The 141510-nt window shown below is 41.4% G+C and overlaps 5 protein-coding genes and 1 long non-coding RNA gene across 13 annotated transcripts; 5 read left to right on the top strand and 1 right to left on the bottom strand.

The window, feature by feature from the left end:
* Positions 1-3922: 3922 nt before the first annotated feature.
* LOC103812328 (regucalcin) lies at positions 3923-15357 on the top strand. 2 transcript variants are annotated; one of them, XM_018908831.3, is made up of 7 exons: positions 3923-4035; positions 4394-4559; positions 7325-7507; positions 8782-8997; positions 10451-10582; positions 14133-14287; positions 15020-15357. In XM_018908831.3, the coding sequence occupies exons 2-7, from the start codon at positions 4397-4399 to the stop codon at positions 15068-15070; spliced, it is 900 nt and encodes a 299-aa protein (XP_018764376.1). In that variant the 5' UTR covers positions 3923-4035; positions 4394-4396; the 3' UTR covers positions 15071-15357. The 2 variants fall into 2 exon arrangements, with proteins under 2 accessions (XP_018764376.1, XP_018764374.1); XM_018908829.3 differs by having other exon boundaries at positions 4023-4131.
* A 2237-nt stretch (positions 15358-17594) lies between these two features.
* Positions 17595-30910, top strand: LOC103812327 (regucalcin-like). Of its 4 annotated transcripts, none has more exons than XM_050977609.1 (7): positions 17595-17814; positions 24163-24331; positions 24777-24959; positions 26190-26405; positions 27858-27989; positions 28609-28763; positions 30468-30910. In XM_050977609.1, the coding sequence occupies exons 2-7, from the start codon at positions 24166-24168 to the stop codon at positions 30516-30518; spliced, it is 903 nt and encodes a 300-aa protein (XP_050833566.1). In that variant the 5' UTR covers positions 17595-17814; positions 24163-24165; the 3' UTR covers positions 30519-30910. The 4 variants fall into 4 exon arrangements, with proteins under 4 accessions (XP_050833566.1, XP_050833563.1, XP_018764371.2 ...); XM_050977606.1 differs by having other exon boundaries at positions 17595-17830; XM_018908826.3 differs by lacking the exon at positions 17595-17814 and adding an exon at positions 20731-20932.
* A 12692-nt stretch (positions 30911-43602) lies between these two features.
* Positions 43603-51997, top strand: LOC127059870 (uncharacterized). The gene is made up of 3 exons (XR_007778176.1): positions 43603-43794; positions 50153-50276; positions 51907-51997. It is a non-coding gene; the product is annotated as an uncharacterized LOC127059870 (long non-coding RNA).
* Positions 51998-52167: 170 nt separating this feature from the next.
* PLCXD1 (phosphatidylinositol specific phospholipase C X domain containing 1) lies at positions 52168-70765 on the top strand. 2 transcript variants are annotated; one of them, XM_030234058.2, is made up of 7 exons: positions 52168-52417; positions 56891-57033; positions 60341-60477; positions 63659-63787; positions 64316-64471; positions 67883-68066; positions 69274-70765. In XM_030234058.2, the coding sequence occupies exons 2-7, from the start codon at positions 56922-56924 to the stop codon at positions 69546-69548; spliced, it is 993 nt and encodes a 330-aa protein (XP_030089918.1). In that variant the 5' UTR covers positions 52168-52417; positions 56891-56921; the 3' UTR covers positions 69549-70765. The 2 variants fall into 2 exon arrangements, with proteins under 2 accessions (XP_030089918.1, XP_018764370.2); XM_018908825.3 differs by lacking the exon at positions 52168-52417 and having other exon boundaries at positions 52474-57033.
* A 212-nt stretch (positions 70766-70977) lies between these two features.
* Positions 70978-82258, bottom strand: GTPBP6 (GTP binding protein 6 (putative)). Its single transcript, XM_050977568.1, has 10 exons — positions 81888-82258; positions 78997-79134; positions 78500-78570; positions 76854-76984; positions 76076-76146; positions 75469-75627; positions 73897-74105; positions 72433-72581; positions 71985-72137; positions 70978-71684 (listed from the first exon to the last, which is right to left on the bottom strand). Exons 1-10 carry the CDS (start codon positions 82225-82227, stop codon positions 71543-71545), a joined length of 1563 nt encoding a protein of 520 aa, XP_050833525.1. The 5' UTR covers positions 82228-82258; the 3' UTR covers positions 70978-71542.
* A 54-nt stretch (positions 82259-82312) lies between these two features.
* Positions 82313-140188, top strand: LOC103812325 (cohesin subunit SA-2-like). 3 transcript variants are annotated; one of them, XM_018908822.3, is made up of 33 exons: positions 82313-82417; positions 82537-82704; positions 87077-87161; positions 87779-87925; positions 89420-89516; positions 90519-90595; positions 94589-94660; positions 96399-96603; positions 97673-97824; positions 99056-99129; positions 99564-99687; positions 103571-103669; positions 105722-105801; positions 113662-113769; positions 115722-115827; positions 116669-116786; positions 117664-117767; positions 118210-118302; positions 118388-118477; positions 119450-119653; positions 121186-121262; positions 122202-122289; positions 123294-123371; positions 125121-125213; positions 125869-126037; positions 128570-128715; positions 129557-129658; positions 130981-131135; positions 131238-131366; positions 135214-135404; positions 136401-136575; positions 137576-137660; positions 139185-140188. In XM_018908822.3, exons 2-33 carry the CDS (start codon positions 82661-82663, stop codon positions 139191-139193), a joined length of 3576 nt encoding a protein of 1191 aa, XP_018764367.1. In that variant the 5' UTR covers positions 82313-82417; positions 82537-82660; the 3' UTR covers positions 139194-140188. The 3 variants fall into 3 exon arrangements, with proteins under 3 accessions (XP_018764367.1, XP_050833514.1, XP_030090113.1); XM_050977557.1 differs by lacking the exons at positions 136401-136575; positions 137576-137660; positions 139185-140188 and adding an exon at positions 133285-133364 and having other exon boundaries at positions 135214-135325; XM_030234253.2 differs by lacking the exons at positions 135214-135404; positions 136401-136575; positions 137576-137660; positions 139185-140188 and adding an exon at positions 133285-135185.
* The last annotated feature ends 1322 nt before the right edge of the window (positions 140189-141510 follow it).

The raw sequence follows: 141510 nt of genomic DNA, 5'->3' as shown, positions 1-141510 counted from the left end.
TCTCCTGGTTAAGGGAAGCACAGAGGCTGAAGAGCTGGATGAGCCAGGTGATGCAGATATTCAAAAGCAAGTTGTAGTTTACACTCGTTACAAATGGCCAGTACATAAACCAGACTCCTTAAATTGTCTGGTTGAACATCTTAAATTAAAGCTCTGTGAAGCCACCCTAAATCTGCAGTTAATTTGAAATTTAATTTTGATTTGGCCAGAGGAAGGATTTGCATGCCTGTAAGCTGCAAACACTGAAAGCACTGTTGCTAGATCAGTTATTTGAATGAAAGATGCTGCCTTTCCCTCAAGTCCTGGCTCTGTTGCATGACCTCTGTTGTGACTATAATTTTGCAGCTGCTGAGCACATATCAATGCTCTTTTTTTTTATCCTGAGGCAAGCAAAATGCAAATCCAGGTCACATGGGGTGCAAAGACCAGAGAAGTAAGGCATTAATGAAAAACGTCTTGGCTGTGCTCCACTGAAGCACCCTGTTGCCCAACTGCTCCCAGTACAGAGCTGAGGTCTGGAGAGGCACAGGCTGGGAACTCCAGATTTGTGAGGCAGCTTCAGGCAGCAGAAACCATCACTTGTTGGTGCTCCCATGACAAAGAAGTTGGAGATGTAAGTGTGAGAGTATGAGGGTGTTCATGAAGCACTGGGCAGGCTGGCTGCAGTGGGAAGGGCCACGCGTTTGCTTAAGCATTGTAATCTTAAGTTAGAGATGCTTTCTCATGAGCCTGTGGCCTGTACAGAAGGAATTGTGCTGAAAGAAGTCTGTGTAATAAACTGTAATAAGTAATGGGTATGATTGTCATTTTTGTGCAAATTGGTTTTTAAAGGCTAAATACTTCAATATGACTTCATGGTGATTTGGTGCAATCCTTTGTGGAAAAGATTCCCTGTCTGAGATTCTTAATCCATCCTGCATTAACTTGTGTGACAGTGGTGTTAGACACATAAATTAGTCAATGGCCACAAATCTGCTGGTGCCACCTTCTCTCAAGCAGGCATTTGCAAACAGGAAAATGGAGTACTTTAGCAAATGCTTTATCATGTTTAAATTCGCAGCTGTGATCATCCAGACTAGTAAACAATTGAAACTTCTCAGCAGTTTGATCTCTCCCCGAGTTACTTGTTGCTTGCTAACAAATAAAACTTGATCTGGATACACAAGCCAGTTCCAAGAATTCTACTTGGCTGCAAACAAGTGCATGGCAGTGCCAACTCAACCTTTCCAGTGGAGTGATGGCAGTGACTCATGTTTCTACCTCTGCTCTTGCACTGTTTTTTTGCTTGTCCCTCCATCTGTGCACCCCCAAATGCAGCATTATCTGCTAGTGGAGAATTCCCACATGCCCACTCTTGTTGCCCTAATGGATTTAACAGGCTTGCACTGAGGAAGTGGCTCCTTGGGCTCCGTGGCCCTTGGCACAGTCCCTGCTCTCAGGTGTACCTTGCCCATCTGCTGAGGTGGCCTGACAGAGGCAGCTCTTGGGATACAGACAGTTGATACACAGCATTTGCACTTCATACCTGCCATGGATAAGGCCTAGAGCTCTCCCACCTTCAAGCAGGAAAGAGGACTCACAGTAGTAAGGAAGGAAAAAAGACAAGGATTGCTCTAAAGATGAAGAAATGGCAGGATCAGGCTCATAAAAGAAGACAAGAACAACGGCAACTTTCCAGGAATGAGCAGAAGTAAAACCCAGTATCTATAGTGCCTGAAATAGTCCAGCACCTCTTCTTGCCTACAGTCATTGAGGGTGGGGGGATTTTTCCATCTCTGTGGTGCTCTGGGCTGTTCTCCAGAACTGCTGAGTGTTTCCTGACTAGCAAGAAGGGTAATATCTTCTGGCAGGCTCAGGGAACCTGCAGGCTGGGGGAGAGCTGTGACTTCCTCCTACAAGGCCTCCCACATCACAGATCTCTTTGTGTTCTTCATGGCAGTAGATAAGTAAGAATTCCACTTCCCTGCTCCCTCCTACCATGTGGAATAAATGCTAAACTACCAAGCATGTCCTTTGGAAGCCACAGAGGTGCTGTGTTAGCTCCCTATCAGTCAGATTTGGCTACACAGTAGACTCTGTGGCTGGGAAGTTCCCAGTGGGAAGGCACAAGGCAGTACAATCTTTGGCAGCCACCTCTTCTGTGCTTTTCTCTCCCACGGTGAACTTGTACTGGCAGAAGACTTTATCTGATGCTCTCTGTGAAGGCACCCCACCATGGATTCCTCCCTGCTCTACCTTTCAACAAGTTTGGATTAGCCAATACAGAGAAGACAAAGCAGGGGTGCTGTCCCGTGTAACTAGAGATCCAAGCTCCAAGCACATGGCACAGAGTTTGTGTTGTAACCCAGTGCTTACAGAAGCTGTTAATTTTCTCCCAAGGTGTGTGCCAGCACACAGGTTGTTTTGATGCCTCCAAACCATGCTGGCAAATGCTTAAGTCAGCAAGGAACAGAGACTGCTGAGGTGGGTTGAGGGTGTATCTCCTGTTGCTACTGGATTCAGTAAGCTCTTGCATTGTATCCCAAATGGCCTTGTAGTGTGCAAAAACAATGGGAGAGCAGTAAATGTAGCTAAGCTTTGTAAGAAGCAATAATTGTTCTTTATTGTACTAAATGAGTTCTTTGATTCTTTGCCTTTTTTTTTTCCTTGTATCTTCTTTCCATGTTGTGGCACTTTTTTTCTGAATGTTTCTCTGTGTTGGTTGTTGCTAATAATTTGCTTGCCTTGGGTCTGAGATGAAATCTTGCTATTTGTTGTACATGCAGCAGTAGGACAGAAAGAGAAAGTAATTCAATGCCAAGCACTGAAGGAATACCATGGAAGCCTATAAAATAGAAGTCTGCTCAGATAAGGTGACAGTAAGTTAATGAATATCACATCAGCACTCCATCAGAAGAAGCCTACATGAAGCACATGTTGGTAAGGTCATGTAGCCCACGAACTTTCCAAAGATACCACTAATAGAAATAAATGATAGTAAGTGAAGCCCAGGCTGTGACCACCTGCTTTATGAAAAAGGCAACCAAGTAAAAATATTCAACAGGAGATAATTGCTGCAAGGAGGGTGTGTGATAAGGAACAGATAAAATCTCTAAGAGGAGCTGTGTGGGGACTACTTCCTAAAAGACCCTTCTGGGTGCTATGGGATCACTGGTGTGCACTGCCCCTTGAATAATGGGGCTGCTACATAAGCCAGCTGGAAACCAGAGTCTGGATGGGGAAGAGGCGAGCTTTGGAGCAGCTGAGTTAATTCTGGTTTGTGGGGACACAGCAGCAAGTCAGCCCATGCTGCCTTGTGCTCCTGAGGTTCCAGGAGGAGACACACGAGGCCACTGAAGCCACTTGAGGTCACTGATCCCTGTGGGGGTCACCAACTCCAAGTGAAAAGGCAGTATGTCACAGGATGCTGAAGAGGAGACCTGGGATAAAAAAAAATACCTGCTGCTTTGAGACTTGAGGCCTGGGAGCTGTAGTGGCCATAGCATAGAGATAAGCAGGCCCAACAGACAACTCTATCTGCAAATTTTGTTGCCAGCTGTTTGCCTCCTGCCTTTGGAAGTTTTTGAGATAAAACAGCACGGGGAGTAAAAGAGGACAGGGCACAGTGAAGGCCCGGGAGGGATATCTGGGTAACCAAGGTGCTGCTGCAGGAGCTGTGAAGGATCCCTGGTGCTAGAAGTCTGGGCCAAGTCTCTGTGGTCACCTCCAGCAGAGCAAGAAGGCAGGGAGAAACCAGGCCTTTTGGGAATCAGTCTCTCCAGGGGCTGAGAAAATCGGCCACCGTAGTGGGAAAGAAAGCTCTTCTCCCTCTTTTCCCTCCCTGCAGCTCTTGGAAGAGGGATGCCGAGCCGCTGCTGCTTGGACAGCCGTCACCGCTGGCTCCTGGCGCTGGCCGTGCAGGGAGAGGAGGATCCCGAAGGGCCCGGCAGCCCAGCCCGCCCCTGCCGGGGGTACCCAAGGCAGGCGCGGCCGCTCCCCGCTGCCCGCCCGCTATAAGAGCGGCGGCGGAGCGCTCCTCCTGCGCGCTGGGAACAGGTACGGCTGGGGCGGGCTGGGGGCGCGCTTCCTGTTATTACGAGTTGTTGATATTTATTATTGCTGCTCTTCTCTCCCGTGCTCGCAGGCTGGCAGGTAGGCAGCTACGCGCACACGCCTGTGTGTACATGACACGGCCGCACACACGCTGCGCCCCAGCAGCCGGGCATGCGGGGGCGGGCCCGCGGCGGGGCGGCCTTTGCCTCCCTGCGCCCGCCCGCACCCCCATTTAATTTCCCCCCTCTCTTTTATCATTCCTCCTCCTTTTTTTTTCCTCTTTTCTCCCCCGTCCCCGTTGGGTGCTCGCTCCCCGCAGGCCGCGGCGCGGCCGGTGTAACGCGGTGACGATTCCCCGCAGGCCATGGCATCTGTCAGCATCGAGTGCGTGGCCAGGGAGGGCTGCAGGATCGGCGAGTCGCCCGTGTGGGACCAGAGGGAGGGCGCGCTGCTCTTCGTGGACATCACGGGCAGGAAGGTGTGCCGCTGGAGCCCGCTCACCCGGCAAACACAGGCCATTGCCGTGGGTAAGGAGCCCTGGAAAACCCTCCCGCTGTGCGGGAGCTGCGTGCTGGAACTCGGGCTGTGTCCCGCCGCGGCTGCACGGTGCTCACATCTGGACACCCTTCCCTACTGCCTGGGTTTCCTCGGTTGCCAGCGCACTAGGAGACACTTGATACAGACCAGACCTAGTCCTGGGGACTTTCCTTATGGTTTTTTAGTACTGGGTTATGTTTGATTTATTTCCTTTCCCTGTAAGTTGTCCTCAGCTCTCTCTCTTATTTGTACTTTGTCCCAGAGGTAAAGTTCTTCTGTTGGTGTCTGTAGTAGTTCTGATGTCAATGATCAATGCTCATAACATTTTCTGTATTGAAAGATGATTTCCAATAATGCTTTAAGAAGCTGATACTTTTTTAAGGTAATATTAGCAGCTAGAGTCTCAATGGTTTGAAATTTTTTCCTAAAGGAAGAGATATGCTAACTCACATTACAAAAGGATTGCAGATTTACTGCTGGATGTGATACAGTAAATATTTGTGTTGTGAGACAGCTCCTTAAGTGGTTTCAGAACAATTTATTATTTTCTCATGTTCAACAGCACTTGGTGAAAATCAATTTTGTCTACCTATAAGCTATTCTCATTATTCACTAGAAACTGATCTGGGCTTATCTGCCTTCCAAATTACTGTAGTTGCCAATTTCAAGATGAGAGAAGGCCCAATTGTGATTTTGGAAGCGTTGCTTCCCAAACTTACTTCCTCTTAGCTTAGCTGAGGGATTGTGCTTCTCCCTGCCTTTCCCCCAGACTGATCTACTCTCAAAGGTGTAGTCTTTTACTTGTAGCTTCTCTGGAGATGTGGAAGGGACAAAAGCTGAAGTAGCTCCTGTTTTTCTTTTTTTTTTTAAATTGTTTCCTCTCTTTAGTAATGAAATAGTTATGATAAATAGCTGTGTCTTTGGGAATGTCACGCTTAAAAGAGAAAAACAACCCCTGAACAACCAAAGAATGCCATGAGATTATAGTAGCAGGCTTCCAAAGTGGAAACTAAAAGAAATTATTCACTATTAAAACTTTTAATAAGAGAATTGCAACAACCCCATGCTTAGAAACAATTTCAAATGCCCTTTATAACTTTACAGGGGGAACACCATAGCTACATGACTGGGCCTGGAGGGGAGACCTTATGGTCAGTTTTCTCTTGGGTGTAAGATGGTGCTGCAAATCAATCAATCAATTCCTGCAGATGCTGCTTCGACAGAGCCCTCTGGGGTCACAGCAGACTGAGCTGGGTGCACAGGCTGAGGCACTCCTTGTGCTGGTTTGTCCAGTGAACAGAGGGCAGCTCTGTCCTCGTGCACCCCTTTTCCCTGGGGTGATTTGTCAGGAAGGTGTGGAGCTGTTCCTGTGGCTGCAGGGGCACCTGGATGTCCAACACTTCCAGTGGACAGCTGTGTTTGGGGGCTGCTCCCCCCCCAGGGTGGGAGGAACGCCCTGGGTGCTGCCCAGGAGGAAGGACTCCACCAAGCCATGGCCCCAGGCATTTTCCTGGGAGAGCAAAAGTGGACTTGCAACCGTGTGCTCTGCCAGGAAAGCCCCTGCTGCTGATACAGGCAGAAAAACACTTTTATTAGTGTGGTTACTGGCAATCTGAAGAGCAGCAAAATTACAACGTGTGGCACGTGCCACACACGGCTGAGGGGACATTGCTGCCCTCTGTGCTGGCATGGGAAGAAGGGGTGGCACCCCAGTGTAAGTGAGCCCAGACCACCAGCAGTCTCAGCTGCTAGAGCTGAGCTTGCAGTCAGTGTTCATCTCCAGTGCTGGGGATGGGCAAATAGCATTGAGATTTCTGTCATGGTGGTACTGCTGCCAGGGCTCCAAAGGATGGGGCATCGTGAGCCATGAGCAAACAGCTGGAAAGGAGCAGTTCCTCTTGTCACCCAGTGGTGGCTGGGGGTGGTTATAAGTGTTTGTGAAAGTATTACCTAATTATAGCCCTGCAAAGCTATGAACACAAAAAATGTTTCGGTTTTAAATTAGAAAATTAGTGCTTAGTCCCATTTATAGAAAATACTATGCCAGACTTGGTTGCCCTGCCTAAAGTTATTATTCCTTAGATTGCGTCTGATTGTAGGCTTTTACAGAAATGTTGTCTTCACACTCACTGGCTTTTTTTGCTAATTCCTTTATAATAACCTGTAATTGAGGTTTTATGCATAATAGCTGGAGTGAAATCATGGAAAGTGAGTGTGAACTAGTTTTCTGTGTTGTTTTAGCTTCTTGGGAAGCTTTGCCACTCCTTGGTGTGTTTTTGGTGCTGCTGGTGGCACAGCAGAGTGTGGTATGGGGGGTGTCTCACCTGTCCCAGTGCAGAGACACTCGGCTTCCATCACTTCACGGCTCATTTACACAGGAGCTGTGCTAAATAAACACCGTTGCTCTAGAGCTCTTGTGGCAATTGATTTTTCCCTTGGAGAGAGGAGAACCCACACAGTAAGCTATTGTAAAAAGCATGTGTTCCTGTCCCCCCTTTTATACTTATTTTTTTCAATAAAGCACCTAGCACAACTAGGTGCTGGTAATGATTATAGCTCCTCGTAGCAGTGGTAATGCTCAAATTCACGTGACATAATCTGTTTTTGTGCATTTAAACACCAGTTTTGTTGGTAGAAAAGTAGGTTGATTCTCTTGGCTGTGGCTTTGCTGAGTTCAGTTGGCATGTCTAAAGTGGGCAGGAAAGAAATGTCTCTTCCTAGCACGTCTCACTTTTCAATTTCACCCCGTTTCCAGATGCTCCTGTGAGCTCCGTGGCTCTCCGGAAGTCTGAGGATTATGTCATCACCCTGGGAACCAGGTTTGCTGCTTTGAAATGGAAAGAGGAGCTGGTAACCACAATTACTCAAGTGGACAAGGATAAAGCAAACACCCGGTTCAATGATGGGAAGGTGGATCCTGCAGGGAGGTATTTTGCAGGTATGCTGCAGTCTCTTTCTTCCCACTGGTGCTTGCTGGGCTGTGCTGATAAGATGCAGCCATCAGTTGTAGATGCAGCAAGTGTTCCTTCACAGTTAAATGGTGGGGATTTTTTTTTTTTTTGTTGTCTTCAAGCAGAGCTTAAATCCATTTACAAATTTGTTTATATCACCTGGGCACTATCTAATCTGGACTATTTTGTTAAAAAGAGGCTGACTACACTGAGCCTGCCTGGTTTAAGATACTGGCCTTGCCTCCTTCCTGTCAGCTGCTTGTTTTGAAGGGTGCCAATCAAAAATACTTTTCCAGTGGGAAATGTATTATATTGTGTTGTTTGTTCTTCATGCCTCAGAATATTATTTCTAAAAACGAAGGGACTGTTCATCCTGGAGATGAGAAGGCTCAGGGGATCCCACCTGTATGTACAAGTACCTGACTGAGGAGGGAGTAAAAGAGATGGAGGCCAGGCTCTGCTCAGGGGTGGCCCATGAAAGACCAGAAGGAGTGGCCACAAACTGAAACTCAGCCAATTCTATATGAACATAAGGAAACTCTTTTAATGAGGGTGACCAGGCAGTGGAACAGGTTGTCCAGAGAGAGTATGGAGTCTTCATCCATGGAGATCTTCAGTGCCCAGCACTGGTGGGAGGAACCTGTGGTGTCTGACCCTGCTCTGAGCGGGGGGTGATCCTGGATGACGTCCAGAGGTGCCCTCCAGCTGTGATGCTGTCCTCCTGATTTTTAAAACACCATTGTGTGCTTTGCTGTGTCATTCAGTCCCAAGACCTAACTTAACCTGCATTTACCCAGCCTCTCAAGAGCCAGTCTCAGCTGCCAACTTCAGCGTGTAAGGATGAGATTTGCTTTAAAAGAGGCTTTAGTGTGAGACTCATTCTGAGGGAGGAGGTAATTTTTTTCCACTCTCTCAGCTCTACAAGGCATTAAGATTTATTGTAAGTTAAATGCTGGCCACACCTGTCTTAATATATAAGTGACTGAATAAAACATTTTGCAGGAATCACGCTGCACACCATTTCTGCCGCACAAATATTCAACAAAAGAACAAAGGCTGTGTTTTGCCACCTTCTGCTAAAAGCAAGCACTTTGGAAGTCTGCCTTTTTCTTTTGCTTTTGACTTAGTTTCTTCCTCAAATTTCAGAAGCCCCCCTTTCTACGCTGGCGGTGGGGTCACTGTCATAGTGAGAGGCTGTCCCCAAACCTGGGGAGGAGTCCATTTGCTCTGAACCTGCTTTTTCCCCTTTGGCTGTGCGCAGGTACAATGGCAGAGGAGATTCGTCCGGCCGTGCTGGAGAGACGCCAGGGCTCTCTGTACACGCTCTTCCCCGACCTCTCCGTGGTGAAGCACTTTGACCAGGTGGACATTTCCAATGGGCTGGATTGGTCTCTGGACCACAGAACCTTCTTTTACATTGACAGCTTGTCCTACTCGGTGGATGCCTTTGATTATGACCTCCAAACTGGAAAAATTGGTATGAATGGTTGTATTGTAAAACAATTGCTGGTGCCTGAAGATGGTGATGTTTGTTTCTGCTCTGTTTATTACACAGAGATGATCAGAGCTTTGGGGGATGGACAGAAGCCATATTAACCTCTGTCTGCGCCTGCGTAGGCTCCTGCCTCAAACCAGTCAGGGTCGTTTGGTAATACTATAAAGTATTTAAATTGGCACTTTGAGTAGCAATCTGTACTACTGTTACTAAACACAAGGCGTATCTGATCTTGCAGTAAAAAGGACAAAGTGTATCTCATCTGTCTCTTCCTGTGGCTGCGTTTCTTGTTACTGGCAGCACAGACAAAGTGACAGCAAGCTTGTAGTCTTGCACAAAACCTCTGCCAGCTTCTCTAGATACTTTTTCACTCTTCACCCTGTTTTGTGTTTTAAAATACAAGGAAGATTCTGCAGAAAGAGCAAGGCAACAACGGTAGCAGTAACTCAAATCTTCCTTCGTTAATTTAAAACAAAACAAAGCCTTAAGGGTTTCTACAAGCTTGGGCAAAAGAAAAATTCTGGTGACTTGGACTAGTAATTTCCTTTTGAGTACACAGGCTGCAGTATCTTGCTTTAAAAGAATCCAACCAATTTGATGTTTAGATTTAAAACTCTGAATTTAAAGTAATTTTGGATGTAGCACCTTGCCCTGATGACTCTGCTATGGCTTAGAACTGATTTTTTTTCCTAGGAAATAGGGTACTTCTCTCTCTCAGTCAGTCTTGCTCGCTCTTTCTTTGGGCAGTCTGACAATCCCCAGCAGCAAAAAGGAAACTCATTAAAAATATTGCTGCGTATGAGAAACATTGAAGTTGTCAGAGCATAAAATAAACAATGTTGGAAAGTTGGGTTTAATTTGCTTTACTAATAGTGGATAAAAGTTCAAATAGAGTTGTTTGTTTTTTGGTCAATAGTATGCCTTTGAAATTGTTGCTTTATTTCCCCCCAACTCTGTGTTTATGTAAGCTCTCAGTTTATAGATCTGAAGGTCAGTTTTGTGTTGAAACAGTGATTATTGACACGTTCCAGCAAACAGTTTGAAAAGTCTCCAGCTGGAGCAACCCATACTTGAAATAATTCAAACTGCTTTTAAGACAAGTAATTAATTTTATGAATATATCTAACATGAATTTATTCAGTTATTAATTTAGTATTGTAAGTAGGGAACACGAGTGGTGCACTAGAAATGAATGCCAGAAAGAAGGATTATACTTTCAATGGATTGAAACTGATCCACAGGCTTTCATGCTGAGGAACAACTGTCTCAGGAAACAAACAGGGCAGCAGACACAATCTATTTCTTTCATGGGAAAAAAAACTCAGGGCCTCAGCACAGCTTTTGAAAATAACAGTACAAATAACTCTGCTGGGCTGTGACTGATAAAAATTTTAACAACTGTCTCACTCGGTTCTGTGGTTTTTTAACACTGCAGGCAACCGTAGGAGTATATACAAACTGGAAAAAGAGGAGAGCATTCCTGATGGGATGTGCATTGACACAGAAGGCAAACTCTGGGTGGCTTGCTATGATGGTGGGAGAGTGATTCGCCTTGACCCCGAGACAGGTAAGTCCTTGCAAAAGATGGACTGGAATTATGTGTTAAACAAAACAAAACAAAAGAAAACAAAAAAAAAGAAATAAAAACATACAGTGAGTGTTACATTTTTTTTTCACCTCAAAGAAATGGTATATTTTCTCTTTTTAAAAAACTGTGCTTTTATTACTTTTGTTTTTTACTTTTTTCTTATAATTTCAAACAATTTTATGTCACTGCTCTCAAAAATTACCTTTGTAAATGTGTCTCCTTTTGTTCCCAGCATCTGTTGTGTTGGAGAGATAAAGTCGCTAAGGAGAACATCCTTCTGCTTGAGAATCTTTTGAGTTAGCATCCTCTTGCATCCTCCAAAATTAAGACCAGTCTTTATTTCGTTGAAAAATGGGAAAGATTACTTAAAACTATTTTTGAGTCTTATTTCTTCAGTTTAGTATGTTATTTTGGGCAGCCTGCTGGATTTTATAACAAGTCCCATGGGACAGTGATGCCAGCAACATCTTTTTTATTGTTGGAATTTACTTGCACGATCAGTTTTGCAATGAAATAATTAAAAAATGTTTAATGAATTCCACAGCATTTTATCATTCCCACAGTAATGTCTTGGGTGTGCCCATTGTCTGAGTCTGTTTTTCATTGCTGCTCTCATTTGGACTCTAGTGATGTGCCAGGGATGATTTACTCTGGGTAGAGAACACATGTAAAGCACTTAAGGGAAACTGAACCACACTGGCTGCAAGGGGCCATTGAGTGAGAATGGGAACATGATTTTGTCAGCACAAGTTTGCATCATGCAGCAGAAGAGCAGCTGCACTGGGGTGCATCTGGAGCCTAGCAGAAGGCCTGGGGTTTTTGTGGGACTGTGGATTCAGGGATGCCAGTGCCTTGTGTGCAGCAGACCCTGGCACACGTGCACCAGCCTTGCTTCTGACTCTGCTGGAAACCTCTGCCATTTTTGAGTCTTGTTTCTTCAGCTTAGTGTATTATTTTGGGCACCTTACTGGCTTTTTTTACAAGTCCCACAGGACACTGTTACTTTCCCCCTCACCTTTTATTTGTACCCATCTAAAGTCTTGCCAACCTGTAGGACTTCTCCAGTTGTGCAGAGTCTGCACCTCAGCCCTAGGAGAAGGAAGCTCCAGTTGGGAGATGCCAGCAATGCTGGGACTTGTTTCTGGACCCACATCCTCTCACTCTGGTGGGCAGAGCATTCCTTGGTGACATCACCAGCCCTCTGAATACCCTCCTGGTGTAGTAGATTCAGTAATTTTTCCTCTCTGGTTCACTGTTTCTGCCTTTTTCCCGTCTGACCTTTTATTTTCCTTCCTTTTTTCGCTTATTTTCCTTTTCCTTCTCCCTTTTGGAGGTGTTTTCATATGGGAAGGCTTGAAGGAATAGTGTCCATAAGCAGATGTGTAGGGATAGCAAAAATACTGATGGCAGAGTACATATCCCTAGTGCACTCCCAGTCTTTAGCTATGCTCACAGATGGATGAGGTACTGATGTGTGAGTCATGCATTTCTCAGTGTACTTCTCTTTCCTGAACCTGTTCTGTCTCCCCTCACCCATGTCATAGCACCTGCAGACAGCAGTGTTGTGAAGTTTCACAGGGTAGGCGCCCATGTCAAAAAGAGCCACCTTTTTTTGTGAATATCCCATGCCTACCTGCCCTCTCATGCTATCAATTTAAAGTAATATCTAAAATCTGCAATTTGTTGAATTCTGAATGAATTGTAATTATTTAGGGCGATAACCCAGTCAGGTTTGAAGAGAATTCTATGAGAGCCTCTTTTAATGCACAGTAGCCATTAAGTGTGGCTTGAATGGCTGTCAGCCAGTTGCAGATACATCCACCAATAAAGAGCTCATCTAAAGCACGTGAGGAATTTTCAGGTTTCAATGATAACAAAGCCTGGACTTTGTTTTTGGAGCAATGGGACCAGGAAACGTGTTTGTTTGGCAATCTTTCCTAAGTGAAGGTTTTGAGGTTCAGGGTGAAGCAGCTTTTCAGGTCTCGGCTTCTTTAGCAGAGGTGGCTGCTGCCTTTAGATTGAGGATGTGCTACAGGGATAGGCTGATGGCTTATCCCTGGGGTTTGCAGAGGACTCAAGGGGTGTCTAATGTACATGTTACCAAGTCTTGTCATAGCTTCTGGTCACTTAGTGACCTGCTAGTTTTATTCTTTAAATTGGAATCCTACAACCATTAAAGCTGGAAAAGGCCTCTGAGATCATGGAGTCAAACCATCAACCAGCACTGCCAAGTCCACCCCTAAACCATGTCTTTAAGTACCACATCTACACAGTTTTTAAATACTTTGAGGGATGATGATCCCACCACTTCCCTGGCCAGCCTGTTCCAATGCTTGACAATGCTTTCAGTGAAGAAATTTTTCCTAATGTCCAATCTAAACAGCAATTAAATACTTTATAGTTCTTCCTAATTATTGTTTTCAATATCATTTGACTTTTATAGTGTCAAAAAGATTTGCTATATTTGTCTCTTCTACAGAGACCAAGCACAGAGTAATACTCCAGATAGATTGTAGAGCATCCAGGTGCAGATTTTCTTGAAACTCCAGGGAGACACCTCAGAGCTTTGTAAATGCTATCTTCCAGGCTGTTATCCACTGAGAGCACTCTACAGCTGCAACCAGGTTCTATCATCTCCTTGTCTTTGGGGCTCATGCCCCTTTTCCTACAGTCCATGTTTTTTCCTTTTGAATGCCCTTCCTACTCACTTTCTCCTAGACTTGGTGTCAGTCAATTTCTAGGGTTCCCAACATCAAAGTTACTTTCCTGCTATTTCAACACATCACTAAAGTTAGTTGCAGAAATTTTGGAAAATTCTGCTGCAAGATGTCTCGACAGCCTCCTGGTTAGGGCTGGAGGCAATGTGTTCACTACCCTCATTAAGACCGTCGTTATTTGTTGGCATAATAAATAGTATTATTTATGGTAGTGCTGGTTTTTTAATGAACATTGCACATGTCCCGTGATCCCTGTTTTATGCAAGCTTGATTTGAAAGACTGTTGAAATTTCAGGAAAAGCTTCTAGGAATTAATCTTCCTTAACCGCAGGCAGTGGAGGTGTAGCAGGAGGTACGCCTGCGTAACGCTGCACGAGGTCTGCTCGCTCCAGGCTGCCTTTGTAGTTAAAAGTAGAAAAGTCAGCAGGTCTAGGGCGTGATTCATGTGACCTGTTTTGGAGAGGAATTCTATCCCATTTCCATTGACTCCATGGAGAGCTTAGATGATGAGCTCAGATACGTGTTTGTGCTGTGGATGTTAGCATTTAATTAGAGGACGAGCTGGGATTGAAGTGGGATTTGTTGGTGATACCTGAAACTGAAACTTGTCAAATGATGTATCATCAACAATAGGGTTCACAAAAGTCTGGTTTCTCCCTGTCATGGTGCTCGTCAGTCAGGATGGGACCTCCCCCAGCCCTGGTTCCCACTTTTGCAGAACACCTGGCTCCACCACAGTTATTTGTGATAATTTGTTTAAATTTGTTGTTTTAAGTCGACAAACAGGAAATGTTGTGCATGTTTTCCTCCAGGAAAAAGACTCCAGACTGTGAAACTTCCCGTAGACAAAACAACTTCCTGCTGTTTTGGAGGAAAGGATTATTCAGAAATGTTTGTGACTTCTGCCAGTGATGGGATGGATAAAGAGTGGCTTTCACGGCAACCAGAGGCTGGTGGGATTTTCAAGGTGAATGATACTAACTCCTTTCATTTCAGAAGGCTGTTGTTTCACTCCTGACTTTTTCAGGTAGCAGAACTCTAGTTGGCAGTGATGGGAAGCTGGAAAAAGGCAGTTGTTAGAACATTGGTCATATATGTTAAGTTTTTGTTTGTATTTTTTGTTCCTCTCACAGAAAGTTAAACGCATTTAGAGATTTGAAGATACTTCGGGGTTTAAACTTTGTACCAGTGCTGATAGTGCAAAATTTCTGTGCAATCATCTCTTTATACTTCTCCCTCTCCCAACACTGTTTGCATCTTCTATTTATGGAAAGGATGGGTAAATACTTACATGTCTTAATCAGTGGCAGATAAAAGCATCTGCTTTTATTTGCTTTCTAGTTAATTATCAGGAAATTATCTCTTTAAAAAATTGTTCCACTGGGATTTGTTTTAAAGTCCTGCTCTTTGTGTGTGCATGCCGAAGGTTACATAGTGAACTGTAGAGTTGAGGCTTAGCAGTATCTAAGAGAAGAGGCTTTTGGGGAATGGACTCTGGCCTGTGATTACTGAGCTTTAGAGAAAGAGCATGCATTGAAATTCCAGTCTGTGATCAGCTGATGTGTGCAAAATATAGTAGGATGTCAAGTTGGAGGACACAGCCCTTTTCTAAATTAAAGCACGTCTAGTTTTGTAGGGAAACCAAGTGTCTGATAATGGTGAATTATCACTAATTTTTTTTTTCTCTGTGTTTTAACAGATAACAGGACTGGGCGTGAAAGGAGTTCCACCGTATCCATTTGCAGGTTAAATGCACTCTTCAGAATGCATTAGAGAGGGCTGACATAGGCAAGACATGTCTGAAGGTCCTATTCTGGTGTTCAGCATCTTTTGCTTGGAAACCATAACACCATTATAATATTTCATCAGGAAAGGATGAAAAACTACTGAAATGCTTGGAATATTTGAAAACTGCTCTTTTTTCTCCCTTTAAACTTTAATATATGATGGTACTTTTTTCTGCTGTGCTAAAAAGATTCTCATCCTAATAAACTACTGTTGTAATTCTATTTTATGATTAAACAATATTTTAATATATTTTTATTGAGTAGTCTTCTGTCTCATTTGCAACTTACGCTCTATTGTTTTACTGATTAAACTAGTTGTACTATCTCTTTTACATATTTTCAAAGTGCCTCATAAAATGCCCTTTGGTGGTCCTACCACTGTTTTAACTGTAACTTTTTTTGTCCTATGATATTCCCAACAACTGAAACATTAATACTTCTCACTGGATCTGCAGCTTCTTCCTAGCAGGCCTCAGCTGTGGCTGTGCATGAATTAACTCTGGTTGGCACTTATCACCCTCTCTCCCCAGTGCCTGTTACCATGTTGCTCATTTTGTTGTATATAAACCCAAAATTTTGGAGTCAAGAACCATATCCTTTTCCATCCTTTGAAGATCTTGGCCTGTTCTGGGGGCATCCATGATGGAAGGAAAACATTAGGCATCCTTGGCTGTTTGTGCATAAAGCACAACCTGCACAAACCTCCTCCAAACCAACCTCCCCCAGAGTACAGAGAGGCAAGGCAGGCTCACGTGCCCAAAGAGCCACTGCTTTTACAAATGTGAAGGAGAGGGAAGATCTGTTGCAATTTCTTCACACCACCTGTTGTGAAGGAAAACTTACTCACTGGATTGTGTTTTTGCTTTTAACTTCAGGCCTGTATGTGCTGCAACAAGTGTGATGTTGGATTTCATACTGCAGAATTTCAACTCTCAGTAGGATTTCATACTGCAGAATTTTGCTCTTGGAATGTTACACGTTCCCACGTTAGTGCACCTCCATCTGCAGGTGGAACTGCTGTGTGTCCCCATCCTGCTGTGTGAGGGTAACCCACCAAGTGACTGCCAAAGTGAGCCTGTGGCAGTGCATTTTCTCTCCAAGAATCAGCAGATAATGGTTTGCCATTTCTGCAGGCTTGTTGCAGCTAGTTTCTGATGGATCATCTTGTGTTTGCTGTGCCCTCGAGTGTGCAGTGGGTGACTCAGCTGCCCACCAGGGCCTCGGTGCTGCTTTGATCCAAGGGTTCAAAGATTAGTTTTTTGCACATTACTGTTTCCCCTCTTAAAATCATGCAGGGATCTGTCTTGGCAGCTGGAAATGAAAAATTTAAGCAGCTCCACTGTGGTGTGGATGAGCATGAGGCAGTGAAGGAAGCTGAGTCTTGTTCTTTGGAGTGTCCACATCCTTCATTTATTTTGTGCTACAAGGCAATCTAAAGGTACAATCTAAAATCTGCTCAAGGCACAGTATTGAGAAAGCTTGGGTTGAGGGACATGGTGAGTGTGGCAAATTTAGGGCTCTCATCTCACCAAAGTCACAAACCTGGTGATACCTGCAGCTCTGGAACCACACTGTTGGGCTGCTCTGATTGATCACTAGTGGAGATCCAGAGATGCAGCAGAAAATATGTGGGCATAAACACAGATAAGCTCCCTCTGCCATTGCTGTTGAGGTTTTGTACCTGTGCTCACCTTCACATCAGCTGGCAGCAGGGTGATTGCCAGCACAATACAAAGAAAACCAAGCCAATCTTTTTTATCTTGTTGCTTCATTAGAAAAGTAAGAGCAATAGCTTGTATGGGCATGAAAAATTGGGTCGAAGATTAGTTTATCAGAATTGGCTAGGAGGCACCCATGAGACACGGGGAGGAGGACATGGCTGCTGGAGCCCCTCTCCCTCCATGCTGTGCACGGGTGGCACTGGGCAAATGTCTGAATAACACATTTCTTTGTGCTTTGCGAGTGTGAGAGCAGAGGCAGGTAAAATAAGCTGCTGCAGACATTTTACAAATGAGTGCCACCTCCCCCTTCAGTAAAAGCACCTACTCTTCTTTGCTGCGCAGGTTTTGTGGGCTTCCCATGAGCAGGAAGAGCCAACTCTGCCAGGAGAGTTGCATTTTTAATGCTGCCGAAATGCCCCGGGAGCGCGTCTCGGCGCAGCCTGCAGTGCAGAGGCTGGAGCTGCTGCCCCAGCCCCAGCCCCAAGGAGCCCAAACTGGTGCTGCCGGCGTATTTTCACTCGGGTCCCATGACAGAGTGCTGGGTCTGGCAAACTGGAGCTGAGCCCTTGCCGGTTCCCTCAATTAGGAAGGCTCCCTGAATTTTGTTTAACCCCTTGCTTATTAATGGCACTCACCTCTTTGATCAAAGATCAGCACTGATTTCAGTTAGGGTTGAGCAAGAACCCGGTGACAGGAAAGGCTGTATCAGAAGGAGCAGCTGCTGAGCCCTCAAGGGTTTCTTCACCCTTATGACCAAAATCTATAGTCATAGGTGAAGCGCAGTTGTTCCCAACCAAGCTGGAGAAAGCTCTTGTAATCCTTTGCTGGCAAAATAGCTCTGCTGAAATAAAAGCAAGCGGCACTGCCTGCCTGGGGAGCTCCAGTTCTTCCCATCTCGAGCACAAGGGAGGGACCAGGCCCTTCCTACAAAAGGGTGAAGCCAGGAAGAGATAAGCTTTGGCTTCACTTTTGGACCACGCTGTCAGGTGGGATATCGCTGGGGTGAGTAGCTATACCTGTATCTGCCCGGGGTCTTTGATGCCTGTGTCTTTGTTAACTCAGCCTGTTAGAGGGAGGGCTCTTCCTCCGAGAGCTGCAAAAGGGAAAAAACCTTTAAGGGATCAGGACAACCAAATATAAGCCATGTTGAGTTTCTAGAGCAATGAAGGATGGGATGGACCCTCAAGGGGAAGGAGTGGCACAAGTATATTTTGGAGAGTTATGGGGAAAAAAAGGGAAGCAATGGATTTACTAAATATTTGCAAAGCCACAGGAACAAATTCCGAGCTATTGTCTGAGCACATGCCTGTGGGGAGCAGAAGACAAGTACAACTGTTTAAATATCACGTTATGTGGTGCAATAATGCCTTGGTATTCTCCTGACTACTCTATGTTGATAAAAACTAGGGACTACAAAAAGTGGCGGGTAAGAGTTTCATCAGAGGACACCAAAGCAGTGGGAAAGGAGAGAGGAAGCCACACCAGGAGGAGACAAGTGGCTGGGTGTCAGCCAGGGGTACAGGGGTGCGTGGCTGCCTTTGGCCGACTTCACTAGAAACTTCTGCTTTGCAACCCAGCAACATTGGAAACAAACAAAGTGCATGGCAGGGCCAGGCTCTTTATGTTGTGGAAACAATTAATGGAAAAGCTGCTGGCTAGCAAATGCATGCACCTGCTACTGCAGAGCTGCACCACTCATCAGCAACACCCACAAAACCTTTGAGATGTGTCTCTTCCTAAAGTGACTGACTTCTGGAAAGGCAGACATGTGGGATGTTGAAATGGCAGAGTGGGAGATGTGATAATTTTGTGGTGGTAGCCCAGAAGTGGTCAGGGTGGGAACAAAAGATGGTGCAAAATGTGGCAGGGGCATCCCCAGTGCATTTGCAGCCACATGCATAAATTAGAAAGATGTGTTCTGGTATAATTTTCCCGGCTACTGTCCTTCCTGTGCCACTGATGATCCAGCATCCAAGCTGCTCACCCAGCAAGCTGCACGTTTGGTGTTTTCATTTGCAGCAAGGTGAATTCTTTGTCCCTCTGCCTCACTTGGTTTTACGTTGCTGCAGCCTGTGATGGGGAAATCAAGTCAACAGAAGTGAAAAGCTGTGTGGAAAATGTGGTTTTCTCCTCCAAAATCCATTTAGAGAAAATGCTTTGGGAAATATTTTGCAGAAAACAAGATAACTTCTATTTCTCAGTTTTTTTTTCCCAGATGAAAATTAACTTTCAGTGAAAATTATCAGAAGCTAGAATTTTCCTTTTGAATATGTCTTCCAGCTGAAAATGCTGTGAAAAACATGCATATTGTTCTACTTGAACCTCCCTCCAAAGTTAACATCTAGGTTATAAAAAAGAAAGCAGAGAGTAACATAATGTTTTTTCTGAGAGCAAGCAGAGACTGAGGGTTTATGCAGAGATGAGATGGAGCCATTGGAGGCCAAGAAAATCTCAGAAGGGTCCTCAAGGCAACCAGAATCACGTTGTCATAATACAGTGATTTTGGAAGGAGTTTGACTTGGAAATATGTCTGGCTTTTTTCCCTAGAAATGTTTGTATTTGTCTATGTCTTAAGGCTGTAACTTTTTAATCTCTGAATGTGGATTGATGGTGACTATGGTAGGATAATACATCTGTCTTGTCTACTTGCTTATCAGGGAAATGTGTTCATCCTGTGAATCATTTGAACATCAAATTACAAAGCTCATTAAAGTCTTTCATGAATAAAGAAATGCATTGTTCCTGCATGCTGGACTGGGGCCGATTTCTCAAAAGTGGCTTCTGCCCTTGCTGAGTGTGGCCCTGTTGTCACTGACATGTTCTATGAAAAATCTTTTCTTTAGGATTTTTTCTTCTTGAGTTGCTGAGAGGTCTCAGGAACAAACTGTAAACAATTCTTATTTGCTGTTGTGGAATGCAACAGGTGGACCTGTGATTGGTCTCATCTAGTTGTTTTTAATTAATAGCCAATCAATCTAGCTATCTAGACTGTCTCGGTTAGAGACAAGCTTTTGTTATTTATTCTTTTTCTATTTTTAGCTAAACTTTCTGATGAAATCTATTTTTCTATTATTTTAGTATAGTTTTTAATATAATATATATCATAAAATAATAAACCAAGCCTTCTGAACATGGAGTCAACTTTCGCATCTCTTCCCTCATCCTAAGACCCCTGTGAACATTGTCACACCCTGTCACCAAAACTCTGGTGGTCGCTCTGGCTCACTGGCCAGCTTGGTCCCTGTCCCCATGGCAAGCCTGCCTTGTCCCCACCTTGCTGGCCCTGCCATCACCTACCTCTGCTGAGCAGGGCTGGTGGGAGAAGGCACTTGGCATCTTCCACCTTGGCCTCCCACAGAGCAAAAAACAAAAGGCAAATGCTAAAGAAGGAAGAAAATAAAAGCCAGGCAAGATATGGCCATCCTGCAGCATCCGTGGCAGTTGCTGGGACTGGCTGGTAAAAGTCCTGCCTTGTGTGTGCTACAGGCAGCAGCTTGGAGCTTTTTGCCAAAGTGGGATCCAGCTTTGCATGCTCGAGGTGAGGAGCCCTGTGACTTCACAGACAAGAAGGTTGTGGCACAGCTGGGAGCAGGAGCCAAGTCTTAAAGATGATAATAAGCCTTAATCACAACAATATTTTTTTTCCCTTATCAGAATACTACAAAACCCTGCCTCGCATCTTTCATTAACCTTCCCTTTTCAGCACCCTAAATTTTGGAAGACTGAGCTAGCCCTCGGGGCAACTGAATGGTGCAACTCCTCAGTTTCCCTCTCACACTCTCCTGACATGAGAAAAATACTGAGCAAGGATTTTTCTCTATCACATGTCCTGCTGCTGGCACTGCAAACCAGACCATTCAGAAAGGCTTTGGTCCCTGCCTCATCATTCATGTGACTGCTGACTGAATACAAAATGTAAAGGGTTACCTGCTCCATGCAGATAACATCAACTGGTGCACATTTTTAACCGTGGCTGAAAACAGCAGCCAGTTTCATTGGACCAGTGCTGGAAAAGAGTCACCGAGCCAGGGCTTGCAATATTTTCCTCAGCAGGTGCGTTGGTGTGATGAACTGCAGAGTTTCGCATAGGTGTCCTGCAGCTTGGTAAAGATATTCAGCTGTTTGGGGGGAAAAGGGTTCTTAAAATTCTCTGGTTTATGCAGATGGTTGCTTGACTGTACATTAGAAGTTTTAGCTGTCTGCCTGCTTATTTGAAGGTTCAATTTGACATTAAAAATGAAATTTTGTGTGTTTGCATGGGAGGGAGAGAGGGAAGGAAACAGCAAAAAGACTTTTAAGGCCAGTCATTTATTTGTATTTTAACTGTATCTTTTTAGGGCTACTGAAATGACCAACTTTTGTGCAGATGATTTGAAAAGGGATGTGGACAGAACAATTCTAGAAAGACTATTTCCAAATGGCTGCCAGAGAAGGTTTAGTTTCTAGAGCAGACAGGATGTTTTTACATTCATTTTTTTACATTCATGTTTTTACATTCATTTTTTACAGGATGTTTTTACATTTCATTTTCCTAACAGGAAAATTTTCTTATGGTCTCCAAGTTCTGGTAACTTTTACCAGTTAAACAGTTTAACTTGGAAAATGTTTCAGTGACACCTGTCCATCCTTTGTGCATGAGTTCAGGAGGCTGCAAGCCAACAAAATGTTGGAAAGAGGATATAGGCAGGGTGAATGTGATGACTTTTTCTGCAGGATTTTACTTTGGGAGAATACAGAAGTATTTGGTGATTTTGCTTGGAATTTCTTGTCTTTCCTTGCATGCTCCTCCCTGATGGGTCAGTGCTGTACCAAGCAGGGTGCAAGGTGCCACAGACAGAGGTGCCCAGGTGGCAGGATGCCTGGGGACTGATTATGCTAGGATATTTTGAACCAGGTTTTTGGGGACATTCCCTCATTTTTCCCTCTGAGATGCTGTATTTGGTGAAATGTTACTGCTGCATGGTTCCATGGGGTGTCAGCAGGGAGGGCATGGCAGGAAATGAGCAGAGCACCGAGCAGAGGAGGGACAGGGACTGAATAGGACCAGGTCTGAGTCCCTCACAGCTTGTGGGGACTCTTTTGGAGGGTAAAGCTGCCACTGAGGGTTGGATGGTCCTTCCTGTTAAAAGCCTTCATTTTCAGCTGCTTGTAAAAATTAGTGAAACCTCAGCTAGCAAAACACAGACCTTCCCTTCTAATTGCTCTCTTCTTAAAAACAGGGAGGGGTGAGGATGATTTGAGCCACAATATTCACCAGTATGGAAACCTCCACAGCTGGAGTTATTTCTTTGGCAGAGGGGAAGGATGCTGTGGCTGAATGTGCAGTCAGGGAAGGCAGATGTGCAGTGGGGGTCCATGGGACAGGCAGGTCTCTGCAGCATCGCTGGGGGAACAGGAGAGGGGGAAGCAGGCAGCTGGTGCAGGCAGGATGGTTTCTCCCCTGCCTATGCCTTGTGAAAGAGCTGGCAATGGTGTGAGTGTGTACTCCTCATGTGGCGTGTGGGATGGGTCTGTGAATCAGTATTTCACCACGGCTTATCTGCCAGGCCCCTGTTTTGGTGTTGCAGAAGTTGGACACGGGGCATGTAAATGAAACAGGAGCTGGTGGGAAAAGAAAGGTTTAATAAGGCTCAGTTGGGTCAATGAAACAGCTGACAAGACAAATACACACTGGCTGCTGCAGATCTGGAGCCTTTCTGCCTCTGCAGGAGCCGCACTGCTGCCGAACTCTTGTTTTCCCACAGGGGTGAGAACAGCTCCGTGCTTCCCAGACCACGACACAATAAAGTCAGCATTGTGTCTCCAAGCCTCGGGTCCCACATATGGCAGCCACATGACACAAAGCTTTAACCCACAAGAAACTCACTCCTCCAGCTCAAGCAGTGTATAACAGGTTTCTGGAGGTTAAAACTTGGCATCTTGCTGTGTATCTTCATTTATGCTTTAGATGCTAATTTCCTGTGTGGAGCAGCTTGCTGCCCAGCCTCTTGTGGCCAGTGTATTTTGGTAGGGAGAAGTATATTTTAGATAGATGGGTTGTTTGAAACTTACCTTGGTGGTGTGACTCATTGCAGAAAGATCCAATGTCCCTCAGCCCTGGCATTTCCACTCACAGTGATTGACGGCCTCTTCCCACGTATTTTGAAGTGCATTGATGCTAATTAATTATTTGTACACCTTGTCGCCAGCTCACCTACTAGGAAACAATACCCACTTGAAGACAGTAATCCCTAGGATTGATGTTATGTCAGGGATTGGCTGCCTCCCAAGAATTATCTCCCAATCTGTGGAAAAAATGTGCTGAGGCCAGTGGGTGCAGCCGTGGAGGCGGCTCCATTAGGGGTGACTGAGGCAGTGAGTGGGCCCCTTTCTTTTGTAAGAGCTCAGTGTGGAGGTTGTTGTCACCTCCCACCCCACAGCAAGGTCAGGGAAGGGACAGGATCTGTGTTTTAGAGGACATCAGTGGGTACTGGACACAAACCTGGGTTATGCACCATGTGTTGGTGTCAGCCAGCTGTGGCTGATTGACTGATGTCCCTGCAAGCACCCTGCTGCAATGGGGACAGGGTAGCCAGAGCATGAACAACTTCTGGCAGAAGCAGGCATATGGAATGGGAGCTCCACTGGTGGCTTTGGCCCCCACAAGCAGCAACTGGGGTAATTGCACCCCACAACTTGGCATTGTGTGAAATTTGGAGTGTGCAGCAAGGGTTGGAGACGAAGCTGGGGCACTGAGGGGGCTGATGAAGATGAAATGCTTAGAGGGAAAACAAAGCAGTGGAATTTCAAAGGCAAGAGCCTTCCTCAGTATTTGCATATTCTCACTGACTTGGTGTGGGAACAGGCATTTGTAGTGCAGTGGCCTGTGTGGCAAAGTGGAGTGGGTGCTGTGGGTATGTAAATGTCTTCCTGGGGAGGAAATAAATTCACTTGTGTTTGTAGGGCAGACCCTTCATTTTCCACAAAAAGATCCACCACTCATTGGTGCTGCTTCTTCTGGTCCCTCCCTGTGGTCCAGGGGACCCTTTAGATCATGGATCCCCAGGCAGCAGCTTGGTTCCAGCTTAGAGCCACAGCCCCAGCACTCCTGTGCCTGGAGACAGGTGCCTCATCAGCAGCTGTGCTTTAGGAAAGTTTTGGTAAGGAGAAGCTTTGGCACCTCGAGCTCAGTTCCAGCCACGAGGCCATGGAAATGTCATAAGAACCTCCTAAATTACTTTGCCATGTGGGATTGGGAGTGCTTTGCTATTTACAATCTCTGCTTTTCAATATTGTAGGCATAAAAAAATTCACATGAGAACTTTTAATTACATCCATTATTAACTTCCCCTCAGACCATGTCTTCCTCCATCAAAATCGAGTCTGTTGTGAAGGAGAAGAACCGGATGGGAGAGTGCCCGGTCTGGGAAGAAAGGGAGAATGCACTTGTCTACGTGGACATCAACTCACAGAAAGTTTGCCGCTGGAGCCCAGTCACCAATGAGGTGCAGAGCGTGTCCGTGGGTAAGAGTCCACACTCACTGCTTCATCCTCTGGGACTCTGTCTGTCCCATCCACCCTTCCTGCTAGGGGTCCTGCAGGTTGGTGGTCTCTCTTACTTTCCATGGGACCACACTCCCTGTCTCCCCACAATGAATTGCAGTGTGGCCTAAGCCAGCCAAGTAGAGTGCACATGTTGCCCCTGATAAGCCTAAATGGGAATGCATGTTTCATCTGGGACCTGCAGAGGAAAAGGTACAGTCTTGATGGCTGTGCCCTCCTAGAAGGTGGAAAAATCCATGGAACATGGAGCCAGTGAGATGTGCTAACAATCACAGGGGGGAAGGATCTTAGCATCAGCTCAGCCTTTCCTGGCCAGGGATGTTCCAGTCAAGCCCAGATGCCCTCGGTGAGGGCCGAGTGATGGCCCCAGAGCTACCCTTCATCTTCTGCTCTCTCTCACCCACAGATGCCCGTGTCAGCTCAGTGGCTCTGCGGCAGGGTGGGGGCTATGTCATCACCCTGGGGACCAGGTTTGCCTTCCTGGACTGGGACACCCAGGCAGTCACCACCATCCTCGAGCTCGAGCAGGATAAACCCAACAACAGGTTCAATGATGGGAAAGTGGATCCAAAGGGGAGGTTTTTTGCTGGTAAGTTCCTGACAGAAATTTCCCCTGGAGCAAAGGGAAACTAATGATAGTGTACTTTATATAAGGCATTTTTATTTATTCCCTGTCTTGTGAATGCTCTGCTTGGTTACTGCCCAGTGGAGGAGGACAGGGGACTCTACAACCTCTGACCTAGATGAGGACAGATGCTGTTGACAAGGGCCATCCGACAGGAAGGCTCTCCTACTTGGTGGAAGCTGTTTTTCAAACAAGTGCCTCCATGGAAAAGCCAGTGAAGGGCTTATGTAGGTGGGGTTTTTTCTGGAGATGTAGAGAAGGATGCATCTTCTAGAGCAGAACATGAGCTGCAGCTTGCACCCATTACGTGCAGCCTCTCTTGGTTAGCCAGTGAAAAACAAGGATATGGGGGCAGATCTTCAGCCTCCTGAAGGCAATAAGGAGGTTTAGGTTGTACATTGTGTAAAAGGTCTTCACCCACAGGGTAGTCAGGCACTGGAACAAGCTCCCCAGGGAAGTGGTCATGGCACAAAGCCCGAAAGAGTTCAAGAATTGTTTGAGCAATGCTCTCAGGCACATGGTGTGCACCTGTATTTTAATGGTCACAGCCCATTTAAATTGTGAAAGTAGCCTACAAAGAGCAACAACAAAAACAGCATATGATTGATGCCTGCCTGCATCTCACCTTTTGCTGTGAGCAAAAACTCAACCTCCTGGCGTGTCCTGGTGGTCCTTTGGGTCTTTGATGTCTATGACTTACACCTCATGGCAATGCAGAAACACCCTTTCATTGGCCAGGATCTGCTCTGTGGGAGGCAGCTGCCCTGATCTGCTCCTTTTGCTCTTTCTCATCAATCTGACAGGACCTATTAGTCCCTTTCACCATAGGATTGCAGCATTGTAGAATCATAGAATAGTTTGGATTGGAATGGACCTTGTAGTTCCAACCTCCCTGCTGTGGGCAGAGACACCTTCCACCAGATCAGGTCGCTCAAAGCTCCATCCAACCTGGCCCTGAACACTTCCAAGCATGGGGCATCCACAATTTCTCTTGGCAACCCATTCCTGTGCCTCACTACCCTCAGAGCAAAGAATTCCTTCAGACAAATATTTTCGTTTTAGGAAGAAAAGAAAAAAAAAAATCACAATCCTGTGGTTCTCCCTAGGACCTCTTGGAAACACTTAGAGGAGGTTTTTGATCAAACATGAGGAACAAGCTTCTACTTTTTAACCAGTGCTCCACTTCCATTTCAGGCACGATGGCTGAAGAGACAGCACCAGGAGTCCGAGCGAGGCGGCAAGGAGCTCTCTATACCCTCTTCCCTGACCATTCAGTAATAAAACAGCTGGACCAGTTGGACATCTCCAATGGTCTGGATTGGTCCCTGGACCACAGGACCTTCTTCCACATCGACAGCCTGTCATACGCTGTCCATGCCTTCAGCTATGATGTGCACACTGGGAAGATTGGTACACATGTTTTTAAATTTGGTGACAAGTGTAGCCACTTCTCTACCTGGTCTGCAGCAAGACCTAGGCCTGTGAGATGCAGGGATTTATTTGACAGATCTCATATCTTCTGGTTATTATGTGTCAGCTGGCTGACTGTGATGTTCCTCAAATTTGGTTACTCACCAGGTGTATTTGGTGAACAAATTTTTGACAGTCTTTCAGCTTTCATCTGGAGAGATGGTTCATACTTAGAGCTGTTCAAGGAGTTGTAGGGAAGAAGCCATTGACACTGCAGGATGAGGAAGAGCTTTTAGGATGGTATTTATTCTTGAGTGCCATCTACTGGAATTCCTTTGATTGTACTAGCTCCGTAAATACAAGTGGAGTACGTGCATGTATGTATTTCTCAGAAAGGTATTTGGAGCATCAAGCTGTCATTGTGACAGAGTTTTCCCAACCAAATTTCTGAAATTAAGATGTTTTCAAATTTAACTTCAATTCATTTTATGGATAAACACTTTTTATTGTATCTGCAAGGAAGTAAATTTAAGTGTAAGCAGAATGGATCTAACCTAATTTCAAAACTCTTGGAAATATTTTTATGCTGAATCAGCCTGATATACTCCACAGGAATTTAAATGTCTGAACTCCCTTTGTACTTTAAAGAGTGCAGACTTTGGGTAATCGCAGATGAAAATCACACAAAGTAATTGCATTCACTCAGATTTCATTTTGTTGAGAACATCTCTTTCTACAGATTTTAGCATATAAGATTTCAAAAGAGGATATAATGCAACATTTCCCCCTGCAAATATAAAAAGTAATATGTTTGCTAGGCTTGGCTTTATGTTCACAGCTGTCTATTCTGGGGTACTGTAATGACCAGAAGGTGCTGGGTGTGTCAGAGCAGGTGATCATGACCCATGGGCCCTGCTCCATGAACCTGACTGCTCACCAACATATCTGCACTGCATCCCTGACCATGAGTTGGTGTTCAGGTTTAATCAAAACTGGTTGCTTGGTTGGCCATTAAAAAGTAAAGTTTTTGATCTTTAGGTAGGAGAGATTGGTTATCACCAACGTTTAATTAACCAGGCAATTATTTATGTGACATGACCAATAAAGGTCCAGGAAAAGTTATTGCACTTGCGGCAGTTGTGTTGTGGCAGGCAGCAGCTGGGTTAACAAGAGAGATAGGGGCATTTTGTTCTCTTCTCTTGGTAAAATAACAGGAACACTAATTTGGTACAATCCCAGACTGAAATGGCTGTGCTGGGGACTTGTGTCTGCCAGGCTGAATTAGGCTTTTAACACATCTGCAGAATGCAGGTGTGATGTGCATTTTGCAGCCTGTCTTTCTCACAGAAAACGAACATAGCTGTTTGCAAGAGCATGGAAGAGGTTAGACTGAGATCTGATACAGGACGGGTAGCAGCCCACATAACATCAGCTTTGTAACTCTTCCTGCAGCCTGCCCCAAGCTTTTGTACCATCTGGAAAAGGAGGAGCAAATGCCTGACGGGATGTGCATAGACACAGAAGGGAAGCTCTGGGTGGCCTGTATCGATGGTGGCAGAGTCATTCGCATCGACCCAGAGACAGGTAAGGCCTCCACCAGTTTGTGCATATAAATGTGAGGGGAATGGCAGCAGGAGGAATGGTTTGAAAGGGAGACAAGGTGAAAAGTATTGCCCGTTTCTGCCCCATGAGTTGCCAAGAGCATGGTTGGCTCAGGCTCTGATCATGTAAAGAGTGCAGCTCCCTGTGTCAGTGCCTCCAGGGTCAGGTACCCCTGCTCCCATTGTTGGCTGATTAACTGAACACTCTTCTTAATAACACCACTATCAAAAAAACCCCACAAAATGCTGCATACGAAATTTCTCAGTGTTGAAATGTTTAACTGTTAAATGCTTTAAGGAGCAACATCCATCCCAAGCCAGATGTCCCTGCCCTTCCTGACCTCACACACAGTGCTGCTTTGTTTTGAGGAAAGGAAATGAAGCCTCCCAGATGCGGGCGAGAGCCTGAAAAATAGTTAGAGATGAGGCAGATGAAATAACTTGATTTCCCCACAAACTGTCCTTTAGGATGTGGCCTCTGTCTGAAGGGGAGGTGCCTTCTGAGCAAATGTCACATCTGTGCCATGTGTACTAATAGTATATTCATAATAGCATGCTTCCTATAAAATGAACATTGGAAAACAATTGCACATTTTTCCCAGGAAAAAGAATCCAAACTGTAAGGCTGCCTACTCCAAGGATCACCTCTTGCTGCTTTGGTGGCAAAGACTACTCAGAAATGTATGTGACTTCTGCATATGATGGGCTAGATGAGGCCACCTTAGCCAAGGAACCTCATGCGGGAGAGATTTTCAAGGTGAGCAGATTTTATTTCTTTCTTTCTCTACATCAGACCTGCCAAGCCTCATGTTCTGGGAGTGAGGTGGCCCCAGCTGCCCTTGCTCATCCCACTCACCTCGTGGGCTGCTCCAGGTGCATAGCTTGTCCCCCAGCCAGGCCCAGCTGCTTTTGCAGAGCTGCTCATGCACTTGGAAGGAAGACTTGGAGAAATTGCAAGTTATAGTGTTGATATCTGGGTTGGCCAAAGTTGGCTGGCCAGGATCTGAAGGCAGAGAGTGAGTATGGATCTGCCATATGGATAGCGTGCTCTGTACCCACAGCAAGGAATTGTTTTTATCATTGCTTTTATCTTTTACTATAATTTAATCCCTTTTGCAAATTTCATTCGCTTACTTTTAATTTTTCAATTGTGCCAGGAAATCTAAATGCTTACAGAACATATTTCTCCTTTAAATCTACCAGGGCAAAATTTTGCATCTCAATTGGAAAACTTTTAGGATTTTTTTTGTCTGTTAAAAATGGTGAGGATTTGAAGGAATTTTGAATGAGTTAGAAATGGGCTTTCTGAGTTGTTTTAGATGATGTGTTTGTTTTTTTTTAATCTTCTATATAGGTAGGAATGGTAAGTTTGGCTCACATCTTCACCACATGGTTTAAAAGGTCACAAGACTTTTAGCTTTACGATCTTCTAAGGATTTATTAACTAATAAAACACTGTTAACAAGGATATTTATGTTTTGATTTAATCTTTAAATATTTCATCTTATGGATTCATGTTACAGTGTAAGCTTTCTTAGCTAATCATATTTTGATATATAAATCTATAATACTGTACTCTAAAACTCTAAACTTTCCTCTACTTAGATGAATGTGTCTCTACTTTAAAATACAAATCTACATTCTCGCTTCCAGCACTTAAGTTTGGAAACCTTTTCTAAGATCTCAAATAAACTTCTGTGTTTAATTCTAAGCTTTGGCTTACAGGCCTAAAGTTCTGAGAATTCCCTACATTCCAGATTCCAACAAAAAATGATTGCTCCTTTTTTAGAAAACATTTTTGTCTGGAGCACTTGAATCTGAAACTTATTTCTCTCCAATTCTTTTTTCTCTCCATTAGCAAAAAGCACATCAGGAGAATAAAATTCAGTTTTTACTCAGCAATTGCCATCCACCCAGACCAAACTCTTTTATCAGTTTAGCCACAGGATAAAGACATGTTTCAGGAGGGATGGAGATCTATTCTGGGATCTGGGACACTTCTGTTGAAAGCAGTGCTTAGAGCCGATATCTCATGCCTGAGAACTGATATATTCAAGCTTCAAGCTTGGAAGCCCATAGGAGGATTAAATAAGCATCTTTTTTGGTTTTGTTCTTGAGTTCTCCAGTTTCACAAGGGAATTGGTGTTTTCCAAACTCACATTTGTCTTGCATGGGCAAAGGATGTTAAAAATTACTATTAATTGTTTTGAAGATAAGGACTGCATGCAAGGGCCACTGATAACATTTAAATTATTGAGTAGTGCTTGATAATCTTAGTGATCTTAAAGAGTTTGGAAGAACTCCAAGTAATGACTCCTTTTGGGCTCCTCTTGAAGTGGGGGACACTCCAGACTGTTGCTGTGGCATTTGTTCTACAATGTTTGAATGTTTTCATTATACTCAGTTGGAGATTTATCTGTTTCCTTTCTTTTATCTTTTAATTTTTAATTTTTTAAAACAGATAACAGGCCTGGGTGTGAAAGGGATCCCACAGAATTTCTATGCTGCTTGAGCCTTGACACTAAAGAGCAGAGAAGAAATGCTTCCATCTTGTAGTAAATCTGGCTGGAAGAAGTCAAATGAACTGCAGAATTTATTTGTGTGAAGGTTTCTAAGCCCACATTTGTGAGTGTGCTTGTTTGGAGTTGAAGATATTTCTTTTTCTGTGGGCCTGTGGCTTGATGCGGTAGGTTAGAGAGGTAAAGTTAATCTGTGTTACACCTTGGTAGCTTTTGTGACTTTCCATAAACCTTTAAATGCTCAAGCATAGTTTTGCTGAACTTTCTGATGACCAGCTCTGGATTTTCAAGTCTGTGCAGTTCCCAAAGCAGAATCTGACTCCTCATGTTACAGTGATGCACCAGCAACCATATGGCAGATTTTAATAAACATTTTAAAGCATGATGTCTTGAACTGGACTGTTCCTCTGCTGCAGGACTCCCCCCCTGAGGTTGCTTCTGTTGTTTCTTTTTTTTTTTTTTTTTTTTTTCCTGTAATGATCAGACCTATTTGTAGTATCCAGGTTCCATTTTCACATCCTCATTAGCCTTTTTCCAGGCTGTCCTGTCTTTAGGACACCACTTAGGCTGCTGAAAATAAACTACATAACTGTATTTAAAGAAATGCTTACAGATGTTTTTTCCTCTGCATTCAGATGTTACCTTGAAAGCAATGACTGACCACACACAGTCAGTGCACACATAGGCTGTGAGCCACCAGGACAGCCTGGAATACCAAACATGGGTGTTTGGTGGAGTTGTCCTTTCAGGGGTGATATTTACACACACACAGACGCAGACACAGACACAGACACACACACAAACTTCCCTTTGCTTTACAGCCTTAATGTACCCACAGCCTCACTGTATTTTTCCCCTTTCTTCTGGGGCTCATCCACTGCCATTTCAAGTATTTTCCCCCTTTTTCCCTTTAGATCCTCCTCTCCTTTCTCAGTAAGCACAACATCAAGGTGTGTTTTTAGAGGCTGTTTTCCAGCTCTACCCTGGACCTACTGAACCATGGTGATCCTTTCAGGATTTCAGAATGCTGGAGAGCTGCAGACACACAGTGAAATCTAGCCTTTGCATTCAGTTTGCTATCTTTTTGCTGCCTGGAAAGAGACACAGCACATAATACATTTTCAGATCTTTAATGCTGACACTTTGTAACGTTGCAAAGAATGCAATAATACGCATCATTTACCAGACCAGATGTTTCAGTGCCTTCCTCTGAGGTATTTGACCTTTTCACCCCTGCTATTCAAAGCCCTCAGACACTGTGAGTAGGGAGAAAGTGCTCAGTGCCTCATGAGGATAATCCCCCCCAATAGCCCATGCACAGAGGAGCAGGGGAACTGTGCTTAGCCATGCAGAAATATTAAACACAGTTTCCATGGGGCTGTATGCAGATTGCCTCTAAAATTAGCTGTTTTCTCCAAACCCAGCATCCCTCTCCTAGCCAGGGGTCTCTCACAACAGCTTTGAAAGGACCAAACTGAGTTGATTTTTTTTCCTGTAAAAATACCCAAATTGCCCAACTCTCTTACATGGTAGCCTTCTGGCCTGCTGGTAAATAGAAAATCTGGTGCTGAGATCTGATCAGGCAGGGGGTGGGTCAAGTCACATGTCCTAGGAAAATGTTCTTCCCTTCTCAAAGGTGACAGAAGAAGGTTAGGTGGTATATTTGACCCCTCAGCTGAACTGGGCCACAGTCCAGAAAGAAATCTGAGATCCAGAGGACCAGGAAGAGAGCTTTATTCACTATTGAATGTACTTGGCCAGAAACAGGGTTTTCCAAAGTGCATTATTTCAATGCAGTTACATGAAGCCTGCTTTAAAACCCATGTTAGGTGTTTTTCAGACACATATTGTAGATGGTTACTTTACATCATTAGCAAGCACTTTGCTCCTGTGCTATTTGACCAGATAATTTGTATAACAGGATGAAGGGGCTTGGCCTATCACTCCTACCTTTTACCCTGGAAGGGAGATGAGTCCCTGGAGCTGCACAGAGACAACTCGATTGAGAAATAAAACATTCAGATTATTGTAATGTTTGCTCAACAAATAGGCTGTTGTTTTTCTTCCTAAGTCATAATTCCAACAGTAATTAAACTGCTGGGGGTTCTTAAGAGCAAAGGTGCTAAATGCCCTTTGGCACGATGTCAATGCCAAACTTGTATAAGGAACATGGAGAATTATGCAAGATTTCCTGTTTACCCCATCTGGAGAGGAATGTGATGGCAGGGTGTTTGGAGGCAAGTCGAGTGTCCTAACCTTTAATTAAAAAAAAACTAGAGGAAGTGAGTGCAGATACTTTATTTAACAAAAAAATACCCAGTTACTTGAAAAATTTTCTACCTAGGTCCTTTGCTCTGTCAGAAAAGCAAAGTAGGTAATTTTGAAACAATTTACACTTGAGAAATACTTATTACTCCTTTTTTATTTTTATGCTGGAGCTTTCCCAGGCATGTAAGCTGGGGTTGCTGCTTTGTTATTCTCCAGCCACCCCTTCCCCCATTTCTAAAGGGAGACATGGTGCATGCTGCTCTCACGTTCCAAGGTCTGGGTGCTTTGGGAACTCTCTCTTTGCAGTGCAGCTTCTCAAACCAAAAAAGGCTCGAAGATGGCTGAGTTTCTCTCTGCTACCCAAAGGCCCACTACTTTGCTTCTCTTCACATTTCAGAAGTTGCTGTTTAGTGATTTAGCTTTCTAAAAGACAGCGCTAATTGAAAACCATGTTTGGGCTGTTCTCCAAACTCAGTTCACCAAAGCAAGGGCCTTAAGGCAAGGGATGAAGGCATGAAGGAAGCTGGTAGAGGAGTAGGTTTGCTCCTTTTGTGCATGTATCCATAGTATATAAATCCATAGTATCCACAGTCCTTGCTGAGGACACACTCTGAAGTGGTTGCTCAGTGGCTGAGTACTTGGTTGGTGTGGGTCAGCCCTACCCCATATGCTTCTGCCCAGAGGTAACCTACAGAAAATAAACCAGCTAGTCAACAATATGGCACAGACTGATGGGAGCTGGCTTCCTTTTTAAGGGATTACTCTGTACATCCTGCCTTTTATAAGTATTTATCATTATTTATCTATATTTAACCTACACCACACTGGATGACATTAAACTAATAGTATTTTAAGTTAGCTATTCCATGCTTCACCTTGTGAAGCATATAAAAAATGTGCTGGTGACTGACTGGTTTTGTAAAATTCTCTACCTAACTGCAGAAAAGTTGGTCTGAGCTCCCTCTTAGTAACCAGGCATTGGTTAACTTTGGTTTTGAAATGTAGCAAATGGGAATAAAAATACTTACCAAATTTGGAACTTAAAGCTTTTGACTTATGCAGGTTGTGATAGCCTGCCTTTGATGCAGCCCGGGACACATTTGGCTTTCTGGACTGTGAGAACACATTGCCAGCTCATGTCCAGCCTCTCATCCACCAGCAGGCTCAAGTCCTTCTTGGCAGGGCTGCTCTTGGTTACTGCACTGTGACTGATCCAGGGTCTTGCAGATAATCTGTGTCAGGAGCAGGAAACCAGCTCCATTTCCTCAGTGTCAGTTCAATGATTTACCCACCACAGAATCAGTGAAAAATAAATTAAATTACAAAGTAATCTGAAATTTGGGGAAACTTTCCAATGAGTCTCTGGGGCTTTAAAGAGAGGAGTTACTTCATTTTTGGCATTACATCTGTATAGTTGTGTTCACACCAAGCATTTATTTTCCACTACAGAAACTGCCTCAAGGCTCAGTGGTTTTTTGTCAGCTCTTCCTTTGCCTGACAAAATAGTTGTCTTTCTTTTTTGTATTATAACATTAACACAAAAAACCCACACAAACATTAACAAAAAACTTTGGAAAATTATTATGAGAAATTTAGGGTGCTTTGTTTCTTACATGGAGATGAGAGAAGAAATGAGAGATTTTGCAAGCCCTCAGATAAAGAATATGTAAATAAGAAGATGTAAAATCACTATTAAGGACTTCAGTTTTAGTCTTTAACATTGGAAAGATATTTATTTCACCTTCAGTTTTTGCTTTCCTACCAATATCTCTAGTGACAAGAAAGCTTAGAAATAGAATAATGGAAAATTATTTTGTTCTTCAATAGTGCTAGCTTGCTGTTTTCATTTTCTCTTAAAAATCTTTCCCTAATTCTGCTTTCCCAAAGGAAGGATAGTGCATGGAAACCTATTTATATAGCTTTAGCACTTGTACCTTCATCCTGGATGCCTAGTGATTCCCCCAGTAACTCTCTATATGCAAACAAACAAATAAACATATAAATAAATATATTTTTGATAATAAATAAATCAATTCTTCCCTTCCTAGATGTAGGAGAAATGTTAGATGCTTTTGAAGGCCTCCAGTGGGAAATCTACTCCAACTAAAATGAATTTTAAAATTTTGTAATGTCAGTAACTAAGTACTCACTTTTGGTAAGTTGGAGCTTTTTTCTGACATCTTCAAAGAACCTTCTTCCTTTTATTGCCTACTCATTCACTTGAGGAAGACTCATCTTGAGGTAGATGCTTAACCATTAGACAAATCCACAAATTTAACCCTAACCAAATCCACAAATCCCAAATAAAACACGGGTAAAAATTCTTTGCATGTGGGCTAGCTCCTTCATTTTTATATATCTGTGTGGTATACAAACCAAATTTATCACATGCTTTTTACCATCTCTATTAAAATCAACTTGGCATTGATCATTGGTCAAAAATCTCCTATAATTGTTTCTGCTTATGCAGAATTTCATTCTTTTTAGGCTACAAGACCAGACCAGGTCAATTATTCAAGTAGTAGAAGATTCAAGTAATGCTGGAGGGTATAAGTTCAAATCTTTCTTATGTGCCTTAGAAGCAGAACCCTGAGATCAGCATACAATAGTCAGAAAGGATTGGAGAAAATGTTTATTGATATAATTTTTAATACTAGCCAGACAAAAAGATTTTCCAGTGATACATTGCCTGAGGGTAACCATCCCTAGACAGTGCTAAAATATTCCTTCATTCTGTACTGCATCTGCTACCTGTGTACTGATTGTTTGTGTTATCTGTGATATAAGAACCAGGTTTGGGGAACAATAAGACTTTAGTGGACATTTTATGTCTTTTTTAAAAGAAAAGAGTTCTAACTACCACCTCTGCTAAGTTTTACATCTGTTGACCCACCTCAGTCCAAACTGGATTAAATGATCTAACCAATGTAGCCCCACATTTCTCCTCACAGAGAAAAGCAAGGCACAATTCTTCCCAAGAATATTTCTGGGATTCACATTCTCTGAAGCTCAGAGAAAGAAAACACAATTCTTATCATTTGCTGTGCCTGTGTTTGTGCACAAGTAGAATGCAACATGGAGATTGTTTGCCCAAAGTGATGGTGTTTTGTTTCCTTGGCATATCAGGGCCAAGAGAGTGTGTGTGTGTGTGTGTGTGTTGGGACTGTTGGCTGGCAGTCACGAGATTCTGGGCAGTGTGTGCAGTTGTGTGCAGGGTTGAGTGCTTGGCAGATTCAGTTTTAGATGTATAGAATAATATAGTATAATAAAGTAATTGATTAGCCTTCTGATATCAATGGAGTCCTCCTCATCATTCCTCCTTTGTCGGGGCCCTTGCAGCATTGCTATAAACCAGCACCAATTCTGTGTGACAAAGAAGAGGCCTCAAACTGTGATGAAGGATTTCTTTCCTGTTTGATATAAAGACATCAGTTTCACAAGCATTCCTACCCCTGACAATAGGACTAGGGGGTACTCCACGAGGACAGGAAAGCCACCCCCACCTCAGTACCATATACCTGCCCACGCTATGTCCCACTGCCTTCTTGTAGTGCACTCCTCCCACACATGCAGCAAGGACAGTCTCTGTAAAAACCTGTCATTTCCCAGTAGCCGCTCTAAATACAGTAATCCTGCACTGTGGCCATTAGAGAATCAGAAATCAACAGCAGAGACACCAAGTGCCTGTGACCCAGCAGGTAGAAATGTACCTACAGCCTTTGCCACACAATACAGCAGGGAACGGAAGAATAACACAACACTTAAGGTATCATCCCAGTTAAAGGAAGGAGATTCTAACTGATGGAAGACAACTTCAGCTAATTTAGTTAAGTCTAAGCTAACTCTTAAGTTCTTGTAATTCCTGATGGCACTTGCAAGGAGAGGTTTCTCAGTGTTCAGTACAGAAGGAGCCATTTCAGCTTGAAGTGTTCTATTCCTTTAGCACTAAGCCCATCTCTACATCCCTGAGACAAGTGCAGATACCTGTTATTCCCTGTTGAGCTAGTTTAAGTAGTTTCTGAAAAACTAGCTCATCTCTCTCATCCTTCCCATTATTCTGTTTCCTGAAGAAGTGTTTACCCTAAAGAGTGTTCACCTGTTGAGGCATCCATGATTTATGGTGCAGGTGGCTATATGCTCCTAAGTTCTATGGCCCTAAAGGTATCTAGAACTTAAAAATGTTCTTCACTTAATCTGTCTAAAACTTAGAAGGTGAGAATGATGGATTTACCAGTCTTGAAAAGAAGACCTTATAATGACATTGGGGCGCTTTTGTGCTTTTCAAATTTTTTCATTCTGGATCTTTACAGATGCAGACAGAAATCAAGATCAGATCAAGATGAAGGCAAGGATGGATTAGTCAGCAGTTCAGAAGAGAGGAAAAGATATTTCTAGATTTCTTGAATTTACATATCAAATATTCAGAATGCCTAAACACTTTGCTGTAGAATGAAAGCTGAAATGCTAAGGTATGATCCCAAGCCCCATATATGATCTGATAAATAATAAGTTTATTTTCTGGGCTCTGCTATAAAGCCTATTTGTGATACATGCACAGTTGGGAAAGGAAGCTTCTTCTTCCTTGTGTTTTGTCTGAAGAACACCTAGGACCTCAAAGTCTGCCTAGGTGACTGATATAACTTCAGCTTGCGAGTTTTATGTTTTATCATTTGCATTATGTTTGACTAGTAATTGTTTGAAATGACAAATTCCACATCTGCCTCTTCTATGGACATTTGGCCTGTGTGCTGGTACATGACAAATATAATACCATTATATGACTATTTTATTTTTATGCTGTATTTTTATGAACTATAAAAAACTCCATGCTTGTTTAAATAAAATAGAGTTTGCATTTAGCGTTATAGAATTACCTTATTTTTACATTGTGTGTGCATGTATATATAAATATTTTTAATATCCTTTCTGGTCGTAGCACTGAAACTAGCATAATTACCTAGATTTGGTATATTTGGGGAATTTCATATAAAGAAATGTCATGTTCTCAGGGGAATGTCCAGCTATATTGGAAAAGGCATGCTTTTAATGTAAGAGGTCTCCTCAGTATACTCTCTTCCCTGTGATTCAGTGATGTTATCATGACTTTAACCAGGACATACATGAGCAGCCAGCAGCCTGGCATACTCCTAGATCCACTGATTTCCATTGCTCAGACCCTTCAGCCCTGTAGGCAAACCCCAGACTGACTGGAGACAAGGGCATGGACTGTCGAGACATATTCACTCTCTGATGCCATTTCAGTAGCACATGAAATGACCTTGCTTGCCAGATCTCATGTGCTCTGGGTTGTGCTGCTGATGACTGAAGCTATCCTGAAGTTGACCTTTGTGTTCTTACCAAACAAAACCTGTGCTAGCCATAAATTTTACAAAATTTGGCTTTTGAATGCAAGATAGACCTTTAAATTGTGTCTTATTCCCAAGGCTTGTAGCATAAACAGAAAAGATCTGCAGGGGGAAAAAAGACTGTTATATATTGCACAAGGTTACTGGGGATAATGAAGAATGTCTGCTGGGAAAAAAAATACAGTAGATTTCATGGAAATTTTTTTATTTAATCTGGGAAAATATTTCTGATTCAAGAAGTAAAGTGAGTGAGTAAAGGAGAGATTTTTGTGCATTCATTGACAATTGTGAGGAATGGATGAGAATTTAAGGCTGGAAAGTCCAGTGAAGAGTGGCCATTAGAAAATTGATTCATGATTATTCCAGTACAAGATGGAGGAATAGCAGCTGAGTGACACAAGGTAGACTTCAATAAAAGCTCTTGGAGGGTTAGTGCTTTGCAAAAAATACACACAATAACACAATATCCATCCACAGGCATATACTACCCTACTGTGAAAAAAGAGAGAAAGTGTGGTAAGAGATCAGCTTGATTAAAGCATGAACTGTGTATGAACCTTCAGCACAAGAAAGGATCAAGCTGGAAGCAGAAACTAGGTCAGGCTACTGAGGATGAGTGATAAATATAACATGAAGATAGATGAACAAACTTTTAAAAAATAAAGGCTTAAAAGAAAATGCATCTGCCAAGAAGTATAATAACGTAATTTTAGAAATGCAGTTGTAACAGAGGGAAGGTGAAGGCAAGGATGGATTAGTCAGCTGTTCAAAAGAGAGGAAAAAATATTTCTAGATGATACTCAGATGGTAAAATTCTGTAATATTTTTTTGCTTCTGTCATTAGAAGAATGATCAATTTCAATTGAAGGATATTATAGAACATACCAGTGATATAAGTAAAGATGTAAACTTAGAATAGGAAAAGATAAATTTAGAGTTTTTCAAGTCAGCAAGGGATTCTGAGTTTCCTCATTAACTTGACAAAGAATATTGGATAATAATGTTTTACCTGAGAGCATGTTATAGGCAGGTAATGTGTTGAAAGGTTCATGAAGAAAAAGATAGCAATTGTCTTTAAAAAAGGAGAAAGAAAGATTAGGGTATGATTCAAGCACTAGCTTAATTTCTTTATTCAGAAAATATTTTAAAAACTGACAAAACAAATTATTTGTTAGTACTGAAAGAAAACAAGGATGCAAACCACAGCCAATAAGCAATTATCTTATAGACATAATTTCTTCCTACAGCAGAACTGGATCTGAAAACGGTGCCATACCATGTCATGTCAGCAAGGCAGCTACCTCTTTATTCTGCCATGGACCTGTTCATCCCCAGCAGGCACCATTTGAAAGAGCTGCAGATTAAATTTATCTAAGATTGTAGCTTGTTGGAGCTGCATAAAGCACCAGTTTATTGAGTTTGTCTGTGTAGTGTGCTGCAGTATTGACAACCTGAAAGTCAAAGAAACAGTTGGTGTTGATGTTGTGTTCTCCTCCTGCACCAAAACAGGACTCGTGCAAGCTGTAAATGGGTGGGTGGGTTTTGGGCTACCTCCCAAATGCTTTGACAGATTCTGCACAGCAGGGAACAGGCAGACTAACTTTGGCTTTAAAAACGAGTACTATGGACACACTTGACTGTGCTATCTTGTATATTTGCTGGCCCTGAACAATTTGGCGTCTGGAATTGTGTCTTCCAGTCTGGGATCTCTCAATGCTTTGCAGACACTACTCCTGGGGTGGGTACTCGCAGCAGTGTGCTCTTGTTGCCTCTGCCAGTCTTCAAACTGGGCCAGAGCTCTTTTCACTGGAAGACACAATTCCAAATCTCAATAACCTTCAACAAAAGCTTATTGCTTTGAAACCAATGAATTCTTCACTATGTGGTCAAGAAAAACAGGCAGCTTTAGAGTGTAACTCAACAGATTGATTTTAGAGGCTGATAAAGTACACACTTTTGATTAATTGCTCCCTTTGATTGCAAAAGGAGTCTTAGCTGTGTAGTGCTTAGCTGGGTGCATCAGTAGATGTCTCTGCTGCAGGTATCTGTGAAGCTTATTGAGCTGAATCCAACTTCTGTGTTCTGGTGACCTGGACTTGTCCCTCAGATGTTGGTAGCACTGGTCAAAAGGTCAAAATGTTACCTGGGAGGGCACTGAGTGCTGTCATAGGCTTGTGCCTTTGGGTAGTGAGGATGTGTAGTGGCAGTGGTCACTTCTACCTTCCCAGTGCATGGAGGGCTTCTCCAAGCTCTATTCTCAGAAGGAAATTTATGTAGTTTGGCACAGGAATCATCTCTGTCAAGAAGTGATGGAGCCTGACATTGCTCAATTTGTTTCCCCTAATTTGATAAGAGCTTCCTTTTTCACAATTAATAACCCTCTCTGCAGCTTTTTATGTCCATTACACTGCTGGTATGAGAGTGGGGTGTAAAGGATGCCAAGGACACTTGATAAGAGAATCATTAAAGGATTTGGGTTGAAAAGGACCTTAAAGATCATCTAGTTCCACCTCCTCTGCCATGAGAAGGGACATTTCCCTTCCCTAATGGTTGGAAGGGACCATAAAAATCATCTAATCTGACCCCCTCCTGCCATGGGCAGGGACACCTTCCACTAGACCAGGTTGCCCAAGGCTGGACTTGAGCACTGACAGTGTTGGGGCATTCACAGTCTCCCTGGGCAACCTGTTCCAGTGTCTCACCATGCTCATGGTAAAGAATTCCTTCTTAATATCTAACCTAATTTTCCCCTCTTTCAATTTGTACCCCTTACTCCTTGTCTTATCATCAAAACTTCCCTGAACATAGCCCTTTAGAGAAAACTTTGTACAGACACAAGGGCCATCTTCCTGGAAGAGCTGGAGAGACATCAGCTTTATCATCTCAGCACTCTTGGGTAACTGATGCACACACCAGATTGTTTAAGAGCTCTTTAGCAGATTTGAAGAGCCCTAGCAGAGTCCCATCTGCTGCCTCCTACTTCACAAACACCTGGTGGGCTTTGGTGCCATGGGGTCTGCAGTAATTGGAATTAGTGGGAGTAACTGCTGAGAAAGGGGAAGATAAAGGTTAGTGCCCAGGGAAGCTGACAGCAAGACCTTCAGACTCCAGCCTTCCTGCTCGGGCTGCTGCTGATGTGTCTGCACTCTCCCACTCTCTGCCAATGCCAATGAGGTCTGTTTGCATCCACTTTCACAAGAGTGAGTGGGAGTAACATGAGTCAGCTCCTTACCACTTCTTTAGGGTAGGTGATCTCTGCTTGGCATGCAGGCATCAAAGCTGCCAGGGTGGTTTTAGGGTGGCTATCCCAGGAATTTGCTCTTGGTTTTCCATAAGAAGCAGGTCACTGAGAACAAGTTGCTATTTTCTACAATCTGTCAGTAGGGACTTCCCAACAGGGCAGATAGCAAACTTCCTGTTTAACAATTGGTTTTATCCATTTCAACCACTCATTTCCATGTACAGTTGATTTGATGCAAAGACAGGGTGAAATGTAGTTCATAAGGGATATCTCCTGTCATATTAGTGACTTTTCTTATAATTAAAACCACAAAGGGTAATTTTATAAACTCCTCATTTATTTTCAGCATGTGCTTTAAATATCTGTGTAGTTGAGGGGTGAGGGAGAAACTGATGTCAGTAAGTGCTAGATTCATAAAAGTTCTTTCTTTTTTTTTTTAAGTAGGGGATTTTTATTGTTCATTCCTCCTCTATCATAATTCTCAGGATGAGCTAGGGACTAGGATGATTCCTCTCCAAACATGTTACCTATAAATATTTTTAAAATCACTTCCCCCTTAAAAAAGCTTCATAATCTGCAAGTTGAACTTTTTAACAGATAAAAGAGGTTGAGTATGGTGATGCACTGACCTCTGCTGGCATCATCCTTTCTTACTGAAACTCCTTTTAAATGCTGAATTTGATACTCCAGAAAATAGATAATACATCTGAGACAATACCTGAGACAGAATCAGTTCACGATGAAGCCACATTCTAATGCTACATTAGATCTAGCACTGTGACTCTTTAACCAATCCACAGTCCTTGGGCAGAATGACATACAGTGTTGATTTCCTAATGAAGTCCCCAGTCTTATGTTTTAAATATGCCACAAGAGCTGGGTGATTTCTTTTGTACCAGCAGGCTCTGAGTTGGACCAGTTATTTGCTCTGTCCTTCTGTGGCAACATAATGCTGGGATGTAAAGAAAAAGTGTGTGCAATGTCTCTGTCAGATGCTCTGGCTCATGATGGACTGTGTGCCCCTGCCTGACTCCAGCCTGCTCTGTACTGCCGCATCACCCTGAGCCAACAGGAACCATCAGCACATCTGTTCATGCACAGCTGGCTGTGTCAGTGACCTTCTCTGCAACCCCATAAGCAACTGTGACCAAGTAGCTCCCATTAGAGCTGTGTCTCTCCTGGAGATGGGGAGCTAGTTGCCAAAAGAATCAGAGGAAGCTGGTGGAGCAAAGTGGCAATTTCAAGGCTGTTGTCCCTCTGCTTTTAGTTTGGGGTGGAATGACTTATTCTAGAAATTGCTTTCTACTGCAGTCCCTACTCTGTGGCTCTGATCCTCCTCTGATGGGAATGACTTCCAGGTGCAAGCCAGGTTTGGTTCAGATGAAACTCCAGGTGATACAAAGAGCTGATGGGTGAAGCAGTCAAAATGCTGCTAAGGAGCATAATAGTCTCAGGAAGCTGAAGGCTGCAGGGAGGAATGATAGTGGGACATGATTATGTGAACTCCTTGTCCTAGTACAAGGAGCTTTCCTTTACTGTTTGCCCACACAAGGAGTAAATACCTCAGAATTTACTGTCTAGGAGATATTTGTACTCCTTTCCAGTCTCCTGGAGGCACCTGCATGAATTGTTTGTATTTAAGAAATTCCATAGAGAGTTCTAGGCTTACTGAATAATACTGTAGGAAAATCCCTGAATCCATATTTTGTTAATACTTCTGTCCGTCTGCACACATTTCAAAGTGAAGCTGTGCCTGTTGCCTGTGGGCTAACCTTTGGAGACAAGTTTTAAAGTAGAGTGGAGAAAGAAACAAGTTCCCCAGCCCCTGTTTCTTATGTAGTGAGCAAAATGGTTGGCTTTTGTTTTGGAAGGACACCTGCCTAATAGAGCTGAGAGGGACAGGAATATGAAGGGACATGCCTGCTCAGGCACTGCTCAAAGTGGAGGCTGAGCCTCAGCTGCTCTGTCAGAACATGAGTCATGTTTTTATTTGTGTTTTTCTGAGCCTGAATTGAGAAAGCTTGTACAAGAAATTTTACAGCCCTTGACATCACTCTGCACTTTTGCAAGACAATAGCCTGACATTTTGCCCTAGGTGTTGGATTAAATAGTAACTGGAGATTGTGCAAATACTTCTCTTAGCCACAATTATCATGCCAAGGTCTTGCACAAGCTGGGAACTTCTGTGGCTGGGGTGGTTACTCCAACATGTGACATTAAGATAGCAGGTCTGTATGGCTGTCTGTCTGTCTGCATCACCGTTGGTTGGCTTTTCTTTGAAAACACTGGTAGAAAGCTCACACAGGATGACCTGAGGGAAGAACCACATCCTGACCACCAATGCGTGCCATCAGAGAGAATCTGGGTGGTACACAGAGCCCATACTGAGCAAAGGTAAGCTGCAAGCACACCACTCCTGCTGTACACCAGCATTTTGACACAAGCATATCACTGGTTTGGTTCTCTAGGGTGCCACACTCCAGTAAGCAAGGCAATGAAAAAGAACATAGACTTCTGCATAAATGTGCTTGCACAGTTATATCCTATATTTCCTATGTATTACCCTCTCCTAAACTCTGTCTGTGTGAGCAAAGGGAGTTGAGACTGTAAGAGCAAACAAACTTACATTTCTCAACATCGTGCTAATAGCTGCAAGCCTGAAATCATTTGGGGATTTTTTTGCTTACACAACAGCTGAGGTCTGTTGGGTGAAGAGCGAGTTTCCCATGTTTTGATGCCTTATGGATATGCTCTCAGAAAAAATTTTATCCTTTTAAGACCATTGTTTTCCCCTTCACCCAGCCCTGCAGTGATTTATTAGCTTTAACTAAATAATCTCACAATCTGTTTTCAAGCTGCAATAGTGGGAATGTGGCACCAGCACTTTCCTTTCTCAGCAGTACACCTCATGGGTAAAATATGAATGCAGAGACAGCAGAACTGTGTTCCTCTTTTAGCTGCCCACTTGATCTCCAGCTACTAACTTTTGGCTCTTGCATGGTGGTATCTTGTGACTTCTTTTCCTCACAGTTGCCTTATAGTGCTAATGTGAGTTGCTGTGGGTGACCATTTCAAATTTATTATACTTCCTCTCACAGGCAAAAAAAAATATTTCAGTGTCTTTGGCTGCTTCTGTCCTGATGTTCTTCTCTTCTGCTTGTCCAAACTGGGGGACCTGCTCAAGCCCCTTGTACAGAAATGAGAAGCACAGAGATCTGTGTGCATGAGACAGAGTCTGGAACACTCCTGATTGTGCTCCTCAACTCCAGAGCTGAGAGACAGCTCTGTGACCCAAGCAGGAGGCATGGTCCTTGCAGATCACAGGATCCAGTGGGAGACAGCAGGTTTGGAAAGGAACAACCTGACATGTATGAGGCAGAGCTTTGCATCCCTTGGTTGACTGTATTAAGGAAAGCAGGTGTTTTGAAAGGTTGACTGAGTTTCCTTGCTGAGATGATCATCAATGAAAAGGAAAGGGACAAGCATCAGGAAGAAAAAGGGGGTTGGAGACTATGGTCATACCACTGAAAAAGTAAGGGCACCTGAAATGTGAGTCTTTAGTAATGTGGTGTCCTTAGGAAGGAGGTAGAAATCAACCAGAAAGTTTTGGCAGCAGTATGTCTCTGAGCCAATCTGAAGAAGGTTAGATGATGGGCATGCTAGATGTGCTCCTTTCCCCCCTGTTGACTTTAGAGGGTTGTTAGCTTGTATCCAGAAGCAGCTGGGAAGAAAGAGAAGATATGATGGGAGTAGAAGCAGGTGTGTGACAGTGTGGCTCCATACACCCTTCCTGCTAAAAAGAAAGTCCATTTAAAAAATCATGTTAGTCTGGCTAAGTGTATGTCCTCTGAGGCTAGGACTGCTTGATTCTAACTGTGTTAGAATGCCTCCTTCTAATTCTGTTTTTCTGGTCTTATCTTCAGGCCTGGAATGTGGCTGCAGCCTCAGAGCACTGCTGGGGCTGCAAGAGCCCTTGCAGGGGTCTCCTTTTCAACCTCCTGCCAAAGCCAGCCAGCTCTGGGATGGGATGGTATGGAATGAGATGGGATGGGATGGGATGGGATGGGCTGTGCTACACTGCTCAGGGCTTGATCCACTTGGTGCTGCAACACAACCGCATGAGGAGATGCAGCAGGGTTTTAGATGTAAAGACCCACAGATGTTTAAAGGTGAATCACCACGACCCTCTTAGACAGGGTACCAGCTGCAATACACCCTACAGTGTACAGTCCTCTGCAAGGGTATCAGCCCCCTCTACCCATGGCAGTAGGAAGAAAGTGAAAAAAATCCCCTTTCTTGAACCTTCTGCCCTCTTGGTCTGTGGATGTGGCACTTGGGGACATGGTTTAGAGGTAAACATGGTATTGCTGGCTAAAGGCTGCACTCAATGATCTTAGAGGTCACTTCCCCAACCTTAATGATTTCAGGATTCTATGTGACCTCCAAAAGAGGCAAGCAATGCCCATTCCTTTTAATTTGGCCTAAAACCCAAGGGTCTGTTAGTCAGGTTATCAAAACATTGAAGAGAGGCTGTTTTCAAGAACCTCATAATATAGTTGATAAGATTTTGCATAATTTCAGCTTGGGGTTTAAAAAGTGCTGTGGGTAAGAAAATAGGAAAAAAAACTGTACCAGATTAGGCAACTGCAGAAATCATTCCCCTTGCAAAAAAAAAAAAAAAAATCCTTTTCCCTTATAAAATCCCAAGCCCAAACCTAACAAGGAAAAAGCCATACCAAAAAAGAAATAACTCTCCTAGGTGGCAGTTTCAATTTCCTAAAAACCATCAACTGTTTGGTTTTGTGTTAACCTCCTTTCCCCACTAGTTGAGCCCTGACCTTTCAATATGGTGCAGAGACTGAAAATGTGGGCCAAACCCTGTAGGCAGATACAAAGTTTTGTCTACATCAGAGGACCTGAGGATGATTTCAGGATCAGAAATGGTTCAAATACATTTAGAGCAATGTCTGAATTTTTAGCTGATGGTTTTTATCACACCCATGTGAAATTCTTTCATCTTTCTAGCACAGCTGTTCATATAAAAAAGTCAATAAGTGCAACAATGAGCAATGGGTGTGACCTCATGTTCTTCACTTGTAACCAGGGAACAGGAAAAACTTGCATTTCAACTTGCCACAAATGTCCTTGCTTCCTATAGCTTCTAACATGTGTGCTGTAAAAAATGTGTTTATATGCTCCTGTAAGGGAGATTTATTACTCAGTTTTATTAATATAAATTGATTCATTGCCCCTGACATGACAGGTAAAATATATATATGGAGGTATATTGCTGAAAAAAAAGAAATTCAGCTTTGTTTTTACAGAAAAACCTGTCAATCAGGAACACCCTAATCCATGGGAAAGCCAATTGTGAAAACAGTCTTCACACTTAAGTCTTGTATAGGACTTATTTTTTTTATAAGAGGCAGTGTATTTTTTCCCTGGTAAGGCATGGCATGGTTACAAGGGTCTTACTGCATCTGCAGTCCAACAGAAAGAAAATTGCCATGGAAAATAAAACATGAAAACAACTACAGTCACATAGGGTTTGGTCACTGCTAGAGCTTCTTTGTGTCTTGCTTGTGACATTCATGCAGACAGCTGCTGAGCTCCCAGTCCATTGGAATGGCTTCTTACCACTGCTTTTAGTGGAAGGTGGTTTGTTTGGGGCTTGGCAAATCTGCTCTTATGGCCAGATAACATTGTAGGCTGCATGGTCTGCACAGTGATAGCAACATCCCCTAACTAAAAATGCTATGTGACAACTTGAAGGGTACTTGTTATACTATTACAGAGTTTTAAGATGGGCATATTTAGGGTATGTCTGAATACCAATTAATTAGCTCAGGCACAAAAACCCCATAACATAAACTGTTGGTGGGAAAAGCTAACTGAAATGTTTGTTTTCCAGCAAAACTCCTGTCCTGGGGGTGCAGGAATGGGACTACCTTGGTAGCTGCAGCCTTTGTACAATTTTTCACCTCCATATTCCTGACACAAGTACCAGTGGAAAACAATCTAGCAATGGACAGTGGGATTTAGGAGATATGAATAGGAAAAAAAAAGGCCCAGTAATAGAAATCAAGTAGTTTATAAATGACTATGATATTAATTACTGCCCTGTGGTAGTATAGGAGGTCAACATGGTGCTTTGTTACCTGCAATAAAATAAGTAAATGTAATAAGACATTTAGGTTATCTGTCCCCTTGGGAAACTGATATAATTTTTCTGTTGTAGATTTTAGCATCTAATAATAGCAATCTTTGACCCAGACTGACATCCTAAGCTCAGCTTCTACCAGCCCTGCACCTAAATCCTCTGCCATGGATGACTTGTGCTGTTTGCAGAGTGAAGTTCTGTTGGAAGATGAGCATTTACTGCAGATCATGCCTGCACTGCCCGAGACATCCATCCTGGCCTGCTTTTCCCTTGTGCTCCAACAGGTGTGAACTGCAGGCAGAGACCTAAAAGAAGCACCAAGTCTATGAAACTGCAAGAGATACAGCTCTGCAGGGCACATAACAGGACAGGCTGTGTACTGAGGATCCAGTTTATCTGATCTGTATCAGCTTGTGAGTCATCTTTGTTGCTGAAGGGTGGACTTTAAAAGCCCTTTGTCAGGTTATGGTTGACAGTACAAATTAGCAATGCATAGGGGAAAAAGAACTCACCAGCTTTAGAAGAATATTAATTTATTTTCCATCAATCCACTATTAACCCAAGGTCACCAAGGCTTAACAAACATGAGAAGCACAGGAGTTAAAGTCTAGATGGCTCAAAGACCCAGACACTGTTACCTCCAACCTTTGCCCAGTACTGGAAATTTGTCCCAAAGGACCCAGGAGCCTAATTTTCACAGCTGACAACAGAAGGAAAGTGGGATGCTATTTATAGTGCTGAAGCACACATGACTCACTCCCTCAGCTTCATCAAAGTGATGAATTTAAGCAAAAAAGAGTCCTTCCTCCTCCTCCCCATCATGTGCCAACAAGTTAGAAGCTGCACACAGGAAAGACATGGACAGGGCATGGTGTCTTGATGGTCTTGCTTTTCCCAGGGCAAAGCTTCAGCTTCATCCAGCTCAGGCAGCTGCCTCTGATGCTGAACTGAGAGCTGTCTTTGTGGATGAAAAGCGTGAGTCTGTAGTTTCAGCTTCTCCAGGGACTGGGACATAGAGTAGAGGGCTTTGTTTCTGACCTGTTTCAATTAGGAAAAAAGACAGACATTCACGCAAGACAGGGAATTCCCACAAGTTTAAAGGGTTAGATAAACTAATGGCAAAGGGAGGAATGAGGATGTTTCCCTTCTACCTGTAACTTGAAATCCTTTCTGTTGGAAGAAAATGCATTAAATTTTTTGTTTCTGCCCAGCTTCTCTGTTAGGTTCTAGCAACAAAGCCCAATTCTCTTGCTCATGTTTTCTCAGATACTGGGTCTGAGGAGAGAGTTTTGTTCATCTCCCCTTAAGTTTCTCTTCCTAGTAGGACATTGTGAGCAGCTCTCCTGCATATGTTGGAAGGGCTTTTCTTACCTTGTTTTAAACATTGTTAGTGCCAGACATGAGGTACCAAAAGTATTTTAGGGCATTTTAACTCTTCTTGTCAATAATGGTGTAGTGAAGTTGAAATTAAAATCTTGCTTTCTTCTGTTTGAGAGGAAGATTATTTTGCCTGCACCTTGATCCCCACACATTGAAGCCTCTCTTATATTGGTGGGAATGGATCAAAATGGAAGAATTTGAGGATTTTTTCCCCAAGTTTTTCTGTTTTAGAAATTTCAATTAAAATTGTCACTAATACAATTCAACTCTATTTTTTCCTCTCAGCAACATGGTACCCCATGTCTAACCACGCCAGTAGCATTTTTCCCAGCCACCGAATTTTATCACTGGCTTTGCCTGCTGCTAATAAAACCAGGGCTGTTTCTTCATGGTGGAATTGGCACGCTGCAATGTGTTTGGGTAGCCTAAATCCCACCCCAATGCTTCTGCCAAAGGTTTCCTGCCAGGTGGTGCCAGATTATCAGAGGCACATCAATGAAGCGCTCCAGACCACTTCCCATCCTCATCACATCCTGAGCACAGCATTGCAAGCTTGAGCAGCCATTGTGGTCTTATAACTCTAGAAGCAAACACAGACAAGCAGTGTCAAGCTCTCAGCAGGTCTGGGCTGCATTTTCCTTCCCAGGTCTTTTTATTACCCAGAGGGACCTCCCTGGTGCTGCAAGCTGCCTCCTCGATGATTCCCCCACTCTTAGGACACATCATGGCTGCTGCCCCTAGGTATGCAACATCCTCTCAGAAATATTAAGCTGCCTGTTTGCTCCAAAGCCAGAAATTAGGTGAAGGTTGAGAGGACTTATCAGTAAGTCAGGACAGGGACAAATACACACATTGCCCGGGGCGTTGGACACGTCCTAAGAACAAACACCCCAAATCCAGGCAATTCAGTTAAAGCAGTTCAAATGCTTAGTGGTATTTCTGTACATTACACCAGAGAGTAAAGGTGCTCCATATCTGAATATAAAAAACAGGGTTGGAAGACAAAAGTCTCATTCAACATCTCAAATACTGTACATTTTCAAAAAATTGTCATTAACCTCTAATTCATCTGAACAAATCAACTGATTACTCTCAGACTGAGAGCATCATGTTTTGGCATGCCAAAGTATTCAAATACATAAAGTCCACTTTAAGGCCCTGTGACTGCTGCATGTGTGACTAACAAACCAGAAATTTCACTCTGACCCACAGCTATAAATCAGACCTTCACTTCCATCAATCCCCACACTGATGTATCTGCCTGTTTTGACTCACTCAGATGCTACCAAACCTCTTCAGTACTGATTGCTTCAAAACCTGATTAAGCTCCTTCTGGGTAAGTTCTTTGTCTTTTGAGGTCTGTCCCGGTTTTTTAATGCAGACATTTAATTGTGAGGAGGGTAAATCTTGGGCTTTTTCATGTCCCTGCTTCCTCATCTTGAAATTTGCTTATCATAATTTTTGCAAATACTGCTAAAAGTTATCCTGGCCTTGAGTGCTCCTCAGAAAACATGCTTATTCAGGGCTTTAATCACATGTTGATTAACTGTCATTCATTGGTTTATGGAATTCCTAAATTCCTCCTGAAAGATTGTGATCTCAAAACTAAACCAAGAGCAACTCTCTTGACATCTTTAGTAATTCCAGTGCAAACAAAGAACTGAGACACAAACTCAGACTTGAAAGGGTAGGAATTAGAAGGGTTTGGACAGGGCTAGAGATTTCCTGATAGAGTATTTCTGTTGAGGTGAGACCTGCAAGATCATATCCACATCACTCAGCAGACAGTTCACATTACTAGGGTGTAAAGTCCTGCGTTAAGGCCTTCAGAATAAAATGTGGTATTCCAGTTTCATGGTTCGTTTTGAGTTTTCTGTTACTCATTTCAAATCCACATCAAAATAGCTTTTAATTTTTTCTTTCCACAGTGATGTTCTTCCTTTTAGTCCAAGCAATTTCACACAGGTTTGTTTCACAAGACTGGAACCATGTCTGGCTGTACTGTATTCATCATGGTAGTATCCAGAGACTGCCTGACTGTTGTTTTGTCATACCTTCATAGTTTTAACTTTCTGAGAAAATGAAGAATTAAAGTTGACTTTGATTTTTACTCCTAGCCTTTTGTGATTGAAATACTTTCCTATTTATTTCATTCCACAAAGGGCACAATAACACTTCTCTGTAACTGTTTTCAGCTACTTTCTATCATGGTAGTACCAAACCACACAGCCATCAAATAGAGTCTTTTCCTTCCTACCTTCTCCTTTTCTTTAATTCATTCCTTTTGACATTTCATCTTTTTTGTGCCTAGTGCTACAGCTTGGTGCACATCTATTCTGCATCTCCTGGCAGCTAGTTTTGTGACACTCTGTAAGATCTGATATATGAACAGCAGCCTGGACTGACACATATAACTATAAGCATCACCCTGAAGCCCAGGCAGCCCTGCTGTCCTGGGATTCACCAATGGAAATGGCTCATTTAGTTGACTGTTAACCTGATCTTGCTGCTGTTGGCACCACAGCAAGTTTTGCTCTGTGCATATACACTGCTCTGCCTCGTGCAAAAATGAGTTAGTGAAAAAGGCCTATCTGGAAAATACATCCTTGCATTAAGAAGCAAAACACTGCAGCAGCCTGAAGTATTGCTAATCCCGACTGCAGGATGAGCCCAGAGCACTTAGATCACACCTCCATTGTAGATGGCCCTCTAAGAATGCTGCCCTGTGGAGAAAGGGGAGCTAATCTCTATCCATTCTTTCAGTTGGAGTTTAAGCTCATCATTCTTTACTTAGGGAACTGTGTGTTTTAGTGCGCTTTTGGAACATTAAGGGGTAGGTGAGATCCTTTCTCCATCTCTCTGGGAAGGCTGAGAACACACCCTGCTTCAAGAACTGCACCGAGGGTATGCATGTTTGCCTCTACATGCCATTCACTCATCTATCTACCTCCTGCCTCTTTACACAGAAAAGCTTTTTGAAGAGCTTGCCAAGATTTCTGCCAGGTGACATCATAAGTGAATTTCACCACAAGCTTTGCTGGATAGACAGAACAGGAAAGTAAGGTACTTCTAATGTATATATATATATATATATATATATATATATATATATATATGTATGTATGTATTTGTAAATATTCATCTTAAGTCTTCTTGCATTAATAGATTTCAACTGCAGGAGCAGCATGCCATACACTGCTACCTGGCGCTCCCCCCGCCTGTCCCTGCCCGCAGGCTCCTCCTGGAGCAATGCCCCGTCAGTCCAGAGAGCGGCTCTGCGCTTCGGGCAGCGCCACTCCACCACAAGCACTTCTCCTCCTCTTTTTCATCCCTCCCGCCCCTTCTTCACCTTCCTCAAACCTGCGGCCACTTGAGCCGGGCGGGGCAGCTCCGCCCCGCCTGGTGCGGGGCCCCGGGCGAGCTGGGGTGCGTACGGCTTCCCGAGGAGCCGACATGGAAACGGAGTCGTTCCTCGGAGTGAGTAAAGCACTGGCGAGGGAGGGAGGGAGGGATGCGGCTCCTCGGAGGGTCCGGCAGCGGGAGGGAGGCGGGAGCAGCGCGGAGCCCTGGTCCCCATCGCCCCTGGGGGGCTGGCGGCCCACTCATCGCCGGGGTGCTCGGGTACTGCTCCTCACAGGGTTTCCTGTAGCTCCCGTGGGGTTTTTCTTTTAGCTTCTGGGTCGGCTGCAGCACATGTTTTACTGATGTCATCATGAATCGTTCTTTAATTATATCTGCCTTCCGGAACTGCTCTGGCCGGCGTTCGGCTGTGTCCCAGCGGGGCTGTGCGGGCAAGGCACTCTCCGGCGGGGCACAGCCCCTCCGGGCGAGGGACAATCAACCCCATGCTCTCTGTGTCCTGGGGCTGGAGGATGGTGATCTCTAGCGACTTTACGGGTCTGCACGTTTTATTGCTTGTTTATTGCATGTGTCCCGGGAAAGTCCTCAAAATGTAATTGCTGCCTGTATGCACAGCACCCAGGGCAGGTCAGACGCTGATGTGAGCAAGGGGAGCGAGGGTAGTTAGGGTGGGCTGCTCCTGACTGGAAGCCAAGTGCCCACCAGAGTCTCTCTATCACTCTCCTGCTCAGCAAGGGGAGAGAAAAATATAACGAAAGGCTCATAGGCTAAGTTAAGGACAGGGAGAAATCACTCATCTGGTACCGTCACAAAAAAGGCAAAGCAGACTCGGCTTGGGGAAAATATTGAATTCATTACCTATGAAATCAGAGTAAGGTAATGAGAAATAAGCAGCAAATCTCAACTCCCCACTCCTCCATTCTCCCAGGGTGTGACTTCACTTTTGATTTCCTGGTTTCCTCTACCTGCAGTGGCACAGCAGGATGTGGAATGGGGGCTGAGGTCAGTTCATCAAGTATTGTCCCTGCTAATCCTTCCTCCTCAGGGGAGGACACCTCACACTCTTCTGCTCCAGCATGGTCCCTCCTATGGGAGACACTCCTCCACAAATTTCTCCAACATCAGTCCTTCCCAAGAGTTGCAGTCCTTTGTGATCTGCTCCAGTGTGGGTCCTTTCCATGGGGTCACAACTCCTGCTAGCAAACCTGCTCCAGCGTGGGCTCCTCTCTCCATGAGACAACAGGTCTTGCCAGAAGCCTGCCCCTACATGGGCTTCCCATGGGGTCACATTCTCCTTCGGGCATTCACCAGCCCTAGTGTGGGACCCTCCACAGGCTGCAGGTGGAGGGCTCTGCTCCAGAATGGATCTCCATGGGCTGCAGGGGCACAGCTGCCCCACCATGGTCTTCGCCATGGGCTTCAGGCGAATCTCTGCTCCAGTGCCTGGAGCACCTCCTGCCCCTCCTTCTGCACTGGCCTTGGTGTCTGCAGAGTTGTCTCTCTCACATATTCTTACTCCTCTTTTCCTGGCTGCTGTTGCGACTTTTCCCCCCTTCTTGAACCTGTTACCCCAGAGGCTCTACCACTGGTGTTAATGGGCTCAACCTTGGCCCGCCTTGGAGCCAGCTGGCATGGGTTCTGTTCTACCTGGGGAGAGTTTCTGGCAGCTTCTCACAGGAATCAGCTCTGTAGGCTCCCCCCACTATCAAAATCTTGCCGTGCAAACCCAACACAGTAGTTTATCACAGTACTGTGTGTAGAGTGGACTTACCTGTCTGAATAAGCGGAATAAAGAAACAGTTCTTATTTGTCAAGTTTAGGGTTTAGTCATGAGAGGCAGCAGCTAACAGTTACAGTTTCATTTCTCCCAGTAAGCCTTGGTTTCTTCCTAAAGGCTGCCCCTCAGACACAAGGCAGCAGCTGGGTTTAGAGGTGTGAACATCTAGGGCTTTGCATTGCATGGGGAAGGGGGACAAAACCTGGTCCAGTCGCTTTTGTACAGAACTTGATCAGCAGATGGCCATGGTGCAGCTCCTGCCATGCACTGCCAGTGGCTGCCATCCTCAGTCTCAGGGTACTGTAGAAGAAGAAGAGGAAAAGGAGATGTGTATCTCTCACATGTCTGTGTTTGCAAGACTGCAGTGTGTCTTGGCCTTGCTGTTTCTGCTCTCTGCTGGCTTTCCTCAGGCCCAGCAGGACACTCTTTGTGAAGTATCTTGGTCCTGCAGAGGCTGGGGCATTGATGGCAGCTGTGCTGCCCATGGGCTTTGGCTGGACAATGCCAAGGGGTCTCTCGTACAGCTCAGTAAAGGCAATTGCAGGGCTTGATGCCTCTGCAGGGACTTCCTGAGCATGTGCTATCCTGACTCTGTGATAAACTGGAGAAAGGGACCAGCATGGCAGAAACCCAGCTCTTTTTTGTCAGCTGTGAAGCTGTGCCTGCAGCTTCAAACAAGCCCAAACAAAGATGGTGAGAGCACATGGCAGGAGGAGAATGGCAGCAGGCAAACCTGCACCCTTGGATGCATCCTGGGGGTGCTGTTGGTGCAAAGGAGCCTATGCCAGGATAAGGTGTGACTGCCTGGCAGGTCTTAAGGGTCTTGCTATGGGTCCCTGCGGTGATGGATGCCTGCTCTGGGGTGGCTTTGGGGTATTGGAGAACCCCAAAGGCTCTGGAAAGGGAGGTGTAAATCTCCCCACTCAGAAGAGGAAAAACAATGCTTGTAGTCAGGTCTCTAGTCTGCATACAGGACCTGCATAAGTGCTGCCATATGCTGGGGTGTTGCAGCCTCAGAGCTCCTGTCAGCTTCAGAGCTGGAGAAGAAGAGAGACCATCCAGTCTTTATAAACAGAAATGCTGCTTTAAGCACCCACAGCCCCTGCCCACGCTGATGCTATTTGGTACAGAGACTAGAGCAGAGCAGCTGTGGGTGAGCAGTGGTGTGCAGTGTGATGAAGCATGAAACAGAAAAAGTTGACAAAATGAGCTGCAGACATCTGTTGTCTGAACAAGAGTCTGTGTGGGACAGAAGCTCATCATATCAAAGTGCAGAGCCAGAGGATGTTGATCTGCCTGAGATCTGAACATTTTTCCAAGAATAAGAATAGCTGGTGTGGCATATAGAGACCATTTGTTTCTTACAACTCAAAAATGCACCAAAGGCACAGCAAAGCAGGCTAGGCAGGTGATGCTTTGTGCATTGGCTGTGTAAAAGCAGATTGGATCTTTTTGTGTGGTATGGACATAAAACTTAGGAATGCAGTTCCTAAAGCTGCCTTTTAGATGATCCTGTGTGAGTGTCAAAAGAAAAAAAAAACTAAAACAATCTAACAAAAGAAAAAAAAATCTATTGCACCATGTTTAAGGAAATGTTTTTCATATAAGCACTCTGGTTCTATATAAGGAAAAAACCAACCACCTCCTAGGAGAAACAGTGTTGAATGAATGTGCTAAGATGCAGCAAAAGGGACCAGTGAGGGTGTTTGCAGAGTACAAAACCTTAAAAATATGTATCTGACTGCAATTGCTGTAGCAGACAAGAAGGAATCATTTACATTGGCAGTTTTTAAAAAAGGTATTAAAAAGGAAGCTGTGATATTGGTAATATATTGGTAGTCACTATGTCAAAAGAAACTCTCACACTATCTGCGACAAAATAAAGCCTTGAAAGCAGTGAAAAGAAGGGAGTCTCTAATCCTCAGACCACCACCTGAACTAGGAACATCCTAGGAAAAAGACCCCAAAACACAGAGCTTATTTTTGTGTTCTGCATGATCCAGGAGATCATAAAATGAAAAATGAACAGGATAACTCTAGCAGGTCCTGGTGATGCCTGGTGAGGAATCACCTGGGTTTCCTCCACTGGCACTCCTGCATGACCACTGCAAATTTTGCAGGAGATCCCAGAGAAGAACAGTTCCAGAGTAGTTTCAGGAAGATCACACCAAATTGAAGTACTTATGACCCTGGACTCGTAGGGGCGATAAAAATATCTGGCGTTCTCCAAAGCAGGAATAAGTAGAGGAAAGTTTTCCTCTTTGACCCCAGATGCTGGCATGACCTACAAATCCAGTGTCCTGGCATCTTTGTAAAGGCTTTTCATAGAGGTGCTCCTGTGGTGCCTGGTTGGATCCTTCAAGGTAAGTGTTCTCTAGGGACCTGAGGGTAGCAGACCCAGCCCCTGTCCCAGCCCTGCCATTGGTCCCATTGCTGTGTTCCTGGAACTGCAGAGGGTAAAGGAATGGACGCAGTTTCACACTGGAGGGAGGTACCCCTTGTGGTTTCACAATAGCCAATATAGACAGCAATTTCTCCATACCAGTGAAACTGTGTATATTTGTCTTGGCTCAGTTTTTTCTTTCACTTGGTCAGTTTGCAGACCTGAAGCTGGAATCCACCCTTTGGCATTGTGCTAGGAGACAGTGTTATCAAAAGCAGCATACAAGCTCTTGACATTTTTGTGCAGCTACTTGAGGGAAGGGTTGGCATTTTTTAACATCTATAAATTCTTCCTACACAGGTGCAATGCCATTAAATCAACCACGGTATGTGGAGTGGTTTGTTGTTTTTCTATTCTTTTTCCCTCCCAGAACACCCTATGAAGACCCAGAGCACACACCAATGGAAGGCCCTTTGCAAACCTTCGTTCATGTGTGCCATGAAAATGGTCAATGGATGTCACAATTACCAGAGAAGCTCTGGGATATTCCCCTTTATAACTTAGCTCTTCCAGGTAAAGATTAACTTTTGTTCTCCACTGTTTTGTTAGCTTGCCATTTAAGCATTGGAATATCCTGTTTGTCCCATTTCAGGATGGCTATGTTTATTATTTGGGTCAGTGTGTGGGGGAGGGTTTGTGTGATGTTATGTGAATAATGTCGGTCTGTAATGTTTGGTGTTTCTTAGAGGGGAGCGGTAGCAAAATAATTTTTTATTGATTTTTTTAGAAATCAAAAGAAAGAAGCACTTTGCATTATCTTGTGAGAAACTATTAATAATCTAAGGATTAACTTATTTGGGCAATGATAAAATTTCCCTTATTAATTCTTGTGAATTCCTATATAATAAAACAGTTCCAGGAGGGAAGAATTAAGGTTTACCTTATTATTTGTTTCTTTGTACTGCCTAAAAGAGGCTGTGAAGTTGCAGAAAAAGGAGAATTGAGGCTTATAATTAACATGTTTTTATTAATGTAGACTGTTATTTTTCTACATGATGCAGCTTATAAAAACTGGATTTATTGTGTTATGCGTAAGTGCATTTAAATGATACCTGTGTATTATTAACCTTTCTTTGGTCATATTATCACTTCTTTCTGCTGCCTTGATTTTTTTCCCCTCTCATTCTGTCAAAAAAAAAAAAGAATTATGGTATAATGTGGTTTTACTGACACATGGGGAGGCACTGAAGGGCCATCAGCTCTTGAGTGATTCCCTTTGCCTCCACATCAAAAATGGTACTAAAGAAAACTCTAGCCTGTGTTTTCTCTCACACCTGTAAATGTGACAGGTAGCTTGGGGGGAAAGCTGTACAGTGTGTAGATGAATGTTTTATGTAGGCCACAGGATCATAGGTTAATTTTAGGAAAGGCATATATTCAGTGTGAAGTTTTGTCTTCAGTGGGTAGAGCCTTGGGAGAATCCAAGAACTGTAATGTTTTGGCTTTTTTCTGCCTGTTGTGAACTAATGGACTGTGGATTTCCAATTAAAATTGAAACCCAGAAACTTATTTCACGAAGGCTTCTTAGATAATGTAATTTGAATTGATGTTAACTTCAAAACATACACATCTCTGTTTAGGATAAAGCCTATGTAGGAGGACTAGGACAGGTGCTATTAAAGAAACCCCTCTAGATTTCTTATTTAACCATCAAGAGAGGAAAAAAGAAAACATGTATCTGTCTTATGACTGAAGAAAGAAGGTAATAGTCTTCTTTTTTTCTATTTTTGTTCCTATTGCAAAAGTCATTCAAAAGTCAGTAGCTCACTCAGTGGGATTTTCTTTTGCTGTAAAAGGAGCCATGATGTTTCTATGATTTTCACCTGGTGTTTCTTGGCCATCTTAGAAAGTGGAGAACCTGTTGATGGATTTGTTTGCCTTCCTGGCTCTCCTCCTAAGGGTGACCTTGCTATTCTTGAAAATGCTTGTTGTTCTTGTGAATATGGCTGCAGGGAGAACAGGCATGAAGAACAGTTGAAGGCAAATCCATTTCAGCAAACATTAGAGGACTTTTACAGAGCATCGCAGGCTATTAGCTTAGAATATTTTGGTGTCTGTCCAGCTGACCTACAAAGCTGATCTAGCCCAAGTCAGAACACAAACAGATCAAGACCAACCAGGTCAAGACAGCTCTGGCATGTTTCCAGAGGGAGGAAACCCAGTTTGGAAGTGGAAGTTTATCTCATAGAAGGCATGCAAGAAACATGACAGTGTGGATTCTGAAAGCATGATGATGAGACAGTGGCAAATCTCATTAATTAGTGTTGTGCTTGCACCAGATTCAGCACAGTGCTGCTGGGGAGGTGTGGAATCATGGTCTGGAGCTACTTAGCTTGGTGCTAGCTCACTATCTTTGCATCATATATGTTGTGTCATGGATGTACCCATCTTCCTTTCATTACTGTAACTCATGACATCACAAAAGACTCATGAGTAAAAGATTACTATCCGTTTGCTGGTTGGCATCCACAGATGCAACACCCATCACTGGAATCCTGCTCATCTTTCTCAGACTTGGATTTGGTCCATGGATATTTAATAGTTTGACTCTTACATCTTCTACCACATACTTCTTTTATTGCCTACCCTCAATACTGATCTCCTATCTGCAGTGAGTGTGTTTTGGGTGTTTAAAGCAGTAAAATAAATAAAAAATGGCTTTTAGAAGGTGATAAAATTGATTGAGACATCAAACTATTATTGATAGTTCCAAAGAATTTTTACTTCCAAACCAATCATTTTTACTGTGTTTACTAGAAATATTACCACTGGCACCAGTAAGACTGACAATTCAAGAAAGCAGTTCTTAGCACCAGCCAACAACTAATTTGACAGAAGACTTAAACCCCTAAATGATAAGCAAATTCTTTGCAGATATTCTGTTAAGATCCAAGCAAGTCACTTCACTGAGTTGTTAGCTTTTCTTATTGATGCTTTATAAAACTGGAAGAAATAATGGAACAGAAAAACTAGTAAAGTCACTGGTTCCGTGTCCTGATGAAATTGTGAGTTGCAATAGTTTCATCTAAACACAGTGCAAGAGATGTGTCAGATTTATTAAGACTTCAAGGAAATAAAATATTTGGGCAGATTAGTCTGCATAATTCCCTGTGCTGGCAAGAGTCAGGTAATTTTTGAAGTCCATCAAATGAGGATCTTGTTCATCTTTAACTCATAAACTTGAATTTGCCTCAGAAACCTTCAAGCACCCACCTTGCTTGTTGTTTTTGTAGGGGGGTGGGGGTTTATCTCAGGAGGACATTTTTAGCAGATATTTAAGATGTAATTGGTTAAAGTGCCAAGTTAAGTGCTGGTCCAGTTAAAAGTGTAAGAAGATGAATTTCTTCTTTCTGTCATATTTTCCCATGCAGAGATGAGGGTATTGGACAATGAAATCCTGCATTTGGACAACTCTGTAAACAGGACAATTTCTAGATAAATTCAGCCTTCAGCTATTTATTCCCTGAAAAAAATATGTTTTCACATCAAGATAATTATTTTGAGGGAAGACGCCATTTGAAACAAACCATTTTATTGTGGTTTGAGCAAACAACAGTCATATGTAGTTCAGATGGTTTATTGAAAAGTGTCAATGCCTTCTCTTCACAAGGATTTCACACTAAGCTTATTAATGTTAGGTGACCAACCTCTGTAGACAATTCCACCTTTTTGCCATAACTACAGAGGCTCTCAGAATGTGTAGGTTTGGGCTTGCAAATGTGGTGGCCTATCAGATGTGCACATGAAATGTAGCCATGGAATGTGGTCTTGAGTAGTTAAGAAATGAGATTTTCTGTACATTTATTTTTGTATTCTACAGGGAGTCACGACACTATGACCTACTGTTTGGATAAAAGTTCTGCTGTTAGTGGCAATGAGTCCAAGCTGGTGAAGTTTTTAAACAAATGTCTGCCCTGCATTGTGCACCCCATTATCATGAAGTGGTCTATAACACAGGTAACCATTGTCTGGCATTCTCTTCTTCCCTTGGCAAAGTGGAAGCTTGTGCTGCAGGGCTGAGAGTGTACAATGACAGAATTGCCTGCTGCCCCGAAATCTGTGCTCTCATGAGATGCCATGCCTGGGTGCTGTGGTTTAACTCCAGCCAGCAGCTCAGCCCTGCACTCCTACTTCTCGTTGCCTCTGGGTGAGATAGGGGAGGGAATGGAGGGGTAAAAGCTGGAGAACTTGTAGGCTGAGATAAAGATGTTTAATAGGTAAAGCAAAAGCCACATATGCAAGCAAAGCAAAATAAGGAATTAATTCACCACTTCCCATGGACAGATAGGTGTTCAGTCATCTCCAAGAAAGCCAGGCTCCATCATGTGTAATGGTGTCTTAACAGGACAAACACCATCACTGGACATTCCCTCTGTTCTTCCCCCAGCTTTATATGCTAAGCATGGTTCCTATGATACAGGATATCCCTGTGGTCAGTTTGGGTCAGCTGTCCTGGCTGTGTCCCTTCCCAGCTCCTTGTGTACCCCCAGCCTTCTCGCTGGTGGGGTGGGGTGAGAGGCAAAAAAGGCCCTGACTCTGTGTAAGCACTTCCCAGCAACAGCAAGAACATCCCTGTGTAATCAATGCTGTTTCCAACTCAAATCCAAACCACAGTTCCATTCCAGCCAATATGAAGAAAATTACTCTTTATAAATCCAGCACTTTGGAGTATGAGATAGGAAACACACATATCTGATCATTTTTTCTGGGGAAAAAGCATGCAGGTGAGGCAGGAATGATACTTACAGTTGTTGCTTAAAGCTGACCACTTGGTACTAGAAACCATTTTTCACATGTTTATTGTGGTGGTAAATAACATTTAATATTAATGTAATTAACAGAGTTTTTTTTTCTCTTGAACTTTGCTCAGGAACTTTGCTTGTCATTTTTGCTATCACTGTTGTGTGAGATGTCAGTTGTTTTCCCCACCTATACTGGGTATTTCACCAGCAGCAGAAACAGAAGAATCCCTTGTTGAAAGGATTTTTTTTCCCATAAAGATTAAGAGAGTGAAGGTGTGGTCCATCACGTAAGGTTTAGTTAACTTTTTAAAATGTGCAAATATTAAGCTAGTAGTTCTCTCTTTGTTCCTCACAAATGTATGTTAAAGACAAAATTGATGATCATGATTTAAGCTACAGCTTTTGAAGATCCTTCCAAAGAATAGACTTTCCTGACATCAAAGAGGTACCAAAAATCTTTCTGGTTTTGTTCTTATTGAAGGAGTAGTTCATTATTAGAGAATTAAAACTGAGTAATTGATAAACAGCAATAAACATGCTAAAGTTTCTTTTGTTGTGTTTGAGCAGCTCTGGCAAACTGTAATCTTGGACACTACCAGCTATCAAATATGATCCAGCAATCAGGAGCTGATGGGCACTTGCTTAGCACAGATCCCTGTTTATTTTGAGCTGCTTTTTTGGGAGGGACTTTAGCAATGAAAGATTTAGAAACCTCCTAACTTGTGGGTTTCTGGCTGGCAAAGTGACCCTGTTGGTGACAAACAATCTCTTAACATCATTACAATAATTTTCTGGTCCAAACCCAGTGTGACAAGCAGGAAGTGGCCCTGTGTTGATAGGGAAGAGGCACAGCTGCAATCCTGCCCCTCCTTAGCTAGCTCTGCTGTGCTCCAGTTATCTCTGTGGGGAGATGATTCCACCCATTGGAATGCAGAACAGACACCATGGAGTCCTTCTGATGGTAGGATACACAAGTTCCTGGATGGCCCAGTGCCTGGGAGTTGCCTGCTTGAGCCCCAGTTGCTGTGGCTGTCAGTCTAGAGGCCCAAATGGTTCCTGTGTAATGGCTGTGTAACTTCCAGTCGTGCCTTGGATGCCTGGTGAGAGATTGAAGCACTGAGTGGCATTGCTCCTCAGGGCTTCCTTTTGAATTTTGCCCTTTAGGGGGCAATGTTCACCATGCCTAATTCAGTATCCAAACCCAGGAGACTAATTAGAGAGTCTAATTTGTCTCATTTTCCTGTATAGTCAACAGATAAGAAATGAATTAATCTGAAGGGCAGTTCAGAACAACAATTTCATTTGGTGCTTTTTCTGGCCACAGATGTTCTAAATGACCTACAGCCATGAGCACTCCCATCTCCAACATACTCCAAGCAAATGGGTGTGGATCATCCCTTCAACTTCTTCAGCCTGCATCCCTAGACCCTGGGCCACCCAGGGCTGGTCTGTCCCAGCGTGGCCCCTCAAGCACAACCTGGGGAGGCTAAATTCATGTCCAAAGAACAGGAAGTTAGGGGGTTAAACTAAGCAAGATGAACATCTGCCATGTGCCTTAAGCTCTGCCACAGTGCTAAAGCTACCAATTTGGATATTCAAGAGCAATGCCTTGAACTGATTTATCTTTCTGATCCTGACTTAAATCAGTATAATGCATGGTTTCTGGGGCCTAAATTTTTATCCCTAGCAAGTTCAACTAAGACAAACTAGTGTTTATTATTAAAATAATTCTATTTTCTTTTGGTAAGAGAGTCTTGATATAAGGAAAAGACATATCATTTGGAACTTTTTGCCTCAGAAGCAGGTTTATCACATGTTCTATTCAGCCCTCAAATCCAGGGAAGTGCTCTGAGGGAAGTGGATCTAGAGGAGTGCCTCTGTTTTGTAGGACTTCTACAGGTTAATCCAAACTTCATAAGAAACTATGTCTTGAAAAAGAACAATAGCCACTAGTTTTTTCTATTTTTGTTTTTCCTTCTGTTGAGGATGTGCGAGGTCCGCAGAGACAACCATGGTAAAGTCTTTGATCTAATGAGATAAATACGGCATTTCTAACTTGCTGATCCTGCAATTGTTTTTTAAATGAATAGTTGTGCGAAGAGCAATCATGTATTTATACACAGGTTAATTGGTCTTTAACTTTCAGAACACAACAAGGGCAACTGTCTGAAACTAATCTAATCTGTACTTGCAGTTAATGCTGCAGGGAAATTGGAATCCCTCTTGCCAGAGAGCAAAATGCTTCCAAGTTGCAATTTGGTGCCATACTATGACATTTTAAAGATGAAAGATCTGTGAAAAATGCCATAGGGCTAACTTTGTACCCTTATTTTAGCTTTCTAAATTAAAGAAACAAATCTCTTTCAAGTTCTCAGGACCTCTGTTTCACCTTTCAGGTCCTGACTGTGACAGAGCAACTTGAGGCTGGAGTTAGATACCTGGATTTCAGGATCGCCCACAAGGCTAATGATCCTTCTACGAATTTGTACTTCGTGCATATGGTTTACACAACTGTTACTGTGCAGGTATTTTTCTTACCTTTGTGATGGCTATAAAACCATTGCTATTTTTTCATTTGAGGGCCATCATAATCCAGAAATGCTGGCTCAAGCTCTTCTGAGTAGGTTATTTGTTTTTCTTTTGTGAGGACTTCAAACTAGAGAAAATCAGCAGGGCTGGAAGTTAGTTTCAGCAGCTGCATGTAATACTGGAGCATCAATGTTTTCCTTATCCTCAAACCAGACTCTTTGTGCCTGCTCTCCACTGCCTGCCCTACCACATGCCCAATGTTCTGGGGTTTAACATGTGGTGTCCCAGGATGATACACAGGGCATTCCTGTTTCCCTGGTAAGGAGAGAAGTTGGTAAAGAGAAGAAGGCATTAAAAGCCCTATATAGTTACAGAAATACTTTTTTTTTTTTTTTTTTGAGAAAACATAGTTTTTCATTATTGTGATTGTTAGTCTACTCCACCATCACTGCTCTGTTGATTATATGTCCTTTCCCCTGCATAGCACAGATAACTTTCTAAGCTGCCATATCTCTTTCTTGTAGGATATTCTGTGGGAAATATTGAGGTGGTTAGAAACTCATCCTCAGGAAGTTGTTATCATAGCCTGCAGGAATTTTGATGGATTAACCAAAAGACTTCATAATCATCTTGTTGCCTGTATAAAAGAGGTTTTCCAGTGTAAACTGTGTCCTAGAAATGTAAGTAAGAGATGCTTTTTTTTTATATTTTAAAAGAATGATACACCACAGTGAGATCTTTCATTGGAAATTTTTAGATATATTCTGCTTTCACTGTGTTTTTAACCTTGGAAAAGTACCATTTGCTGCATTAGAGATAGGTCATTACCTACTAGAACTGAGGAGATAAAGCAAACATATATTCCATAGTGTAGAGGAGAAGGGAATTAAATTTGACTATGCATGTTATATATGTGGGACAATAGTAGAGACAACTGCCATCCATTGTCCTGTCTGCATTTTCTTGGAAAGGAAAGGGCAAAGAAGAGAGAAAAGAAAAGAGAGGAAAATAAAGGAAAATGAAAGAAAAAAGATAGGGAAATAAAAGTTGTGTGTCTTGTATTTATTATTTAGAGTTTAAAGAATCAATTTTCTGCCTTTTCACAGCAATAATTATGAATTAATTATTTTCTATTTAAAACATTTTAGGTTGGAAGTGACCTCTGGAGGTCATTTGGTCCAACACCACCATGCAAAGTAGGACCAGCTTCCAAGTAATGCTGGGCTGCATCCTGTTCATTCTTGATTGTCTCCAAGGATGGAGATTTCACAACCTTTCTATGCAAAAATTTGACAACTCTCACAGTAACTTTGTTTTCCTTCTCTATCTGATCAGAATCTCTCTTGTGTCTGCTGACTTCCATCCTTTGCTGTGCATATCTGAGGAGTCTTCTCTACATTTACCTGTTAAGTATTTGCAGATGGTAGTAAGACCTGTCCAGTTTTCTCTTTTCATGCTGGACAGACTCAGCTCCCTCAGCCTGTCCTTGTGTGTCATGCTCCAGCCTCTGCTCCAGCCTCTGCTCGCTCTGGTGGTGTGCTGGTGGATTCACTCCAGCTCATCAGTGATTTTTTTGTACTGGGGAAGCCCCAGCTGGAAACAATACCTGAGCTGCAGTCCCACAACTGCTAAATAGAAGGGAAGATCCCCTTTTCTTGATTTGCTGTCTGTGCCTTTGCTAATACAGCCCAGTTCACAACTGGCCTTTGCCAGGTGAGCGCAGTACTGGCTCAAGTGCAGCTTGATGCCTACGAAAATCTTCAGGTCCTTTTCTGCAAAGCAGGTTTCTTGCCAGCTTCCACCAGTCTGTTCTGGTGTGTGGGGTTAGTCTGTTCAGGACTTTGCATTTGCTTTTGTTGTACTTCATGAGGTTTCTGTCAACTTGTTGAGGTCCCTCTTAATAGCATCTCTGCCCTCAGTGCATTTCTGGTGGTATTGACTGGTGGCAAGGCTCCTAATCAGTCTTGCAGTTACCCATATGTCCAGAAAAGCCTTAATTTAAATCAGAAAATATTTGATTGCTAGAGTTTAGAAGTTGAGATTTTTAGCTCCCTCTGTTTTTTTACAAGGTGTGGAAGCTTTTAGTAGTTAAACAATTAACATTTCAAAGATGCAGAGGAACAGAGGGTTTTCTCTGGAGATGTGAGTGGTACAGGAGAATGATGACCCTGTTCATGATTCAAATTCAGCCTTTGAAGCTGGTGTATCAGTAACATGTGAGTATTACCACTTCAAAGCGTTTTGTACAGCAGAGTTAAAATAGAACAATTCTTAGCAAAACTAGGGGATTCTGAATATTCAGGCCTCAGCTGAATAGCTGAAGACCTGAGTGACACTGTTTTATTGTTTCCCCAAATAACTTTGGTGTGTAAGTTGCGGATGAGCAGTGATCCTGGAGAAGGTGGTCAAATTTGCTTTCAGACACATGGCCAGCTCTTAAACAGAAGAAAGTTATTAACTGCAAACGGGGAAAGTTGCTGATGACAATTTGTTGAATGAATGTATTGAAAGAATGGTCTGAGATCACTTCATTGAGAAAGAACATTTCTGAGTTGTGTCCAGGAGGATGGAGGAAGAGAACTGAAGAAAAGACGAACCACATACTTCCCTTGAGTAGGAGAACTTTATATCTATGGGGTCTGAGACCAGCAGAATGGATCTCACCATTTTGCTAGTGGTACCATTGCAGGTTAGGCATCTGTGGGATTTTTCAAGTTCACAGATTTAGATTTGCCATCAAATATCCAAGTGCTTGCTGACTTATTCTAAAATCAACTGCTTCCTGCTGTGTTTCAAGACCACATCTCTGTTGTACAGAACTAAATGTGAAAGTGTTTATGAAGCAGCTGCTCAGGCAAGGTCTGTATGTAGTACTGGCACAGGCCACAGTGTGACAATATTACACTGCTTTTAAAATTTTAATTGTCTTAACTATTCAAGGTGTCTTCCTTTGATCTAGATTACTGGGGTTTAAAAATCCCTTGTTAGACTTTCATTTCTGCTTTGTCTGCATAATAAGCACCTGTGTTTATATACACATCTCTGGTAGCTTTTTTTTTTGGCTTTTATTGCACATCTTTGCCTGTTTGTTTAAAAGGTTCCAGCTTTAGAAAGGCAGCTGGAGCAAAGCAAAGGCTTCAGTCAACCACCAAGTTTTGTAGCATAAGAAGCTTGTGTCTTAATTTTGCAATATTTTCTGACCTAATGGAAGCTTTCATTCTTTCTTTTGTGAATAAAGTGAGAGGGATTCATTCAACCCACAGCTTTCTTCTAATATTTACATTATTAATTTTCAAGTGCTTTTGGCTTTTATTTAAGTTAATAACTTAATAGGAACATCAAAAAGCCACCATTTATTTTTGACAAGCAGCAAAAGTAGTTTTTAACCACAACAGTCTTAGAAAAAACAATGCCTGTTAAATATGCTGGTTTTGCAAATAAAACTAGTCAGAGGACCTCAGTTCTCTCCTGTGGCAACTTCTGAGGCTGGAAAATGTAATTTCATATTGAGACACTTAAATTTAATAGCTATTTTAGCCCATCCATCTGATGGAGAAAATGTCTGACTCAGGTCTTTTTCAATTAAAAATGTCTGGATTATCCCAATTTCATAAACTGTCCACTCAGAGAACGAGAACAAATGTTGCTCTTGGTGACTCACATTCAGTATTACCAACTTTTAAGCAGTTCAGTTTTCTTTAGTGCCAAATTTGCATCAATGTGCGGAATCTGCCAAAATGATTCCTGCTTCTCTCTGTCTGCATTCCTGCAACAGATGGTCTCTATCTTCCTCCCTTAACAAACTTTCAGCAGTGGCTTGTGCATGAGGGCTGACACAGGGATGGTTTCCTATTATGCAGGTGTAAGACCTATGACATGATCATAGCTGAATTGTTTAAGGAAAGGAGGAATTTGCTGAAGCTCCCAGAGTCATATTGTCCTGCAGCTTGTAGACCAGCCCATCACCTACTGGGCTGCTCATTTAAACTCTTTATCTGAACTGAGTCTGTGCCAAGGTGATGTCTCACAATATGCGGACTTAGGGAATGCTGCTGTGTTGCTGACTTCAACCTGGGCCTGCTTCCTTTTAGGTGGTGCCCACACTGCGGACCATGTGGCACCTCGGCCATCAGGTTATAGTCTCGTACGAAGAGGAGGTGGAACTGGAGAAGCACTGTGAGCTGTGGCCTCCCATCCCATACTGGTGGGGAAACAAAACGTCCACTCGAGCTCTTATCCGGTATTTGGAGCGCATGAAGCGGATGGGCCGGCCAGGTAGGCACAGGCGGTTCGCTCGGAGGAGAGAAGGGGCACTTACAGCCATGCAGAACAAGTAGGGAGCTGGGGAATTGTTTCCTTCAGGAGTACAACCACCCTGTGTGTGCTGTGTGGATGCTGTCAGTGTCAGAGATTGTGGCGGCCAGCTCGCTGGTGTCACCCACAGAAAGGGAGCCCTCAGTGCAGACCCGCTGGCTGGCACAGTTGTGCCCGCCTCATGGGGAGGAGGCTGCTTCCTCAGTCCAGTGCTTGTTCCTCTAGGCAGCACAGATGGTGAGGGAAGTGCATTCCACTATGGCCTTGTTATTAAAGGAAGTCCCTACAAGGTTTCTCTCGGGGATAAGGTTTCTCCTTATCACTTTCTACAGCTACTTGAAAGGAGGTTGTAGCAAGGTGGAAATCGGCCTGTTCTCACAGGCAGCCAGAAGAGGAAATGGCCTCAGGCCAGGCGGATGCTGAGCTTGGAAATCAGGAATAATTTCTTCACTGAAAGGGTGGTTAAGCATTGGAATGGGCTGCCCAGGGAGGTGGTGGAGTCACTATTCCTGGAGGTGTTCAAGAAACAACTGGATGTGGCACATAGTGCCAGGGTTAAGTTGTCATGATGGTGTTTGGTCAAATGTTGGACTCGATGATCTTGGAGGTCTTTTCCAACCATAATGATTCTGTGATTCCAGAGCAGTAGGAGAAGGGTGCAGCTGCACATGAACAGTAGCTCTCAAGCATGCTGGTGTAGTGTAACCTGACAGAGGTTCAGGTCAGAACCTGTGACACAGTTTTTGAAGTGACACACAGGGTGGTGACAGGGGAGCCGCTTCTGAAGCACACTGCCCAGCCGGAGGGTGCACCCCGTGCTCCCATCCATGGCGGGGGAAGGCTGAGCCTTTGGAAGCAACCCTCACAGAAACAGAGGAGTCGTTTACAGAGGAGGACTAGTCAGGAGGACTAGTTTAGCCTGCAATGAATAACTAGGCAAATTTAGGTAAACTGGAATGTTTGGATAACCCAGTGTGGCTCAGGAATTGTTTACTACAGCATGAGGTTGCAACAAGGGGAAACAGTTATACGGACATGAAACAATAAAGAGTGTGAAGTTAGTATTTTAATGATCCCCACTGGAATGAGATGTGAAGGTAATGTAATACTGAGAAGTTTCTCTTCTCAAAAGAATATTTAATGTGTCACTTTCTGATTTTTGTTTCAGGAAAATTCTTTGTGGCAGGGATTAACCTTACTGAAAATTTGAGGTATATTCTTGTACACCCATTTGGATCATTGAAGAAAATGACACTCCAGAGTCTTCCATGTTTGAAAATCTGGATAAAGCAGCAGTATCCAGGACCAAAAAAAAAATGTATTAACATCATTGCTGGAGACTTTATAGGAAATAATGATTTTGTCAAAGATGTGATAGAACTTAACACAAAAATTAATCCTTCATTGCACTGTCAAAGTGAACTGGAACAAATTAGCATTTAATTCTCATTTTCCTAATCTATGAATAGTTGAAAAGGCTTTGTCTGCATTTATTGTGCCCTGCTGTAAACATCATGAATCCCATAAAGGTCCAATTAATTTAAACCAGGAATGCTTTCAAGGCTTAGTAGGAAAAGGCCTCTCAATATCATCAAGGTTTTGAGGCCTTTGGACAGAAAAGAGGGCAGGTACCTTGCTGAAGTCTCTAAAGAACTATGGCATAGGTGTCATTTTTTTGGAAATGCTTTGATTCTATAGCAGCTGGCAATACTAAAAGTCACAAGAACTCAATCTTATTTTACATAGGACTAAGAAGGAGGAAAATATCAGTAGTTGCATGATTTAATGGCAAGATTTTATTTTTCTTATAATTGTAAGGATATTCTGCACTAATTGCAACCCACATTCTTACTCTTTTATATCAGTCTGAAATTGACTTGTTGGTTTTCATAGTTTCTGTTAAATAAACAAAAGGAACAGTTTAAAGTTCTTTTGATACATGACAGATGCTGCACTGACAATCCAATTTGAAATGATCTTATATATACACCCCAATGTGCTGAGTATCAGTTGTGAGCTACCTTACGAACAAGGTAGCCCCAAAATTATTTGGAATTTTTAAAAGGCAATTGAATTTGCACTTAGTCATGCCAGTTCTGCAGGGATAAAGATATCAAAATGAGGGCCTTACACAGTTTGTCTGTGGCAGTTAAACATTTTACTAGGTGTTGCCTAAGTACGCCTTACACTGCAAATAAACACAGAGGAAACAAATTCCTGATCTTAACTTACACTGCCCTAGAAATACAGATTCTTGGCTTCTATGATGCTCATTTGGGGTTTCACACCTGGTCTTTTATTTAGCTGTTTTACTAGCTCTGTAATTATTTTCCCCTCACTAAGTAGTTTTTGCATCTGTCAAAACTAAGAGGTTTATGCTATTTCCCATCGCATACTAATTCTGTTTTTCTAAATGAACTGTGTAATTACAGATCATCATGAAGGCAAGAGAAATGTCAAGCATCAGGACTAAAATAAAAGCCATTATTGTGTAAAGTTCACTATGCAACTTCATCCATATACCTCACTTTTGAGATGCACTTTATATACAAAAGCTAAATTTTGATGTCTGCTAATGTTTGCAGAAGTTTTTCTGCCTATCTTTTGTGCCCTGTTTTTAACCCTTGTTATTCTAATAAAACTTGATCTCTCTCTGTTAATATTGAATGAAATAGTTTGGTTTCTCCTTTCTGTGATATTGTTTTATTAGTTCTCAGTAGTAATTCATAACTTAAGAAATGGATCTGTTGTGGTTGTGGGTTTGTTCCTTTTGTTTTCCTCTGTGAAAAGTTTTGCTGCACCTTAAATGTTTTCTGCAAGAACTGACATAGTAACAGGTATTGTGGATAAATTACTGTAGGCAAGAAAACTGTATGGGTAAAATATGTTCACAGCTTTATTTAAGTCCTTAATTGTTTTTTTTTTTTTCACTGCAATAAGAGATGGCAGTTATTTTACTTACATTCATGCATTCTGCTTGAACACATATTTATCTTCATTAATTATATACAACCAACAATATTTTCTTCACTAACTTCCATTTTCCGAAGACCATCTGAAACACCTTAACTACAATAAATACTATTTTCTTCTAAAAAAGGCAATAAAAAGATTTATTTATTTAAAAAACTTGGTACTTTTCTGTAGGTTAAGTCAGATGCCATTCCATGTGTTTGAGGTCCTCAGCTTATAGCCAACAATAGGCTTAACATAAAAAATGTAGCGCTGTCCTGGTACCTGCTGACAAAAGATTAAGCTCAAAGCTCTTATTCTTTCCATATAGAAGTTTTCTGAAACAGTGTCCATTTCTAAAATGAGCCAAAAACATCAAGTGTGGAAGAAAAATAAACCATTCAACAGTGAGACTAACTGGTCGTTCACTTTATTTCGCATCCTCTTGAGGAGATCCGTTTCTTCTCCTGGACCAGGATGCAGTTTCATGACATGAAAATCTCACTGTTGGGAAAGAGGTTTTTGTATCTGCCAAAAGCAGAACTGCCGATTATCACCTTCACCCTGGCTGTGCCGTCTTCAGGCATGACCTCTACTTCCCGAACTGTTGCTTCTTTATAGAGCCAACTGTAAATGTAAAAGCATATTAGCATCTTAAAAGCATGATACATTGCACAAAATGTGACTCTTGGTCTAGGTCTGAAGGTTCCTATCGAGGTAACATTTTAAAAGATGAAGTGCTTCGCTTCATTTGCCTAATGGGGCTATTTTTTGTCAATAGGTCGCAAAACATTGATAATTATCTCTGTTATTCTTAACAGAGGTAGTGGATTAAAATCAGTATGATATGATCTGAAAACTTTCAGACATGAATGATTAACTGTTTCATATTTCTCCAAGTCCTTCACATGATTTAAAATTATTTACCTTAGCTGAGGTCCCTCCAAGTTGATGTTAACTGTTAGAATTTTCTTCCCTGTTGCTGTCAGTATTTTTTTCTCTATTTCTTGTTTCAGTTTTTCTAAACCATGCCCATGCAGAGCAGAAACAGCTAAAGCATTATCTTCAGCAGGTTTATACCTGAAAGAAAATTAATTGCTAGCACATTTGTTCATGAAGATTAAGTTGTGAAAATATTCTAAGCACGGACAATTTAATTGACACCTTCTACAGAGGCCACTTCTTGTATGACTCAAGTGATTTCTTTTGTAATTAAAAGATAATTAATTCTTTTTTAGACCATAGTTACATATGTCAAAGACTGAGAAACACTATTAAATATATTCTGAAGTGTGAGATCTCTTTTCTACACTAAGAATTAAAAAGCTTCCAGAACATAAGAAATGTTTAAGTACGCTTAGCATCTCTTGCTTACCTTTCTATCAAATCCACTTTGTTATGAACTTCTACCATGGAATCCAGTAAATGGCTAGGAAGATTGAGATTCCTAAGAACTGAGAGAACAGTTGCTTTCTGGAGGATGGTTTCTGGATGAGTAATATCCCTCACATGAACTATCAGATCCTAGCAAAGATCAATATACAACCAGTTACCAGGTTGTAGAGAGTGTATACCATTTTTGCATTGCTAATTAATGTAAAATACTTTCCTATCCATTTGATAATACACTGTCAGATTAGCACTGTAAAATTAACTACTAAACTACTGTTTCTTAGACCATGATGGAAGAAAATGCAGCAGCTTAGTCTTCCACCTCTGGTGAGTACAAATTACCTCCCACAAACCTGAAGCAAATGTTGTCAATCAAGCTAGTTACAGAATCAGATTTCAAATAATTGATCCATTTTGTTCAAAGCCAAGGCTTTTTAAGAATAAGGCTTCAAAAACACTGGAGATTAAAAAGAATGACCTCTGAAAAAAGCTTTCAGAAGAGTAATGGCTCCAAAACGGCTTCAAAAGCAGAGGGGAAAAACCTCCATGTAACTTGTAATTCTATTTTTACATTCAAAATATAGAATACTACCCTTATGCTTAGCTCCCAGGATACTATTACTAATGCTTTACTAAAAAGCTTCATACAAAATTTACCAGTTTCAAGTATATATATAATGTTTGCGATAATAAAACCAAGCAACCAAACTCAACTTTGCATTTAAATGGTTTCATCACCTTTGCTCAAGACATTTCTTTAAACTTTTGAAAAATATTAAGTAGTAAAGACAAACAGGATGGTTTCAGCCAGCTTTTGAAAGCCTTGCTATTGCATGGTTAGGTGTAATCTTTAGCAGCATTCTGGCATCTAGCTACCACTGAATTTCATTACCTTTCATAATACAGGGTTTTTGTTTAAATGTCTGTGTCTATGTATGCAGCTTTACACTGTTATAGCACAGGAAAACAAACTTTAATGAGAAAATAATTGCTAAAGTACATTTATATTTATTACATGCTGCCTGCATCTCATCACAATCACCCACTTGTAGTTCTACAGGCAACCTTAAGTTAAAACCAGGTAATTTCAGATGATTTAATTCATTTTTAACTCCCAGGAGACCTAGCCTTGACTCACTTGGATGCACTGTTCAGATATTTTATCAGAAAAATCTGCTTTATCTGGTTTAAGTATCATGGAGATGGACACATATACTCCAAATAAGCCCTTTCTGAAATCCCTTTGTAGCTGTATGTTCTGCATAAATAAAGTATCAGAAAAATGGTTTATTTTGAGATATTTACATCATTATCTCAGGAGTTTACGATAGTCAGCCAGATACTTTGCTAAGAACAGCATGTCAATTAACTTCCCCTGTTTTGAAGGGGTGAGGATTATCTAAAATGAAATTATTTGATTTCCCAATTTTTATAGTTGACTACTTACTGAGTAAGCCACTTCTTCCAGTGTAGCTGAAAATGACTCAACCAGATTATGTGGAAGATCAGTCAGAAACCCAATGGTGTCAACATAAATAACTGGCATATGTGAGGGCAAATAGCCAGCATGGGCTGTAATATCCAGAGTGGCAAACAGCTGATCTCTGGGTTGAAGTCCTGCTTCCCCAGTCAAGGCTTTGATCAAAGTAGTTTTTCCTAATTAAATAAAAAAGGACAGTATTTTACTGGCTTGTTCCAAGTAAAATTTAATTTTCAAGGCTCAGGTGAAATGTATGATGTGACGTATGTTTTTACATCTCTTTGAGTTGTTTAATTGTAGCTCATGATCCATCATCTACATGATGTTAGGAAATCCAAAGACAGTCTTACATTTTATACCCTGGAATTGTGTTTAAGGTCACATATGTAATCACATACTGGTATCTACAGCTGTACTGTGAAATCACAAGATGATCAAAGACTCATTTGACCTGTAAAGTGACCTACCTACATCTCTCACCTATAAGACTCTCTGAAGAGCACTGCCATGACAGCATTAGGAAGCATGCACTTACACACTCCTCAGTGCTTCTGTTGTCAAATGAAATAATTTACTTGCTAAATAAAAAAAATAAAGGTAAGTGCTAATAATATATACCTTATTAGGCTGAGGCCTTTATTGGGCATTTCCTCAGAACATAATAATAGAGACATTTATTTGACTTAATGAATACTTCATATAATTGATCATTAAAGTGCTCAGTATATAGCCTAATTAAAGCCTAATTTCAATTATGTGTATGCCAAACTGTTTTATATCTATATATATTTGAATATTTGGAAAAATATGGAAGTATGACATTTAAGAAAAACATACAGTATAATCCAAATCTTTGAGTATACAAGTCATAACAAAATTAGTGCAAGATAGTTTTCTTTTTTTTTTAAGAAGTTAAATAAGAAAATGAAATTGTCTTAAGATAATCCAACCTGAAAAAAGTTTCTTGTCCAAAGTCTCTTTATGCCTTGAGTAAGAATTCACTTGTGTAAGCTAAAAAAACCACACCAAACCCAAAAGGGCAGAAAAAAAAACCCTTTAGCTTTATTTAGCTTCTCCTAGGAACACATCTCAGAGTGCTAAACATAATCCATGAAAAGCTACAGTGCTCCTTAAGCAGGTTTCTCAGATCAATATCCAACTCTTATTGTCTTCCTATGCCTCAAGTCTTCAAGGTGATCTAAACACCAGTGTACTTTTCTGTACCCATTCTGATCAAGCAGTAGAGATTCTTGTAAAGGGACAGTAACAGTGCAGTCTTTAGCACCGTATATAAAATCTTTTTGGCACAATAGGTGCTAGGCATTTCTCCAAAACGTGTCTTGGAGAATGAAAAAACCAAGCAGCTTAATTTGCTTTCCTAACAACATCCTAACTGACAAATATTCATTACACAATTATAAAAACTAATTAAAACTGTGACGCCTATACACTCACAAATGAGAATCTGGCTAGAGTTTCTAATTAAAAGTTAGACAATATAAGCTCTTTTGTGTTATGATTTCAGGAGGTTTTGCTTACCAGAGTTGGTATAGCCCATTACTGAGACCATCGGGAACTCACATTTTCTGCGCTGAGTTCTCAGTAAAGCCCTTTTCCTCTTTAGTTTCTCCAGGGCATTCCTAATTTTAAGTTCCCTTTCTTTTAAGACACGATTCTGTGTTTCTAGAAATGTTTCACCTGAAAAATACAAATGAGTAATTGGCAGAATAGTTTACAAGAGAAACTGTATAGCAAGTGATGTATTTGGAAAGCAAGTGAGTTAATACTAGGGCTTGTGAAGTCAAAAATAAGCCACTAAAACTATGTATTCTTGCCTAAAAATTTGAATTAGTAATTATAAAACATATGCTAACCACTCTAAAATATCCATCTACACTTACGAAAAATCCCTGTGGCAAACAAATAGTTTATCCTTCACCACTTACTGACCAAAAAGCTTGACCAGTACAGACCCAAACCTTATTATTTAACTTACTTTGCAAGAGATTTTTGCACATTTGTTTAATTAGGTGCAGAACACTGTTTTTCCTCCTGACCTCCTCCAAATAAAATAAGATGCAACTAAATTTGTTAAAAAGCCATGGAGAAAAAAATCCTCTAAATCAGGAGATTATTTAGACTTTACCTGAGCCCATGATGTACCTTGAACCTCCTCTCTGCTGATCTCGCTGCGACGCCTCGTTTTTCAGATTTGACCTGGCAGCAGAGTAACAGTTAATTGGAAGCAAGTTTTTTAAATCCAGTTATACCAAAATACCTAAAAATTGTGAAGCAGTAGTGTTATTCTGATAGTACAAATAAAACCACTAAAGGACTGTAAATAAAACCTGCTCATGGCAAGAAGCCCGGAGGAAAAAAAAACCAAAAAAACCCAGATTTTTCTGGCTCGACTGTAGCTTGAAAAAGCATACAACTCTCTTGGTAAATTGTAATTGCTATTCTGGAATTTCAGAGAGCCAACTATACCTCTAAAACATCCACATAACTCATACCAACTGCCATGTACACATTTCTATGCCACAGAATGCAGAATTATGGAAAATTTAAATACAAATTAATCTTCTTTGTTTATAGCTTTCCTTATTAAACTCAACAATTTTGTATAGGGGATATACATATCCAATTCCTACATATTCTTGCAATCCATCTTGTGTCTTAGAAAGAACCGGGACCTTTTCATGAAAAATACATTTTGTAAGATTATTGAACACATTCTGGTTTTGCCTGTCAGCACTGCAGAAGCTTAAAATAATGACACTATAGCAAATATTTCAGTGCTCTAATCAATCATTGAACACCCTATGTATTTTTTCTTTAGTAAATATTGCTAGCTTTTGCTACTGCAAAGAAATAGTCACTAAACCATGTAGATATGAGTATGTGATGTGCACAGCCTGAGGTACCTGAGAAGTGGAATTTCAGCCAGTGCTACCTGCAGTTTTGCTTCTTTCGTCCGGGCATTACAGCGAAAAATGTGAAGTACCACCGTGTATCTGTCAAAGACTGGCACGCCCCAGGCACCTTCTAGTTCTTTCTTTAGCCATGTAAGACAAAATAATCGAGATGTCTTCTGTCCCCCACAGTATCCCTAGATCAATTCCTACACAGCAAGTACAATTAGTTAGCTGATGGACACTTGAACTCAGAGGATCTCAGGATTCCACTGCAATGGATGGGCAATCATTATGAGCATGCAAAGTCAAAATCTGGTTGACCAGAAAGAGAGGAGTTAAAGAGAGTTTAGAAAGTAGAACTTTATGTTTAGGCCCATCAAATTCAGTGAGAATCCTTCCACTGCTCTTTATGGATTCTTGCAACAAGTCTTACAGCTCACAATCAAGAATGTCAGTGGTTAAGTCCTTGTAAAAATAATTATGAAATACTGGAATAGGAAAGACTAGTGATAACATAAGAAAAGAAAAAAGATTACTATAACTTGCAAACAAACAGAGAGGAATGCAAGAAAATTATTTAATAGCAAGCTTTTAACGAAACACTTAATAAACCCAACCAACCCAAACCCCTCATCCTTGCTCCAATTCAGCAGAAGACACTTAAAATATGCAGTAGTTTCCTTATGCCATCTCTAAAATCCAGAATTCTTTTATACATGCTCTCAAATACCTTCTTGAATCAACCCTGTTTAATTTCTCTTAAGATCTATATTCGTGAAAACAATTTTTAGTAAATCTAGTACTGAAAGAACTCATACTATAAAATAAAAAGTTTTTCTAAAAACTAGGAAATTGAAATGAAGCATTTTCAACTTCCCTTTCATCAACAAATGGAAGCACTTGAATAACTATCTGTTAGAGATATTTTTCATCTCTTCATTTTATAATCTGGGAAAGCATTCAAAACCACCAGCAAAGCATTAATGCTTGCTTGCAAAGTCTGCATACACTTTACACTCTGAACGATGCTGCACATACTAAAAACCCAAAAAAGTTTTTATTTCAGTTTGTCCATGAGTATCTGTAGCTCACGTACCAATTGTTTTACTGCCAGTGTTAAAATACTGAAGTATGCTGCACCCCTCAATGCTTCTTTTTAAGGGTTAGGAATTTAAGTATTTGAAACATTTAACTATAAGCTTGCTCTGAATTTACACCTCATAGTCAAAATACAATTCAGCATCCACAGCATAGGGAAAGAAAAATGCTATCCATTATAAATATAGAAACTTGAGCACATAGCTAATCCAAAATATTGACATTCTTCATAACAAAAGCTGTGTTGACACCATCATTTTGTAAAAAACACCTTGAGTAATGTTTTCAACATTTTAAAAAGGGCTACTGTCAAATGTGGGAGCAGAATCTATAATAAATTGTACTAAGCTGCTGGAAAATTTCATGCACAAACTGGAAACATATATCAACTGGACAAATGCAACAGGTATTAAGATTCTTTTTAATAAAACTCAGTCCTGGTGCTTCATATATTAACATTTGCAAATTCAGAATCTTAAGTCACCACTTCTCCTAACATCAACAGCTTCCAAACAATACTGATGCAAAGGATATGATTTGATATTATATTTAATTACCTTTGTTAGTGAAGATATTCTTTCCACATTCAAGAAGACAGCTGTCACATGGGGCAATTTTTTAATCTTTTCTAAAAGATGGATAATGATTGCAAAATACAATGTTAAATATCAATTCTCTTTTTAAAATGCCCAGACTATAAACCATTTTGCACTGAGCAGAATGCTCATAAAACATCAAATAGCACCATATTCTTTGTTCATAATGCAGTTTTAATTGCTAATTTAGTACTGTGCCAAGAACAGCATCAGTTTCACTTATGCCAATCACATAAAGTTACAGACTAAGTTGTCTCACATATTTTCAGTGACCAGGGGTTATGTCTATTCTGCATTTCTTTGGTAACCTTAAAAATTCTTTCAAGCTTGCCTGCAAATCTGCATGATGGATAAACAAAATTCTCCCTCTCTTCAGCTTTTATACCTATCCTTGCATAGTATGTCTGCAGAAGTCTTCCATTTAGAGTGATGCAGTGCTGAAAGATCTCAGTCCTTACCTGTCAAAACCTGAAAGTTTCCTTTGCCAAAAACAAACTTCTTGTTGGGATTTTTTGTAGGAATAATTATTTTATCTAGAACTGTCCAGTTCTGAAGAGTATCTACAAGAGCGACGGCTTCGGCAACCTGTAATTCAGCTTCAGGAAACAATAATAGGAAAAAGAAATAAATACTACAATGTACTCTGCTCAGATCTCCAATAACTACAGTACATGCATTAACATGGGAAGTGAAAAACACTGAAATTCTTTTAACCTCTAGCACAAGGAGCGAAGTGCCTTACCTCTAATCAGAGTAATTGAATATATAGATGCAATTTTATCACACAAAGCATCTTTCTGACAGTATAAATTATTTCTGTGGTTGTTGGCTTAGGAGAATTTTTACTTGTATTGTCAGTAAAGAAATCACCAAGCTTTTTTCCTCAACAAGTGAAATGAATAACTAGCTGGAAAATCTATTATTTCAGATGAGCACAAAGCCACACAATTAACACTTCAGTGTTTTGCAGCAATAATTTGGGAATTATGAATACAGCATATCCTGCTGCTAACTTCACAGCCACTTATTCATAAAGGACCCAAACTGGTTTGTGACTTGCTAAAACCAGCATATTTGAATCCTGTATTCTGGTTCATCAATTACTTTTGAGTTTTTACCATCTACACTGCAAAACAATGATTTTTGAGGACTTGGTGAAATCACAAAGACTACACAAGAATATCAGATCAGCAATTCTAGTCTTGATATGCCAAAATTTTCCTCTTCAGAACAAATTTGTAAAGTTTCCCTAGACAGCAAAACATAATTTATATACTAAATAGGTTACATTGATCCAAGAGTTAACATAATTTTAAAGATAATCACAATCCACTTTTTCCTCATGTTGTTCACACTTTTTGTAAAATACACAGATTTCCTGTTGTATCTATGGTGCTTCAAAAATCACTCCAAAACATTTGTTAAGACTACAGGCTCTTCATCTGGAGGGCCTAAATAAATGGAGAGGGACCACTGCTATTCTTCTGTATGTTTGGACAGAAAGGTGTCTTCATATTTTACCTACTTTTCAGTTGTAAAATTATGTCACTTACATCAATTTTGAAAAAGTTAAGAGCTATATTCTGCAATGGGAGAACTTGTTGGAATTAGCAGCATTAATAAAACTAAACATGTTTTAGGCTCATCACATAGTAAAGTGGAATAAAATAAGTATACACTGTCTCTTGCCATCCAGAAGAACATGGACAGGCTCAAGAAGTGGGCCCATGGAAAACTAGTGATGATCAACAAGTGCAAGGTCCTGCATCTGGGTCAGGGCAACCCCCCAGGATATGGATACAGGCTGGGGGATGGACAGATCACAGCAGCCCTCCAGAGAAGGACTCGGGGGCGTTGGTGGGTGAGAAACTGGACATGACCCAGCACTCTGTGCTTGCAGCCCAGAGCCAAACGTGTCCTTGGCTGCATCAAAGGCCAAGCAGGGCAAGGGAGGGGATTCTGCCCCTCTGCTCTGCTGTGACCCCACCTGCAGCGCTGCATCCAGCTCTGGGGTCCTCAGCACAAGACCTGTTGGAGCAGGTCCAGAGGAGTGCCACAGAGATGACCAGATAGGTGGAACCTCCCCTGTGAGAAAAGTTTGGGAGAACTGGTGTTGTCCAGCTTGGAGAAGGCTCCTGGGAAGACCTTTTTGCAGCCTTTTAGTACGTAAAGGGGGCTTATAAGAAAGATGGGGAGAGACTCTTTAGCAGGACCTGTTGCAATAAAATGGGGGCAGTGTTTTTAAACCAAGAGATTTGATTTAGATTTGATATAAAAAAGAAGTTTTTTACAATAAGAGCGGTGAAACACTGGAATAGATTGCCCAGAGATGTGGAAGTCCTGTAAACATTCCCTGTGAACATTCAAGGCCAGATTAGACAGGGCTCTGAACAAGCTCATCCAGTGGAAGATGTGCTGTATCACTGCAGGTGGTCAGACTAGATGACCTCCAAAAGTTTCCTCCAACCCAAACCATTCTGTGATTCTATACATAAAAAGCTAACTTACAAGATACTTTAATACTTTACATTGCAATCTTCTAATTAGAGAAGTGTTCAAAAAGAAGCATCAAGTTCATAATGTATCTTAATTGTGTGTGACTAATGCTTATACATTAGCTAGTTACGATTTCTGAGAAAAACCTAATGGTAGTCCTAAAAAAAAAAAAAAAAGTCCTTACAGAGGAATTATTGGTGCATCACTAAGTAACTGCATAAAAGCACTTAAGTCCCTGAGAGGCTTTATACAGGACTTCATCTTCACTGCACTCTCTTCTCTGGACAGGAGGGTACTGCTGCTCTCCAGCCAACTTCTGGGCAACCCTCAGGCCAAAGGACTCCAGCCCACCCGGGCAGGCAGCACGGCTGAGGGCAATTAACATTGTGCTAGTAAGGGGGACAGCCGACTGCTTCCCGGACCAACCTGCGGCGTTCTGCCGTTCAAAATACAGGCAGCATGGCTTGCAAGTCAAAGCACAGACCTGCCAGCACTCACTAACAGCTCCTTGTCTTTTAAAAAGTTGTCAAAGAAGGAAAGAACGACCGAGACCTTCCATCCAAGTTCGTCCTTTTCAAGCCGCAAGTCGCGGTTTCACGGCTGTGACAGCGCCTTCACTTCACGCTAGCGGCACAGCCACAGAATAACTGGTTTGGAAAATACCTCTGAGACCATGGACTCCAACCTGTGACCGAACACCGGCATGTCAATAGCCTATGGCACTCAGTGCTACCACCAGTGTTTTCTTACACATGTCCGGACACGGAGACTCCACAACCTCCCAGGGCAGTCCATTCCGAACCTCTGGATGTACAGCTCCCTGCGAGCCAGCCCGCCCCCCGCAGCCCCGCACCCGTGGTGAGCGGCGACTTCTGCGGGCCCCACTTCACCGCGGGGTGCACGACGGCAACGCGCTGGGCGCCGGGCCCCGGGGCCAGCGGAGACGGACCGAGCAGCTCCTCCAGGGCTGCCTCATCCTCCTCCTCTTCTTCTTCTTCTTCATCCCCGTCGGCGTCCGCAGCCCCGTTCCAGGGCGCTCCGCCGCCCGTGCCCGGCGGGCGCAGGGGGGCCCGGAGCGCGGCGGCGGCGCTGAGCGGGCGGGCGGGCAGCGGACGGCACCGGGGCGCGCCCAGAGCCGCCGCCGCCCGCCGGCAGCGCAGCAGCAGCGACCACGAGAGGCGGCCGGGCCTCATCGGCACCGCCGGGCCCGGGGCGGCGGGCACAGACCGTCACCGGCCGCGTCTTTCCGGCCGCTGCGGAAGCGCCGCCGCCGCCCATGTGACAGCGCTCCCCGCCCCTGCCGGGCCCAGCGGCCGCCGTGATTGACGCCGGCCCCGGGCCGACAGCGCTGGGCAGCGCTAGGGAGGGACGGCGGCGTTGTCGGTAGGTTTAATTTCTTTCTGTTTCATCCTCTTTTGCTGCCGGGCGGGGGATGGAGGGGGAGGACTGTGTCTGCCCTGGTTTGCATGGAATTAAGTCTCTTTGTGTGCCTTTCTTGACAGTTTTCGGCCGCTGTTCCGCCCGTAAAAGCCGAAGGGTTGTTAAGTTTTAACACTCTCGATTTGGGTGAAGTTTCCTCAGAACGTCGTGACAGCTTGTTTGTGCTGCTGAAATAATGTAGAGGAAATGATAGCCGAGCCCAACGCAGCCAGTAACCTTCCCAGCCAAAAGTAAGACCTGACACAGGTTGCCTGCAAAATCCGTGGGTAAATTCGGGTGCTGTCCCTTGGGTTTGTGCCCTGCAGACACCACGATAATCTGTAGTGTGTCACCTTGGGGGGAAAGGGGAAAAAAGGGGTTTACTGTGCATTGTGCTTTGTAATAATATCTTCATTTTGTTTCCTTTCGTGCACTATTTAGCATCTCCTTAGTGTAGTCTTTTATACTGTTTGACAGGGAGCTTGGCTTTGCAAGCTTTTTTGTGCCTTATTCACCACACTGCTAATGTGCACCCTTACCTTACAAAAAAAGGGGCAGATTCATTATCAGTGTATGTGTTCCCTTCATTGGAGAATTTGGGGATGCTGAGGGGGAAGAGTGCTAAGTAATCTGCAAGCTCCCTGTAGGCATTGATGGGGGCATTGCTTCTATATATTTTGTATTGTTTTTATCAGGGAGCCATCATGTCTTCTTCCTTTTATAATGTATTTGTTAGTCATTTGTTGAGATGAGATAAAGTATTCATATAATTGTTTCCACAATGGCAACTGGAAGTTCTACTAGAATAAATATAAATAAATAAAAGGTAAAGTTACAACATTTAGGCATTTCTTGTTTGTTTTCAAAGAGTGAACCTTCTTAGATATCCTCTGTTGAGTGCTTTGAACTCATTGCAGCCCAGTCTTTCCTGATCCTGTCATGTTCTGGGCCTGTTTGTTCCGTGTGTTTTGCTTCATTATGTTCTAACGAAAGCTGAGAGTTGTAGCCCATGATGACATGCGTAATTCCCATATGTCCATTCCAGTATGTTTCATCTGGAATCAGCCTTTTACCTTCAGAAGTGTTAGGCGGGCACATGGCAGTTGCTTATTGGAGCTTCTTATATTGCTTTTAAGAGATGAACCAGTTGTTTTGAAATTTATAATTTAAAAAATTTACAAGTAGAATTCTTTCAGTAGCATAGCTTAATTGTTCCTTTTACACAACAAAAGGAATATATTGCCTCCTTGGTAAAGAGGTAGTTTTCTTTTCAAGTGTGAGTCACCAGATCTATTCTAAATGTTTATTAAGATAAGAAAACTGAATTCAGACGTTATCACAGTAGTATTGTGTCTGAGGATTGGATGTGGGACTTGGCTTCCTTCGTACTTCAAGTTGTTTTATAAGTACTACTTTAAGTGCTAGTGAAAGGACAATATTGTGGCAGGAACACAAGATAAAAATGAGTCTCTGAGCCATACATAACAGGGTATAAAGGTGGAAATAGAAATGGTCTTCTGCTTATGCTTTCTTAATGGTTGCTGATGGAAGCAACTAAATGGCTGAGAACTGTTTCTTCCAGTGCATGAAGCATGCAGAAGTGCTCAACATGGTGTAGAATAACAAAGGGAGGGGGAAAAAAACCCCAAACAAGTTCAAAATTTGCCAAACCTACCATTGCACTCTTATAGTTGAGATGTTAAATGGAGACATGTATTGGGATATTGGGATCGCTGCAGAAGTGACCCCCATGTCTTCCCCAACCAGGTACAGTAATACCTATTTTCTGCTTAAGAAGATAAGAGGATGTCTTAATTCTTTTAACAGTTTCTTCAACAGAAATGTAGTTGTGCAAATGAAAGTTCCATTTAAATATCCCATTTAATTGCTCAGTGGTTTGATGGGGTTCAGTTTCCAGGTGCTGGTCTAGTTTCTGCAAATGTTTGCACCTGCCTTAAAAAAAAAAAAAAAAAAAAAAAAAAAAAAAAAAGGGAAAAAAAAGAGAGAGAGGAGAAAGGAGAAACATGAAAATTAGTAGTATCTGGATTTAAAAAAAAAACTTCTACTTTTGTGGAAGTTGTCTGTTGTTGCCCAGTGCTTCCTGAGGCATAGTTATGTGCTGTGGTGCAATGATAACCGAAACAGTTAAGAAACAAAATGGCTTTTTAATATTAGTATTTAGTGTTTAGTTACATTTGTTGAGTGCTTAAGATAGATGTTTAGTTGCATATGTAACAGTTACTCTAACAGGTCTCACCCCAGATATGTTTTATTTGGCATTTATTTGGCCCGGCATGAGGGAACTATAGGTCTGTGGTCTTCCCACTTTTGGAGGTTTTGCTGAGCTTTGGTAACACGCTGTGCCATATGCCAGACGTTTCCTTACTTTTCTGGGCCTCTTTTGCTACAAGTACATTTTGTCTGGCATAAGAAATGAAACAAGTAGCACAAGGCCAGTAGATACTGTTCAGAGAGTTGTCCTTCAGGATGTTCTTGGGAAAGAGAGGCATGAATTAAACCTTCAAAGAAGTATATTCTACACAGAGACACTAAAAGCAGTACATGATCAGACAAGTCCTTGACGGAACTGTCCTGTGGCAGTTCTGATTTTTGAATTATTTAAATGTTTTAAACCAACTTGGACTCAAATATAGTTGCTATAATCAAATGCAGTGCATTTATCTTCATCCTGGGATGGAGTAAGTTGCTAAATAGTACTTGTAAACACTTCAGAAAAGGTTTTGAAGGTGTGTTGAGTGTTATGTTGAGGTACAATGCAGAAACTGGTAACCCATGTTATTGCAGTGTTGGCTGGCACTTGAGTTGCAGTTCCTGTGAAACAGTGCAAGTAAGAACCTGTTAGCCCAGCCCCACAGTGATGCATTCTGCTTTGAAATCAAGAGTAAAAGGATTTAACCACATAGGAGAAACAGCTCCTTGCCAAACATGTTTGGATTCTTTTTGGTTTTGTGGTCTGTAGAAGGATCTGTGAAGAGCAAACTGGCATCAGAAAAGCAATACATGTTGCTGTCCCTTGCTGTTTGTTCTTTTCAGCTGGGAAGTCTCTCTTAGTACTTGGGCTACTTAATCTCTGTGGCTTGCAATTTTAAATCAAAGAAGACAATTGAAAAATTTTGTGAATGATTTCTTATAGAATGCTGACTCAGCTGGGAGCTACAGTTAATCCCACTCTTCACATGCAGAAGTCCAGACAGTTGGTATAAGGATTGGTTCATTCCGAATTAAATTCTTTCCTTCCATCTATCAAACACTGTGGCATGTTTTGAACTTTTCTATAGCGAATAATTAACAGATTTTAAGTTTCATTTCTCTGTAGAGAAGGTAAGCATATGCATAATTGTATTTAGAAATTTTATATATTTTGGTACAATTTTATATTTCTGTAGAATTTTTATAGGAGTCTTTGGAAGCCTCATTCTACATCACTTTTTGAAGTGCTGCAGTAGATCAAAAAAGTAAACAGAGACATGTTTAAGTAAAGCTTGTCTACTCTTTCCAACAAAATAATGTCGGGACCTAGGTCCTGCAGTTGATGCTATTTAGTCTCAGAATTTGCTTTGCAAAACAATTGAATAATTGTGGGAGGAAGAATGATAAAAAGGCTTATCTGGCATTGATAAACCTAGGTGGAGTTGAGCTGGCTCTCTATCTGTAGAACAGTTAATTCTCCATCTGTGTTAGCCAACGCTGGATAGTGGAGACTTGACCGTATCTGATAGTGTAACCCTCTGGTTTTTTTTGTTTGTGGTCACTTGTGTTAGTACACTCTCTTGTTGCCATAGTATCATGAAAATAGAAGTAATTGTACACTCTCATATTTACTTTCTTTCTGTGCCTTCCTGTAGTACAAGTCAACTGGCTTCATGTCCTGGCCACTGTAGTTTAAAGGAGGCCATTGCAGCCAGCTTCCAGTACTGGACCTGCTGCACAAGTGGGATCCAGCTCGTCTACTCAAACATGACCTTTGGCAAAGCACATTGTTAGCATTGGGAATGATGAAAAATGGCATGGTTTCATTGCAGATAAATGTATGGCTTCAGATCTCCCAGAAGGTGCATCTTTCTTTATACAATTGTTCCTCCATGATATTAGCAATGACTTGAAAATGAAGTTTTTTATGTGTCTTTTTTCTTCAGCATGTTTTATAAACAAAGTAAACCAATTTCTTTCATTTTAAAATGTCGATGCATCAAATGTTAGTGCCTTGTTTAGCTTAGGGCACCCACAGAGTGAATGCCTACTTGTGTTACTGGTTCATGGTGCAAAGCTCTTAAGTCAACAAAGGCTGCATTAAGTCAACATCAGCTTTCTATTTCATTTACTTACTTTATACTTCCTTGATACCTTTGATAGCTTTGCTGGTTTTCTAATTATCTGCATATCTTACAGGAAAGCCAGTAGTCTGAAAAAGGCCCCAAATTTCTGTTGTACTTTTCAAGTTAACTGTTTGGCTTTAAGTGAAAAAATGTCACCACTTCCAAAAAACAAATTAAAAAATCCTAAAATGCATGTATTTGGTTTTATTTTCTTGTGGCTTTGTCCTGAAGTGTGTAGTTCTGAGTGCTTGCTGCTAACTCCTTCAACATGTTTATTACACCTTAGAGAGAATGCTGTCCATGATGAGACTGTGCCTGAGTCTCCTGCTCAGAATGGCACCTGTGTGAGAAATGGCAACCTGAAAAGACCAGTAAGTCAATTTTAAAGCTTTTAAAAGTATTAATTCTTTTAAATTGTGGAGTTTATTTTGCATCTCATTTGGTTATTACAAAATTGAGTGTTGCATGCAGCAATCACAGTGCATCTAAAAGTTGGTCGTGGATACAGCTTGACCCTAAAATTCTATTGGCAGCAGAGCCTCAGTGCTGGCTTTTGAATGGTCAGTTCATTTCAGCATTGCTCTTCTTTTCTGAGCTTTGTGTGCAGCTGTTAATTTGCAGGTAGTCAGTTTAACCTGTGAGGGAAAAGATGTAGAAGCATTTCTGTGCTTGCTTTCTATTCTTCAGAAATGACAGCTGCCACTGAAAACTGCCTTCTGGCTAGTGTGCAACTGTACAAAAACTTCTTTCCTGTTGTATCTTCCTATGCTTTTGACTCATTGTTAATAGTGAAATTCAAACTGATAAATCCTTACTTTCATCTCCTTTTGGTATGGTCGTATTTGGTAAGGAATTGTTGGGGTCTGTGGGGCATAAAACTGAGCAGCCTGGGGAAGTGTTTACAATAAGAGTGAAATAAACTTGTGTCTATGAATGCCTGTTGTATGTTGTTTTTTCTCACATACTGTGTTTACTTGACTCGTTTCAGAGAGAGAAGCGGAAGGTCCGAGAGCAGTGTGAAAACATAAGAAGGAATTCTACTGCTAGCAGAAGAGTGAGCCAGCTGCAGAATGGAGAAGTGGTGGAGGCAGTTACCTTGTTCGAAGTGGTTAGCATGGGGAAGCAGGCCATGCAGGTATTCCCAGCACTGAGTTCTGAAAGCACTTGGTGGAGGGAAGATGAATAAACAGTGGTCATTTCCATTATTTGTGCTGTGGAACATTTAAATTTTGGCTTAGCTGGGGGAGAAACATGTTCGATTGGAAAACTGCTGAGAGTGTGGCTCTTGGAAAGAACATCTTGCAGCTTCAAGAAATTAGTGAAGAGGTAACTGTCAGATATTTAAAAAGAGGAAGGAAACTGTACCTAAACCAGTCTACAATGCCTTAATATAAAACATAATAAACATTAATATAAAACATAATTATTTTAAAAAAGTGGAAAAGATTAATCAATAGCAAATTTTATTTGTCCAGAATTCTGAAAAATCAGGTTTTGTTTATTTTTTTTCATTTTTTTCATTTTTCTTTTTCCCCCCTTTTTCCCCTTTTTTTTCCTTTTTTTCCCCCTGTGATTACCTTCTACTGTTAATCTTTTACCTTCATTCCAATGCAATTTGCCAGCAGCTTGTATAATAGGCAGGTTCCCTGTTCATCTATATAGTTAGCAATTTTCTTCAATGTGAGGAAGCCCACCTCCCCATATTCTGTAAGCACATGTAAATATTATCTTTGTATATATGTATAAAATCTGGAGCCCCAAATATCTTATGTGGAGTTATAGATATGTCTGTAGTGTGTAGTGTTTGCAAGCAAAGAGTGTGTGTGTGTGCGCATGTGTGTGTGCACCTGCGTGAAAAGTACATTTATGTTTTGGATGTGAAACCTTTGTGCTACAGCTGGGGTAACTTCAGTAGAGCTTCCTGAAGAGCTTGGCTTCTGCTGTGCCAACCATCATGGGTACGTCTTGGAAAGGCAGCAGGGCTTGAGTTCTGTTGCTGCTGAAATTTATTAGACCTGTGTGGCACTCCTGGTGTGTTGAAGCCTGGATGGCTTGTCCCAGGAGACCCATGTCACTTACAGGCTGTAGACTGTACTACCCTAGAAATGAAATTTGGAGTAGTTTTTTGGCTTATGTTAGTATGTGAACTGTTTCAGACCTACTGCACAAATCAAGTCCTAGAGAAAAAGAGAACTTCCACGGAAAATTGCTGGTAGGATTTAATACTAATTATTAGATGGTGCAGAGGTTAAATGTGTGTTTGGGTTTTTTGTTGTTTGTGTTTATTTCTTTGTTTTTAAATTAAATTGTTACCTCACTGCAATCAAGAGCTCAGGAGGACAACTTTTTTATTTTTCTTTCTATTACATTTATTAAAACTGTGGTAATTTTCCCTGTTAACAGGAAGCAAAGCATCTGTGAAAAACAACATTGTCTGAAGCAGTTTAAGACTTGAAAGAGTCTTTTAAACTACTAGAAATGGAAGAGAATTGCTTGGAGTTTATTCTTGGTTTTGTAATTTAATGGAGATGGAGCAGTGTTAGTTTTTGTCTTTATTGTGGGTATCTTCAGTGGAGTGCAGCAAACTGTGTTCATCTCCTGACTAATGAGCTTCTTTAATCTCTTCTAGTCTGTAGTAGTTGACTGGGTTGAAGCTTATAAACAAGACAGGAATGTGGCACTTCTGGATCTCATCAACTTCTTCATTCAGTGCTCAGGCTGTCAAGGTAATTTACCTTCTTTGCAGCCTCTTCCACTGTCTGTGTGGGAGAGGAGTCTGAAGTGTGCTTTTTGAAATGGAGTTTTTCTCTGCAGTAAATCATGAACTTATGATCTGTAGTGTTCGTTAAGACGAACTCCAGATGGGCAGGCAAAATAGAAAAGAATGCTGCTGGTGAAATTCTTTGTGCTAGCAGCATTCCAGCTCTGAGAGTTGTATTTGAACAAGGTTTGCAGGGTCAGTTTTCTGAAGTGGCATGTCACATTGCTTTGGAGAATCCTCACATAGGGACAGTGCTTTTGATGAGGGCTCTAATTAAAATCCAGTGTTTCAGTTGGCATTTGTTTTATATTTCCTGGTATCTTTTGTTTTGCTAGTATCCTTGTTTGAAAATAAGCAGCTAGCAAATTCAGCTCCCTGCTTTGGTGGCTAGGAAAGCAATCTCTTGCCTCATTGCTATTGCTTTTACTAGAGAGTTGTGAAGCTATCTGTTTCATAACAAACATTGAAGCACTGCCTTCTGGGGACAGTCTGCTAGTGAAATGTTCAGGATGGCAAGTAAGAGATTTAAGAAGACTGTCCTGTTAGTTTGAAACTTCTGAGTGTTTTAAGCAGCTAGAAACATACTTTTTTTTTTTTTTTCCCTAGGTCTTTGACTAATGTGCTTTCTCTTATGAGAAGTGCTTTGGGGCTTTTGACTGGGTTTGACCTGTGGGCAAAATTTTAGTCAATCCTTGAAGTAAATAAATGAACAGAGAAAATAGTCTTTCCAGACAGCACAGAGCAGACTTGTCTAATGGGATTTTCAGTTTTGGTTCATCAATACTTTTCCCTATCGATTAATTTATGTGTCTCTTTATGTATATGTTGCCTGTACCAGTGTACATAAATAAAACAGAATTCCCCTGTCTTCAGTGTTTCTAAATTTAATAAAGTTCTTATTGTGGTTTGGACTTGACTAATATTATAGAGTTGTCAGTAATTCTTTTAAAAACTCTACTTTTTTTAGGCATGGTAACAGCAGAGATGTTTCAAAGTTTGTACAAAAAAGATGTCATGCAAAAAATGACAGAGACCTTTGATAAGGTAGGTGCAACTTTGATTTTGCAAGTTTTTTTTTATATTAACAATAGGCTCTACCTTAGCAGCCAAACCGGATGGAATTCCTGTTGCTTATCAGGAGCTCTGTACCTCTTCATCAGTTTAGTAAAATAAACCTGGTTTTTTGCAAGAGAAATTTGTTGTCATAATGACCCATTTTAGCAGCAGCAGGAGATGGGTTTTTTTAGTTACTTTTATTTTGAGAGTTTTATTAGGGCTTTCTGACTGCAGCCTTCCTGAATCTTTCTCTTGGGATTTCTTTTGATAATGACTTTATAGAGGTAGATATAATCCAGCACTGCAGCAGGTCAATGGTTCCTTTGGTATTTGGTTCATAGGTCCTTTAAAAATAGTAATATGGATTACTGATTAATTAATTAAAAGCTATTTTTAGCTGATACTTTATTTGAATATCTTAATTTTGCTTTATTGACAAGTATAATTTTTAATAACTGTATTATGTTATATGGAAGAAGAAAAATATATTTCAGATTTTTAGATAATTGTGAAAACAGTAGTGAGTATTTAATTTCTTGTGGATTGTTAAGAAAAACATGTAGCTTTACAATGCTGTTTCACTGCTTGACTTCTCCTTGACTAATTATGGCAACATTAAATTTTCTGCAGTGCTTTCACAGTTGCTTCCATGCTTTTTTCCCCCTTATATTTGTCACTTCTGAATTGATTTGTCAAGCAGCAGCCATCAGCCTTGTTTTAATTGAGCATCTCTCAAAGACCAGCTGCTATAGAAATTCCCACAGAGAATGAATTTGCCAACATGGTTTTCTTCATTTTAAAAGTGTAGTAGCACTTGGGCTAATTTTTTGACAGAAATGAACCTGTATGTGTCTGGCTACATGAATTAGTAGTCTGGCACTTCTTTGCCAACTAAATTAGCCCTGATAACACTCAGGATAGTGCAGGCATCTGGCAGACAGAAAGATATGATTATTTTTACTGTCAGCGTGGAAATTTTACAGCTCTGTAACTTTTTCACCTGTCTTTGTGGGCAAAAAGGCAGGTTCTGCAGTTGCCTTAGAAGCTGTATTCTCCATGCTCTGTAAAGAAAGTAAGTTCTCTCTTATCTTTTCCATAAATAAGATGTAATTGTAAGTTAGTGGTTTAGGTTAGTTGAGAAGGAGTGCCAAATGGGACTACTGGGATTTCAAAACCATTTTTTGAAAACTAATGACAGTAATAGTGAAAGTAGTAATGAGAGTGGAAGACACTGCTGGATATTTGCTCAATATCATCTTGCCTTTGAATTTTTATTCTTTGTTTCTAGCATTAAGAGGATTCATTTGTGATGATTTCAGTGATTCAACCATGGCGTTGCTGTTCATTTAATTAATTGCAGCACTATATCTTTGTACCAGTACTTCCTCCTAGAATTCTTACTAATGTTAGTGGGAAATGTTAATAGAGTTCAGTATGGCAAGAAAAGAATTCCTAACATCCTCATGGACATGGGGGTGAAGTATGAGTTAGTTAAATGGTCAGTGAGGTGGACTGAAAACTCGTGGAACAGCCAGGCCCGTGGGGGAATGATCAGTAGCAAAAGGTCCAGTTGGAGGCTAGTCACTAGTGCTGAACCCCAGCTTGATATTGGGGCCAATGCTGTTTTACATATTTAATAATGACCAGGACACCGGGGCAGAGTTTACTCTTAGCAAATTTTCAGATTATGCAAAATTGGGAGGATTAGCTGCCAAATCAGGTGTTCTGCTGTTCAGAGGGACCCTCAACAGACTAGAGAGTTTGGCAGAGGGAAACCTCATGAAATTCTACAACAGGAAGCCCTAAGAACCTGGGAATGAATAACCCTGTGCACCACTTACACACTGGGGGCTGATTGATTGGAAAACAGCTCTTCTGAGTAGGATCTTGGTGTGGATGACAAAATGAACATGAGCCAGCAACGCACCCTTGCTGCAAAGTTGGCCAACAACCTCTGGCCTTCCTTAGGCAGAGCATTGCCAGCAGGTCTTGGGAGATGATCTTTCCTCTCTGCTCCTACTGCTGAGACTCATCTGGAGTGCTGAGTCAAGATCTGGACCTTACAGAACAAGAGAGAGAGGGGTTTACTGGAGTGAGGCTAGAAGGGCCACAAGGATGATTTATGATCTTTGATATGGGGAGAGGCTGAGGGAGTTGAGCCTGTTCAGTCTGGAAAGAAACTGTCTCAAAGGAATCTGGTCCATAAAACACCTGATTGTGGCAGAAGGACAAGGAGGAAGCACAGCTCCTCTCAATGCTGTGCAGTGAGATGGTGAGCGCAGAGAAGGGCAGTGGGTGCAAACTAAAATGGACAAAATTTTACCTGAACACAAGAAAACTTCTACTGAGAGAATGGTCAAACAGTGGAACACGTTGCCAAGAGAGGTTGTGGAGTCTCTGAAAATATTCTTTGACTGCTCACGGCATCACCTGACACTGAGGGAAAAGACCTGTACTTTGAGGCATCCTTGACAGAATGATGATGGCACCAATTGTAGTTAAAATTAAAGCTTATTTCTTAACAGTATGTTATTATTAGTATAGAGCAGAATTTATGATTAAAATGGCACAGGATTTCTATAAGCAGAATCAATATAACAGCATAATATAGAATGTATGATATAGCTCAGGTCTCACTGTCCAGCAGGAGCTGTGGTCAGAGTTCACCACTTAGACCTTGCAGTACCTTGACTTTGTTGACAGTGCTCTGGGTGCTATGATGCTTCCCTGTTCTCTGACTGGGTCATTGCCACCACCTGCCTGGCTGATTGCCTGGGACCTACAAGGTTGGTAAGGAAGGGAGTGATTGGTCTGGCACCCAGGAGCCGAGAGACTGTGAGGGAGGGAAGTTAATCTGTTTGATTTGTCTGCTTGGTTCACAGGACCTTCAGGGCCTCGTAATGAGGGAAATGGAATGAGTATGTGACCTGCTTGGTCACAGAGAAGGGCTGCTTGCCTCTTAAAATTGCTTTAGTTTTTCTAACCCCATTTCCAGGAGTTGAGAGCAGAAGTGCTGGTTGCACACAGCACTGGGCTGCCTATGCTGACTGACCTTGCTTGAGCAGGTGAGGTTGGATTAGATGATCTCAGAGTCCCTCTCAATTTCTGTAATTCTGTGAAAACTTTTACTTATGTTGGAAGCAGAGAATGGCTTTAATATGATCATTGAGGCATTTATTTCATCTTTGTAAGCTGTGGTATTCCTCAGTGATGAGACATTCTTGTCTTTACACTGTTTTTTGTTTTTCTTCTACTTTGAGATAATCTGTTTCTTCTGCTTTTGTTCCTGTTTGTGACATTTGCTTCTTGCAGTTCTTTGTTCTTAGGTAGTTTTTCTTTCCTTTCCCATTTTGTTGCTTAGACATTTAGGAAGGGAAGAGTTAACTTTGGTGCTTAACTGTACAGCCAGAGGGGGATAGAAATACTTGTGCTTCACTGAACCTGATAAAGAACTCTAGATTTAATACCTTTTGTTTTGCAGAGTTGGGAAAACATCTTGAATCAAGTCACGCTAGTGCTGAAAACATTCTTCTCTAATTTGAAAAGCTCAGAAAGTTTTCTGTTAGGGTTTAGATGTTTTACATCTAGATACCAAATGTTGGAAAAGGTTATGTACTTAGACTTGCTGAGGAGCCATATCTTAGAATTAAGAGTGAGGATTATACCTTGTATGTTTACTTCTAAATTTTGTAAACAAGTTGTCTCCTATTAGTAACAAGACAACTCAGATTTTGTATAAAAAGTGTGTCTTTCTTTTGTCATTGGTTATTAAAAAAAAACCAAAAAAACTCCAACAAAACCCAGATGAGACGGATTTAGGTTTTTTGTTGTATTTTCGCTTGTGTGGGCCACCTATGACACACATTGGCTGAAATTCTAAAGGCCTTTGAAATATGTTGCATGTTTTGTAATGCTTTTGTCCATGAATTACCTGTGCCATTTCATTAACAAGCTTTCAAAATTTTGTCTCCTGCATTACAGGAAACTGGGTTGCAGTATAAGAAATTCATGGCCTATCCTTGGATCCTGACAGTTACTTGGCCAGTGGACATGGTAGGGCTGTTGTAGTTTTCCACAACTGTAGTATAACTTTTTCTGTGGGGAATTTATCTGAACTCCTTGTTGGCACTTCATTTTGACTTTCTTCTCTTTCTATAAACTCTGTATGAAAGAAGGAAACGTTTCCTGGTTGAGTCAGAGCAGGAGCTCACATCACTCTGCTGAGTGATTTGAATAGTTTTCTGGAAGAGCCTGTGTTAGAGGCCTAATCTGACTTGATTTCTAGAAGCAGAGGTATTTCTTTAGTGGTTATAGAGGGTACCTAAGGGAATCCCAAGTTAGGTGCCTAAATTTAGGTGGTGTGCCCTTCTTGTTGTGTATATGGTTACAGCATGCATGTTGCCATTAAAAAGTATCCCAGTGTGAGAAACATGGGCAGTAAAAATGCTCTTAAAAAGTGAGACATCTTGGTGTGTTTTGTGCTGCTTTTCAGATTGAGGAGTAAGCTATGGTGATGAAGTAGGTATTTCCTGAAGTTGTAGATGGTCTTTCTACTGTCCATGTCATGATCAAGGAGCATTAAATGAGGCTTGCTGGAAACTTCCCTTTTCGTTTTGGCATTTACTGCTACTGTTAGGCTCTGAACTGACTCTTACAGCCTGGTCAGGAGCATATTTGAAGTTCCTGATGTGTTTTGGGTTGCAGCCAGCCCGGTGATCATCCTGTATTGGCATTTCTCCTTAAAGAAAGAGGCAGCCCCTATGAGTTGGAAACATAGTTACAAAAGAGCATGAAGTGTACTTTAGAAGCACAGGATGTTATGCTGAGTGTGATGCTGTGTTAGAATTGGCCGAGAAGGTGTTTGCCCACTGGTGAAGCAGTGGCCAGCCTTAAGGAAGAGGTTTTCCACAGTGAGTGAAGTTTTGGAGTTCCTTGACTCTGCTCACACATGGAAATATGAAGATGCAAATTCACATTCTGAGCCATTCCTGGGATCTGTGAGGTGTACATGAAAGAAATGTTCACACTGTCTGAGGCTTAAATTTACAGAGTCTGTCTAGTGTGCTTTCCACTACTTTGCGTGAGAAGTCGTTTCACCTTCCCTCTGTCTGCTTCCCTCCTGGCAGTATCAACCATACTGTGGACACTTATGTTTTTATTGTAACTTGCTTTTTACATTATTCCAAAAGTATTGCACACTTTCTGTTTCTCTGGGGGTTTTTGGAGACCCAGATGCAGGTGGTATAGGTGAATGACTGAGTATTTGGCATTAAGCTTTAGCCTGATAAACTGCTCAGGCTGGCATTGCTACTGAGGAGAATAGTCCTGTCCTGTTCACACCACAGTTGTTTGTCTCCACTTTTCACTTACTTAATTTTCTGCCTGGATTTTACCATACTTTTACAGGAAGAGGAAGGATAGGAAGCACTGCTACCTCTGAGAAAGTAGAATAAGCCAGGAGTGCTCATGGTTTATGCCAGTGAAAGTTAACTTACTCTGCTCTGCCTTCACACACTTTCTCCCTCCTGTCTGTTCACAGCTACCTCGCTTACACTGCTTTCAAAAGTGAGCTGTTATGACAGTGTAGCTCAAGTAAACTTATTTTGTCTCTCTGCTTGCTTGTGTCCTAGTTGCTTGTTCCTACTTTGGAATACTAACCATGAAAAAAGTCACAGGAGATGAAGTGAAACTGTCTGTCAGCAAAACTCTCTCAGATGCTTGGTGGGAGAGATGGGAATGCACAAGCAGAACTAATTAGTGTGTTTCCTCTCAACTTGTCTCTCCTGTGCAGAACAATGAAGATTACCCTCTGATCAGAACAGGACCCTATTGGAAGAAGTTCAAGGCCAATTTCTGTGAATTCATTGCAGTGCTGGTCCAGCAGTGCCAGTGCAGCATCCTGTTTGATAACTACTTGATGGACACCATCATCTCATTGCTTACAGGGTTAGCAGATTCCATGGTCAGAGCATTCAGGCACACAAGCACTTTGGCAGGTAAAATCACTTGCAGAGTTGCTCTAGAGGTGCTGAGTTTTATTGACTTGTGTACTAACAAAACTGCTCTAAATTGAACAACTGTTTACTGGAACAGTTCTCTTGTTCACTGAGAGTACCTTCCTCCTAGTGTATATGAATGTCTGTAATATAAACTGTTTGTTCCCATGTGTATCTGAATTGAATTTGAATGCTTTAGATATGATAGATCTAACACAATTTTTTCTTTATGAAGAAATCTTTAATGCCTGACATGACCGACTTCAGAATTTTGCTGTTCTGAGTATTATATTTTTCAGTAACTGATTTTTTACGGTTTTCTATTTTGTTGTTTTTCTCCCTCCACTAACTAATGTGATGAGGTTGCAGTAGATGCTTCACCTTAAGAAGCTTCCTTTGGAGAACTGCTATTCTTGTGGTCTCTGTGCAAAAAAAGAATGTTGCTTGTTACACATTTTTGTTTCATGCAGCTTGATGGTACTAAAGCTACTACTTTTTTGCCCTAAAGCCAGTAAATACCCTCTTTGCCATGCAAAGAGCACTTAAAATACAATTTATTCTAAAGTACACCGTTTGCTTTAAGGGCTCAAAAAACTGACTTGTAATCTGTTCAAACCATCCAGCAATCCTTAAAGGAATGTGAATTTTTGTCCATTCCAGTAGTATATTAAGATTCCCAGCAATTTCTGAGCCAGCCTCACTGTTTTTTCAATTTTTTTCTTTTTGATTACCAACAATCAGCTGTTCCACAATTCTAGATTCTTTTGCAGAAAAGTCAGAGTTACATAAACTTACAAGAGAGTTGCCCAGTAAATTACTTCTCTGACCAGAACTCTGACCAAAAGTTTTAAATCACCAGAAATAGAAGTTAATTTTCTCTTTTTGATCATTGTCTGCCTTTAAAAGAAACACTGTATTTTAAAGCAAATTACTATAATCTAGTGGTATTCATATTTTTGATATAAACTGGTTTTGGCTAACCATATCCTTTTTGTGGTAAAGTGGTGAATATATTTATGCTGCATGTCGCTGAGCTAAGCTAATTGTGTTGGGTTTGTTTCTTTTTTAGCAATGAAACTTCTGACAGCAGTTGTAAGTGTCCATCTGAACCTTGATGTCAACAAGCACAATGCTCAAAGATTGTATGAGGTGGAGAAGAAGAGGCTAAGTGGCAAGAGGAGCAGTTACAGACTTGATCAGCTAGAGAGAAAAAGGAAAGAGGTTAGGGAAGTGTGTTGTATGGGAGATTTGTGAAAGTGTAAAAGGATTGCTGGCTGCTTGCTTTTGGGTCCTTGCAGTTCTCTGAGGTTTATGTGTTTATCTAATGCATGGTGCAGAGCAGGTGTGACTGGCTGGATTAAGTGGTACAAACATGACTAAGGTAACAACTGCCCTATGTGCTGTTAACCTGTGATGTCTGTCCCACTGGTTGCTTTTCTAAATTGGCGTTATTAGCTCTTGATCTTCACACAAATATGGATTTACACAAAAATTTCATTCTCTCAGTAGTGTTATGGAAGTGCAGTTTTGTATGTACAAATTACAAGCCCAAGTTTTAACAATGAATCAAAAGGGACACAGACTAAGTGTCATCTCTTTGTAAGTAATGCATTACAAAAATGGATTGAACTTCAGGGATGTCCTGTATAATTTTTGCTTTTCAGTTTCTGTTGTTTCTTCCCTGCTCAAAGACAGCTCCTTTTCAGCTCTCAGAGGCAGAGCTATAACTGTAAAAATAACTGTGGCTTGAGGGAGAGGGTGACTTGGTGAATAAACATCAGGTATAGTTCCTTGTCTCCTGACCTTAGAATCACTTACCTCTGTTCTGAGCCTTAGGTGTCTGTGGGCTTCTCTGAGACAATACCCTTCTTCTTTGGCTGAGACAGGATATTTTAGTATCATTGTAAGTTTGATCTTATGGCAAAGACAGAGGAAATGGGTGTGTTGGAGGGAAAACCCAAACTTGTCACCCTTCCTGATGTTGTTGATGAGAGAATATTTTTATTAGGTGACTTGGATTTTCAGAAATTCTTACCTAAATTTTCGGGATTCGGTTTTTTAATAGGCTCATTGTGTATTTTGAAAATTTCTTTGGCTGCCTTTTTTCCATCTCTGTTCAAGTACATGAAGAGAGAATTTGGATCTCTGCATGAGAATCGCTTAATAGTTGTGCTGTATCTTTTTGTGTGATTTCTGATAGATCAAGACTCGCTGTATCAAACAAGTAGCTTGTTTCTCAAGGCTAGCAGTTGGTATCCAATAAATCTTTCCTCAGTCTGTAGCCACAAAAAGGCCAGTTGCTAGTGCAGCTACAGACCCCTCATTTTATGTTGGTACCTCGTAAACACCAGCAGTTTGCATCACAATAGTATTCCAAAGGCCCTGTTGAAAATTTTTCATGTGTAGTGAATTGTGGGACCAATATTAACATTCAGCTCTCTTTGTATTTCAGTATGAGCATAAGCTTCTAGAGGTACAGAACATGATGAATGATATTTTCAAAGGGACGTTTCTAAACCGTTACCGGTAAGAATGAAAATAAAGCTGTGACGTGTATCGGCATTCCCCAGAAACTCCTGCTCACATTGTACTGATAGGAGAATCAAGTTAAACATCCTAGAGGCACCGATGGTGTCAAGGAAAGTGTAGCTGTTAAATTGTTTTTAAGAATCTGGGCTTCCAAAAGGACCTCTCTGTTGTGTTCTTTCAGTTCTTCCTGCTGTTTTGTAGAGCAGTGCATTTGTGAATGAGAAGATATCCAGAATTGCAGAATAGTTTGTGGCTAAAAGTGGTATAAGTACTGATTGAAGAATAACTTATAATATTTTTATGAATATACTTGGAATATTTAGAATTATACATGCTTTTGAAATTCCAGGATATAAAATTATTGCAAATAATAAAATTGGTTTTTAAATTAACTTTTAATGCATTAATATGACAATTTTATAATTTCACAGTGATGTTATCCCTGAGATCAGAGCAACTTGCATTGAAGAAATTGGCAGCTGGATTAAAACATACCCAGATGCTTTTTTGAATGATAGCTACTTAAAATATGTTGGATGGATGCTCTACGATAAGGTAAAGTTTAATTTGTTTTTCCTTTAGGGCAGTACATTAGGTTTTTTATTTTAAATTCTTTTGAAAGAATCCTAGCATTTAAATTCTTGAAAGTAGATGTTTAAGACTGTGGTGGTACAATAAGAATTTACTTTATTCCCCATTTCAGGTTTTAAAAGCCATTTTAACACTAAATAACACTGAACGTTTTTTCCAGTTCTGTGTGAATCCCTGTATGTGCAGTTATATTTAAATGTCATTGAATTGGGAGTTATTTCTGAACTATAATATGGCTTATGTCTTTTGAGAGGATTAAATGTTAACTGAAATTCTGCTTTTAGGCTTGATCCACATTTAAAATTTTGTATAGGGTTATAAAGAATGAACAAATAAATATTGTCTACTACAATTCTGTTGTAGTAGAATAGTCTTCAATGTTGCATTTCTCATCTGGAGTTAGATACAGAAGATATTTACAGGAAGTCCAGCTGTTTCCCAAAGGGTTTTCTCCTTTTCCTTATAGTTTATTTTTTCTCTTGAGTAGAGGCACTTTTAAAAATCCTCCAAATACCACCAAAACTAACAAGCAAAAAAGCCAAAAGGAGTAAGTCCAAAACACCAAGCAATAGAACAAGAGGCAATGGGCAAAAACTGATACCCAGGAAGTTGCCCTGGAACATGAGGAAGACCTTCTTTACTGTGTGGGTGACTGTTCCCTAGAGGAGATTGCCCATAGAGGTTGTGGGCATCTCAGTGGAGATGTTCAGAACTGTCTGGACACAATCCTGTGCTGGGGTGACCCTGCTTGAGCAGGGAGGTTGGACCAGACAAACCAACCAGATGGACCAGATGCACCATTGTGGTCCCTTCCAACCTGACTCTTCTGTGTTTCTGTGAAAGCACCCTTTTTCTCTTGCTTCGAAAAAGCATGAAGGTCTTCAGGGGGATAGGAATGTTTATCGGGAACGGCTAACTAGCGAAATCGTCACGCTGTACTTCTGCCGGCCGCCTTTGAAGGTGCCTGTGGCTCCTGTGTGGATGCTGAAACGCCGGGATTTGTTTGTGTCGGCTGCGGGCGATGTTTGTGTTGGGTGGATCAGGTTGCACTCTGCCATGGGGCCGGCAGGGGGCGCCCGAGGCTCCTGCTTCCCGGCTTGCGCCCTCCCTCTGAAAGTGGCATTTGGGGTTTTAGGGCGACAGATCTATCAAGAGCTGTCGTTTGTTCCTGCATACATTTTATCTGATCACAATGTCTTTTTAGTACGTGTTCAGTTTGGAGAATTCTCAAAAGAAAAAGTCTGGGTTTTTTGAAGATGTGTCTTCATTTGCAGTACTCTGCAGTGAAGATTAACAGCTGGTGTCTCTAATTAATGCACGCAGCTCACCCAGTGCCATTTACTGGAAACTGGAAATAGTTTTTTTTTTTTTTTCCAAGGCTTTTTTTTATCTGAAAGCAATGCAGATGCAAGCAGAGTGGGATAAAGTGAGTTGTCTTCCATATTCTGCATTTGACTGAGACCTGATAGTGTGCCACTACTGGTGGCTGCAGTCCTAGCTGTGCTTTGTGCTTTGCAGCACCAACAGGGACAGCAGTGTTTTTTATATCCTGTCATGGATTTGTTTGGGAAGGCTGGGGAGGAAGAGCAGTTTTGCTTCGAATGATAGTTGGGTTGTCTTTACTATCTAGGAGTAACTCAGAAGTAGATCTTCCCAGTTCATAATCTGGGAAGTGTTGACTCAGCAGTCCTTTAAAATCATCCAGGTCCCAGCCTGTATTGACTGGCCCCATCTCTGTGATAGTGGTGGGGCTGAAATCTCATAACTGAATGTGTTCAAGTAGTGCTGGAGCCTGTGCAGAGCTCTCTGAGGTCACTAGAGCTGCCCACCACTTTACTGATGTTTTCTGTCATCAGGTCAGGATCAAAATGTGCCATGATACAGCTGAGGCACCGTTTATATGTTCAGAGTATCCTGAAAATGTGCTTACATAATTCCCCTTCACTCTGTCACAGCTTTGCAGGACCAAGCAGGCAGGTTTTTTGTCAAGATTAGAATGGTAGTTCTGATGAGGGCAGAAAGTGGCTGGGTGTTTGTGTTTGCTCATGCTGCTGTTGAAAGAACTTGAAGGTATATTCTTGATCATTCAACATTACTTCAAATCCTTCCAAAACTATGGGGAATGTTGAATTTAAAAAAGGGAAGGTGGTTGAGAAGGAGAAGCAAGGAAAATGCAGATGATAACTTAGGAAAAATAACAGAAGTAGTTATATGTTTCTATTTACTAGAGTTAATTTTCTCAGCACTTAAAGGAACATACATGGGGGTTGTGACTGAGAGCTTTTGGGTAGAAACCTCAGAAGGGAGATGGTGCACTTTAATCTGTTACACTTTATGTCTGCAGGCCTACACTTGACTCCACCTGACTGACAAATGACATTACCAGGCATGTGCCAAGGGCTATATGAGCATTCAACAAAGCAGTGCACACTGCTGTCCCTTTCCCCACACACAAATTCAGTCCCTATTCACAAGCAGAGTGTTGTGACAGAGAACCAAGGGAACCAAAGAACCAAGCCAGTTTTGCAGTACCTTGACTGAGCTGAGTTTGTGCCAGTGTGCAGTGATGGTGCCACCTTGGGACTGTCTGTGAGTGAGTGCTGTGGCAGATAGGAAGCAGCAGGTGTGGGCAGCAGTCTCTTCCTCAGATACTTTAAAATATAATGCAGAATAAGTACTGCTGGTGTGTCATGGGCAGATTAGAGAGCAGTGTACATTGTTACCTGTTGATCTTTCCTTTTATATTTTTAGCAAAAAGCTGTCTTAAACAAAACTGTTAGTCAAAGCCTGCCACTGGATATCATCCTTGGCTTTTCATCTAAGCAGGTGAACAGGAACTTGTAGCAATGGATAGTCTGTGTGTAGGTGGTCTCCTTTCTTGGATTTCCATGTTTATTCTTCCTGCTATTGTTAGCAAGAGGAATTAAGAAAGAAATATGAAGAGACTGATTCAAAGCCTGCAGTTCATCTTAGTATCTCTGCTGATGTGCTTAGCATTATAAATTTACAGAACACATGATTTTTCTATGTTGGATCATCAAAATAACTTTCCTAGTTCCATTTAAAGCTTTGTCCTTTGAATGATGTAACAATATGCATGAACTAATTGAAAAACTGTCTAAGGAAAAGACTTCTTTTTGAGGCATCTATGAAGCAGCAGAAATAATAGTATGAAATAACACCTTGTATGGATAAATATATTTCACCTAAATTAACTAATTAGGCAGAATTCAAAGCAGCCCTTTTCCTACAATACTTAAAAACCATGTTGTAAAACAGAAATAGGGAGAAGGCATGATGCTTAACTCTTTAAGAATCCACAGTGCATTTCTTAGTTGTACCTCTTCCTCTGGGAATCTAGAGAAATCCCTAATTTCTTGGAATCCTTGTCTGTGTTTAACAATAGTCCCAGACAGCTGTTGACAAGAAGCAAGCAAAGTCTGGTGTATGGGAGAATGCTGGTTGTACTAAGTAGGCCATCCATACTCCTGTCTTTGTATCTTTACCAGATGAGTAGCACAATCCCTGTATCTTTTGTATTCTATTGCTTTTATTAACTGTGGTCTGTGAGAGTTTCTTTGACTCTTAGGGAGCCTAAGACAAACTTTGATGTTACCTTTGAGTTTGGCTCACTGCAGGCTTCCTCTGTGTGTGTGAGAGAGAGAGATGAGCTTGTGTACACACAAACAAACTGGTACTGGTGTCACTGATACAGAAGATGAGGCAGCATTCAGATAGTCTGCTGTAGGCACCCACAAAGAGCTCTTATTTACATGATATAAATGCTGATAGTGACTAACAAAGATACATGTATTTTGCTGTTACCCAATTTCTCTTTGTCTTACAGCAAGCTGAAGTGCGGTTGAAATGTCTTCTGGGACTGCAGGGAATTTATAGCAGAAAAGAACTTGCTTCCAGGATGGATCTCTTTACTAACAGGTTCAAGGTAAATAAATTACTGTTTGCTGGTTTTCTAAGTCTAGGATGGGTGTATACACAGGGCCTGCTGTTTTGATCAGAGCTGATCTCTCCACTCTCTTGACTGAGAGGAGCTTAGACTCCTGCAGAAACAGCCTTGTTAACTGATTAGATGAAAGAGTTTTGCAGGGATGTTTCCCTCTATTTCTGTGAACTCTTCCATTTCACTTTAGTTCACACAGAATGGTATTAGCATGCACTGTGGTCAGTTATCTCCACCACTTATCCAGATTGGCCCAGTTTTTTTTACAGGATCTTTGGCAGATGACAAAGAATTTCCCATGCTAAAGATCCTCTTTTTGCTGTCCCTGATAATGGGTTAACCTTGTAGATAGTGGACTGGTTGTCCATGTATCACACTGATGTGGGAATGGCTCTCTCTTGATCTACCCTGTCAGTATGAATCTTGAAGAAGGATCCCTTACCTCCTTTCTGAACAAATAAGGTGATACACTGTAGTTTTGAGTGCTTGTTTTGTGGCTTCACTGACCCTGTACTCTGCCTTTGTCATTCCAATATCCCCATTCATTTAAGAAGTAAGCCCTTTACTTTTTTTTAACCCTGGCCTTGCTAAGGATTTTGTCAGCTGCTCTTACCCTAGCAGGGTTTGCACCTTCTCAGTATTTGAATAAGAAAGCTCAAGATGATGTGATTGATATCTCAGTCACTGTGAATCAGAACATGATCCAATGTCAGGACAAATCAATGCCTGCATGTGGCAGCAAACCCATGGTGTTTTTGCAGAAGGTGCAGGGCTTACCTATGTGTTAAAGCGGTTGCTGATAGTGAAAAATGCTTATCACATATCCTCAAAGAACATGAAATGGCTTAATATTGGTATCTTAGTAATACATTATTCAGAATTAAACTCAGCTATCTAAGATTGACCCCTGTTTTAAAAAATTATGTGTTAGTCCCTTATCTTTCTGACTGCTGTAATCTCTGTAACCAAATGCAGGATTGGTATTCAATAAAGAGTGATGAAATAGCTCTGGGCTGTTTGTGCTGCGATCTCCCTGTGTGGAGGATGCAGTATAAATGGATTAGTGCTAACTCCATCCCCCAGTCAAAAAATCCCTACCCAAAACCAACTCCATCCTCTCTAAACAAAAGAAATCCAAACAGCTACACACAAAATACCAGTTTCAAAGTTTAAAGCATGCTTTCTCAGTGATGTGGAGTGTTATATAACCATCAATCCATTTCCTGCAAATGGGAGTTACCCATGCTCCCTCTGTTACCCTTGAGTGTTCAGACTCAGGATTTGTGGAATTACATACCTTCCAACTGGATTGTGAGAAAAAGGAAGGTGCAAAAGGAAATGAATGTAGATATTTAGAAACCATGTGTTGAGTGGGGAAACTAAAATAGTTCCAGATCAAGCAAGTCTAAAGGTGTAATATGTCTTAATGATATAGGCCACACTGAGGTGTGCAAGTTCCTGGTTTCATGGGATGGGAAGTTTTTCAGATTTTGAGTGGTTTGCTTGTGTACTAAGTTACAATATTGTAAATTCTGGAGGTCAGCGATATTGCTGCTATGCCATGAGGTATCTTTATGACTTAAACTCTGTCTTTTTAGCAAGGCACTGACTTCTGTAATGTGTAGGTGCAGGCACTTTACTGTTAGTGGGAGAAACTGATTAGATAATGCTTGTAATTTGAGGCTTACCTTCATTTAACATACTGACGTGCCAGTAGTAACATCTTAGAAACAAGTTGTCAGTCACTTTTAATTTGTAGTGTGTAGTTAATTTCTTGTGAATGCATACATTACATGTATAAAAAATATCATATTACTGCATGATTAATTCAGTTAAAAAATTAACATGCTGTTAATTTTCAGGGGCTGGGGAACTGCTTGGTAGTAATCAAGTTGCCTTATGTCTCTTAGGAAATAGCTGCTGAAATAAAAATAAATCTCTGCTGTACTAGTGTAGATGATCTAGCTGTAGCAAAAATACATGTTTATTGAGAACAAACCATGTTACATCTTTTTATTGTCATTTTACATCCATTAGGATCGAATTGTGTCCATGCCTCTGGACAAGGACCATGAAGTAGCAGTTCAAGCCATGAAACTCTTGATGCTTATGTCACAGTAAATAATTTCTTTTTTAATTTACTGTATTGTTTTAATGGCAACAAGATCCAGGTAGAAACCTGATGAATCTCCCTGTAATCACTTACTTGTTGGGAAACAGTTGCTTCTTGCAGGATATGAATTACAGTTAAATCTGCTCAAGACATGACATTTTCTTTCTGTGGGAAACGACAGTCTTAAAAAAACCCTTGTGCTGAGATTCAGTCTGAAAACTATGTTTTCATATTTTTGTTTCCCTCTGAAAGGAAATTCTACCTTTTTTAATTTTAGCTTTTCTCAAAAAGAACATTTGACTGTCTTGGGGGACGTTCCCACTGAAGATGGGGTCCCCATGCCATCTTATGTCCTAGGATTGCCAGGTCTTGACCAGAAGCTTGGAGAACTCTGCCCTCTTCCCTGTCTCTGCACCTGATGCAGGAAGCTTTGAGCTTTGAGGCTGTTGCTAGAATTTGGACTTTAAGATTGTTGGCTCCAGGGCAGAGAATCTGGTAGCCTTTGAGCCATAACAGACTGACAGGAAATAATCAAGTGTGTGATTTTGCTAAGGTTGAAGACTAACAGGAGAGTTGTTTTCTTGGGAAATTTACCTGCCAGCCATAGATTTGGTAGGATAATGGCAAGCTGGAAGTGTGGGGAAGAATTACACTTAGTATTACAGAAGTATATAAATCTTTTTCTGATACATCCTTGAGCAGCATGTTTATTTTAGAAATGTCTTTATTTGCAAAATATGTGTAGAATAAATTTTCTGTCCCTCTTTCTCAAAGCAAAATGGGAATAAAAACTGCACTGCATCCCCTTGATAATACAGTTCAGATGTTAGGATTCAGTGTCTTCTCTGTCTGAGAGTGTAAGTTGAATTCTTGTGATGTAGATACTTATTTCCATGCACAGCATGAGACATTATCCAATAGCCTTGTGGGATTTGCTTCTCTATTTAAGCCAGAAGTATTAGCTAGAGGAGCATGTAGACCTTAGTGGTCCAACTAATGTGGTGTTGTAGATATTTATATTAAATTTCAAGTATGTTTGCATATTGAAGTGCTGCTTTATTGTCTTCTGTCTCACTTCACATTCCACTGGTTTGAATGGCATTTTTCCAGGCCTCCTTCAATAGGCACAGCAGAACAGCATACGATGCTGTGAGCACTGCAGCCTCTTCTGAAGGTAGTGCCATTGTTTGGACCTCACTAGTAGTAGCCAGGGTGATATTGTTCCTGTGTTCACAATGTCCATTTCTACATCCCTTGGTTCCCCATGGTGCCTAGCTGTTGGAACAAAGCACAATGCAGTGTCCATGGATAACATGTCCCTGTGCTAGGAGGAGCAGCTCACCATTGTTGAAGTACAAAGATTCCATACACCAGTTACGGCTGCACTTGTTCCGTATCTGAATTAACAAGAGCTATATTGGCACTGCAGCTGTTTATCATCTCTGGCTTTATTATAAGGGATCATGTTCTCATTAATGCAAGCTGCAGCTATAAAAGTTTGATCAATGTTTCTTTTTCCCTGAAGCAGTTTTTTCTGAATTTTGCTTAAATATGGTTTCCAGTGTGAATAAATGCCATCTAAAGTTTTCTGAATGATATTTTTCCATCATAAGATGCAATTTTCATAAGTAAAATTAATACATTATGAAATTGTTTTTAATTAAGCTATGTGGAGACCTAGCAAATACATTATTTTCTTTCTTTTTGCTCCTCTGTTGCATAGCCATCCTGCTTTCTTCCATTGTACCCCCCAGTTGCTCTGTGCCCTGCTGATTTGGCATAATTATTGGAGTGGTGAAAGTGTGCATTGGAGACTCAATAAGCAAATTCAACAGCTCTTCTCTTTGATAAGAGTAGTGCTGACTAGTCTAGAATGCAGGCAATATAGCCAGTAATATATAAGGATATATATTACACATATATATATTATTATTAGGCTCTTCTTAGTAAGAGCCTGTATCAAGATCCTTTTCTAGAGGAGGAGAAAAGGATCCTCCTTTTCAGAGGAGTAGAGTAGTACCTACAATAGTGGCAGAATGGACTTGCTGCTGGCAGTGCAGAAACTTGCAGGGCTAATGTGTCTCAAATAGGTGTGTCTCATAGCTCAAAGTTTTTGTGTGTGTCCAGACACACACAAAAAGTGTGTCTGGTTTTTGAGCAGTAGTGCTGGTTGATACATGCAGTAAAGCATGAAATTGAGTTGGGGACAGCAACTCCCCTGCCTCAAAGGGATGATAAAGTAATAAATGACAGCTTGTATAAATGGCATGGCTACTAGTATGCAGTGGTGGAATAAAATTTTTGCCTCTTTTGTCATGCTGTCTTGACTTCTCTTTGAATGACTAATTTTTGTCATCTGCAAATTTGGCAACTGAATTCAAGTGGCCCAACTTGTGTTTTTAGTGAGATGTCAGAGACCCTTCAGATCAAGTTTCTGAAGGCTATTTTTAAAGCTACTGGAAATAATCTCTATCTGAATTCTCTCTATTTGATCAGGAATCATTAATTTAAAAAACAAATAATCCTCATTGATGAGGTACAGACCTTCAGAACATGTCTCTAATCTTGGAATAAATATTTTGTTATGCCATGACATGAGTCATCCAGGAATAGCTTTTTTCTTCCAATTACTCAGTTGGGTAATTTTTCTTGGGAAAAATACATTATGTCAGTAACTTTCTTTGACTGACTTCCATAGTTGTCTTTTGGGTCAGCATAGTAGCAAGACCTTGTTGCTAATTGACCATTTTTGTGATGTTTTGCACTGGCAGGAGAGCTGTGCTCCATGTATGATAGTAGCAGCTTTGAGCATCTCTCAACCATCACTGCATTCCAATTCTGTGAAATATACACTGACTACTCTGTGTACTGCTGTCCCATAAAGCTGCTGTGCCTTTACATTCTCTCTCTTGATAGCTAGAGAGGCAGTGAAAACACTGATCTTTTCAATTCACTTATATGTATTACATTATTACAAAAAAAAAAAAAATCTGGTGTTGATTCAAATTTCTCTTGCTATGCATATACTTAGGGTTTTTTTTAAATCCATATTTGTATTTTCTTCTTGTGTATCTCTGTGAGCTGAGATTTTTTTCCTTCTTGTTTGTTGCATGTTGTCTCAATTGAATGCCAGTCTTTGGGCTAGTAGATTTCTGTTTTTACACAGCATGATGTGATCCTGGAACGGAAATGAGCCTATGAGGTTTAGCATAATAGAAATTATTAATGGTACTGAATAATGCATAATTGTTAGCATTAATGTTGCAAAGGATCTGACAGGGAATAGAACTAGGAAGGAAATAAAGAGGGAGAAAGCATCAGTGACAATGAGAGACCAAGGTAAAAAAAGCATTGCCTTTTAGGAGGCAAATTAGTTCAGTATGCCTACTGCTAGACAATTCTGTTAATTTTTGTGTGTTTAACTACCTAAAGGTGTAGAGGGATTGTGGAAAAGAGCCACAAAAGTAATAAGGTACCCACAGTAGATGCATGGGGAAAGGTTACAGGTGGTGTGGGTAGGAACACAAATCTACAATTAGCTTGAATATGTGAATAGCCCAGGGGAAAATGACTTGGATTTACTTTAGTTAAATGTAACTAGAAATTAAACTGAGTTTTAAACACAAAACACATTGGTCTGCCACAGCATAATCACAGTGTACTGCAACATGCTGATCCCTACAGTGGGTGAGAAAGGACTATTGTTACATTTTAGTGTATGCAACCATATTGTCATTTTGCTGATCACCAAAGTGTGTCTTCAAATAACCTGCAATGGGAGCAGAGGAGTGACAGTGAAATTGCAGAACAGTTTAGTAGTACATAATTTTTGTACTTAAATTTTTTATTGCAGACATTAGAATACTTTTAACATACATTTTTTTTTTGTTGATAGTGCTCTGTGCACATATGCTACTTTTATAATGCATCTGCAGATTTGGATGTTTAACTTGACTTAATTTTAAATGCAAAGTAACCAGATTCTTTTTTGATTGAGATGCTTGGATACTTTGGATTGTCATCACCATAATGTGTACCAGATCTTATCCTGCACAGCCACTAAAAACAAAGACTAGCATAAAACTCTGTAAAGTGTGTCAGGTGTGCTTTTTATTTTATTCATGTGATTTTGATGGTTATCCCTGGTATGAGCAACAGCACAGACCAAGTCAAGCTGCTCCAGCAGTCATACCTCATGCATGGAACCAAATGAAACAAAAAGCAAGATATGAAATCTTTCAACTGGTGGCATATGCAGAACAAAATGGGTCTGTGATCTCCCTCTAGAATGTCCCAGTTTCCTCTGGGACATGTTCACACTGAAGTGCAGAGAAAATGGTATGTCATGAGATTGGTATGTGGAAGGCCTTGCCTGTTTATTTTTAGGTACCTAAACACTGGCAGGCACTTCTGGCTTAACCTTTATCTGTTGCTTGGCATGCTGAGGGCTGTAAATTTGCAGCAGTATTACTGCTGTATTTGAAGTATTCTTTGGTTGATGATTGCCTGATGGATGTGAAAAAGAAAGGCACCTGTTTAGTGTGGTAGTGTTAGTGCTGGTGGTTGCAGGTGTAGTCAAGTGCTGCTGCTTACAGAGGCAGGTAAAATGCCTGAGCACTCATTTCAGAGGGAGTTATAAGCCTAAACCTCATCATGGTCAGAGAGTAGTGGTTGAACAGTAATAGTAGTAGTAGTGCACACAGGTATTCCCTTCCACTCAGGAAAGGAAAAAGCAGAAGATCAGGTGCTCAGGTGGTGTCGGGTGTGTCTGTCAGCTTGTGTTGCAAAGGAAATGGATTCTTCTCCCTTCCTTTGCTTCTCTGCTGTTTGGGAGTGCTTCCTTTGCAGCTGGAGCAGCATCTCACCTACTTGTGTCTTGAGAGAGGAAATAATACTGCACTAGATTAATGTAATGGATAAATTCCCAACCTCTTACAAGACAAAGTTAAAAATGGGGAGGTTGGGATTTTGGAAATCACAGAATGGCTGAAGTTAAAAGGGTTGTCTGGTCCAACTCCCTACTCAAGAAGAGCCACGTAGAGCACATTGCCCAGGACTGCATCTATATGGCTTTTGAGTATCTCCGGCAATGGAGATTCCACAGGCTCCCTTGGCAGCCTGTGCCAGTTCTCTGTCACCCTCACAGTAAAAACATGTTTCACAGTGTTCAGAAGGAGCCTCCTGTGTTTCTGTTTGTGTCTTCTGTTTGTTTCTGTTTCTGTCTTCTTACTCCCACCACCAGGTACTTACACACTTTGCTAGGATCCCCCTGAACCTTCTTTCCTCGAGGCTGAACAGTCCCAGTTCTCTTGACCTTTCCTCAAAGGAGAGATGCTCGAGTCCCAGGAAAGATAATCCCCAGATCATCTCTGTGACCCTTTCTTGGTTTCTCCCCAGTCTGTCTCTTGTACTGGAGAGCCCAGCCCTGGACACAGCATTCCAGGTGTGGCTTCACAGTGCTGTGTAGAGGGGAAGGATCACCTCCCCACACCTTCTGGTAACACTTAATGCAGATTGGGATACCATTCACCTTCTTTTCAACAAGAGAACATTGGTGGCTCATGTTCAACTTGGTGTCCTCCAGGATTCCTTTTCTAAGGGTAGAAAAATACCTGTGGAAAAGCAGTTTCATTAGTACTGGAAAGGAGGAGTCCTTAATTTCTATCCAGAGAGATAGGTATTGAGGTATTGCTTAGCTCTTCAAGCTGTCTGAATGATTTAGTCAAGGAACTCTTTTAAAATATAAAATTCAGGTATTGCATTAATTATTTCTACAAATGTGCTAAAGAGAGAAAACCTGAAATACAAAGAAGAAAAAAATTAAATATAAAAAACGTGTGCACTTGACTGGCATGTTCATACAGGAAATTTCCTTTAAGCATAAGAAAAAGGGTTTTCACTGAGGAGTGATCCAATACTGGAACACATTGCCAGAGATGTTGTAGAATCTTTGACTTCATGGACTGGACTCATCAATCTGCTGTAGCTGATCCTCTTGTGATGAGCAGGGGGTTGGAGCAGATGTTCTGCAGAGGTGCTGACCATCCTCAGTGCTCTATGATTCTGTATTGGTTCAGTCTAGATCACCATATGTTTGTGAAATTTTTTTATATTCCCAGCTGTCCATTGGTTTTGGAAAAAATATAAATAGAGAAAAAACGACAAAGACGTCTTCATGGAAACTAGTGCTTTAAAAGAACTCAATAATAGATGGACATTAAAAAAAATGAAAGAAACATTGTCAGACTATTTTTTTCTGTAAATTCCCCATAGCCTTTTAATATTTAATATATAATGTCTTTTTATTCCTGTAGGTGCTCTTTGTTGTCATTCTTTGTTTTACTCTCACTTGTTAAACTTGTAGAAGTTTAATAAATTTGATCATTCCTGGCTTCACAGGACACACCACTGCTTATTCATGTGCTCTAATGCACCATAAAACCATATTACTTCTCTCATTTTTTTACTGCTTAACATCAATAAACACATTTTTACTCTACTTTCCCAGTTCTGTAGATAGTTAAATGAGTGACATAAGTATTTCTCTTTATGGTGATTTCTCGATATGTATTCCTTTACACTTCCTATATGTTCTATTACTGCAAATATATTCTCAAGGTAATTGCATATTTAGGGTCCACCAAAACCTGCCTTAAATATGTAAGGCAGCTTTTATTTCACATTATCCTGTGAGACTAATTCATCACTTTTGGAGACACACCATTAGCACTTTCATTTAAAGACCTTTTTAATGGATGCTCCAGTGATAATCTCACCTAGTGTGAGCTCACTTCTTTTTCAGTCAGGTTGGAGGATATTTTGGGGCTTTGTGACTTGTGAGGATGCTAAAGGATGCAATGGGTTGGAGACAAATGGGCAAACATAGGAAGGACTGCTGATTTTTTGTAGACATCACTCTTAGCAGGAGAATGGCATGAATCCTCAGTTGTAGAGAGGGTGTTGGACCACAGGTGTAGATGGTTTTAAAGTGTTACTACTGGAGAATTGAATGCAGTGATCAATAAAAACCGTTTCCTCCCAGCTGGGTGCAGTAAGTGTAAGGCTCTCATATGTTGCTCTTTCATTCTCTGAAGTAGCCTAGTCCAGTGACATTGTTGTGGCAGTAAGAAGCAGATATTTGGAAACTGTAATCCTGGCTTTGGACTTCCCTGCTCTGGTACCTCTTCACTGGGTTATTCAACCTTGATGCTTCAGTTTCTTTTTTGTAAATATTCAATATGAATACTGTTTCTAGCTCTCAGAGAGTGTTCTAGGTGTACTAGTTGGCATGTGGTGTTCTCAAGATGTGTAGCTGAATGAAAAAAGTCATGACTTTGAATATATTTGTGTAGAGAGGTCACAGCCATAAGCGTGCCATCAAGAATGTGTTTTGATTTATTTTTTTGTGGGGCTCTAGTGTAATAGAATATAGGCTTTAAAATACTGGAATAAATGACTTAATAATTAGTACTACAGAATGAAGGTTTTTAATTGTTTATTATCTCCTATGGTGAACATCTAAGCATAAAGTAAATGCATGATTTTCCTGTTTTATTACTATTACTTTTTTTACTGTGATCACTAATTAACCGTAATTATACTTTAAATTGTTCGTGTCCATGCAGTGGGCCTGATTTGTCATGGCTTACACAAACCTCTGTTTCTCTACACCACAGTGAGTAAAAGAATGCTGCCAATTTTGTTTGACAGCGTTTTTAGAAATGCCCTACAAAAATTTACACATAGCTATGTAAACAAGTTGCACGGTTATGGAGAATCAAGTCTAGTAAAAGCTGGACATAGCATTCATGCTATTCTTTGCAGATAAACCTGGCCTATAACTTCCGTTGTTATTTTTGCCTAGGAACTGTGAGGATGTGTTATCAGCTGAAGACTGTGAAATGTTATACCAGTTTGTTTATACCACTCACCGTCCGCTTGCAGTAGCAGCTGGGGAATTCCTTTATAAAAGGTATCTCTGCCTGCCTACTTCTTGCATAGTCTCATTTGTTTTAGAATTAAGGTGGATTTATTTAAGGGGGACATTAAGCATTAATTTTTCTGCTGAAAGTGTGTGCCCCAATTTTTCTGGTAATCAGAAGAGAAATGCTGTCTGGGAGTAATTGCATGTTTTCCTGCACAACCCTGAAACAATAGGTGTGAGAAAAGTTGCAAGACTAACACAGGGAACATGAAACTAATTGATCAACAAGTTCCATGCTGTGTTGAGGACATGCCCTCTTTCTCTCTACTTTCCTATTGCTTTGCTTCTTACAAGCTAATCTGTCACCTGGCATCTGCTGGATTTTCATAGTTTGGTGATTAATCACAAAAATGGCTTCCTCTTCTCCCTTTGGAAGTTGCCTTATACATTGTAAAGGCTTTGAATAATGAGAGATGCAGCAGATTAAAAAGCCCTCCCAATTTCCTGTCAGGTTAATGAAATACAGGGTTTATCTTCCCCAGGAGTAACTCTTATAAATGGGCTTCTTATAACTGGTTGCATGAAGTTGTATGGAGTTGGCATGCTAAAAAGGGAAGAGACAAATATTCTGTCTTTACCACTGAGAGAAATAATCTTGACTTACAAAAAGAAATGAAACCAAAAATATTAGGCAAGGATTTTGTGGGGGAACATTCAGAAATAATAATCTTGTTTCCATGCATACAGAATCTTTTCCTAGTTGTCTTTTCCTGTTTAACTGAAATGTTGGCATTCTGGAATTTGTGGAGCTAAGTCCAACAGAAAGACAAACGAAGAGAAACTTCTGGTTTGATGAATCTGCTATTACATCTGCTAGACTTAATTGCTTGTGTTGGTCCTAATATGCTCTCATAAATTAGATGTTTCTCCTCTCAGAACTCTGCTTCATTTTGCTACCAAAGTGATTGCCCTGATAACTTCACTTTTTCTACCCAGCTTGCCAGTGCCTTGTGGACACCTTGACCCTGTAAATCTCATCCTTATTCTTGTTTGCCCAGTGCTTTTCTCCAGCACCTTTTCCAGTACAGAATGTTCGTTTTGGTGTGAGAAGACATATTAGTGACACCCTCCTTTCCCTGGTTATAGTGTAAACGCTTATGCTTTCCACCCCTGCTGCTCCTTTTAGTGTAAACGCTTATGCTTTCCACCCCTGCTGCTCCTTTTTCTTGGTTTGCACAAAATCTCCTCCATGTCTGCATATTTTAACTTAGGTTACTTAGCTGGCATAAATTATGCCAGCAGAAACTCTTCCTGCATGCACAAGCTTTTGCTGACATTTAGTAGTGTGGTCCAGCTCTTAAATCCAAGCTGTTTGGGCCTTACATTAATCTACAGGGATGGCCTTCCTGTATTTATCTTGGGATTAGCACTTTTTGTGGATAGTAGTCAGAGTCATTTTGGATAAAGGGGGAAATGGAAGTGTCATACTGTGGTTCATACCTCAGAAGAGGAAGAGCAGAGTTTCCACTGTATTTGTGACATTAATTGCCTCTTATAATTACAAGATACTGTGCTTTCTTTAAGAAGCTGCAGTTCCAAGATGCACTGTGATGTGAATAGTGGCTGTGTGGTAATATCTCTGCTGTGTTGTTAAGGTTTTAAATTTGGCCTAGAGCAAGCCTGTTTCCAAGCATGAGCAAATGCCTCTGTCATTGTATGATCAGTTTGTGGAATCTGCATCCATCATCCAGAAGGGTGGCAGGGTACCTGTGAAACTGTCAGAAATAGTCTCTGCATCCACAGGGTTAGCATATGTCTCATGGCGGAAAACAATCTTTTTTCCTTCCATCTTATAAAAAAGTGTAATGAAATTTGGGGTAAATTAGTAGACACTTAAGAGAAATACAGTCTTTGTGATCTTGACAGAATTAGCGTTATATTGGTAAATGAGTGTAAGGAGAATGTAGCAGAACTGGACTGACTTGCTTTTCTTTTGGCAGGCTGCTTAGTCGTGAGGGAGATAAAATTCAGCCCAAAGGAGGAGGAAAGTTTGGGGCGAGCACTGACCAATTGAAAAGATTAATACACTTTTTCCTGGAGAGTGAGGTGAGAACTGCCCCCGCAGTAAGCCTTGTAAATCCACTGTTGCACGTTAAATCAATTATCTTCTTGCTTTTTGAAAGCAATTTCTGTTGGTGAGCTCTGAAATGTGTGGTGTTAGAAATGTTTTTACTCTCTAGGTTAAGTTCTTAAGGAAGCCATTTCTGTTCTGTTGTATTAAACCTAATTTACAAGTGTGCTCATGGAGAGAATCAGTGAGGCAGTAACTGAGGCAGTTTCTGGAAACAACCTGAAAGACTAATGCCACCAAGTGAGGGTGTTTTGGTATGTGTCCATGTCTCTCTGGAGGTAGATGTGGGTTGCTGTACCATGGCTCCATGCTGACCAAAAACTGTGGTTTTTGAGAGTTTTATCAGCGTAAGAGCTGATAAACAGTTCACAGTTTAGCTTTTGCAGTGGTGCAGATCTCTATCTGGCCAAAGTGTCTCAGGCACAGCAGTTTTGAATCTTTATGCAAAGAATTGGTGGACGACTTGTTTCTAGTCCTGTGACTGCATTTTTGGCTGTTACAGTCAGCAATATAAAGCAATACAGAAACTAGTTTCAGAGATTATTAAATTTAAATTTAAATTTGTATTAATAGGGAAAATTACATTTTTTTTGACTGCTTTTCCTGATTTTTCACCCCACTTCCCTGCTTTGTATCAGATTGAAGACATGGTGTATAAATGTTGATTGGCCTTGAAATAAATATGTTGGAATACTGCATGTGAATATATATGTGAATGACAGAGCATTGTCATTGGACAGAGGGAGAGGGACATATGAAGCTGTATTTCTTTTAGTGATGTGTTTGCTTCTATAAGCTTGTGTTTTTAATCCCTAGCTACACAAACATGTTGCATACCTAGTAGACAGCTTGTGGGACTGGGCAGGCAAATTCCTGAAGGACTGGGAGTGCATGACCACTCTTCTATTAAAAAATGCTGAAGAAGCTGGAGAAGGTGGGTAAGCAAAGAATTTAATTTTGTCTGAATGAATCTCCCCATGCTATTTTTTGAATCTTGCCTTAGCTAGTTTAGGATCATTTCATATTGCAGTACTATTTGGTCCCAAATTGTCGTCCCCAAGTGTCACAAAGCAGATGCAACTCAATACACTGCTAGTGTAATATTTGTATCAACATACGTGTTTTATTCAGTATTCTGTATTTATGTAATGTTAGTTTAGAACCTGTCCAATAAATACTTGTGTAAGTAAGCCATAATGCTTATGTAGTGTTCACTTTGTTTGTCCAAAACTGTAGAATCTAAAAGTATTAAAAAATTGAAACACAGTTATTGTCAGGCTTTTACTCCTTCCTCAAAAGAAAATGAGTAATGTATTGAGTTCACTGACATCTAACACTAGAGGTTTGTTTTTTTTTTTTTTGTAGAATTATTTTGAAGTGAACTTAAATAAATCTTTAAAGTCCCTTCCAACCCAAACCATTCTGTGAATAGTTGTTGCAGACCTGGAGTTGGTTGTGTGATTAAAATCAGTTTGTAAACCCAGTGAGTTAGAGCATTTTGGTACTCAAAGAAGATTTGTCCTAAATGAGGCATTAGTCAGTGGGAGACCTCATTAAAACTGCCTGTGTTTTTGCAAGCCCAACTGCCCCAAAAAGTTAAGCCATTAAGGGATTAATGGTACTCACTAAATGTAGAAAATAACTTCCTTCAAATGAAGTCAAACACTCTTTAGCTGTTTATTTAGCAACACTGCATCTCCCATTCTTTAGTGTCCTTCCTCAGTTCCTCAGGTAAATGAGTAGGCTTTACATCAATTGTTGCTGCATCTTCACTTTTCTTTTGTGTGATGCTGAGGCTGATTTACTTCCAGCACTGAGCGATGCCCAGGAAAGTGCTCTCATCGAAATCATCCTTGCAACAGTCAGAGAAGCAGCTGAAGGTCATCCTCCAGTGGGCAGAGGTGCAGCCAAAAAAGTCAGTGCATCTTAGTCTTATTTATTGTCCTGTCATCACATTATCTTTGCCTTATGTACTTTGCCAGACAGCTTGTTCTTAGTTGCAGATGTATCTTAGGAAATAAAATAGCTTGTTTTTCTGAAATGTTGCAGTGTCTTTTCACCTCTAGATCTTATTAGAAGTGGACGTTGAAGGAGATGAGCACTAGAGGGGAGCCACTTGAAGCATGTTATTGACAAATGATTTTATCCATGACATATAGCTGTTCAGCAATTTGTATCTAATTTAAGGTCAGCAAAAAGAAAAGCATCTGATTTTTCTGATTTTCTTCATGGAAAAGTGTCTCTATCTTAGGTTGATATGCTTGAGACAACACAATGTAAGTTAAGCTTGGGTTATATGTAAGATTCCACTCAAATCCCAGAGATTTTATAATTGAAACCAAGTTCTTTATCTGCAGATTTTGTCAATAAAAGAGAAGAAAATCCAATTGGAAGATTGTACCAAAATTACTGAGCACTTTATTATGGTGCTTCCTCAGCTCTTGGCAAAGGTAACTAACAGCTGCTCTGTGAATGCATGTTAAATATTTCATTAAAATTCCTGCAATGTACTCATATCCTGTTTTTTCTCTGCAGTATTCAACAGATGCACAAAAAGTGACAAATCTTCTGCAGATTCCTCAGTATTACAATTTAGATGTTTACAGTACTGGACATCTAGAGAAGGTGAATAGGATTTGGGGTAATTGGCTCATGTTTATGTGACAATGTAGGGAGTTTAACGGGATTTGGAACAAGTAGAGAATTGTTGAAATACAATGAAATGGTCTCATACCTTAAGGAAATTGGTCTTATTCAGGCTTTACTTTTTGATTTGGAGCTGCAAAAAAAAAGCCTTAGTGCTTGTCAGTTCTGATATGCTGGGTCTGGCCTTGGTGGATAAAGATTTGTGGTTTTGTCTGGTAGACCCAGCCCTGGGTTTTTTCATTCCTGGCTGGAGGGAGGGTGTATTTTGCCATGTGTCTTAAGTTGGTGTCTCCCAGGAGTTTACTGCAGAACAGGTTTCATTCTCCATGAAGGCTGACTCCCAGCTGCTGGGGAATGACAGTGACTGAAAGATAAGAATGGAGATAATATAGCTGCTGATTGGAAAGGGATGGTCAGAAATGGATAGATGAAATCCTTGAAATAGCTTAACATATTATTAGGCAGGGGTGTTTACAGGGAGGCAGTGCTAGGCAAACACTCTGATGTTAATTTCAGCCCAAAACTTGAACTGGAAGAGAGCGAGTCAGCAGAATGGCACAAGTTACTTCTTCCCACTAAGAGTGAAGACCCTGTTGCTGACATGATCCAAAACATTCTCCATTCTCAGTTGCTGATGGAGACAAATTCTGCTGTTTAAAGACAGACCTGTTGTTTGTAAAGGCATCTTTTATTCCCTATGTAATGCTAGCCATGTATTGCTGAAGTAGAACTTAAGGCAGTTACTTCATTCTTTAGGAAGATCTAGAGACATAATGATGAAAGAGAGCTATAAACACAGAAAAAAAAAAGTTGTGTTGTTTAGTCCTACCCCTCTTCTGCTTAGACTGGCATTTGTTTCATCTTAGGGATATATGGGCCTAGTGAAATGATTTAAAGCATAAGAGGATTTTTGTATAATTTACATACAAATGCCCCTTTTACCACCTGCAGCATTTGGATGCTTTGCTGAGAGAGATAAAAGACATTGTGGCCAAACACTCCGACATGTCTGTCCTTGAGGCCTCCTCCAGGACTTACTATATCCTCTGCCGTGAAGAAATTGCCATCCATAGCCAGGTGGATTGTGCTCGAATTCAAATGATAGATGAGTTGATGAAACAGCTTAACCAGCTACTAGATTGCTTCTGGCAAAAGGTGAGTGTGACTCTTTGAGGAGTAAGCAGACTGTTTTCCTAGGAAAAAAAAAGGAAGACAAAGAAAATTAAGGGGGATGTGGAACTATTCTTTGCCTGCCATTTCTGCTTGAAGGAAGCAGAGCTCATCTTTTAGACCTTCTGAAAAGAATGGTTCTTCACATTTTAATGAAGTAGATATATTTTGGCAGGAACAGAGTTGGGAAAATAATAAACAGGGTAGTCCATGCCACCAATTGGGCGTTGTATGTCTTCTGGCAGGCTTTTATTGGATGCTGATGTTGTAAAATGTGTCAAGCCAAAAGGTCCCCTAACCTCAGAATTATTTTGTTGATCTGTGCCGGTGTGGGAGAATGTGGACTTGTGAGGAACAAAATTGCTACACCAGATATTCTGGACCTAAGAAATTGCTTTGTAGTTACTCCAATACTGTGCCAAAGATACTGTGTGCAAAATCAGCTAGTGAGTGCTGTCGATGTGCAGGTGATGAGGCTCTTCCCAAAAAGGTACAGTTCTGTAGTTCTCCATATTTGACTGTACATAGCATGGCCTTTGTGCTATCACTTTGGATGTAGGGAAAAAAACTGAGCAAACAGCAGTCTGTAATGCAGATTGTATAGCTTTGAGGGTCTTGGAAATAATGACTTCCCCCTTGAAAGAGGACTGCAGTCTCTCAAAGCTTTTCATTAGGTCTAAAAAGCAGAAACAGCTGGTGGGGATATGAATAGCTTGCTGGCTGAGCTGAACAACAGAAGCCTGCAGCTGATCTGATCAACTGTGCCATCATGAACAGGTGTCATGCCATGGTATGAGAGTTAACACTGGCAAGTTTTTATTGGACACAGGGATATTGCAAAATGTGTCAAGCCAAAAAATCCCCTAACCTCAGATTGGATTAATTTTATTGGTCTTAAATAGAGATCTATGTCAATGTGGGAGAATGTGTACTCATGAGAAACAAGATCAGTGCAAGACCAGGGATTCTTCGACTCCTCCGTAGTATGATCTATATCTAAATAAAGAGAGTTTTCTCCTGGAACTCCTCCCTTCTAATTCCTGGTTGTATATTTCGTCCCCCAGAATCACATAGTACACTTGTGGAAACTACAGCAATTGCAGCTATGGGAAAGTATTTAATATATTTTTAGCTATCTTTGAATGTGATCTGGCAGCTGGAAGCAGGGAAGGTCAGCACCATGTGAACACAGCTTTCCAGAGATCCTTAGCAACTGTGTGAGAGACCCTGTTAGGCTAATTGCTACTTTTTACTCTGTGTTAGCAATACTGCAGTCTAGGTAGGCTGCCACTGGTTTATTAATGACAGGGATTTTCCCTTTTAGAAAGATCCTCTGCAGTTATATTGTTTTCTTTTGACTGTAGAGGAGGACATGAGTAGCATGGTTAAAGGTAAAGGTTAAAGGAGGGCTGGAGGAGAATGATCCAAGCTTGTGGGTTGGTTGGGAAGGGAACACAGTCGTTCCCTTGGCCAACATTGGCTAATTCCTTTCTCTTTCCCAAACTTCCATGATTTAGGAAGGAGGATTTTGTACGGATGCAGGAGAAATTTCCCGGATGCACTCAGCTTTGAGAAGAGTAGCGGCTTTTCATAAGTGAGATCTTTACACAATTTATGTTCCCATATTCTTAGTATCAAGCTTACACATGCAAAGTAAAAATTGCTTGTTTGGTTTATTGGGGTTTGTCTCAAGAGAATGAAAGTGATCCCTATGGGAGGTGCTGCAAGTTTTAATTTCTTCTTAATAGAACTGTACTCTTGGATATGGAATTATTTTTGGACTCTTTACTGAGCATCAGCCCTAATGTGGCTGAGAAGTGTATGCTACTACAAAATTGAGATGTTGGAGTGGAGACAGAGATGCCCTCTGTCCTAGCTGGATGTTTTTCCACAGCCTTACTGATAATACTGGTGGTCAGTCTGAAGAGGATATAGTGAATGCAGTCATTCTTTTCAGCAGGTGTAACCTGCTTTTTAATTTTAGTTTATCTGATCTTATTTTGTTAAAAGATGATTTCTCAAAACCTTGGTTCTCCAGAGGTTGGTAAATTGTCATGCAAGCTATTACAGAGTTTAGGGGAATTGGGCCTTCTTCTCAATGTGTCTATTACCTGTCCAGCCTGCTGGAGCTACTGTGGTTTTCCAAAGAGAAGTCTAATGTTGAGTTGAGAATACTCAAGACAATTAGAAACAGTCTTTTAGAGTGGGCTGAGGAAATTGTTTTTTATACCTTTTTGGGTACTTGAAAACTATGCATAAAGTATAGCAAAAGATACAGAACTCAAGCTTCTTTTTCCTCTCCTCATAACACTGCAGTTTTGTGGTAGGAATCCAGACTCTGAAGCTATGATCTAAAGACTGCAGTGTTAGCTGATGAAAACTTAATTTTTCCCCCTTAAAATTAATATTTAGTTGTGTAATGTTATTGCTATACATTATATGAAGGCAAAAATAGGATACATTTAACCTGTTTGATCAGGTGAGTACTCATTTCTTGCTTAGTGTATTGTTATTATTTCTTCTTCACCTGCAGTGCCCATGATCTCACCAAGTGGAATCTGTATGACAAGACTTTAAGGTTCCTGGTGTTTGAAACAGAACACAGCAGTTTGCCTGTTCTGGTGAGTAGTTAATATTTAACATTGAAAGATGTTTTTCTTGATGAAAGCACAAAGAAATACAGAGTATTAAATAATCTTATATGCCAGTGTCCTATGAGACAGGAAGATACTGTGTCCATTTCTCAGTCTGGGAAACTGAAGCTGTCTTTGGTTATTGGAATCTGTAAATTCATGCCTTTATATTAATTAATTTTGGAGATTTTTCAGAATTGTGATAATCATCTGACATCTGGATTGATCCTTTGTCATGTTCAGTACTTCCAATGATTGCATAGTCTCAGTTTCAGTGCATATGAAATCACTGGGACAGTGAGGAACCCCTTTTAGATTACATGTAACCAGAAATTGGAATACCTTGGATCTGTTGCTTACAAGTTGGCTCTTGTTGTAGTGGTTTATAATTACCACTCAAATGCAGCCTTTTTGGTTATCTGGTTGCCTTACCTCAAACACTGTGCGAAGATGGAGTCGTGTATTCTAGGATTGCAAGGTGAAATACTTCAGCAGTTATGAATGAAACCAGCCCCTCTTTGCAGGAGAGAATTGAGGGGCTTTTTGGCAAAGGGTGAAGTTGAGTAGAGAGAGCTTGCAGCCAGTGGGTAGAAGGGGACTTCTTTATATGGAGCATTGGAGCACCAAGATTTGGCTTCTGCTCTGAACTGGCCTCTGGAGCAGTCTGCCTTTCATCAAAGGCTTCAAAGAAATCCCAAGGAGCTAAGATAAAGTGAGCCTCTGGGAATACACATTTGGATATGTGGCTTGCTTTCCCTTGAACTCATCGAGATGGCAAAGAAGTTCTGCAGAAGCAGCACCTTAGTAATGAAGTTTCTCAGGGGGCAATGCTTGCTTGTATGTAAACCTTTTAAATTTAAGGATCTAAATAAAACTGGGGCGCGTTCATGTGAGCAGCATGCCGAATGTCAGGCTTGAATGCTTTGTTTAGTCTTAAGCTTTTTGCTGCTGAGCCTTTAATGTAAATAAAGGACATGTGTTTTTATTTGCAGATTATCCTACCAGCTCTCCAGTGCACATATTTTTCTCTCCTGTGGCAACTAGCTGCAGTTTCAGAAAATTCTCCCAAGGTTGGTCGCTGATGTAATTTTGAAACCTGGAGTTTCACCTTATAGAACTTTAACCTGGAGTTTCACCTTATAGAAGTTTAGCCTGATAGAAGTTAAAGCTAATTTTCCTGTTTTGAGATTTCTTGAAAAAACAAGCTTATAAGAAGGTATTTTGTCTGTTTTCTTGAGGAAACCAAATCAAATTGAGGCATTTTCTCTCTATCTTATCCTCTTTTTTTTTCTCTTTTAATCTGTGTGTACTTTTTCAGTCTGCAGGAACAATGGTTCACTGCTATTTTTACTGCAAAACATGTGCATCAAATTCCTAGGGCTTGATGGAGATAAGGAACTTGTCTCACTGCCAAAGAGTTTGTTGTTTTCTTGTTTTAAGCAGCAAAGAATGTTAAATGAAAACTCCAGGACATTCTGTAACTTTGTTTCTTTTTTTATTTTCTTGATTTACCTACCTACATATTTCTGTCAGAAAGGCTGAGGAAAGTGGTAAATTTCTCATCAGTTGACTATTTACTTTCATAGTTTTTAAAGTACCAAGCTCTAGCAGATATTTCAGAAGAAAGTCTAGTTTAAGACACCAGAGAGGAAAACTCTTTTATGTTTTGTTTCACGTGTGAATTTGTACCCTGTGGGGCTCCTCCTCATGATGATTTCTGACTGCAGTGAGTGCTGCTTTGTCATTCCCTTCCCTGGCACTCCTGTGCACACAGGACAGGCGCTGACACGGACATTGGCCAGCTGGGGTGTTACCCATTTGGCCACTGATTCACTGTCTATTCCCGTCCCGTTCCATTCCTGCCTGGATGTCCACATCTCTCACTGCTCCAGTGTGTTCTTTCTTTCACTCCAGACAGTTAGCTCAGCTTGGTAATGGGGCAGCACATTTTTTAATTTGGCCTTTCATATGGGAGCAGATTTTGATTGGAAGCAGATGTGACGGCCCACTCTGCAGGGCCAAATCTGGATGTTGGCAGATAGAGAAGTTCCAAGAGCAAAAAAAAAAAAAAAAAAAAAATTCCTGGATAGCAGCTCTGTTATTTCCCCTTGCTCCTCCTCTAGCAGTGTTAAACAATGTATTGCCCCTCACCTGGTTCTCCTCAGCATGTCCTGGGATGAATCCCTTTTCTTATAAATGTAGAGCTGCCTAACATGAAATTGGCCTCTCTTGTAAGGGCATTCCTTTTACACTGATGTCTCAGAGCTCAGTGCAGTACAGCTGGGACCTGGTCAGAAAGTCTTTTGTATGGTTGTGAGCAAACCAAATAGTTTCCCATACTGGATTAATCTTAACGAAGTGTGGTGTCTTAAGTTTCTGAGTGCCAAAGTTAAACCCTATTCTCTTTGTAGTCATTAGGGGAGGAAGGAAGAAAACCATCTCCAGAAGGCAGTGCACATTGAACATTAGGTGGGATGGACCAGAGGTTTTTTGACTCTACTTCCATTGTTATCACTGCTTTATACAGATAAGATGAAGTGAATAAGAGAATACATGCTGGCCTCCCTACAGATGGAGAAACAAAGAGTTTGTGACTTGCTGAATTCCACTGGCCTCAGCAACTGTGACAGATGCAGTTGTTCATAGCTAGTAAGCTGTTCTGTGAAATGCCAGCTTCTTTCATCATGTCATCAGCTGTGCTATCTTAAATGAATAATACGAGTGGAAGAAAGATGCAACTGTTGTTTGTTCTGTAATACTCTGTTGAATCACAGTCTCTAACATATTGGTCCTTTTGTTTTTCCTAAATGTGTTTTTAGGAGACTCTTTTTCCTCTAAGAAGGCGGCTGAGACATTTCAGTCAGATTTGCACATGCTTTCTCCACCATAAGGAAAAAGATGTAAGAGAAAAGGTTTGTGTTTTTCTATCACTTAACGAGCATTTGTGCTCAGATCTCCTTTTAAATGCCTGCCTTTTTTTCATACTGGTGATTCATTCTATTAAATTTTTGCTGCATTTTTGTCTCTTAGCAGAGAAATAACACATAAAAACCCCAGTCTTCAACTATTTATTTTAAATAAAAACTAAAGTTAAGTTTGTTAAAATGCTACAGGTTAGTGCTGTCTGCATGAGTCCATCTGCAGAATCAAGGCCTCAATCTGAATGAAAATCATTGTGTTGACTGATTAGACCTGTCAGTGTACTGCTATCATTGCTTTATTCATGTTTTGCTATGAATATTAAAGAAATGGAGAAATCTTCCAGTGGTTCATGTGTTAAAAGAGGGCTATTTCAACACAATACAGCTCTTCTTCTTGCCCATGGAACTTTGAAGGTCTTTAGGTGGTATTCGTGCATGATACTTGTATATACTGCATCCTAACATACAAGTTTTTTAAGGATTTACCTGGGGTATTTCATCACAGCTGAAGCAAAGAGAAATCTTTAGTTTGCATGGAAGAAGTGGGATGGAAACTTGATTGTGTTTGATGGAAATGCGAAGTGGAATTGGCACAAAAAGTAACATGGTCTCTAAATCCTTCTTTGGCTTTATTTGCTTGGTACAGGCCTTCATGATACTCTGTGACTGGTTGCTGATTTTGGGTCACCTGGATTCAAATAATAATGAAGAAGCAGTTGGACTTCTAGGTTATCTTCCTAACACACAACTTCAGGAAAAACTGTTTTCATTTATCCAGGAACACGTTTTCATGGATGGAGAAGAGGAAAAAAAAGGTTAGACATCTTAATCACTGGAGAAACAATCTATTGTTTTTGCTATCATTTGTCATATGCAGTGAGAGTATCAGGGAAAAGGACTGGCCTTTCCTTTGTTGTTATTTTGCGAGTTGCTTTGTTTTTCTTCTGGTTTTGCCCCTTTACAAACAAAAAAACCTGTAATTCTTTGATCTGTACATGCTGTGGGTTAACCAATTTACCTGTATGATGAAAAGGGCTGAAGTAAAGTGGGGCTGGGTGAGTAAAAGTGTTTGGTGGACTGACTTCCATGGTCCAGATGATGGTGTTAGAGGAAGGTCTTGCAGTGTTGCAGTGTGTCAGTGCATGTACCCTTCTAGGCCATCAGAGTAAAGAACCAGTAGATTTTGATTTTGGGGCTGTGGGGCTGATTTCACAGAATTATAGACTGGTTTGGGTTGGAAGGGACGTTAATGATCATCCACTTCCAAACACCTCTGCCATGGACAGAGACACCTTCCACTCCAGGAGGTTGCTCAAAGCCCCATCCAGCCTGGCCTTCAACATGGAATGGGGCTTCCCTGGGCAACCTGTTTCAGTGTCTCACTATCACCACAGTCAAGAATTTCTTCCTTATGTCTAAGAAATAGATCTGCCCCCTCTCTGTTTAAAGCCATTCCCCATTGTATCACTACATGCTGTTGTAAGAAGTCCCTTTCCACCTCTCTTGTTGGCCCTGTTTAGGTACTTGAAGGTGCTACAGGGTCTCCCCAGAACCTACCTTTCTCCAGGTGGAAGAACCCCAACTCTCTCAACCTGTTTTCATAGGCAAGATGCTCCAGCCCTCTGAGCATCTTCATGACCCTCCTCTGGACTCACTCCAGCAGGTCCACATCCTTCTTGTCTAGAGGGCCCCAGAACTGGGCACAGTGCTCCAGCTCGGGTCTCACCGGGGTAGAGTAGAGGGGCAGAATCACCTCCCTCACCCTGCTGGCCTCTCTGGTTTGGATGCACCTCAGGACACAGTTGGCTTTTTGGGCTGTGAGCACACACTGCTGGGTCTTGCTGAGCTTCTCATCAGCCAAAACCCCCAAGTCCTTTTCTGCAGGGCTCCCCTCAGTCCAGTGAGACATAGTATTTGTTGCTCTAATGGCCTTTTTCAAACACATTTGGATGCTGTATTGAGGTTGTAATTATGAAGGCTGATTTCTTTTGGGAGTATTTTGAAAATAGATTGTTCATTGTGGTTCTGAGGACAAGTTGAAGTGCCATGCTTTGAAAAAACAAGCATTGTTCTAGATTTCTCTTACTCCTGTCCAGCTGTTCAGATGGAGTTCTCTGTTCAGTTTTGGGTACCACACTTTCTTAGGTCATGGTGTATATGCAAGAACCACTGATGGGGAACATTGCGTGGCCAAAATGGCAACAGGGAAATAGTAAGAGAGTCTGAATTAGTAAAGATACAGTAGAAAAGATTGCACAAGTAGGTTGTAGTTGTGGGAGTTATTGAAGCAGGTTATGTTTCAGAATGTTTATGTTATATATCTGAAACAGATAAAATTGATCCTGCTTTGAGATAGATGGCCTGAGATCTTTTTCAAACCTTTATTCTGTGATGCCTTCAATTTTTCAGTTCTCCCCACAAAGGATCCCTTTCACCCTATTGCAGATTCCTTCCTGAACAAGTGATTTTATGATGCAAGGTGTGCTTGTCTGTGTGCACAGCTGGCAGTGTTTTATTCCAGTTTAAACTCTAACTTTCAGATACTTCTGATCAGTCATTTGCCTTATGTTTGTTTCCAGGCCCACAGTCATTCTGGAAGCAGAAACAGTCCACACCAAAATGATAGGTCAGAGACTGAAGTCTTTTGGTAGTTGATAGCTTGCACGTGCAGCAGGAGAGAGTGTGTCTTGGCTCTCCTACTGCAGCAAACTCTCCCCAAGCACCTTTGTAGCACTGTTGGAATACTCTTAAGACTATCTGTTTCCCATGAGTTTTCCAGCTAGTGACTAACTCATGTTCCAGACACTTGTTCTTAATGCTATTAAGTGACTTTTCTTCCTTTCACTCTTGTCGATAAGCACTTGGAGAATTTCATTGGAACTTGGAGAATATAATTGGAACTCTTGCTGACTGTGACAACTTTTGTAGGGGTACCAGTGAGTTATGTGCTCTTTTCTACCATCTGTTTTATTCTATGAAAAAAAAATATGGTTGCAGTTTTTCAGGTCCCTTCCATTTGGTGTGTTTGTGCTTTTTATTCTACTTGCTGGTTCAGTTCTGTAGCTGTGAGCAGTGTTGTACTTGGAGATTCTGAGTAGTAGAAATGCCAAAGGCCTATGAAGATCAGAGTAGAAGACTGTGGAAGAAGACTGTTTTCACTGTTACCAACTGGAGCTTTGAAATGGGAATAAACCATAAACCTGTGTTTTCTGATATACACAGGAATGAGCACTGGCATCTGTTACTGAACAGCTGAGTCTGTGCTATTTAGGTGAAAGTTGGTCATTTAAACTGACATACCTTGAATAAAGTAATAGAACAAAGCTTCAATGCTTTTGTTTCCCTAGATCTGACAGAAGAGGGAAAGGATGAAGCTTGCAAACTTGATGACTTGCACAAAAAGCGGAGTCTTCTGGCTGCATATTGCAAGTTAATAGTGTATAACGTGGTAGAGATGACTGCAGCTGCTGAGATCTATAAGTATTATGTGAAGGTAATGTTTTAGATAAGGTTGTTCTTCCTACCAGTGCATTTTAGTTTTTGAAAGTGTCTCCAGTGTTTGTGAAAGATAGGGTGTTAATAATTGTTATGGCTCAGAGTCCTGGGATAATCACAGAAGGGTATAGAATCAAGCAGGAGTGGGACAGATCTCCTCTCTTGGTTCCACGAAGGTACCTCACTGCAGGCAAAGCAACTGAAAATTGAGGAGAGGATGTGTCTGTCTGGACATCTGCTCCTCAGCTTCTCCAGAGAGGCCACTGCAGAGCGGCAGTTTATGGCTGGAGGGTGATTCATCTTTTGAGGTTCTCACACTGAAGTGTTCAGCTTAATTCATACAGCTCACGCAGTGCATATGCAGGTGCCTACATTTCACATGAGTCCCAGGGTTTAGATGACCAGGGTTTAGCCACTCTGAGGAGGGTTTCAGGAGGGCCAAGAACATCAGAGTGGGCAGTTTCCTTGAATCAACTGACAGAACCTTGGAAATACCTGAATATGAATCTTGTTCTTTGCTCAATTTGTCTATTTGATGAGGCTTTGCTTTTTTTAAAGAACTACAATTAATTATGAATTAAGAATTGACAATCAATTGGTTATTGATACTTAACAATTTCAGTGTAACTTTGATCCTCACATTACTCTTCAAGGAGCATACCATTGCTTTACATATGAAATATTATAAAAGATCCAGTTTTCATCTTTTAACTCGCATGTTTTGATATGGGAACTGTTTTAGGAACTTCTTGTGTCAATTGAACAGTCACATGGTTTGTGTTCTCCCAGTGCTAAAGAAGGGGAATGATAACTCTCAATTGTTTTGTTGCTGTTAATAGACCTACAGTGATTTTGGAGACATAATTAAAGAAACATTAAGCAAGACGAGGTACAATGACAAAATTCAGAGTGCCAAGACGCTGATTCTCTGTCTGCAGCAGGTAAGGTTAAGATTAAAGCAAGAGGCTAGGGGCTTTTATGATAGCTTAGAAGTGAAGATTTTTACCTCCCATGCTATAATTATTCAAAATTATTAGAAAACCTAGTGACAGAATTTACTTCCTTTCCTGCACTTCCTATGTGTATGTTGTTTTTGCATGTCATAATTAAAACTCCTTTCAGATTATTACGCCTATCTTAAAAGGTGCTTTTGCCCATCATGTTTTTTGGTTATGTTTTTAATCTTCAAGTGCACAATATATTAGAACTGATGTAAGATTATGAAGTGTTTCTTGGAACCATGGTGTCTCTTAAGCTTAATGAATGTTAGGATCTTATGCTGTGTTTTATGGACTACCTTAATTCTTTCTCAGTTGAGGACCATGGATGTGCCTGTGTCTGGTCACTCCAACCCCCCCTGTATTTTCAGCTTTTTCTTTTTTTTTTTTTTTTTTGGGAGGAAAGTGAGTTGCAGCTCTTCTGAAGGGTCTCAGTTGCTGGGGCTTGCAGCTGCTGACTGATAGCCAGTTAGCTATTTTAGCAGCTGCTTTTGCCAGCTCTGCCCGTGGCCAGAGCTGCTTCTAGCCTGGAGTCCTGCTGTAATCCAGAGAGCAGGCTCCTCCCGGGGATACTGACACATGAGCTTTGCTTATTTCACACACATTGCCGGGGGCTTAGATCTGTTAACCAGCCCTTGAAATCTGAGCTTAGATGAGTCTAAGCAGCATTTGGCTGCGTATATTCTGCTGACATAGTCAGGACTTTGTGTTTAGGTATCACATAGACAACAGGCCCTTTTTGGCCTTTGCCTGACCTTGAAAGTTAACAGGTTGACAAGAACAAGCTACTTCCATATTCTATTAGGAAAAAAGCCCCAAAGCACAGATGATTGAGCTCAAGATGTGCTTTTGACCTACTCTTATTCTCCGAAATGGAACGGTGGTACTGCCAAACTTGCTGCTTTGAATCTGCACTGTGCTAGTCTGAAAGCATTCCAGGCAAATTAGGCCTCTGGGGTTTGCTTCAGAAGACCCAAGAGGAGATGAGGTCAGTGGGACCATCATCTTCAGGAATCAATTTTCTGTTTATGCACATAATTTTTTATTTTTATTTTTTAATTTGTGCCTGTCTTAGGAGCACAGCAGTGTCTTTTGTGTCAGTTCCTTGTCGATGTGCCATGCAGTGCTTCAGAAGCACATGGCTTCCCTGCTCTTCTGTGAGGCTCCTGTCTGTGAGAGGTGGCCGTGCCTGTCTCTCTGTCTGCCTGGTGCTTTGTTTGCCTGTAGGATTACCTGTGTTTGCTTATCTGAGACTTCTCTTGCAGCTGTTTCAGACACATGCAGAAAGCCAAGACAGCAGTAATGGTGTGGACTTCTCCTCTCCTTCCTTTGCAAACATCAAAGAACTTGCTCGTCGCTTTTCACTAACATTTGGTTGGGACCAAGTGAAATCTAGAGAATCTATAGCCATGATACACAAGTATGTGCCATGTAGCATCATGTTGTCCATGGTCATTGCTTTTCTTAGTTGTCTCTTTTATCTGTTGTATTACTCTGTTCTTTTCTGTTTTTCTTTCAATAGGGAAGGGATTGAATTTGCTTTTCAAGGAGCTACTGGAGTAGATGGAAAATGCTTGCCTCCTAACTTGAGCTTTCTGTTAATCATCAGTGAATTTTCCAACAAGCTGCTAAAGCCAGACAAAAGACTAGTGTAAGTTCAGTTCTTGTACACCATCATACACGGTTTGTGATTTGTGTATCTCTGTACAAAGGACACCTGAACTTCAGTGTGGGCTCTTCAGAGAACCTCTGAAATCAATCTGCCCCTCAGGCTGTTAGTTTGAGACACACTTGCTGAATTTTGTTGTAGCAATTATTTCAGATTGTATGTGCAATAAGCATTCTAGATTTTTCTTACACATAGTTGTGGCCACATATGGCAATTCTTCTAAAGGAAAGGCTGTTAATTTGGTGGAAGAGATTTGTGACTTGACTGATTAGTGAAGTGGCAGGAATGCTTTTCTGAATAGAAAAGAAAATCAAAATATTGTGAAAGAAGTAATGCAGGGATCATTATTTTGTAATTATCTATTTCCACAGCTTCAGGCCTCAATTATATGAATTCCATGGAACATATTTGGAATAAAAATATATGTGACACTCTTCATAATATAGATATTTAAATCCAAGAATTTACTATTTACATGGGAATATGCCCTGATCCAGTGGGCCCGTGTTTTACAGTGGTTTAAATATTTACATTTAATGCTGTAAGAGTGATAGCCTTCTTTTTGCATCAGTGGGGTATTATGCACCTGAATGGAGAGATATATGGGTATGTATTTATTCCCTTCTTCACCTGCCTCAGCTCTGATCATTTTTGAGATGGAAGTAATATTCTTCCTTCTATTTGACCTTTGGCATTACTTCCTTAGTCAGTGCTGTTCATTTTGGATCTGGATCTCTGCACTTCAGTACTTTAGTTACAGATACTCTAAAAAACAGGTATTTCCATTTTCCTGAAAGCATATTTGAAGACATGGGACAGTAAGACACATCTGCCTTTTTGTATTTCTGAGCAAATCACTCCAGTACACAATAAGAAGAGTTTTACTTTTGAAAGGAAGTCAGCAGAAATGGAGGAAAACCAACTGTCACATCTTTCTGAACTCTGTGTAACTTGCTTGTTCCTGTGTCACTTTGTCTTACATTGGCAGAGAACTTCCATGGGAATCATCAGCCAGGTTTTATGTAACATGGGTCAAGAATAGTAAAATGTCTATTTTCCTGTTACTTCACATGACACAATTTATTAATGATTGCCGTCAACACAATTCATTTGAAATAATTTATTCAAAGCTGGAATGCAAAATGCAGAAGAAAATTAGTCAACATATACTGATTACAGACCCATAATCTATGGGTATGGATAACTTCATTTGCTACTCTTGCATTTTTCTCAGATGAGAATCTTTGAGATCTGCTACTAAAATTGGTTTTCATAGAATCCATAGTACCTCAAGGATCATCTAGTCCCAGCTCCCCTGCCATGGGGATGAACACTTTCTACTAGACCAGGTTGTTAAAACCTCATCCAGCCTGGCCTTGAATACTTCCAGGGATGGGGAGTCTAGAACTGCTCTGAGCAGCCTGCTCCAGTGCATCACTATGGTCCCAGTCATGAAATTCTTCCTAATATCTAATTTAAACTCACTCTCAGTTTAAAGCCATTTAAAGCCTTGTCCTATCTCTACATCCCCTTATAGAAAGTCCCTCTCCAGCTCTCTCGTCAGCTCTGTTTAGGTCCTAGAAGGTGCTGTAAGTCTTCCCCCGAGCCTTCTCTTCTCCAGGCTGAATAATGCCAACTTCCTCAGCCTGTCTTCATTGGGGAAGTGCTCCAGACCCCAGTTTGGACAGTTTCTGTATAACTCTGTCCATGTTGTCTGTATTTTAAATAGCTGTAAGCTTCTGTGCTAACATCCATGCAATAAGTAGATTTCTGTTAAACTATCTTTGAAAAAATGTCATTTCATTTATCTCCTGGGAGCAGATTTTAATTAAACAAGAGGGAAATATTTAATCGTTGATGAGGCAGATCAAAGCTAAATCCTGATTATTTTTTTTCCTAGGACTATATTAAACCTCATGATCAGAGGATATGTTCTGGAAGTATATTCCTGAATGTATCAGATACATTTGATGCATTCAGGTAGGTTTATTCATGGAAAACTTTTGTGGAAAATAACAGAATTTAGCAGGGAAAGCACTTGACTTCTTACTGCTTTGGGCCTTCCCTCTGCTGCTGGGAACAAATGGGAAACAATAAAATTTGCTAGAAGGGAAATTGCAATTTATCCACAAGTATGTTCGTACTATGTTTCTAGAATAACAGTTTCTATTCTGGGAGGCCTTAAGTGCCTTGCAGAGGCTGGAGATTATATTTACTCTTAGAAATATTTAGGTTTAGCTCCATCATAAATTATTGGATGGAATGTTTTAGGTCAACATGAACTTTGAGAAACAAACATCTGGTTATTTTCATTTTTCTTATTAATCATGGGATTGATGTCCAGGTCTGTATGTTAACATATGTGAATGTACCTGTAACAGATGAGATACAGAATATGGGCATTTGTTAGAAAGGACTATATTTCAACACCATCAAAGTATATGGACTTTAACCCTCTTCCCTGTAATTGCACAGGCTGTAGCAGTAAAATACCTGGCTTGTCAGTTCCTCTGTGCCACAAAATGCACACAAGAAATGAATTGCTGAATAGCAAGCAGCATGAAGGGCCTGATTCCTGAATCAGTAGGAGTCTTTCCATTGACATTGATAGCAGTTGGATTAGACCCTGAAACTGTAGTTACAATACATGCTTGTTTGAAACCAACAAATTCCATTACCAGGGTTTCTTGATCCCTGGGGCCCCCAGAGTCCAGGACTCTAATTGTTTTGGAGCCGGTGCTTACCCTGACCTCCTCTCAGCACTGGTTTTCTTGTTTTGCAAAGCAAATGAAATGTCTGATATTTTCCAGGCCACTCTCCTAATCAAAAAAAAAAAAAAGAAAAAGAAAAAAAAAAGAATAATATGTTGCACAGGCTGGTGTTAAAACTGTCACTTCTGGTATTTGCTAAGGTGGGGTCTGTTTTAACAACACTGGGCTTGATTTTAAAGTGATGAACTGTAGCTGAAATGTGGTGAATATCCAGTTTCTAATCCTGAGTCAGACTTCAGTTTTCTTTTCTTATTGTTATTAAGTAGGAATGGGTCAGAAAGACTTTGTTGGAAATGTCCTGTTTTTCAAATAGAGCATTTGAAGACAGCCTTTTTGCTCCAGGAAAGGTGATAGCTTCATCTGGGATTCAGGAAGGCCCAATGTCAAATCTCTGGACTGAATCAGACAGAACAAGGATTTGAGATAATGTTTCCCACATTCCCTGTATTGTCACAACTGTAGAGCAGTTATCTGCTTCTTGCAGACACTTGGCATTTTAGTGAGAGGATTGAGTTTGAGCTGATAATATAGAAAAATGGTTTAATTGGTTGTTCTTTTTTTTAAATTTTGACAGAATAGATGTTCATGGTATAAAACCCCCATTGCCTAACCTGTACTGTTTCCTGTACTACTGAATCACAGGGAACATCTCTTGCCTGGGATCTCCTTTGTGTCCATGAGGTAGAAAAGGCCACCTGAAGAGATGAATCCTCACAGAATTTCTGCTCTGTTCCGGTTGCTACTGGCGGCAGCAATTGGCAGACTTTCCCTGCACAGGAAACTCTTTATATAAGCTGATGTAGTTTTGTAATTTCTGTGGATCTTGTGTTGTTTCTAATGCTGAAAATTCAAGCACTCTTTTAGCTTTGAAGATATTTGCATTTTAAATAGAGACTTCAGAGATGTGAGGTATTTAACAGAAAAATAGTGTCCTCTCTTCAACAGTTCTGTTTGCACCTTTGGAGAGTAAAGTGAAAACCCTTTCTTGGAATACCTGCCCCAGACATTGAATGGAAGGATAGTGAGTTTCCTTATGCCTGCTTTTGTTTTTGTTCCAGGTACAGTTACTTACAGAGGTACATAACAGAGCCACTTCCCTGCAGAGGAGACAAATGGCAGCCTCTGGTCTGGTACAGAAACTCTTTATTGGCAAATGAAGATGAGGAGAGCTCTGTCCTTGGCAGTTTGGGAGAGTGGCCCCCTGTGGGCTCATCTAAGACATCTTCTTTTAAAAGGAAATTGTCTAATGGTATGAAAACTTCCTAGTTCTTGATCAGCTGTATTTTTTTATCTGTCTGCAAAAACTGCTGTATTTGCTATTTTGCTTTGCTGTAGCAAATTTGCACATGCTAAAATGTATTTAATGCTTTGCATTAGCAGCAGAGTACCATGGTGTGTTGGATGTTGTGGACTTCCCAGTTTGAACTGTGGTTTTGCCTTCAGCTTTGTTGTTGATACAGGTCCCTTGATCACTCAATAGCAATAGTGTTGGGCTGAGGACTCTGAGGGAGGAGAATTCAAGATTATCTGAATTCTGCTTTGTACTCACATCTGGCATTTGTCTGAGCCACTGAGACTTGGTCAATTGCTTTTAATTGTTAACTTAAGGACATTGTTGCTTTAGGCCCTTTAGATAATTGAGACAGGAGAGGTATTTCCAGAAGTTGATTCAGATCTTCAGGCCAGATTATCTGGGCCAAATCATCTTCTAGGGTTTTTCTCTCTGCCAATCCATAATGAAGTATTCACTGCATGGATATGGTGGGACTTAGTTAAAATGTAATAAAGCCATTATGAAAACAATTGCTAATTAAAAAGCAAAGTGTTATGGACGTGTGCAGTTGTATGTGGAGGAAAGGAAATTTTCCCATAGTGTCCTTTAGTTTCTTTCTCATTCTTTCTCATAAATCTTCTTTTCAGTGACTTGCCTTCAGAGAGCTTGTTCCTTTGTATCCCCAAAGGCCCTGCTTTCTTGAGCATTATATAGACTCAGCAGTACTGATAGCAGTTATGGACCAGGGCCAAGTTAATAAATCTGGATTGCAAAAATGACCAGTGGGCAAATTAAATGGATTTCTTTTAAGTGGCTTTTAGCTGTCTCTTTCAATAAAGGAATGCTTTGCTCCAGATGTCCTTTTGAGCTTGGCCCAATTGTTTCTCTGCTGTGGGGAACATACTGGAAATGTCCATCTCAAGACCGCTGAGGGTGAGGCTGCAAAATGACTGTGTTCACTCTCTGTTGCAGGGTCTTTGCCTGAAACCAGCCAGACTGAAGCAGGAAGCAAAGCCCCAGAACAGCAGTGTGTTTCCCAGCTTTCCTCAGCAGCAGGGAAAAGCAGAAAGAGGCTGAAATCTCAAGAGATGCACTTGCAGGAACATTTGCCATTCCTTTGTCCAGGAGGGATGCGTAGAAGATACTGGTGAGAGTTTGGTGTCTTACAAGCTCCTTCACCTGTTCTGGCATTGACACTTGGGGTCTCCCTATCCACCTTCTGGTTTTTTTGTAATACTTCAAGAGTTCAGGGTGTGTGCCCCTCCTGTCTTTCTTATGGGCTGTGTCCCAAGGACAGGTTGGATTTTTTGTTTCCTTAGTCCAATATCTACATCTGCTGCTTTGTCCTGCCACTGTCACAGGGCTTCTGTGCCTTCTTGGAGTAATATCAGGTGTGCAGAGAAAAAGACAAAGATGGAAGAAAGTTCCCTGTCCCACTTCCCATGTCCAGATTGGAGATGTGTGGTGCAGGTTACTCTCAAGCTGTTTGCTGCAGCCAGACAATGTTTTCTGCATCTCTGGAAATGAAGGAGGATTCTTGTCTTTGCAGATCTGCTATTAACCAGTGGCTTTCTTTTAGAGAAGTGTTGGTGTGCAGTATGCAGACATGCCACAGTGAAACCCCACACAGCTTGGATGTGAGAGAGGTGTTGCAGAAATAGGGAGTTGGGGGTCTACTTTTGAGCAATCAAAGTGTTCAGTTGCAGTATTTTCCTTTAATTCAGTTAATTTATTGAGGTGTTAGGGGCCATTTCCCCTATTAGGAGGTTAAAAGGTGAAACACAAATCCTGGGAAGATGCATACTTTTCCAGATTTTTGGAAACATGTTAAATGAACCTGGAGAATACAAGTAAAATAGAGCAAATTATTAAACATGAAGGTAGCCCCTGTTTAAACCAGTGTTTTTTTCCTGAACTGCTGTATTGAAAATTCCTCAGAGCATAACCTGTTTCATACTGGGAAATCCTGGGCCAGTAACTTTAGGCTACCTTACATGGAAATCAGCAGCAGATCGTATTATGTGAAATACCCTGCCTTAAGCACACCTGGGCCATGTGCAGCCTCTGTTATGAGATATCTCAAGACTATTGCAGCCTCTGTTATGAGATATCTCAAGACTATTTTTTGGTTTGTTTTTCTTTTCCAGCAAAGATGAGGTTAAGACAGAAGATATCTCTGAGGAGGGTCCAGAAGACACAATTGAAGATGTTGATGTCGTTGGTACAGACCAGGTAATTCTGGCTGGTTTTCCAGCTCTGAGGACAGCTGTAGTTGAGGTGGATTAATGTCAGGTCAGAGTCCCCTGGTTAGCCATGCAGCAGCCAGCATAGGGGGTTGCTCTTTTGTGGCCCTTTTCAGCATGAGAAAAGGGGGATGCCCTCTTCCCTTTCCAGCTGCAACTGTAGTTTCCTCCTTCAGCTCAATCCACATTTTAGATGCAATCCTTATTGTAGCATTTAGACATCCTTAGCACATTTGTAAGGATTGAATGTTACTTTCGATGCATTAGGAGGAGGAACCCCTTTTTTTCCCCTACACTGTGAAGCTTTCCTTATTAAGAGCCATTTGCTGCAGTTGCTTTGTGTTACTGACACATTGCAGAGATGGCACTGCTGTGTGACCTGTAGGGAATATCTCCTTCAGAAATGGTGTTTGCATTGTGCTCTTTGCATTGAAAAACTCAGAATGTGTCTGATCACTGGACAGCCCTGGGCTCTTGCTGGAGTATCCCACATTTCTTGCCCTTTTCCATTCAAGGCTGTTGGGCAGATTAAATTGTCCCCGAACAAACTGGGGATTTGAAGGGAAGCATGAGAACATTGTGGGCTTGGAGCGGCAACCAGCATAGCCAGGGGCTTGTCTCATGGGCATTGATTGCCTTTGGGATCCAAGTTTGGCAGAGCTGCAGCTGTCAGCCTGGCCTCTGCTCAGCCTGGGACTAGGTCATTGCAGCAGGGAAGGACTCTCAGCCCTTTGGGCCAGTGGAGTGCAAGGACTCAGGATGTTGTACAGCAGGGTCTATGCAGAGTGACTGTACAAGGAAAAGGGTGGAGGGGAGAGAAAGGTTTATCCTGTGCTGCAGCTAATCACAACCCCTCTGCCCCCTAAAGGTTTCTGTGTCAGCCCCTACAGAGGGCTGAACAGTTCCTTCAGGTTTTTCCCCCTGTTGTCTGCACTTCAGAACATAACTGTGTTTGGCAGACAGTATTTTTGCAGAGAGTCAGGCAACCCCTTGATTTCCAGTGACTGTTTATCTGGGATCTAACCACCACATTCAGACTTTGCATGATTTTTGTCTTTTTAAATGAGTTTTTGCTGTAAAGTTCAGCCAATGTTTTTTTAACATATGGTGGGCTTTTATTTTTAAAGAGGACTAGAAGAAAAAGAAAAGGGACTTCTACCTTTCCTTTCAGTTATATGCATGTTAAAATGTAGACAGTTTGGCCCATGTACTTGAAGCAGCTCCTACTGAAGATAGACAATAGAAGAAGTTAACTCCATGGACAAAGATCAAAGCCATACAGAAATTGCCCTACTTAGGCAGTATAGTGCCTTTCCCTGTTGTGCCTTTTCTGGGCTTTTTGGGCTATGGAAATGCTTCTTTCCTTTTGTGGGAGCTGTAGCTCTCTATAAGGGCTGGCTCTGTGGCTAAGCTGCTGAAGGGTTTGATGCTACACTGATACTCAGATTCCTTAAGTGCTCTTACGTGTTCATAGGAGAGGACTGACTTAATCTCTTTTTTTCTTGTGATGTAGGACAGTTAAGACACTGAGAGGATGAACAGAAGTGAAGCACATGCTGTGTTTTTTCTGCAAATTGTTTAACTTGTCATTGTGGTGTGAGAGCATCAACTGAGGTGGCAGGAGACATGGGTCAGGTTGCCTCTGAGTGCATGGGCATCCACCCAGGACCAGCTTGTAGCACTGTGGTTGATTTCTCACCATTGCTGGCTGTGGGTATTACTGAGGTGGCTGCTGCAGCTCTAGGGTTGGGCATTCTGAGCATCATTACTCAGCTGCATCCTCCTCCTTGATGCTGCCTTGGAAGAACTCACAGCTGCAGGATTGGAATCAGGGTATTGACAAACACTGAAATCAAAGACACTGTGAACCAGGTGAGACAAGCTTGTCTGAACCATGTGGAGGCAGTGCACTGCTGGCCACGTTCTTCTCTATTTAAGATAACCAAATGGAGATCTGTGTGTTTCCTTGCACCCAGTGCAGGGGAGAAAAGAGCCTGGCCCACCTGTGAGCACTGGGACCTGCTGGCTGATGGCAAGTGCCAGTTCCTGTCTGTAAAATGGAAAACTTGGATCAATCATCTGAAAGTATTTCTGAATTCCATTGCTTAGAAAGATGTGGTTAGAGGTCTGTAAGCATCAGGACATGCTCCTGGAAAACTTGAGTCAAGGCTTCAGAGTAACAAAGAAAGAAACAATGGACCAGCTGACTTTTCCTCTGGAAGAAGTCCTTCCTACAGTGATCATGTGGTGTTTATGTGGAAAAAGCCTGGAAAGACAATGTAAATAGACTGTAAATATGGCCATTCAAAAATAGAGGGTTTTTTGCATTAAGAATTTGCAAATGATTCAGTGGCAGTAGGCTGGGGAGTGGGGGCTGCTTTCACTGACCCTTCTCACTGCTCCCTGGAATTGTACATTGCAGTAATCATAACAATTTATTTTTTATATTTACACATATATATATTTTGGATTGTAACTATGTGAAATAAACTACAGAACTATTGCTATGCATTAGTATTGAATGTGTAAGTGATGCTCCTACACAGTGATGGAGAATGAATGACAGCAGATGTGTGCTGGCCTTTGCATTTGTTGTGTTATTCCAGAGGCTGAGCAGGAAGATCCCATGACGATGGAAGTGAAAGCCATGACTGGTGCCCAGGTATTGGGTACACTGAAGTGGCCACAGATTGAATCCATGATGTTCCTTGTGCATGGTGTGCAGGCTGACACAAGGGAGGTGGTTCTCAGGTTCCTTTAGGATTCCATCAGTAACTCCCCCTACCTGGACTGCGGTACTGATGTTTCCCCTCATCCATCTGTGGATGATTTGTGGATCTAGGCCCAAGGACTCACCAGGTAGGCAGAATACAGCTTGACTAGGAAAACAGTTGTACCTGGAACCACATCAAATATATGGATAGTTTAATTTTTTTAACAGTGGGATTGGGATGGTAATTACCCTGCAGCGGCAAGGTCCAGTAATCCTCAAGCTCATATTTTAAGAAAAAGGACTTCTCTGTATCCCCAGCAGGATACATTCTATTCAGGAAAGAAGGGACTTGGTTAGCACAAGTATAATAGAGAGCAGGATGTACCAGCACTTCATTAAACACGAAGTGGCAACAACAGCTACAGGCTCTGCAGAAGAGATCAACCCTGCACCATAGTGCTGTGTGACAGAGATTTGTCACTGCATGCTGGGAAAGCCTGTGGCTGTTTGCTGCCCAGTTACAAGACCCCTTCTTGAGCAAAGTTTTAAGGTAGGAAAATGCAGCTCTTGCAGTTCAACAGATGTTCAGGATCACCTTCTACAATGGCAGTTGGTCATCCCTTCCCTGAGGGAACAGAGTGTCACAGAAATGCTCTCTGTTCTGTTTAAAAGTTCCAAACCATGGGCAGTAAGTGAAAGGGATCCAGCCAGCCCTGGAGAACTTCGACATTGGTGAGTCTGTCTTAAAACTGGAATAATTAACCAAAATCCTTCAAATGGTATTACAGTTACTTGAGTTTCCCTCAGTGAGGTTCACCAGTACTTCAGCGGTGAGTTTCTTGATACACAGGTGTGTAGGTTTGTGCAGGAGCTGGTGTGAGCAGTTGAGCACAACAGGTTTCTCCCAGCTGCTTGGCAAATACTCTTCTGGATGAAGAGAAAGAAGCCTGCTAGAGGTTGATTGCTTTGCTTATGCAGCTTATTGTAATTATCCAACCAGACTGCATACCTGTGTAACCCATCCTGTGGTGAATGGCTCTTTATTAGTAAGACATGAATTGTGTGCCGTATGTAAAAATTACAACTGCTAAATTACATGTATGAAAATCTTTACTTGAAAATACAA

Source organism: Serinus canaria, chromosome 1 (genome assembly GCF_022539315.1).
Source record: "Serinus canaria isolate serCan28SL12 chromosome 1, serCan2020, whole genome shotgun sequence".
In the NCBI taxonomy this organism is placed as follows: domain Eukaryota; kingdom Metazoa; phylum Chordata; class Aves; order Passeriformes; family Fringillidae; genus Serinus; species Serinus canaria.
Note: the sequence above shows the minus strand (reverse complement) of the source record. Positions and strands in the feature narration are given on the sequence as shown.

Bases quoted from the DNA above. Each gene is read 5' to 3' on its own strand.
- LOC103812327 (XM_050977609.1), top strand. From the start codon at position 24,166: ATGTCTTCCTCCATCAAAATCGAGTCTGTTGTGAAGGAGAAGAACCGG. The intron at 24,332-24,776 runs GTAAGAGTCCAC...TCTCACCCACAG, and splicing joins GGTGCAGAGCGTGTCCGTGG to ATGCCCGTGTCAGCTCAGTG. The intron at 26,406-27,857 runs GTACACATGTTT...CTCTTCCTGCAG, and splicing joins TGTGCACACTGGGAAGATTG to CCTGCCCCAAGCTTTTGTAC.
- LOC103812325 (XM_018908822.3), top strand. From the start codon at position 82,661: ATGATAGCCGAGCCCAACGCAGCCAGTAACCTTCCCAGCCAAAA. The intron at 82,705-87,076 runs GTAAGACCTGAC...ATTACACCTTAG, and splicing joins AGTAACCTTCCCAGCCAAAA to AGAGAATGCTGTCCATGATG. The intron at 131,367-135,213 runs GTAAGTTCAGTT...TTTTTGTTCCAG, and splicing joins AAGCCAGACAAAAGACTAGT to GTACAGTTACTTACAGAGGT.
- PLCXD1 (XM_018908825.3), top strand. From the start codon at position 56,826: ATGCCATTAAATCAACCACGGTATGTGGAGTGGTTTGTTGTTTTTCTA. The intron at 60,478-63,658 runs GTAACCATTGTC...TTCACCTTTCAG, and splicing joins TGAAGTGGTCTATAACACAG to GTCCTGACTGTGACAGAGCA. The intron at 64,472-67,882 runs GTAAGTAAGAGA...GCTTCCTTTTAG, and splicing joins GTAAACTGTGTCCTAGAAAT to GTGGTGCCCACACTGCGGAC.
- GTPBP6 (XM_050977568.1), bottom strand. From the start codon at position 82,227: ATGAGGCCCGGCCGCCTCTCGTGGTCGCTGCTGCTGCGCTGCCGGCGG. The intron at 72,582-73,896 runs GTAAGTAGTCAA...GATCTTTGCTAG, and splicing joins TGGAAGAAGTGGCTTACTCA to GATCTGATAGTTCATGTGAG. The intron at 72,138-72,432 runs GTAAGCAAGAGA...ATTTTCTTTCAG, and splicing joins AAAGTGGATTTGATAGAAAG to GTATAAACCTGCTGAAGATA.
- LOC103812328 (XM_018908831.3), top strand. From the start codon at position 4,397: ATGGCATCTGTCAGCATCGAGTGCGTGGCCAGGGAGGGCTGCAGGATC. The intron at 4,560-7,324 runs GTAAGGAGCCCT...CCCCGTTTCCAG, and splicing joins AACACAGGCCATTGCCGTGG to ATGCTCCTGTGAGCTCCGTG. The intron at 10,583-14,132 runs GTAAGTCCTTGC...GTTTTCCTCCAG, and splicing joins TCGCCTTGACCCCGAGACAG to GAAAAAGACTCCAGACTGTG.